The sequence below is a fragment of the Dendrobates tinctorius genome, unplaced genomic scaffold (genome assembly GCF_039654945.1).
Source record: "Dendrobates tinctorius isolate UK_male_01 unplaced genomic scaffold, ASM3965494v1 ptg000056l, whole genome shotgun sequence".
NCBI lineage: Eukaryota > Metazoa > Chordata > Amphibia > Anura > Dendrobatidae > Dendrobates > Dendrobates tinctorius.
Window position 1 is genome coordinate 19776179 of NW_027361724.1, and position 144179 is coordinate 19920357.

Here is a 144179-nt window from a genome sequence, read left to right on the forward strand (position 1 = left end):
CTGCAGTCGAGCTGACTCGCTGAGGCAGGTGAGATGGTTTATTGCCCAGCTTGAACCTTGACACAGATCGGGTCGCGCTGTCAGTGGGGTCATCAGCTCCAGCGTCCCCCTATCTGTGTGTAAGATCAAGCTGCAGCAATGACTCCCAGTCTCACAGCAGCCAGCTGTATACAGGATCATAGGCTGACTGCTCCTCAGCCCGGCTCCAGGACATCATACACTGCATATAATATATACAGCCACCATATATCATCTCATGTATGGCCTGTAGCCCGCTCCAGGAGCGATAATAATAATAATCTTTATTTATATAGCGCCAACATATTCCGCAGCGCTTTACAGTTTAACAGTTTCAGAACACAAGTCATAAGTAACAACGTTAACAATAATTAAAGCAAAATAAGACGAAATAAGACGACCCTGCTCGTGAGAGCTTACAATCTACAGTGAGGTGGGGGAGATACAAAGTACAGGGATGTATTTACAATTGTGTATTTACAATGAAGGTCCAGCCATCTTGAGGGAGTGAAGGATGGAGATAGTGAATGAGCTACACACGCACACTTACACATAGAATGACTTTGATTAGTGAACATGATAGGCCACTCTGAACAAATGTGTTTTGAGGGAGCGCCTAAAACTATGCAAATTGTGGATAGTCCTGATTTCTTGGGGTAGAGCATTCCAGAGGATAGAAGCAGCACGGGAGAAGTCTTGGAGTCGGGAGTGGGAGGTACGGATTAGTGCAGAGGTTAGTCGAAAGTCGTTTGTTTCCAGAACGCAGCGATCGGCTAGGCCGATAGACAGAAATGAGGGAAGAGATGTAAGGGGGTGCCGCACTGTGGAGAGCTTTGTGGGTGAGAACAAGTACTTTGAATTGGATCCTATAATGAATGGGCAGCCAATGTAAGGGCTGGCGAAGAGCGGACGCGTCCGAGTACCGATTAGCCAGATGGATGATTATGGCCGCTGCATTAAGTATGGACTGGAGAGGGGATAGTCGAGTGACGGGGAGGCCAATTAATAGAGCGTTGCAGTAATCCAGGCGGGAGTGGATCAATGCAACAGTGAGGGGTTTTTGTTGTTTCCATAGTGAGAAAAGGGCGGATTCTAGAGATGTTCTTTAGGTGTAAGCGGCAAGAGCGGGCAAGGGATTGTATATGGGATGTGAAGGAGAGACTGGTGTCAAACATAACACCCAGACAGCGCGCCTGCTGCCGGGGTGTTATTGTGGTACCACCCACGGAGAGGGAAATGTCAGATTTAGGGAGGTTAGTAGATGGCGGGAGCAGAAGAAGTTCAGTTTTAGCGAGGTTGCATTTCAGATAGAGAGTGGACATGATGTTGGAGACTGCGGACAGACAGTCACTGGCGTTCTGTAGTACAGTGGGGGTAAGGTCGGGGGAAGACGTATATAGTTGTGTGTCATCAGCATAAAGATGGTACTGAAAGCCAAATCTGCTGATGGTCTGTCCAATTGGGGCGAGTGATCAGTCAGTCATATATATACACAGTGCACTTAGTACATACAGTGTATAGGAGAATATGTCACTGACATATCCAATACTATGTGCACAGACATCTGATTTTATTTACAGGGTAATATGTGATAGTGTAAAATCTGATGTCTGCAGTAGTAGTGTAATATCTAGCATGCCATATTACACTGTATATAACAGCCGATGTCTGTACACATTGTATAGGATATATTAGGGATATAATATACTGTGTGCGCAGACATCGGATGTTATATACAGGGTAATATGTGACTGGTGTAATATCAGATGTCTGTAGTCACAGTATACAGTAGCGTAGATACCAGGGTGCAGCTTGTACGGTTGTCCCGGCCCCCGCGCTCAGGGCGCCCATCCAGGGCTACACTGCCCTTACTGTAATTAATCAGCATGTATGATGCGCATACACCGGTAAGCCCTGCGGTAGAGCAGGGAGACATGATCTTCCGGCACCACCGCTTTCTGTTCTGTAGACGTCAGATCACTTTATGCCTCAGGTCTACAGAACGAAGCACAACGAGGATGTCAGAGTTCTGGCACCGGGACTCTGACATTTGGTGCGGGAGTCGGTGCTGTTACAGCACATTGCCTTGCCACTGGATTCTGGGTTAGAAAAGTATATGATTTTTTTTTATTAAAACTTGTGGTGTCATGTGGGGGCATAATAAAGAATGGGGGAACCTTACTGTATACATAGTGTGAGGGACCCCAAAACTGTGTGGGGGCCCTCATACATTTTCAGGACTATTTCAGCAGCCATTATATAACTTGTGGACTAATGCAGGGGCCATTATACAGTTTGGGAGCTAATGTGGGGGAGCATTATACTGTACAGTTTGGGAGTTAACGCGGGGGCCATTATTTAGTTTGGGAACTAATTCGGGGACCATTATACAGTTTGGGGACTAATGCGGGGGCCATTATATAGTCTGAGGGCTACTATGGGATTCATAATTCAGTATTTTAGGGGAAGAGTGGGGACATCATGCTATGTATAGGGAAGCTCTGGGACCACCATACTGTGTATAGTGGAGCTGTGGGCCCATCATTCTGTGTATAGTGGAGCTCTGGGACCACCATACTGTGTAGAGTGGAGCTGTGGAACCACCGTACTGTGATTGAGGAGCTGTCAGACCACCATACTGTGTATAGTGGAGCTGTGGAATCACCGTAATGTGTACAGAGGAGCTGTGGGCCCATCATACTGTGTAGAGCGCAGTTGTGGGAACATCATATTGTGTATAGAGAACTGTGGGTGTATTATACTGTATATAGGGGAACAGTTTCCCCATCATAATGTATGTAGAGGAGTTGTACATTGGGGACTCAGGGGACATTAGTAGATGTTAAGCAGGCACTTAAGAAGCATATTTGTTGTAGGGGCACTCAGAATACAATGGCCATCATATGTGTACATAGGGCATTATTACTTTCTAGGGGGGGGAAAATGCAGATACTGTTTTCTAGTGCATTTGCACAGTGCATTAATATGTTTTGGGGCAATTTTACCATCTATAGGGCACAAAAGAGGCATTATTATGTGGGGCAGTAAGAGGGTTATTGTACCACACAGCAGGTGCAGTAATAGAGACAGGGCAGCGGCCCAGTGTTGGGGTATCAGCAGGATGCAGCTCTTGGGTCCTGGGTTCAAATCAAGAGCAATAAATAGGACTGAGCTGTAATACTGGACACAGCTGTGACTATATGTTATAGAGTCACCATGTGACAAGTGGGCCTGTGCACCTTCACATGCCAGGGCTGAATTTTAGTCCCAGTCTGGCCCTGCCCCCAACACACACAGTCAGCCCTATCTTACAGGGCATAAAAATTAAATTTTGAAAATTGCAAAATTTTAAATTTTTTTTGCCATATTTCCATTTGTTGCATAAATAAACGCAAGTCATGTCCAAGAAATTTCACCACTACCATGAGGTACAATATGTCACGAAAAACATTCTCAGAATCAGCGGAATCCGTTAAAGCAGAGGTCTCATGCGGCCCCTGAGGCAGTCATCTGCGGCCCGCGGTGCACCACATGTCTCACCCCCTGAGGCAGGTAGAAAGGGGAAGGCACGCAGCCATCCAGGAGTGCGCGATGGCTGTGTGTTCTGTGTGCACAGGAAGCGGGGGTGAGGTCAGAGGAGAAGGAGGAGTCAGGGGGCCACATGATCAGGGGCCTCAGTGTATGCAGACCTCTGCTGTCTTTGTCTGTGCTGATTGTCATGGTGCTGGGTAAGTTTCTGTGTGGATCAGGAGGGGTTTACAAGGTGGATGTAGCAGAGCCGTGTGTGTACGAGGTGTGCGGAGCCGCGTGTGTACGAGGTGTACGGAGCGGAGTCGCGTGTGTACGAGGTGTACGGAGCGGAGTCGCGTGTGTACGAGGTGTACGGAGCGGAGTCGCGTGTGTACGAGGTGTACGGAGCGGAGCCGCGTGTGTACGAGGTGTACGGAGCGGAGCCGCGTGTGTACGAGGTGTGCGGAGCGGAGCCGCGTGTGTACGAGGTGTACGGAGCGGAGCCGCGTGTGTACGAGGTGTACGGAGCGGAGCCGCGTGTGTACGAGGTGTGCGGAGCGGAGCCGCGTGTGTACGAGGTGTGCGGAGCGGAGCCGCGTGTGTACGAGGTGTGCGGAGCCGCGTGTGTACGAGGTGTGCGGAGCGGAGTCGCGTGTGTACGAGGTGTGCGGAGCGGAGCCGCGTGTGTACGAGGTGTGCGGAGCGGAGCCGCGTGTGTACGAGGTGTACGGAGCGGAGTCGCGTGTGTACGCTCACATTAGAAGAGAGGAGTGCGCCGCTCCGTAGTGGCTGTGGTCCTGCGTGACGACATCCCTCTGGCGCTGTGTAATGACATCATGCCAGCGCGCAAAGAGTGGAGGCATGACTTTCCCCCCATTGCTGGATTGTGCAGGTGACTGTGGCTGTGCGTGTACAGCGAGATGATAGCACCGGCTGACATGCAGAGCCGACACTATCATCTGCTGAGGTAAGCTGTACATCGCAGCTGACATCCTATTTGAACGGCCACGATCGGTATTAGCACCGATCGCGGCCATTTAACCCCTTAGATACCGCTATCAATTGTGACTGTATTAAGTTTGAAAGGAATGCGGCCCGCCAGCTTTCTTTTTTTTATGTGCGGCCCATTTACTCTGCCGAGTTTGAGACCCCTGCGTTAAAGCGTTCCAGAGTTATTACCTCATAAAGTGACAGTGGTCAGAATGGTAAAAATTGGCCTGATCATTAAGTTGCAAATTGGCTCTGTCACTAAGTTAAAGGGACCAGACCATACAACCAAGTCATTACCATATACATTAAATGAACTCTAATTATCCACCTTGACCTCTTAAAACTTATATAAAATGCCACAATGTCATTATTGCCATACAGTGTAATTGCGGAGTAGTTTCTACTGATTTGAACAGGGATAAATCGATAACAATTACCCATATATTTCAGTATTACAGAAGATTAGATTATATGGATGGTTGCATGGGGAGGTAGATACACTACTGTAGGATAAATGGCCAGTATATAGGAGAGGACACTATAGACAATGTTACTATATATTCCAGTGCTGGGCTATTAATTTTCCCAAGGGGCTACATGAGAGACCGTGACTGTTGTGGAGGGCAGAACCAATAGGCTTAAATTCATTCTGCTCAATATTAATATTACAGTTGGCTACTGGCATTACTGTGATTGGACGGCCACATTGCGCCACTGGGTCTTAGGGCCCCATCACACATAGCGACGCACCAGCGATCCCGACAACGATATTACCTTGTCAGGATCGCTGGTGCATCGCTACACGATCGCTGGTGAGCTGTCAAACAGGCAGCTTCACCAGCGATCAGCACCAGCGACACAGAGTAACAAGCGACGCACATCGCTTAGTTACCCACTGTGTACCTTAGTTACCAGCGCGCGCCGCTTAGAAACCCGACGTTTACCTTTGTTACAAGCGCGCTGTTCGCTGATCGCTGGTCTCCCGCTTGTCAGATGCAGCGATGCGTGCTGGCCAGCGGGAGACCATCGATCAAAAAAATGTCCAGGCTATTCCAGGACGATCAGCGATAACCGGCAGGGGGGCCGGTCGCTGGTTAGTGTCACACACAGCGATCTCGCTGGTGAGATTGCTGTTGCGTAACAAAACTTGTGACTCGGCAGCGATCTCGCTAGCGAGATCTCTATATGTGATGGGGGCTTAATATAAGACACGATGATGTGATGCTCGGCATAATCTCCTCTGGAAGAATTTAAGGGAGAGTTGATCTAGGAGGGAGAGCTTAGATTAGAGCAAGCATATAGGCAGTGTTTAATTACTATTGCTGCACTTGTATACCGCTGCTACACCCTGAAAACAAAAGTCGTTTTCAGGGCTCCATACTGTGATTTCTCTAGTAAAACTGCTGTTATCTGCATTAAGTGTAGGGAGAGCTGGTGGAGGAGGGATAGTTTTGGATTAGAAGTATAAGGCAGGGTTTATTCCCTTACCCTCCTACCATAGGTATACTGCTGCTGTATCCTAAAATCAAAACTTCTTTTCAAGGCTACATATTGTCTTTTCACCATTAATAACGGAAAATTCACAAATATATACTATATACCTAATTTAAAAAAGCACAAGGCGTGGAGTAAGGGACAGGGAAGTTTACGTGACCTTTCCCGGCGCCTGCGAACTGCAGTTCTTTACTCTGCCCTCAACAGCAGAGGAGCCGAGGGAGAAGCAAGGAGGACATCATTGTATGAAAATGGGAGGTGCCGGACCGGACCGCGACACCCACCGCCCCCGCCCCCCCGGTAAGTATAGTCTAACGTGTTTTTCTTATCTTTCAGGTTACATTGGGGGCTTATCTACAGCATTACAGAATGCTGTAGATAAGCCCCTGATGGTGGTGACAGCAGCTAATAGGGAAAAATGGGGTGACTGATTCCCTTTAAGTCAACAAGTCAGGAGGTCCAGAGTATGGAAGTGGAACATGAGGTGGTGGACGATGAATTCCCTGACCCCATATGGGAAGGTCAGGCTGTATTTGCCACTAGGCACTGGAGGGCAGGTGCCTAGGGTGCTGGGCTGCAGGGGGCGGCACCAAGACATGGAAGAGAATGTTTTTGTTTTGTTTTTTTTAACCTCCCCCCCCCTCCATTAGGCAATCCAGGAAATCTGTTGTCTTTTCGGAGTGGGGGGAGGGTCAGTGTCAGGAGGGGGCAGGGGCGCATCTCCATATTGCGCAGCATCATGGGGGAGTGGGAATCGCAGCGTGCACACGTGGCTGCAGCCATGGCCGTCTTCAGCAGTGTGCACGCAGTAGTGAGAGGGGGCAGCTCCTGGCACACAACTAAGGCTACTTTCAGACTAGCGTTCTGAGGCGCAGCACAGAGCCGCCGCTAAGCTCCACCCCCGGCCGCGTCTCCTCCGGTCAGCTCCTATGATCGCATGACACTGCATGCGATCATCGTACCCTATATTTAGCGTTGGGTACGCTGGCCTGTAGTGCGAATATAAAGATGGCTATTTTTGAGTCCATATTGAAATATAAAGAATGCATTCAGACCATGACAGAGCTGCATTTCTGGTCAAACAGTTACAGACCAAGACAATGCTCATCTTGAGAACTATTGTTTATTACCTGAAACCATTTCACTTCACAAATAATTCTATGTTTATCTATATTTGTTGTTTGTCAATGTAAAACATTAAGGTTTATTTAACCTCTGTCTGTGGTGGTTTTATCTAAAGCCATGTGGCTTTTCTATTGTAAGGGTTTATGACCCATTGTCTGATGATGCCATGTTATCAGTTTCATCCAATCTTGAAAGCCAGCCACTTGAAGAGATGGGATGAAGCTAAAGTTACACATAAGTGTAATTTAGTATATAAGGCCAGAGAAACATGACTAAGACAGAAGCACAACTTGGATACCTATACACACATGTACAGTGATGATACCTGCATAATTGGGGACGCCCATGCAGTGTATTGAATCTCCCAGGGGTTCTCTTTCTTGGCATTGCTTCTCTGATATTCCAAGCGGATGATGTTAAAAGCCTCTTGGTGATTGGTGATGTGAGTATATTGTATATAGTTAACCTTTATATGTATTCAATCTTTATATGTACTTAACCTGGACCCGTAGAAGCGAGCAATCGCGTAACAGCCGTTGTCCGGTACCTCCCTCCCCTAGCATTCCTCTAACGTCCTGCATGTCCACATATCTGTTGATGGAATTCATGTGAAATAAAGACGCACAGTTTTTCAGCTTCATTGGTGAGTGCTGCATATTCTTTCTTTTTTCATTTCATATTGAAATATTCATGTTTTTTCATGCAAGCACCTCCGTTTTTGACAGAAATATATACCGCAATACTTCAGATAAATAGCTCCGTCTGTTAATGTGGTGATTTGTGTGCCCTAGTTTGCCGTTCATCTGTTTGCTCTTTGCTGGGATACTGTATATAGTTAACCTTTATATGTACTTAACCTTTGTATCTTAAAATATACAAAAGTATACGCAATCATACTATTTAATAATATAATTCCTTTAATTTTGTGCTTTGTAATAAAATTGCTGCATATCGCAAGTAGTAGCCTTCTTTAAAGCCGTATCCAAACCTTAGTGTTAAAAACTTGGCAATACATGGCCGTTCGCTGGTATGATTTTGCCGGCGCTTGCGCCCTTTTGGCGTTGCGCCGAGCGCACAAAAACGCACCGTGTTGCATTTTGATAGATAGATAGATATATGGGATAGATAGATATGGGATACATGGGCGGACATCCCGCCGGTTCAACCCGTGCGACTGCATCGGGGCCCAGAGCCTCCAAGGGGCCCTGCAAGGCGGCTAATGATGAGGACAATCTGGCCCGAGACTCTGGAGGCCCCTGGCCAGATTGCCCTCATGTGCAGCGGCGGGCAGGGAGCGAACCAAGCAGCTCCGCTGCCTGCAAGAGAAAATAGCAGGAACGGAGCTACAAGGATCCATCCTGCTTCCTGCCCGGAGGCTGCGCTTCCTGTCTCTGACACAGAGAGGAGCGCGCCGCTGAATGACGTCATCATTCAGCGGCCGCTGCTGTGCCAGAGTGAGGAAGCACGGGTGATGCTGCGGACAGGTGAGAGGAGAGAGGTGGTGTCTGTCTGTGTGTGTGATTGTGTGTGTGTGTGTAGGTGGAGCCTGGCCCTGGGGGAGAGAAGGGCATGATGGGGGCATGAGGAGAAGAATGCATTAATGGGATCATGGGAATGATGGAGAGAAGGCAATGATGGGGGTGATGGAGAAGGCAATGATGGGGGTGATGGAGAAGGCAATGATGGGGGTGATGGAGAAGGCAATGATGGGAGTGATGGAGAGAAGGCCGTGATGGGTTGACGGCGAATGCCATGATGTGGTGATGGGAGAAGGCCATGATGGGGTGATGGAGAAGGCAGTGATGGGAGTGACGGGGAGAAGGCAATGATGGGAGTGATGGAGAGAACGCAATGATGGGGGTGAAGGAGAAGGCCATGATGGGGGTGCTGGAGAAGGCAATGATGGGAGTGATGGGGAGAAGGCAATGATGGGAGTTATGAGGAGAAGGTAATGATGGGGGTGATGGGGAGGGCAATGATGGAGGTGGTGGAAAGGGCAATGAGGGGGTGGTGGGGTGAAAAATAAATGATAATGGGGGTGGGGGAGAGTGCAATGATGGAGGTGGTGGAATGGGCAATGATGAGAATGGGAGTGGTGGGGGAGAAGGCAAAGATAGTGGTGGTGGAGAAGGCAATGATGGAGGTGGTGAAGATGGCAATGATGGGGTGGGAGAGAGGAAAATAATGGGATGCAGGGGGGAGGAGGACAATGAGGGGTATGGGGGGTGATTGGGATGGGAGGAAGGGGGACTTATAATGGCCATAGTAACAAGGGGAGGTGGAGGAAGACATTATCACTTATTATATCTAACACAGTCCCTTAGTATATAATGTACTCACTATGTCTAACACAGTCCCTTAGTATATAGTGTACGTACTTATGTATAACACAGTCCCTTAGCATATAGTGTACGTGCTTATTATGTATATCACAGTCCCTTAGCATATGTTGTACTCAATAATTCTGTATAACACCATCCTTAGTTACATATTTTCCTCTTTTATTGTGTATAACACCATCCCTTATTACGTACCATCCTCTCTAGTTACAGTATATATGGTGCCGTCCCTTATTATACAGCTTCCTCTGCTGTTATGTATAGTGCTGTCTCTTACATAGTGTATTCTTGTTAATTTTGCTATTCACAGTGCCCTCTTTTATAACATGGTCCCCTCTCTTTTTAGATATAAAATGACTGCTGATCGAGGAGCCGGTGACCAGACTACAAGTCCATCAGCTCCTCCATTAGAAAGGAAGCTTTCCCATGCTCCATCAGCCATCATTGCATTATACAGCTAACAAGACAGGACGGTATGTAATAAAAAACAGGGCTCTATATAATCCAATATGTAAGGGACGGTGCTGTACATAAAAAGAGAGGGCACTGTAAAAGGGACAGCAATATACATAATAAATGAGACTATGTAATATGTATACGTGTATGCGTGTGTGGCTATATATATATATATATATATATATATATATAATATATAAAGCTCAATGTGTGTGTATGTCCGGGATTGGCATCTGCACTGTCGCAGCTACAGCCACAAAATTTTGCAGTCACACGTCTGGACCCCGAGAGCGTCATAGGCTATGTTGTGAGGCGAAATTTTAACCCCACATGTTCAAATTCACCAAACAATTTTGCCCCTATGTACATAATGGAGAAAAAGTGTATGCATGTATGTATGTTTGTGTGTATGTCCGGGATTGGCATCTGCACCGTGACAGCTACAGCCACAAAATTTTGCACAGTCACACGTCTGGTCCCCGAGAGCGTCATAGGCTATGTTGTGAGGCGAAATTTTAACCCCGTGCGTTCCAATTCACCAAACAATTTTGCCTATTATTTGTCCTCCCCTGATGGGATAGATAGATTGATAGATAGTCAGATATGGGATAGATACATAGATATATCTATCCATATATGAATAGATATATCCATAGATATATCTATACATATATCCATTTAAAAAAAAAATGGTGTGGGCTCCCGCGCAATTTTCTGTGCCAGAGGGGGAAAGCCGATGGCTGGGAGCCAATATTTGTAGCCTGGGAAGGGGGTAATACCCATGGCCCCTTCCCAGGCTTTGAATATCAGCCCGCAGCTGTTTGCTTATCCTTTACTGGCTATTAAAATAGGGGGACCCCCCAAAAAATGAAGTGGGGTCCCCCTATATTTTATAGCCAGAAAAGCCTACGCAGACAGCTGCGGGCTAATATTCATAGCCTAGGAAGAGGCCATGGATATTGGACCCCCCTGGCTACAAATACCAGCCCGCAGCCGCCCCAGAAATGGCGCATCTATAAGGTGCGTCAATTCTGGAACTTAGCCCCTCTCTTCCCACTCCCGTGTAGTGGTGGGATATGGGGTAATAAGGGGTTAATGTCACCTTGCTATTGTAAGGTGACATTAAGCCCGGTTAATAATGGAGAGACGTCAATAAGACACCTATCCATTATTAATCTTATATAAATAAAGAGTTAAAAAACCACACCCATAAGAATTAAGTATTTTAATTATATAAAACACAACACCGTTTTCATATTTTTATTGCACGCCCACATCCAAACGACACCTTCGGTCTCCTATAATGAAAAGTAAAAAAATAAAGCAACCGTATACTCCCTGTCCGACGCAGTCCAATTAATAACAAGTGTCCCACGACGATCTCCCCTCCAGAACAGTGACATCAGGTGATGTCACTGCTCTATAGGGCCTCCCAGTGATGAACTGACAGGAGTGTTGTGAATTCTCTCTCTGGCTTCCCTCTGGTGATTACTGAAGATAGTGGAGCTGGTCAGATTGAGAGCTCTCTTTCTGTGCTCCCTCTGGTGGTTACTGGAGGTAGTGAAGCTGGTCTGATTGACAGAGGCCTGCCACCTGATAATGAGGAAGACGATTGGAGATCTGGGGTTTCTGATTGGGATTTAAGACAGCTGACTCCCTCTATCAATGCTGGTGATTTTCTTCTTGTGCCTCCTGAGGTCTGATGTCTCCTGCTCTTTCCCTGCATGTTCAGCTAAGTGGTTCATTTGCTATTCTGTTTGCATTTGATCTGGTTTTGTTTATCTCTGCTTTGTGCGGGTCAGCTAGCTCCGACTGTGGCTGTGCTGAATCACCGCCCATATGTTACTGCATGTACCAGTTTGTTTTGTCCCCTTTTTTATTGGTCTCTTTTTACTTTGCTTTCAGAATATACCAGAGTGCTGATTAGTGGGGGCGAAGTCGTGCAACTTCAGTGTTTTTGTGCAGCAGATGTGTTGGACTTTTTTGCAGGGTTTTTTGCGTGATTGCAGACAGTGTCTTTCCTTTCCTGTCCTGTCTAGTCAGTGTGGGCCCCATAGTTTGCTCAGTCAATTTTTCTGCCTGCGTTTGTGTTTTCATCTTGTCTCACCGACAATATATGTTTGGGGGCTATCTATTCCTTTGGGGTCTGCTCCGGGGCAGTTTAGATTTCCCCTTTCTTGCTTAAGGCTTAGTTAGCTCTCCGGCTGTGCCGAGGCATCTAGGATCATCGTAGGTACGCTCCACGGCTACTGCTAGTTGTGTGGACAGGATCAGGGGTCTGCATCCGCTTAGTTACCAAACTCTCTGGTTTTGTGTGGCTTAGCCTGGGCCTGCTATCCTCAGCGGTGACCCATTCATAACACAGGAGACAATGCCTCCTGCAGTGCATCACTGAGGTACCTGAGTTCAGGCTCTCACTTTACAGCAATGCTGCATGAGAATTAGTGTTAGGATTACAGGACCTCTTTCCCAGCGGCGGAGGATTAGATCCGCTGTCAGTTCATCGTGAAAGCCCCTGTATAGCACTGACTTACCCGATGTCAGTGTTCTACACCGGAGATCGTCGTGGGACCCTCGTTATTAACTGGACTGGAAAGGTAAGTATAGGTTTGTTTATTTTATTTTTATTAAAGGAGACGAGGGCTTTGGGGAATTAGGTGATTGGTAAGTATGTACTCTATGTTATGTTGTATGTTATATGTATGTTCTGTATGTTATATGTTGTATGTTCTGTATGTTTTTTTTTGTTTTGTTTTTTTTTTATTCAACACATTAACTTGATGATGGGACTACTACTGTTCCATCATTGGCTAATGTGTCACTCACTGTCAGTGTAGCACTCTCTTCACTCCGGCTTCCAGTCCCAAAGAGCCGGTTTTCCCGCACGTTTGCCCCACTCCTTAAGGTATGATACTAATTATTGGCTTTTTCTTAAAAAATAGAACTGAATCTAATATAACAGAGTGGGAGACAGGTTCTGACTCTGAGGTCCAAGTGGACCCAGTTGGTGAAGGGGAAGAACAGGCTGGACCATCATCCCATCAAGTTAGCAATCACCATCCACCACCACCAGCATGGCCATCTGCAGGACAGGAGGCTAATCAAGAAGAGGAGGACCGTGGGCAGAGTAGCAGCCCAACCCTCCCACTTGATACCTCACCACAGGCTGCAGTAGTGTCACGGCCTGAACGATGCAAACTGGATACCAAACGCCAAGTGGATACTGGGGTATTGAACTACCTGTCCGGCACTGCAAATGATGATGGGGAAGAGGCATATGCCCGGAGTCTGGCTCGCTATCTACGCACAATCCCCCGAGAAGTCAGGCTGTGGGCCAGAGGTGCTCTACAAATTCCTTCACCAGCAAGCTAGACAAATACTAGAAATTAAAACTAATAAACTTTATTTTAATTTGATTAAAAAGGGACTTAGTCCATTTTAAAAATGCACATGTACAAAAACACAAACACAAACAAAAGAAACGCTAAATGCGGCAAGACCAAACTTCAGAAACTTTCAGGTTTACTCTTAGTGTCGTAGTCCAAATAATACACAGGCACTCCTTCAGAGTATCCGCTTAGTATAAATTTGTTTGGAACAAGCACTCTCTTATAGTGCCGTAAATTGTCTATATTAAATCCATTGCTTTTAAATCGATGTGTTACTTCTGTATTACATCCATCATTCACACTCACAATGATTTTTGACAATTTTTACAACAACAGCCTATACTATACACAATGGCATGGCACACAGTCTGAGATTCTTCAACTCGGTGTGAACCTATACATTGCTCTACTTATGCAGTTCACCACCTCCACAGACTTCTTTTAGAAAAAAAATCTCGTATATCATGGAGAGATCTCACCCAAATATTACTCAGTAACGGGTTCCTCCATGTGACGCTCCCTTCTCCCTACGCGTTTCACCGTCCAGATCATCAGGGGAGTCTCTGGGTCAAACTTAATGCCTTTATGGAAAAAGTGCCATCACAGGGCTGTTCATTTGCTTGCTTTTTATAACATGCACTCATTAGTATGTTCCCGCCTCCTACAAGTAGGCCGGGTGTATGCCCGTGACCACTTCCTGTTGATGCGTTACCATAGTGATAGACCTATTACTCATATGTTTCCAATACCACCTTCTGACTCATTCAAATTAAACCCTTATCACAGGTGAACTTAAACATATTACTAATCTATGATTGCGCAGGAATCAACCTCATAGGGTATACACTCATGCGCGCTCTTTATACTTCGTTCAGCTTATCGGGTTGCCTGGTAACGCGCTGACGTCACTCCTCTCTCCTTCCTTTCTGGCGTGGACGCACCGCGCCTGCGTGCTCTACCGTGTCAAGTCCAACCCTCTTTCCTGTGTCAGAGCGCCTATTTCCTCCCATCACTGAGTCACCATCGTTATTGACTTTGTAAAAAAATACTAAAGTTTTCATATACTGTCGCTTCGTTAAATAACGCTGATTATACTTACAGTGGGGAAAAAAAGTATTTAGTCAGCAATAGTGCAAGTTCCACCACTTAAAAAGATGAGAGGCGTCTGTAATTTACATCATAGGTAGACCTCAACTATGGGAGACAAACTGAGAAAAAAAAAATCCAGAAAATCACATTGTCTATTTTTTTTTCATTTTATTTGCATATTATGGTGGAAAATAAGTATTTGGTCAGAAACAAAATTTAATCTCAATACTTTGTGATATATCCTTTGTTGGCAATGACAGAGGTCAAACGTTTTCTGTAAGTCTTCACAAGGTTGCCATACACTGTTGTTGGTATGTTGGCCCATTCCTCCATGCAGATCTCCTCTAGAGCAGTGATGTTTTTGGCTTTTCGCTTGGCAACATGGACTTTCAACTCCCTCCAAAGGTTTTCTATAGGGTTGAGATCTGGAGACTGGCTAGGCCACTCCAGGACCTTGAAATGCTTCTTACTAAGCCACTCCTTCGTTGCCCTGGCGGTGTGCTTTGGATCATTGTCTTGTTGAAAGACCCAGCCACGTTTCATCTTCAATGCCCTTGCTGATGGAAGGAGGTTTGCACTCAAAATCTCACGATACATGGCCCCATTCATTCTTTCATGTACCCGGATCAGTCGTCCTGGCCCCTTTGCAGAGAAACAGCCCCAAAGCATGATGTTTCCACCACCATGCTTTACAGTAGGTATGGTGTTTGATGGATGCAACTCAGTATTCTTTTTCCTCCAAACACGACAAGTTGTGTTTCTACCAAACAGTTCCAGTTTGGTTTCATCAGACCATAGGACATTCTCCCAAAACTCCTCTGGATCATCCAAATGCTCTCTAGAAAACTTCAGACGGGCCCGGACATGTACAGGCTTAAGCAGTGGGACACGTCTGGCACTGCAGGATCTGAGTCCATGGTGGCGTAATGTGTTACTTATGGTAGGCCTTGTTACATTGGTCCCAGCTCTCTGCAGTTCATTCACTAGGTCCCCCCGCGTGGTTCTGGGATTTTTGCTCACCGTTCTTGTGATCATTCTGACCCCACGGGGTGGGATTTTGCGTGGAGCACCAGATCGAGGAAGATTATCAGTGGTCTTGTATGTCTTCCATTTTCTAATTATTGCTCCCACAGTTGATTTCTTCACTCTAAGCTGGTTGGCTATTGCAGATTCAGTCTTCCCAGCCTGGTGCAGGGCTACAATTTTGTTTCTGGTGTCCTTTGACAGCTCTTTGGTCTTCACCATAGTGGAGTTTGGAGTCAGACTGTTTGAGGGTGTGCACAGGTGTCTTTTTATACTGATAACAAGTTTAAACAGGTGCCATTACTACAGGTAATGAGTGGAGGAAAGAGGAGACTCTTAAAGAAGAAGTTACAGGTCTGTGAGAGCCAGAAATCTTGATTGCTTGTTTCTGACCAAATACTTATTTTCCACCATAATATGCAAATAAAATGAAAAAAAAACAGACAATGTGATTTTCTGGATTTTTTTTTCTCAGTTTGTCTCCCATAGTTGAGGTCTACCTATGATGTAAATTACAGACGCCTCTCATCTTTTTAATTGGTGGAACTTGCACTATTGCTGACTGACTAAATACTTTTTTTCCCCACTGTATATGAAAATTGACATAAGCTGACAGACGCAAAGAAAGTGTTAGATGAAGCGCATGTGAAGGGTAGATAGATATACAAATGCTCCCGTGTGATAACCCTGTGATGGGATTATATGCACTCAGAGGATGGAGCTTGTAAGAAGCGGCTGCATATGGAGTGCGCAGGCGCGGTGTGCCCCTGGATGGTGACTCAGTGATGGGAGGAAATAGGCGCTCTGACATAGGAAAGAGGGTTGGACTTGTTCGGTAGAGCACGCAGGCGCGGTGCGTCCACGCCAGAAAGGAAGGAGAGAGGAGTAACGTCAGCGCATTACCAGGCAACCCGATAAGCTGAACGAAGTATAAAGAGCGCGCATGAGTGTATACCCTATGAGAAGGTTGATTCCTGCGCAATCATAGATTAGTAATATGTCTAAGTACACCTGTGATAACGGTTTAATTTGAATGAGTCAGAAGGTGGTATTGGAAACATATGAGTAATAGGTCTATCACTATGGTAACGCATCAACAGGAAGTGGTCACGGGCATACACCCGGCCTACTTGTAGGAGGCGGGAACATACTAATGAGTGCATGTTATAAAAAGCAAGCAAATGAACAGCCTTGTGATGGCACTTTTTCCATGAAGGCATTAAGTTTGACCCAGAGACTCCCCTGATGATCTGGACGGTGAAACGCGTAGGGAGAAGAGAGCGTCACATGGAGGAACCCGTTACTGAGTAATATTTGGGTGAGATCTCTCCATGATATACGAGATTTTTTTTCTAAAAGAAGTCTGTGGAGGTGGTGAACTGCATAAGTAGAGCAATGTATAGTTTCACACCGAGTTGAAGAATCTCAGACTGTGTGCCATGCCATTGTGTATAGTATAGGCTGTTGTTGTAAAAATTGTCAAAAATCATTGTGAGTGTGAATGATGGATGTAATACAGAAGTAACACATCGATTTAAAAGCAATGGATTTAATATAGACAATTTACGGCACTATAAGAGAGTGCTTGTTCCAAACAAATTTATACTAAGCGGATACTCTGAAGGAGTGCCTGTGTATTATTTGGACTACGACACTAAGAGTAAACCGGAAAGTTTCTGAAGTTTGGTCTTGCCGCATTTAGCGGTTCTTTTGTTTGTGTTTGTGTTTTTGTACATGTGCATTTTTAAAATGGACTAAGTCCCTTTTTAATCAAATTAAAATAAAGTTTATTAGTTTTAATTTCTAGTATTTGTCTAGCTTGCTGGTGAAGATATTATTTCTAGCTAGTAGATCATTTGCTGAAAACCATGCTCTACAAATTGTAATAGATGCCTGCACCCCACCCAATAACCCAACTCAGATCTTGGCTTATCTAGACAGATGGCAACTTTCACGGGCAAACCGACTCCAAATGCCTGTGCCACCTGAGGATAACACTAGACCTGAAAGTGATCCCCCTTCCACGCGTAGTCCATCCCCACAACTACCTCAAGGTGTTAGCCAACACCGCCCACAACATGGGCATGTACACTCACTGGCCACTTTATTAGGTACACCTGTCCAACTGTGTGTTAAGACTTAATTTCTAATCAGCCAATCACATGGCGGCAACTCAGTGCATTTAGGCATGTAGACATGGTCAAGACAATCTCCTGCAGTTCAAACCGAGCATCAGTATGGGGAAGAAAGGTGATTTGAGTGCCTTTGAACGTGGCATGATTGTTGGTGCCAGAAGGGCTGGTCTGAGTATTTCAGAAACTGCTGATCTACTGGGATTTTCACGCACAACCATCTCTAGGGTTTACAGAGAATGGTCCGAAAAAGAAAAAAAATCCAGTGAGCGGCAGTTCTGTGGCCGGAAATGCCTTGTTGATGCCAGAGGTCAGAGGAGAATGGGCAGACTGGTTCGAGCTGATAGAAAGGCAACAGTGACTCAAATTGCCACCCGTTACAACCAAGGTAGGCAGAAGAGCATCTCTGAACGCACAGTGCGTCGAACTTTGAGGCAGATGGGCTACAGCAGCAGAAGACCACACCGGGTACCACTCCTCTCAGCTAAGAACAGGAAACTGAGGCTACAATTTGCACAAGCTCATCGAAATTGGACAGTAGAAGATTGGAAAAACGTTGCCTGGTCTGATGAGTCTCGATTTCTGCTGCGACATTCGGATGGTAGGGTCAGAATTTGGCGTAAACAACATGAAAGCATGGATCCATCCTGCCTTGTATCAACGGTTCAGGCTGGTGGTGGTGGTGTCATGGTGTGGGGAATTTTTTCTTGGCACTCTTTGGGCCCCTTGGTACCAATTGAGCATCGTTGCAACGCCACAGCCTACCTGAGTATTGTTGCTGACCATGTCCATCCCTTTATGACCACAATGTACCCAACATCTGATGGCTACTTTCAGCAGGATAATGCGCCATGTCATAAAGCTCGAATCATCTCAGATTGGTTTCTTGAACATGACAATGAGTTCACTGTACTCAAATGGCCTCCTCAGTCACCAGATCTCAATCCAATAGAGCATCTTTGGGATGTGGTGGAACGGGAGATTCGCATCAGGGATGTGCAGCCGACAAATCTGCGCCAACTGTGTGATGCCATCATGTCAATATGGTCCAAAATCTCTGAGGAATGCTTCCAGCACCTTGTTGAATCTCTGCCACGAAGAATTGAGGCAGTTCTGAAGGCAAAAGGGGGTCCAACCCGTTACTAGCATGGTGTACCTAATAAAGTGGCCAGTGAGTGTATATCCTCCTGCAGTACATCACCAGTATGGCCACTTGACCATACCCAGTGGAGGAGAGTGGCCACTACATGGGTATGGTCGACATGGACATTCTGGGGTGTATCCGCACATGGGCCCTGTCAATGCCCTTGAGCATGTCCCGCATTACCAAAGTGGACAGTACCAGCATGTTCCACCCCAAGTACCTTCCATGCTCCATCATGCCGCCTCAGCCACCAATCAGCATCATGGCCAATTAGGCCAACAAAGTACCGAAAACACTCAGGCTGCTGCTCCACCATCTCCACCACCTACATATATAAATTTGTGAGTGTTTTTTTGCCTTGGTTTTATAATTTTGTGTTAAAAATGTTCTTAGTATTGTTTGCTTTTGTCAAACTTTCTTTCTGGCCTCAAATACAGGCCATATTTGCCATATGACATTAATATGGTATGTTAACTACTACAATTTATGCAAGTAAAAAGCGTAAAGTCAATATGGTTTTCTAGTTTTTTTAATGTTTAGATGATGCTTGGAATGTCTTATTTGAGACATATTATATTTTTGGGTAAAAAAAAGGGAAATTTACCAAAATTTTGTGTTTAGCACACACACAGCCAAACAAATCATAACATAGACAATGCATTGTCTTGCCAAGGAGTATATCCCTCCGGCAAAGCAAAATAAGTAGCGAAGACATCACGCACTAGATGGTGGCCGACGTGTTTGATGTCCATGTTGAGTAGGTCCGACAGTATTTACACCTGCAACATCATAAGCTTTGTTGGCAAGACAGTCATGTTTTCGGGTAAAGTTGTGTAGTACCACACATGCTTTTATAACTTGATTTACATTTTGTTCGCTTAGTTGGATTGCAGACTGCAGAACCCACCATTTGGCAGTGAGAATGTCAAAGGCACACTCCACCAGGCGGCGTGCACGGGATAGGCGGAAATTAAAAATTCTGCGCTGGTGGTCCAGCGTTCACCTTGGATAGGGCCTAATGAGGATCCTGGTTAACTGAAAAGCCTGATCACCAAACATCACATAAGGCACTGGTTCTAGATTAGACCCTGGTAGCTGACGTGGGGGTGGAAGATCCAACTGACAATGCCTGAAATGGTGGATTTACCGAGTAAGAACTCAAGGTGTAGGCCCGCATAGGATAGCCCAGTGGACAGAAAGCTAGAGGCACAAATAAAAAAAAAATTAGGATCTGAAAAAGCCCCACAACATTTTAAGGTTGGTAGCATATCGTAAAGTCGGTAGAAGACGCTCCTCTGCCGAAATAGCTTGCACATCACAGTGTTCTTGTATGTGATCCCAGAGCGCACAGTCTCGAGAAGATCAAATGTGGGCAAGCTCATCCTGCAATATTGATAGAACATGTCTGGATGGTTGCGTAGTGAAGCATACAGATGGTGAAAATGGCCTTTTGTCATCCGTTGTCTCAAAAATGGATGGAACCACATTCTTCTTGTCCGCCTCCTCAGATCAACAATCACTGGCTAAGGCTCCCCGAAACGTTGGTACAAAACCCAGTATAAAAGAACCTGCTCAGTGGTGTTAAAGGTTAGCCTGTATGACATGTTGCACACAAGTCAGCTCGAGAAACACAACAGCAAACTAGGAGGAGAAGGGGACTTGGTAGTCAACCAATAAATAGCCTAAAACATTAATTTAAAATTATTTTCAGCTCAGAAATCAATCATTTGCTCGTTTTTCAAGCCGGCGAGAAGATCTCGTCATACGCCTGCCATACGGATGTCACACGGATCCTTAGATGCGAGGAAATCGCATCATCGCATTTAAAATGAATTATATACGGATCTACATACGGAAAACAGTTGTGCAATTATTGCATTACAAAATCGGACTGATTTTTTTACACGTTGTGTGTGACTCCAGCCTAAGAAGAATATGATTTTAAAACCTTCCTAATAAATGTGAGTTTTATCTTTTTTCACTGATTTTGGTGCTGGAGACCCCCTCTTTTTTCCTTTGGATTTGGATTTACAGCACCAGTTGAACCGCACTGGACATCTCCTGACATCAGACCGCTTATGGACTATATGGACACTGATGTATGGTAGGCTGAATATTTTCTCCTTCGTCTCATTGGGGGACACAGGTACTGTGGGTGTATGCTACTGCCACCTGGAGGCTGACACTAAGCGAACAAAAAAAGGTTAGCTCCTCCTCCGCCGCATACACCCTCGCCCCAATCGCGGGCGGAAACCAGTTTTTTGCTTAGTGTCCTGTGGAGGCACACACGTCTGCATGTCTCCAGACTTTTATTTATATATTTTTTTCATTTTTCTTTTTACTATGAAGATAAGACAGGGGCGACGGACCCTATTGAAAGGGGCCGATCTCCCCAAACCATCAACGGGCGAGCACACGTTGAGTATCCTTTCCCGCACCATGGGACATATCTGGGCCGCTTTTCCCCAGACTTCTATTTTTTTTTTATTTTTTAATTTTGTGAAGAAAAGACCGGGGCAACGGATCCTATTGAAAGGGTCCGATTTCCCCAAACTTTCAACGGGCGAGCACGTGCGAGTGTCCCTCCACGTATCCTCTCCCGCGACGTGGGAGATTATGCCAGACTTAGCCCTGTCCACCCCTAGGTATAGAAACCGTGGGCTTGTACAGAGGCACAAGACTGGTCTGCGCGGCCCCCACTGCTCCACCAACGCTAGACGGCGGTGCTGCAGGGCGGCGGACGGTCCCTCTCCTCACCCTTGAAGTTGGACGGAGCTAGGGTGCCTGCACCGTCCAGAAGATTACCCCCTTCCCTCTACCTGGAATTGTCATGAGGATCTCCTTCGTCAGGTATGGAGGGCTGGGGAGGGTCCTGCGGCAGCGTTCGGAGGGCGTCAGGCATCAGAGGAATGCAGGTGAAAAAGGATGTCAGCCCTGTCCCCCTTCCCCCCTCCCCCTTCCCTACCCCGGCACAGTCGCCGAGTTCTGATGCCGATTCCAGCGCCCATAGAGTGCGGGGTTTCCTGCGCACATCCACCACGCGGCGGGCAGGCAGATAAAAAATTTAGTCCGCGGCTTCGGCCGAGACTAGGCCGCGGGTGGAAGTCCCACCCCCGGTATGACGTCATTTCCGGAGCCCGCCGCCCGCGACTAGGGCGGACGCCAAACAAATTGAACTCCCGGCTTCAGTGCAGGGTGGGCCGCGACTGGAGGAGGACATCTCGGCCTACCCAGAGGAGAAAGGACGCAAGGGAGCTCAGCAGCAGGCGGGGGGACACAGGATCGGGGTAAGTGTGACCCCGACCCTAGAGCCCGCGCTACGTGCAATAAAACGGGGCTTTCCTCCTCCTTCCACTCAACCCTCATAGTATAGATTGAGTCTGGCAGGCATTATGGCCGGAAAAGGAAAGTCACACACGTTCCTTTATGCCGCATGCATTTCCTGTGGTGCTATGTTCCCGCGAGCACAGAGTAAAAAGGTATGTGAAGCCTGCGACTGCGAACGCGCCCACGAGCTCTCCCCTGCGACAGAGCCCAGTAGTCTGGATCCCCCGGAATGGGCCTTATCGCTTTCGCGGTCTATGGCATCGCTGACAAAGGCAATTGAGACCCTTCAAGCCCCAGGTAGGGGCAGAGATGGCGGCTCGCCGGTCTGGGAGGGATCATCCACCTCATAAGAGCCTCCGGCCTGCAGGGGCCGCTCTCACTCTAGGCAGGTACAAAGGAAAAGAACCCACACTTCGTCTCCGGGCCCGTCCGGTGCCTCGGCATCTGTGAGCGCGGCGTCTCGTTCACCGTCACCATTATCCGGGAGCAAGCAGAGTTCAGGTTATGACGCAGACAAGCCCCTGGACCTAGATACTCCAGGGTGGCCATTGAAGCAGTCAATCAGAGTCTGGGAATCGAGGAAGACCTCTCCCTGGCCTCAGGTCATAAGGAGGCCTTTAAGAGGGCCAAACGACCGCATAGAGTGTTTTGCACTCACCCGGAGTTCGAGGACATAGTGCAGCGTCATAGGGAACGACCGGACAGGCATTTCTCGGGCCAGAAAACACAGGAAGCAAGGTATCCGTTTGCACCGGAGCTCTGTAAGAAGTGGGCGGAATCCCCAGTGGTGGATCCGCCAGTATCGCGCTTGGCCTCAAAAACTTTGTTATCAGTACCTAGTGTTTCTGCCATTAAAGACCCCACGGATCGACTCATAGAAAGCTTGGCCCGCTTGGTGTATGAGGCATCAGGAGCAGCATTCTCCCTCATTCGCAGCAACATGGGTAGCCAAGGCCATGATGTCATGGTCAGATTCATTAAATAAGGTCCTGCAGGATAGGGACCTGCCGACGGAAGTATCAGAGATAGCGAGTCAGATTGCGATGGCTGGTGATTACTTAATCAATGCTTCCTTGGATGTGGCTAATTGCGCGGCACTTGTGGCTGCAAATGCAATCGCCATTAGTAGGGCCCTATGGTTAAGGATGTGGCAAGCCGATTCGATTTCCAAAAAATCCTTGACTTCCCTACCTTATCAAAGTGGCCGCCTATTTGGGGAAAAATTAGACCAACTCATCTCTGATGCTACAGGGGGAAAAAGCAGTTTTCTCCCACAACAGAAAATTAAACCGCCTTTTCGCCAGCCTCAGGCACGGTTTCGAGCATTTCGCAACCCCGAGTGGATGGCACCGGCCAGTTCCGCCGCGCCAGCCCGCTACAACCAAGATAAGGATCGACAGGTCACATATAGAGCCAACCCGCTGGGCAGGATGTGGGCTCGCCAGCCCAGGTCATGGGGAATAAGATCCCAAAGATCCTCAGCCAAATGACTTGGGGCGCCCTCTACCCGAAAGTGGCAGGGTAGGCGGCCGCCTGCTCCGGTTTCGCCACATCTGGATCACGGTAGCACGCGACTCATGGGTGGCAGAATTGGTGTCCTCAGGGTACAAGATAGAGTTTCTCAGGTATCCTCCAAAGTGTTTCTTTCTGTCCCAGCTTCCCAAAGGGGAGGCCAGGGCAGAGGCGCTGATAGGGGCCATCGAGTCACTCCAGCGCAACGGAGACATTATTCCCGTACCAGAGTACAAGAGGACTCAGGGTTTTTACTCCAATCTGTTCGCGGTCCCCAAAAAGGACGGGACAGTCAGGCCAGTGCTGGACCTAAAGCTCCTGAACAAGTTCATCAGGATCAGACATTTTCGAATGGAATGTCTCCGTTCGGTTATATCGGCCATGGAGCAGGGAGAATACTTGGCCTCGATCGACGTCAAGGATGCTTATCTGCACATCCCTATTTTTCCTCCGCATCAGAGGTTCCTACGTATTGCCATCAACGGTCGCAATTTCCAGTTTGTAGCACTTCCCTTCGGGCTAGCCACCACCCCCAGAGTGTTCACAAAGGTAATGGCAGTTGTCATGGCCATTTTGCACTCTCGGGGCATAGTCGTCTTGCCATACTTAGACGACCTTTTGGTGAAAGGCCCCTCATTTCGGGCATGCGAGGAAAACGTCAGCGTCACGCTGGATACCCTATCCCGTCTAGGATGGTTGGTCAACAGAAAGAAATCATCCCTTGTCCCAGCCCAAAGGATTTCTTTTTTAGGGATGTTTTTCGACACCTCCCGAGGGTTGGTAATCCTCTCTCAGGACAAGTCTCTAGCGCTTCGGCAAGGAGTCCGGAAGCTGCTGCAACCAGTCCCTCACACCATCCGGTTTGGGATGAGGGTGCTAGGGAAGATGGTGGCGGCAATGGAAGCGATTCCGTTTGCCCAATTTCATCTTCGTCCCCTACAGCACGCCCTCTTGTCATCCTGGAACAAGAACCCATTCACGCCCGATCACCGGTGCCGGTTGTCCCCTCAGGTCAAACAGTCACTACAGTGGTGGACGAACAGTTCCTCCCTGCTTCAGGGGAAACCTTTTCCCCTGGATCAATGGCTGGTGGTCATAACCGACGCGAGCTTTCTCGGCTGGGGAGCAGTTTTTCGTCACCACACGACCCAGGGGCAATGGTCGAAACAGGAGGCGTGCCTCCAGATCAACTTGTTGAAGATACGAGCAGTGCGTTTGGCGCTGCAACATTTCCAGCACCTTATAGCGGGACGTCCTGTCCGGATTCAATCGGACAATACCACGGCGGTGGCTTACGTAAATTATCAAGGGGGTACGCGCAGCAAGGCAACCATGCGCGAGGTAGAACACGTACTTCGCTGGGCTGAGAGGAACCACTCGGTAATTTCCACAGTCCACATACCGGGCGTGGAAAATTGGGAGGCGGTCTTCCTCAGCCGGCAGGGGGTCGCGTCCGGGGAATGGTCTTTGCACCCCGAGGCCTTCCTGTAGATTTGCAAACGGTGGGGGACACCGGATGTGGATCTGATGGCCTCCAGGGTGAACGCCAAGGTGCCCGTGTTTGCCGCTCGATTTCGGGACCCGCGAGCGATGGCAGTGGATGCGCTGGTTCTGCCATGGAACCAGTTTCGCCTTCCATACTTGTTTCCCCCGCTGCCGCTGCACCCGAGGGTTATCAAAAAGATCAAAACAGAAGGGGTTCCAGCGATTCTGCTGGCTCCAGACTGGCCCCGCCGAACATGGTACGCAGATCTAGTGCAGCTGCTCGCTGACGTCCCTTGGCGACTGCCAGAGCGCCCAGATCTACTATCCCAGGGCCCGATCTTCCACCCGAACCCAGGGGCCCTGTGTTTGACGGCTTGGCCGTTGAATCTTGGATTCTGACCCAGGCGGGATTTGGGCGTGAGGTGGTCGCTACAATGGTTAGCGCCCGGAAGCCTACCTCGGCAAAAATTTACCATCACACTTGGAAGGTCTTCTTTGATTGGTGTCGAGATCGTGAGGTTGCTCCACTGATCTTTTCTATCCCCAACATCTTGACTTTTCTTCAGTCAGGCCTAGACTCATGGTTGGCCCCGAGCTCCCTTAGGAGACAGATATCGGCCTTGTTGGTCCTCTTCCAGCGAAAAATCGCTACCAATAGGCAGGGGAGGACGTACATCCAGTGGGTTTCACATTTGGTACCCCCCTATAGGGTGCCTCTAGACTCCTGGGACCTTAACCTGGTCTTGAGTGTCCTGCAGGAAGCTCCTTTTGAGCCATTACTGGAAATTTTGTCGTACCTTTCCCGGAAGGTGGTATTCTTGGTAGCCATAACTTCCATTAGGCGAGTCTCAGAGTTGGCAGCCCTATCTTGTCGCACCGTTTCTCACTTTCTTCAAGGATTAGGTGGTTCTCAGACCAGCTCCCCCCTTTCTGCCGAAGGTCGTGTCCTCATTTCACATTAATGAGGACATTGTCCTGCCTTCATTTTGTCCAGCACCAGTACATCAGGTGGAAAGAGCGCTTCCACAGTAGACCTAGTGAGAGCACTCAGAAGGTATGTGTCGTGGACGGCGCCCTTTCGCCTGACAGACACGCTGTTCGTGCTCCCCGAAAGGCACAGGAAGGGACTCGCAGCCTCAAAGTCGACCATAGCCAGATGGATCCGTCTAACTATTCAAGAGGCCTACCGCATTAGAAGCACGCCGATTCCAGCAGGGATCAGAGTGCACTCTACTCGTGCAGTGGGCGCTTCGGCACCAGGCTTCGGCGGAGCAGGTATGCAAAGCAGCAACCTGGTCCAGCCTGCACACATTTTCTAAACATTACAAGGTGCATACCCAGGCTTCGTCAGATGCGAGCCTGGGTAGGAAAGATCTCCAAGCAGCAGTGGCGCACTTTTAGACAGGAGGTGCATGTGGCTTGGATCGGTGAGTCAATCTCCCACCCAGGGACTGCTTTAGGGCGTCCCACAGTACCTGTGTCCCCCAATGAGACGAAGGAGAAACATGGATTTTTGTGAGTACTCACCGTAAAATACTTTTCTCCGAGACGCTCATTGGGGGACACAGCACTCACCCTCATGGCCAGTTGGCTCTTGTTTATTTAATTAATGTGTTTTCCTTTTAAGATTAGGGTGGTCCTTTTCCAGACATATTGTATTCTGCATTAAGGCTGTTTTGTTTCATGTTCTCCTACTGCTGTTGCACTGAACTGGTTTCCGCCCGCGACTGGGGCGAGGGTGTATGCGGCGGAGGAGGAGCTAACCTTTTTCTCTTCTCAGTAGAATCCTATGCAGATTGCTTCCTTGTGATGGTAAACTAACCCTTTCTATGCCAGCAAAGGTCAAAACATTAGGATTTCCTCCATGTATATCCCTAATATGATTTATTAGGCGTGGATCCCCTTTGCCTGTACCAATAGAGTTGAAATGCTCCCTGAACCTTACATACATGGGACATATTGTTTTCCCTATTGTGGTGTAGTAACCACTGAGTTCGCTAGGGGGCGCTGTGTGGATGTCCCAGGAGAAAGGATGAATGGCAGAATACTGAATGGCCGTTATGTATCTCAAAGTGGGTGGCTTTGGGATGGAGACTTGTGTTGATCAGCAGTGATACTGCTGAGGTGTTGTTTCAATGTGTAAGGGAGAAGTCTCCAGGTAACTAGAGAGATGGGTCGACCTGGTTACCTACAAACCCACCCAGGGGGTGTGTTTAAAGCACTATTGTAAAGAGTGTGTAAAGGCTTGAAGGACCTGTGATGAGGTCAGAGTCATGTGACCCGGTGGGCGTGGCTATGGACCATATAATGTGGCCAGGGTAGGTCACATGGGGGTGAATGCTGGGACCTGGTTGGTCCAGTGTGGAAGGTCCCATCTGAGTGATATGGGGCTGCCTTCTGACAGCAAGTGAACGCTGTGTTATTGGCTGCACGTGCCTGGTAATTCCCTGGAGGGAATGGACGTCTGCCGCATGATGAAGAAGGAACCACGAGTGACCTGATGTGGGTGAGATAACACTGAGGCTAGAAAACCTGCGCATATGTAACCCGTGTGACCACAGGGATTACAGAGCTGAACTCTGTCATGGACGCTATGCTGGTATATGAAGTTTATGTTGCTTCTGTGGGTTTATGCTGCTAAATAAACCACATGGACTATGATGTTGTATGGAAAACTTGTGCCGGATCTGATTTTGTGGCTGCTGAGCGAGTATCCCCTACTTGAATGACAGCGCTACCTCACATTATATAGAAAAATTTACAGGGACAAAAGATCACATACACTACATGAGTAGTTTTACAAGAAATGAAATCAAAGACGCAATGAGAGGAAATCCTAATGTCGATTTTTCTCTAACCACTGCTTTTTTCCTCAGGTTGTTTTAGCTTTTAATACAATTGTTTTTATTCAATTTTTGTATAGCAATAATTTTTTGTTTTTTGTGTTTTTTTTTGTATTACACAGAATCTTAGCTTTGTATGTTGTTATGAGGGATTTTTGTGGGAAGGAGCTTGCCTCACCTTGGGTATTTGATCTCCCGTCATTTCCCCTAATTCATGTGACCCGTAGAAGCGTGTTTGTCTGTGAAACATCCGTCGTCATTTTTTGCACCCCTGTTCCCATTCTCCCTTTGAAGATTTTTCAATAAAGTTTCATATCCTGACCGGTGAGTGCCTTCTATTTTTCTTCTTATGGTAATATATTAAACACCTTCTTCGCCACGGTATTCGCGGTGGAAAATGAAATGCTAGGTGAAATACCGAGAGACAAAGTAAACCCTATATTAAGGGTCACCAATCTAAACCAAGAAGAGGTGCAAAACCGGCTAAATATGAGTAAAATGGATAAATCTCCAGGTCCGGATGGCATACACCCACGAGTACTAAGAGAACGAAGTAATATAATAGACAAGCCATTATTTCTTATATTTAGGGACTCTATAGAGACGGGGTCTGTTCCACAGAACTGGCGCATAGCTGCAATGGTTTCTACAATCCGCATCTATTTCAAGTCTTGAATCTGCAGATTAACTCTGTCAAGGGCTAGACTACATTTCTGGTGTAACTTTTGAAGAATTTCCTGGGTGGGCATTGCCATGCCCCATTCCACCCATGTTCTGCACACTTTTGCAAACCTCACCAGGACTGACTTGAAAACTCCAGAAATCTGGTGAAAGCACTTAGATGACTTGTGCCCTTTGTGTCATAAGTAGTACTATTAAACTGGGATGTTGTAATGAGTGATTTGATGTTGTATTGAGTGATTCACTGCTAAAATTTAAGAAGGGACTGGATGCCTTTCTTAAAAAGTATAATGTTACAGGGTTTATATACTAGATTCCTTGATAGGGCGTTGATCCAGGGAACTAGCCTGATTGCCATATGTGGAGTCGGGAAGGAATTTTTTTCCCCAATGTGGAGCTTAGTGTTTGCCGTATGTTTTTTTTTCCTTCCTCTGAATCAACTTGTTAGGCTATGGGTTGAACTAGATGGACTTAGTCTCCTTTCAACCTTAAGGCTATGTGCACACGTGCTGATTTTTTGTGGAATTTTCTGCAGCAATTCCGCAACTTCTGCTGCAGGAAATCCGCGAAAAATCCGCATGCTGATTGACAGGTTGGTCACACTCATCAAACATAGTGTTTGACAAGTGTGACCAAATTTTTTACTATTGAGGCTGCGTATGCAGTAAAAGATATTTTGTTAAAAATAATAAAAAAAAATCAAAAATCGGGATATTCTCACCTTCCAGCATCCGCCGCAGCCTTCCCGATCCTCGCGATGCTCCCGCCAGCTCCCGGTCCCAGCGATGCCTTGCGACAATGACTCCATATGATGTAGTGGTCTCGCGTGACCACTACGTCATCACAGGTCATTGTTGCAAGGCATCACTGGGAACGGGAGCTGCCGGGAGCATCGCTGAGGCCTGGGAACTCTGTGGGGGACGCCGGAAGGTGAGAATATCTTGATTATTTTTATTTTAATTCTTTTTTTTTTTTTTTTACCAGTGATATGGTACCCTGGGCCTGGAGGACAGTCTCCTCTCCTCCAGACTCTGGGTACCATCCCCACATTTTCCGCAAAAAGAATGATCCTGCTGCGTATTTTTCCGCGATGTGATTTAGCCGCGGAAAAATACGCAGCATTAGCACAGCATGTGCGGAATGCCATTGACTTCAATGGCTTGCTTATTTTATGCGTTTTCACGCGAAAAAACTTGGCAAAAGCGCATAAAATATGCGGGTCTTCCGGACGTGTGCACACAGCCTAAATACTATGTTACTGTGTTACTATGTAACATTATTTTGTAATATAACTTAATAAATATAATATTACAGGTTATGGTGACTAGATCCACTGAACTAGTCTGATTGCTCAAAGGAGTTGAGAAGGAATTTTTCCCCTACTATGGAGCTATCAATGTCTGCCCGATGGGTTTTTAGCCTTCCTCTGGATCAACAAAGTAGGCTATAGTTTGGGATTGATGGACTTACCGTAATTCTACCTTCAACCGTAAAACTATGAATATTTTGTGTCTTACTATTAAACAGTGTGGAAATGCATGCAAATATTAAAGAGAAAGCTGGACTGATTGCAAATTTATGCATGAAAACAATGCAATAATCACAAAAAATAGCAATCTCCAGACATGACCAAACTGTAAGTACTGTACTGAGGTTGAGATTTTAACCCCTTCATGACCCAGCCTAGTTTGACCTTAATGACTTGGCCATTTTTTACAAATCTGACTAGTGTCCCTTTATGAGATAATAACCCAGGAACGCTTCAATGCATCCTAGCGATTCTGATTCATGTTAGTGGTAAATTTAGGTCGATAATTTTTGCATTTATTTGTGAAAAAATAGAAATTTGGTGAAAATTTTGAAAATTTCGCAATTTTCAAATTTTGAATTTTTATTGTTAAACCAGAGAGTTATGTGACACAAAATAGATAATAAATAACATTTTCCACATGTCTACTTTACATCAGCACAATTTTGGAAACAAAATTTTTTTTGTTAGGAAGTTATAAGGGTTAAAAGTTGACCAGGGACCACCTCACATTTGAAGTCACTTTGAGGGGTCTATATGGCAGAAAATACCCAAAATTGACCCATTCTAAAAACTGCACCCCTTCAAGCTACTCAAAACTACATTCAAGAAGATTATTAACCCTTCAGGTGCTTCACAGGAACTATAGCAACGTGGAAGGAAAAAATAGGCTTTTTTTTTATATTAGCATCAATTTTTTCATTTTCACATGGGTAACAGGATAAAATGGATCCTAAAATTTGTTGGGCAAATTCTCCTGAGTACACCGATACCTCGTATGTGGTCATAATCCACTGTTTGGGTGCACGGCAGGGCCCGGAAGGGAAGGAGCGCCATTTGACTTTTCGAATGGAAAGTTAGCTCCAATCATTAGCGGACACCATGTCGCGTTTGGAGAGCCCCTGTGTGTCTAAACATTGGAGCTCCCCCACAAGTGACCCCATTTTGGAGACTAGACCCCCTCAAAAATGATTTTTTAGCCCGCTATATTTTATTTTCACAAGGCTAACAGGAGAAATTGGACCACAAAAGTTGTTGTGCAATTTGTCCTGAGTACACCGATACCCCATATGTGGGGGGAACCACTGTTTGGGCGCATGGGAGAGCTCAGAAGGGAAGAAGCGCCATTTTAGAATGCAGACTTTGATGGAATGTTGCGTTTGCAAAGCCCCTGATGTGCCTAAACAGTAGAAACCCCCCACAAGTGACCCAATTTTGGAAACTAGAATCCCCATGGAGCTTATCTAGATGTGTAGTGAGCACTTGGAACCCCCAAGTGCTTCACAGAAGTTTATAAACGCAGAGCCATGAAATTAAAAAATAATTTTTTTTCCTCAAAAAATGATTTTTAGCCCACTATTTTTTATTTTCACAAGGGTAATGGGAGAAAATCGACCCCAAAAAGTTGTCCAGTTTGTCCTAAGTACGCTGGTACAGTAAATGTGGGGGGGAACCACTGTTTGGGCACACGTCGGGGCTCGGAAGGGAAGTAGTGATGTTTTGAAATGCCGTCTTGATGGAATGGTCTGCGGGCGTCATGTTACTTTTGCAGAGCCCCTGATGTGCCTAAACAGTGGAAACCCCCCACAAGTGACCCCCATTTTGGAAGCTAGACCACCCAAGGAACTTATCTAGATGTGTGGTGAGCACTTTGAACCCCCGAGTGCTTCAAAGAAGTTTATAACGCAGGGCCGTGAAAATAAAGATTATTTTTTTCCCCACAAAAATAATTTTTTAGCCCCCAATTTTTTATTTTCCCAAGGGTAACAAGAGAAATTAGATGCCCAAAGTTGTTGTGCAATTTTTCCTGAGTAGGCTGATACCCTATATGTGGGGGTAAACCACTGTTTGGGCATAAGTCAGGGTTCAGAATGGAGGGAGCACTGATTGACTTTTTGAACACAAAATTGGCTGGAATAAATGGAGGCGCCATGTCGCGTTTGAAGACCCCGTGATGTGCCTAAACAGTGGAAACCCCCTCAATTCTAACTCCAATCCTAACCCCAACACACCCTTAACCCTAATACCAACCCTAATCATAACCCTAACTACAATCCTAACCCCAACAGACCCCTAACCCTAATCCCAACTCTAACCCTAATCCCAACCCCATCCCACCCCTAACCCTAATCTTAACCCTAATTCCAACCCTAACCCTAATTCCAACCTTAACCCTATTTCTAACCTTAACCCGAATTCCAACCCTAACCCTATTTCTAACCCTAACCCTAATTTCAACCCTAACCCTAATTCTAACCCTAATGGAAAAATAAAAATATTTTCTTTATTTTATTGTTTGTGCCCGCCTATGGGGGTGAAAAGGTGGGCGGTGATTTTACTTTTTTTTAATTTGATCACTGTGAGAGTTTATCACAGTGATCAAAATAAATGAATAAATCTGTTGCTTTGCAGATTCTGGCGGGCGCACTGCGCATGCACCCGCCATTTTCCAAGATGGCGACGCCCATAATCCATGACGGCTGGCCCCAGGATGGCCAGGCAGACATCAGAGGCACTGTGGAGGGTGAGGGGAGGTGATTGGAAGGCAGTGGGGAGCGGAGGGAGGGGGAGCAGATGATGATGGCGGCCGATCGGCGCCTTCACTCGGTAGGAGGGGTCTGATCATTGTCCCCAGCCATGGCCGATGCTATTGCAGCATTGGCCGTGGCTGGATTGTAATATTTCACCAAATTTCATTGGCGAAATATTACAAATCGCTCTGATTGGCCGTTAAAAGTGAAATAGCCAATCAGAGCGATCGTAGGCACGTGGGGGCTAAGCCACCCCCCCTGGGGTGAACTGCAAAGGGTCCTCTGTGTGCCGGTTGGGTGACCTTTCAGTGACCCCAGTCACCCGACCCGCAGGGGGGCAATCAATTCATGACACCACATAGGTGTCATGGGTCGGATTTGCACCGACTTTCATGACGCCTACATGGCGTCAAAGGTCGGGAAGGGGTTAAGCAAAAGTTTATGTAAGGTAAGGTCACCTTTTACATTTGTCACTGTACAACATCAGAACCGAGCACCACTGAATACATTGCAATGTCAGCAACCAACTACTAGTACTCAGTAATTCAGGAGCCAAACAATATAGGCACAACTCCACCTATTGATTTATCACTATTTGGCTACCAATAATGAAACATGGCTCCAAAAAATGGTGCTCTCAATTTAAAATAATATTTTATTGAATAACAATTAAAACACATATACAGAGAGGTGTATATCCAATAATAAGAGGACCACCATAAAAACAAGAGACAAGAAAACGAATAAATGGCCAAAACATTTTTGTGATAGTATAAAATATAAATTTTATTAGTATACCAGGATTTAAAATGGTATAAGATCAAAGTTACATAATTAACAATTGACAATATCAAGCAGTATGCCATATAACAAAAGAAAAAGAAAAATGGGGCACAACTCAGTAGTATAAAATTAGGTGTGGATATCTATGAATGTACAGGGATATACTGTAAAAAAAAATAATTATAATTTATAATAAATATTCTAATGTGAAAAAATTGAAAACAAAGTGTTAAAGTATAAAAATACAGTGTGTGAAATACATATATTATAATTGTGCTAAAAATGCACAATGAGAATAATAATAACACCCAGAGTAAAGTGCAAAATATGTGCAAAAAAAATATTTTGCTGACTGCAAATTTGAACACACAAACTGATAGTGGGGTGTAATAACCAAAAAGAACCACCAAGTGGCAGTATATCCACAAAAAGAAAGCCTCAGCACATTGGAACTATCTTTGTCAACTAAGTATGGTAGTAATACTATATATAAGCATAGTGCCAGTTTTAATATATCCACATCTTTATATTAGGACCAGGGCTAAAAATGAAAGCAGGTAGGTATTATAATATGCTGTTAACTATAAGTAACTCACAATATGATGTCAGCAACTCCTGGTCTCCTGAGGCGCCCTCCCCAACACGCGTTTCAGCCAGCAGCCTTCATCAGGGGCTTCTCTTTTTGTGGATATACTGCCACTTGGTGGTTCTTTTTGGTTATTACACCCCATTTTTCCTTTTCTTTTCCTTTTTTTATATGGCATACAGCTTGATATTGTCAATTGTTAATTATGTATCTCTTTGATCTTATACCATTTTAAATCCTGATATACTAATAAAATTTATATTTTACACTATCAAAAAATTTTTTGGACTTTTAGTCGGTTTCTTGTCTCTTGTTTTTATGGTGGTTCTCTTTCCAATGTCCAATATTAGTACAGTCTAATTCATTCAGTAGTGCTCAATTTACGTGGTTTTCTTACCCATGGCTTACTTTGATTCACATTGTTGACAGAATTATAATTTTTTGCACTCTGAATTTGGGTCCCCCACTCTTGTTACCCAATAATAAGAGGGACTAGAAAAAACCCTGGGATATCCTCCAAAAAAGGTCCATAAATATGATATGCAGCCCTATTAATAATATAAACTTATTATGCAGTGCAAAACATCTATATACATAATTGCCTTAAATTGCCTGTCATCCACTTCCATCTGGATGTCCCGAGTCCCACAATCCACTGCACCGTACCGGAAGTACACCGACCGCCATTTTGGTACACCCAAGTGATGCCCCTCTGATCCAGGCCACCGATACGATACCAAACGCCGCTGGGATCCCACTTACCGCTCTGATTCAGGCTGCCGCTGCGATCCCAACCGCCGCTAGGATCCCGACCACCGCTGGGATCCTGGCCGCTGCTTGGATCCCAGCCGCCGCTCCATCCAGGTGACCACTGCGATCCCGACCACCGCAGGGATCCCAGCTGCCGCTCGGATCCAGGACGCCGCTGCGATCCCAGCCGCCGCAGGGATCCCAGCCTCTGCTCGGATCCAGGCCGCCGCTGCGATCACGAGGCTGTGAAAGGGGTATAACGAGAGGGGTGTAATGAATGGGGTGTAATGAGAGGGTGTAATGAGGGGGGAGTAATGAGAGGGATGCCGCCGCCGGACCCCCACCAGGACCCACAGCCTGACTACACGCGCCGGATCCCGCCGCTGCCTGCCCACACACCTCTGTGCAGTCACAGCGGGCAGGAAAGACCGCAGCTTGAGACCTGTGCTGGAGATTGGGTGTGGCCACCCTCCGCACACCATCTCCAGCACAGGCCGCAAAACACCGTCTTTCCTGCCGGTTGTGACTGCACGGAAGTGGGTGGGCCGCCACCCCCAGCGCCACAAAGCACACATCTAGTATAAATATAAATAATCAATGTATTTTGATGTAACCTAAGTAAATACGATAATAGCAGAGATGCCAATGATAGGGTGTGTACAAAACAGACACATCGGACCTGTTCACATATAAAGGACCGCTATAAAAGCATGTCAAACAACAAAGTGCAGGGCTTTCTAGCATCTAATAACCCCTACTGTGAACCGCTATTAATGCCAAGGCTCAGCACCAAATGTTCACCGCTAGTGAAGTAAATGGGCACTCATACCTAATATGGACACATGGAATCCCCCAGACATCCCTCTGCCCCGATGCGCATTTCGCTGCACCTTCTTCGGGAGGCATAACCCTTAGCTTAAAGGGTTTTCCCATGAACAGTCGCACCCCTTTCTACTAAGTACTTGCTGCCTTCTATGGCAACACAGCAGGTGCCATCTTTGAAACAGTGAATGCAGTCAGCCTGCACAAAAAGTGAACGCAGAGACCACAGTTAGCCATCCAACCAGCACTTTTGTGTGGTTCCATCTTTGAATCAGGGAAGACAACCAGTGCTTAAGAATCCAAGATGGACTGCTCCCTATGCTGAGGTCTGGCACAGCTCTTAGCCCTACTACCCAGGGACAGTTCTCTTTGCCCTACTACCCAAACACAGTTCTCTTAGCGCTTATATTTGAACCCTTGGTCCTGTGTTCTGTGCTTGGTGTCTTTTTGCTGAGCCACAGCAGATTCACCTTTCTGTTGGTGGTTTTTGTTCTGTTATATTTTTTCCTGTCTGTTTTGGGTAACAGGTGTTTTTCATTTACTCTGTTTGTTTTCCCTATCACCTTTCGGGTGCAGCTTTGCATTCCTTCCCCTGCTGATGTTTCCTGCTGTTGATAGTCTTTGTTGGATTCATTCACTTTACTGTAGTTTGTGTTGGTTGGAGTTGTCCGATAGCGTGCACTGAGTGGTGAGCGCGTTATTCCAGACCCGGTGCCTGTGGCCGTGTGCACTACTCAGCAACAAGTGATGTGAAGTGAGCGCTTTCTCATCACCTGCTGCTGTCGGCGTCTACTGATCTCATTGTGCTGACCGCTCTCTCAGCTGTGGGGTGCTCGATGAGATTACTAGAAGCCGCCAGCAGCAGGTGACAAGAAAGCGCTCACTTTACATCACTCATTGCTGAACAGTGCAAACATCCCGCCGGCACCATGTATGGAATAACGCACGTACAGCAAAGCCGGCTCAATCACAGACTGTGAGACTGCACATACAGCACGGGAACGTCTATAATGGAGGTGATATTTGGAGGGATTGATGTCACCGGAAGGGGAGGGGCCTCCTTCAGTCCAGTGAAGACCAGATAGCCAGAAGCAGTGCTGTGCTCAGGCTGCTGGAGAGAAGTGATAGGCAGTCCGGCTCTTTTTGGTGATCTGGCCCTCATGGCTCTGCTCACCAAAAAGAGCCAGCTCTTTTTGGATCGTAAATGGATGCCTATTAAATATGTGCTCACCACAGGTTAACCCATATTGAAGGTGACGTGAATATGACTGAAACTCCGCCCACCAGTGGTCAAACCCACGCCCATATGCAGCCAACCAATTAAATTAATGAATAGATGGGTTTTGTTTCAGGTGGGCGGGGTTACTTCTGCCGAACTTGGGAATTATATGCCCAGTGAGAGCCATTAAGAGAATTCAGTGGCTCTCACTAGAGTGTCGGCTTCACCACCGGGATATAAATATTACATTCCTCCATTACATTCTATTCATTACAGCAGTCGGGTAGGCTATCTTTATTTTGTTTTCGTCTTTACATGCCCTATTTTTCTTTTTCCCTTTATTTTTGATTTGGTTACATGTTTTGCATTTTTTGCCTGAACTATTTTTGTCCCTAGACTGATATAAGGTTGCTGTTATAGGTTTTTTTACTGGGATATTCTAATATGTCTATATATTGGACCCATTTGGGCCATAGTAGTCAAATATATTGTGTATCTTTTTTCCTTTTTGTTAGTACACTGATGAAGGTCGAGTTAGAACGAAACGTCTGTGCTTTGTACTACTGACTGTTTATTAAGTCTTCCTATTATTCATCAAACAAGTTGAGTGCCAGGTTTTGTTTATATATACCGGCTTCACCACCAGAAATGGAATATGGCATGGGACAGAATGACGGACAGTTGAGGGATAGTTATTTTTTATTTTTGTTTTATTACAGGAGACGAGAGATTCGGTGGAATGGGTGATGACGTGAGTATGGTTTAATTTAGAATCATTAAAGGAGTCTGTGTCATTCTTTCAATTAAAGGACTTTATTCTTGCTTTGTCTTAATTTACCATTTACAGTAACTATAGGATTAGCAATGGATAGGTGTCTTATAGACGCCTCTCCATTACTAAGCCGTGGGCTTGATGTCATCTGACAATACAAAGTTGGCATCAACTGCACAAATATGAGCCCCGCTTACCCCTGCTACAGGGCAAGTTTGAAGAGGCGGGCAAAGCATCAGAATTGGCGATAGGAAGCAGGGTTTGTCGCGCTGTCATGCACATGACAGCATGGCAAACACTGGATGCTCGGACCCCCATTCTAGTGACTGGTCTGTATGTATCCTTTGTCTAGTGTGTGACTGGTCTGTATGTATCCTGTGTCTAGTGTGTGACTGGTCTGTATGTATCCTGTGTCTAGTGTGTGACTGGTCTGTATGTATCCTGTGTCTAGTGTGTGACTGGTCTGTGTGTATCCTGTGTCTAGTGTGTGACTGGCCTGTGTGTATCCTGTGTCTAGTGCGTGACTGGTCTGTGTGTATCCTGTGTCTAGTGCGTGACTGGTCTGTGTGTATCCTGTGTCTAGTGTGTGACTGGTCTGTGTGTATCCTGTGTCTAGTGCGTGACTGGTCTGTGTGTATCCTGTGTCTAGTGCGTGACTGGTCTGTATGTATCCTGTGTCTAGTGCGTGACTGGTCTGTATATATCCTGTCTAGTGCGTGACTGGTCTGTATGTATCCTGTGTCTAGTGCGTGACTGTTCTGTATGTATCCTGTGTCTAGTGCGTGACTGGTCTGTGTGTATCCTGTGTCTAGTGCGTGACTGGTCTGTGTGTATCCTGTGTCTAGTGCGTGACTGGTCTGTGTGTATCCTGTGTCTAGTGTGTGACTGGTCTCTGTGTATCCTGTGTCTAGTGCGTGACTGGTCTGTATGTATCCTGTGTCTAGTGCGTGACTGGTCTGTGTGTATCCTGTGTCTAGTGCGTGACTGGTCTGTGTGTATCCTGTGTCTAGTGCGTGACTGGTCTGTGTGTATCCTGTGTCTAGTGCGTGACTGGTCTGTGTGTATCCTGTGTCTAGTGCGTGACTGGTCTGTGTGTATCCTGTGTCTAGTGCGTGACTGGTCTGTGTGTATCCTGTGTCTAGTGCGTGACTGGTCTGTGTGTATCCTGTGTCTAGTGCGTGACTGGTCTGTGTGTATCCTGTGTCTAGTGCGTGACTGGTCTGTGTGTATCCTGTGTCTAGTGCGTGACTGGTCTGTATGTATCCTGTGTCTAGTGCGTGACTGGTCTGTGTGTATCCTGTGTCTAGTGTGTGACTGGTCTGTATGTATCCTGTGTCTAGTGTGTGACTGGTCTGTGTGTATCCTGTGTCTAGTGCGTGACTGGTCTGTGTGTATCCTGTGTCTAGTGCGTGACTGGTCTGTGTGTATCCTGTGTCTAGTGCGTGACTGGTCTGTGTTTATCCTGTGTCTAGTGCGTGACTGGTCTGTATGTATCCTGTGTCTAGTGTGTGACTGGTCTGTATGTATCCTGTGTCTAGTGCGTGACTGGTCTGTATGTATCCTGTGTCTAGTGCGTGACTGGTCTGTATGTATCCTGTGTCTAGTGCGTGACTGGTCTGTATGTATCCTGTGTCTAGTGTGTGTATGTGGCACGTATCTAATACAATCTTTCTGTGCTTATAGAATGTCATTGTTCTCGGCAGCACTTGTGTTGTATATACACAAAATTATCTGTTGCCGATAAGAATGTTTTTAAATCAAGTATAAAAATCATTTCACCCAACAAATGAGTGCATTGCTGGTTTGTCAGATGATTGTTTGGACATTGTATATAGTTGGAAAAAATTCCCTCATTATCAGCTTTACTAGATGAAAGCTAAGGGAAGACTCTGCAGCTAAAACCCCTTAAGCGTGGTGGCCCCCAAGAATGATTTTCTCTGGTGGGCCCAAACTACTCCAGTCCGACGCTGGAGATATGTATCAGCATGGGAGTCCATATACACCAACCAGGATGGGGACATACAGTGGGGCAAAAAAGTATTTAGTCAGCAATAGTGCAAGTTCCACCACTTAAAAAGATGAGAGGCGTCTGTAATTTACATCATAGGTAGACCTCAACTATGGGAGACAAACTGAGAAAAAAAAATCCAGAAAATCACATTGTCTGTTTTTGTTTTTTTTTCATTTTATTTGCAAATTATGGTGGAAAATAAGTATTTGGTCAGAAACAAAATTTCATCTCAATACTTTGTGATATATCCTTTGTTGGCAATGACAGAGGTCAAACGTTTTCTGTAAGTCTTCACAAGGTTGCCACACACTGTTGTTGGTATGTTGGCCCATTCCTCCATGCAGATCTCCTCTAGAGCAGTGATGTTTTTGGCTTTTTGCTTGGCAACACGGACTTTCAACTCCCTCCAAAGGTTTTCTATAGGGTTGAGATCTGGAGACTGGCTAGGTCACTCCAGGACCTTGAAATGCTTCTTACGAAGCCACTCCTTCGTTGCCCTGGCGGTGTGCTTTGGATCATTGTCATGTTGAAAGACCCAGCCACGTTTCATATTCAATGCCCTTGCTGATGGAAGGAGGTTTGCACTCAAAATCTCACGATACATGGCCCCATTCATTCTTTCATGTACCCGGATCAGTTGTCCTGGCCCCTTTGCAGAGAAACAGCCCCAAAGCATGATGTTTCCACCACCATGCTTTACAGTAGGTATGGTGTTTGATGGATGCAACTCAGTATTCTTTTTCCTCCAAACACGACAAGTTGTGTTTCTACCAAACAGTTCCAGTTTGGTTTCATCAGACCATAGGACATTCTCCCAAAACTCCTCTGGATCATCCAAATGCTCTCTAGCAAACTTCAGACGGGCCCGGACATGTACAGGCTTAAGCAGTGGGACACGTCTGGCACTGCAGGATCTGAGTCCATGGTGGCGTAGTGTGTTACTTATGGTAGGCCTTGTTACATTGGTCCCAGCTCTCTGCAGTTCATTCACTAGGTCCCCCCGCGTGGTTCTGGGATTTTTGCTCACCGTTCTTGTGATCATTCTGACCCCACGGGGTGGGATTTTGCGTGGAGCACCAGATCGAGGGAGATTATCAGTGGTCTTGTATGTCTTCCATTTTCTAATTATTGCTCCCACAGTTGATTTCTTCACTCCAAGCTGGTTGGCTATTGCAGATTCAGTCTTCCCAGCCTGGTGCAGGGCTACAATTTTGTTTCTGGTGTCCTTTGACAGCTCTTTGGTCTTCACCATAGTGGAGTTTGGAGTCAGACTGTTTGAGGGTGTGCACAGGTGTCTTTTTATACTGATAACAAGTTTAAACAGGTGCCATTACTACAGGTAATGAGTGGAGGAAAGAGGAGACTCTCAAAGAAGAAGTTACAGGTCTGTGAGAGCCAGAAATCTTGATTGCTTGTTTCTGACCAAATACTTATTTTCCACCATAATATGCAAATAAAATGAAAAAAAACAGACAATGTGATTTTCTGGATTTTTTTTTCTCAGTTTGTCTCCCATAGTTAAGGTCTACCTATGATGTAAATTACAGACGCCTCTCATCTTTTTAAGTGGTGGAACTTGCACTATTGCTGACTGACTAACTACTTTTTTGCCCCACTGTATATACCAGAATGTGGGGCCATATACAGTACACCTGGATGAGTTCATATACAGTTGTGTGGAAAAAGTGTTTGTCCCCTTCCTGATTTCCTATTCTTTTGCATGTTTGTCACACATACATTTTTCAGATCGCCAAACAAATTTAAATATTAGACAAAGATAACACAAGTGAACACAAAATGTAGTTTTTAAATTAACATCTTTATTATTGAGGGAAAAGAAAATCCAAACCTACAGGGCACTGTGTGAAAAAGTGATGCCCCTATATATGGGGGGCCTTATAGAAGAGGATGAGGGGTCATATATACCAGCATGGGGGACTTATATCTCTAGAACGGGCCCATAATGGGGGACATTTGTGCAGAACTGGGGGACATTTCCCCTATAACAGTGTCAGCAGCAGATCCCCTCCATGGTATAGGCCATTGTTCCTAAGAGCGGAGGGTGTGGTGATTATAGCTGATAATGGCAGACTGCTCTTGCAGGCAATTCAGGTGCCTCTGCTGACGCCAGGCTGACAAAGCAGTGGATTATTTTTTAGCTCTGCTCTGTTAGCAGGTCAGGACTTCCGACATCATTCTGATTGACAGTATGATTCCTGCTGCTTAATTGTGTCGCCTCGTTAACAGTGCGGAGTAGGGAAGAATCCACCGCTCTGTCAATGTGACGTCAGCAGAGGCAGCTGAATCTATGGCAGGAGTCGTCTATGACCAATGTGTGTCGGGGAAGAACGGCGCCAGGCATAACAAGCAAGTAAGTAACAACTACCTGCCTGTTAGTGCTTAGACACATTTTTTGCTTCTCAGAAAGTCCCGGATGTCCCTTTTAGGCCATGTTCACACATTCAGTATTTGCGAGCTGTGTGGAGGGGTCTGCGGGCTATGAGGAAGGGGTCTGCGGTGATCTATCCCATATCTATTTATCCCATATCTATCTATTATCTTTCCATCCCATATCTATCTATCTATCCCTTATTTATCTATCTAGCTATCTATTATCTATGTATCTATCCCTTATCTATCTTTCTATCTATCTATCTATCTATCCCTTATCTATCTATCCATCCCATATCTATTTATCTATCCATCCCATATCTATCTCCTATCTATCTATCTATCTATCCCTTATCTATCTATCTGTGTGTGTGTAATGGAGTGTGGGTTGGACAAATGTAAAAGATGAGTTTGGACAGAAATGACATCACAATTTTTTTTTTTTTTAAATAATATATCTTTAACCCCTTCACCCCCAAGGGTGGTTTGCACGTTCATGACCGGGCCAATTTTTACAATTCTGACCACTGTACCTTTATGAGGTCATAACTCTGGAACGCTTCCATGGATCCCGGTGATTCTGACATTGTTTTCTCGTGACATATTGTACTTCATGTTAGTGGTAAAATTTCATTCAAATAACTTGCGTTTATTTGTGAGAAAAACGGAAATTTGGCGAAAATTTCGCAATTTTCCAACTTTGAATTTTTATGCCCTTAAATTACAGAGATAAGGCACACAAAAAACTTGATAACTAACATTTCCCGCATGTTTACTTTACATCAGCACAATTTTGGAACCAAAACTTTTTTTTGTTATTAAGTTATAAGGGTTAAAAGTTGACCAGCGATTTCTCATTTTTACAACACCATTTTATTTTTAGGACCACATCACATTTGAAGCCACTTTGAGGGGTCTATATGATAGAAAATACCCAAAAGTGACACCATTCTAAAAACTGCACCTCTTAAGGTGCTCAAAACCACATTCAATAAGTTTATTAACCCTTTAGGTGCATCACAGGAATTTTTTTGAATATTTTAAAAAAAATGAACTTCTAACTTTTTTTCACAAAAAAAATACTTCAGGTTCAATTTTTTTTATTTTACCAAGGGTAACAGGAGAAATTGGACTACAAAAGTTATTGTGCAATTTGTCGTGAGTACGCTGATACCTGATATGTGGGGGGGAACAACTGTTTCGGCACATGGCAGAGCTCAGAATGGAAGGAGCGCCGTTTGACTTTTTCAATGCAAAATTGGCTGGAATTCAGATCGGACGCCATGTCACGTTTGGAGAGTCCCTGATGTACCTAAACAGTGGAAACCCCCTACAAGTGACCCCATTTTGGAAACTAAACCCCCCAAGGAACTTATCTAGATATGTGGTGAGAACTTTGAACCCACAAGGGCTTTACAGAAGTTTATAACGTACAGCGGTACAATTAAAAAATCATATTTTTTCCACAAAAATGATCTTTTCACCCTCAATTCTTATTTTTCCAAGGGTAACAGGACCCTAAAAGTTATTGTGCACTTTGTCCTGAGTACGCTGATACCCCACATGTGGGGGTAAACCACTATTTGTGCGCATGGCAGAGCTCAGAAGGTAAGCAGCGGCATTTGACGTTTTTGGCTGGAATTGAGATCGGACATCATGTCGCGATTGGAAAACCCCTGATGTACCAAAACAGTGGAAACCCCCCACAAATAACACCATTTTTGAAACTAGACCCCCTCAAAGAACTTATCTAGATGTGTGGTGAGCACTTTGAACCCCCCAGTGCTTCACAGAAGTTTATAACGCCCGGGCGTGAAAATAAAAAATTCGTATTTTTTCCACAAACATGATATTTTAGTCACCATTTTTTTATTTTCCCAAGGGTACCAGGAGAAATTGGACCCCAAAAGTTGTTGTCCAATTTGTCCTGAGTATGCTGATACCCCATATGTGGGAGAAAACTACTGTTTGGGCACACGTCAGGGCTCGGAAGGGAAGTAGTGACGTTTTGGAATGCAGACTTTGATGGAATGGTCTGCGGGTGTCATGTTGCCTTTGGAGAGCCCCTAATGTACCTAAACAGTGGAAACCCCCCACAAATGACCCCATTTTGAAAACTAGACCCCCTAAGGAACTTATCTAGATGTGAGTTGAGCACTTTGAACCCCCAAGGGCTTCACAGATGTTTATAATGCCAGGGCATGAAAATAAAAAAATCGTATTTTTTCCACAAACATGATCAATTAGTCCCCAATTTTTTTATTTTCCCAAGGGTAACGGGAGAAATTGAACCCCAAAAGTTGTTGTTCAATTTGTCCTGAGTACGCTGACGCCCCATATGTGGGAGAAAACTACTGTATGGACACACGTCGGGGCTCGGAAGGGAAGTAGTGACGTTTTGGAATGCAGACTTTGAGGGAATGTTCTGCGGGTGTCATGTTGCCTTTGGAGAGCCCCTAATGTACCTAAACAGTGGAAACCCCCCACAAATGACCCCATTTTGGAAACGAGACCCCCTAAGGAACTTATCTAGATGTGTGGTGAGCACTTTGAACCCCCAAGGGCTTCACAGAAGTTTATAATGCCCGGGCATGAAAATAAAAAAATCGTATTTTTTCCACAAACATTATCAATTAGTCCCCAATTTTTTCATTTTCCCAAGGGTAACAGGAGAAATTGGACACCAAAAGTTGTTGTCCAATTTGTCCTGAGTACGCTGACACCCCATATGTGGGAGAAAACTACTGTATGGACACACGTCGGGGCTCGGAAGGGAAGCAGTGGCGTTTTGGAATGCAGACTTTGATGGAATAGTCTGCAGGTGTCATGTGCGTTTGGAGAGCCCCTGATGTACCTAAACTAACTCCCCACATGTGACCCCATTTTGGACACTAGACCCCCCACGGAACTTATCTAGATGTGTGGTGAGCACTTTGAATCCCCAAGTGCTTCACAGAAGTTTATAACGCTCGGACGTGAAAATAAAAAAATCATTTTTTTCCACAAAAATGATATTTTTGCCCCCAATTTTTTTATTTTCCTAAGGGTAACAGGAGAAATTGGACCCCAAAAATTGTTTTGCAATTTGTCCTGAGTAGGCTGATACCCTACATGTGGGGGTAAAACACTGTTTGGGCGCATGGCGGGGCTTGGAAGGGAAGGAGCACCATTTGACTTTTTCAACTCAGAATTGGCTGGAATTGAGATCAGACGCCATGTTGCATTTGGAGAGACCCTGATGTGCCCAAACAGTGGAAACCCCCAATTCTAACTCCAACCCGAACCCCAACACTCCCCTAACCCTAATTTCAGCCCTAACCCTAGCCCTAACCCTAATGTAAAAATGGAAATAAATACATTTTTTTTATTTTATTATTTTTCCCTAACTAAGGGGGTGATAACGGGGGGTTTGATTTACTATTTTTGGCGGTTTTTATATGTGGCAGCTGTCGCACGCTAAAAGACGCTTTTTATTGTAAAAATAGTTTTTGCATCACCACATATTGAGAGCTATAATTTTTCCGTATTTTGACCCACCGAGTCATGTGAGGTCTTATTTTTTGCGGGACGAGTTGACGTTTTTATTGGTACCATTTTTGGGCACGTGACATTTTTTGATCACTTTTTATTCCGATTTTTGGGACGCAGAATGAACAAAAACCAGCGTTTCATGAATTTCTTTTGGGGGGGTGCGTTTACACCGTTCCGAGTGCGGTAAAATTGATAAAGCGGTTTTATTCTTCGAGTCAGTATGGTTACAGCGATACCTCATTTAGGTCGTTTTTTTATGTTTTGTCGGTTTTATGCAATGAAAACTATTTTATATAAAAAATAATTATTTTTGCATCGCTTTATTCTGCGAGCTATAACTTTTTTATTTTTTCGCTGATGATGCTGTGTTGTGGCTTGTTTTTTGCGAGACAAGATGACGTTTTCAGCGGTACCATGGTTATTTATATGCGTCTTTTTGATCGCGCATTATTACACTTTTTGTGTGGCAGTATGATAATAAATCATTATTTTTTGCTTCGTTTTTTATTTTTATTTTTTAAGGGGTTCGCTAAAGGGCTTAACTAATGGGACAGTTTTATAGGGCGGGTCGTTACGGACGCGTCGATACCTAATATGTGTACTTTTATTGTTTTTTTTTTATTATTTCCAAAAAATGGATTTATTTGGGGGAAGTTTTTTTTTCTGATTTATTTGGCGATTTTTTTTTTTAATTATTTTATCACTTTTTGTTAACTTTATTAAATAGTCCCAAGTGGGACATCACTGTCCTGTGACAGATCGCTGATCTGTCACATCACAGATCACTGTGACAGATCAGAAACCTTCCTCATGCCTGCGCTTTATTACAATGCATATGTAAAAATCGCATCAAAATGCACATGCGTTTTCTGCCAAGAGATGCGGATTCTGTGCGGAAAAATCCGTACTGGAATCTGCAACATGTGCAGATACCCTCATAGCTTTCAGCACTATAAGGCTGTGTGCACAAGGTGCGGATTGTCCTGCGGATTTTTCCGCGTGGATTTGTCAAAAACGGCAGGTAAATCCACAAGTCAAACGACCTGCGGTTTATCTGCAGTTTTTCTGTGGTTTAGCCTGCGGTTTGACACCTGTCATGGATCAAGTGCCAAACCGCAGCGGAATCCGCACAAAAAATTGACATGCTGCAGTTTTGAAACCGCAGCAAATCCGCGTGGAAAAATCCGCACTGTCTGCATAGCGGTTTTCATTTTTCATTGATTTTAATGGTACTGTAGCTGCGGATCCACAGGACCAAAACTGCTGCGGATCCGCAGCAGAATCCGCAGCGTGTGCACACACCCTTAACGTATGTACATGGGTACATATTCACTATTTTTAAAAAAGATTGTGCATGCTCGTGCGTGTGCTCAGGATGCTTGCAACTTGTTACAATAAGCTTGAAGATAGGAGGGAGGTGTTTGGGTGTATTTTGGAGTGGCTGTGGTAGGTGCTGGCTTAGGCCAGGTTCACATAGCGTTAACCAGCCCTATCAATGCATAGCGATATGCGTTATGCTATACCGGTAGCACTGATGATTCTTCAGCGCTAGCTGTGACGGAGCCTCAGACGCTGCAGGCGGCGTCCGAGGCTCCGTCAGTGCTTAACGGCACATCGCGAACGTGTGCCACTTTACGGCATACGCCGCGATGCGCCACATAATGGCGCAGTGAGAACCCGGCTTTACAGGCAAGTGCAATGCATCATGGAACTTGTAGTATTAGAGCACAGTTAAGGTACTGTCACACTATGCGGTATCGCTAGCAATATCGCTATAACTAGTGACGTTTTGGCGCTATTGTTAGCGATATCGCTGTGTGTGATACCTACAACCCGCTCCCCCGCTGGTTATCGCTGATCGCGCGAGAACATCCAGGACCGCTTCTCGTCGTCAGCTTCCTGCGGCGCTTCCTGTGGAGAGACGAGCGACGCGTGGACGCGGGCGGGAGGACGTCAGGATCGCCCCGTCTGACAGGTAAGTAGCGACCCCCGACCCCTGCGATGTCGCTAGTGAGATCTGCCTGTGTGGCAACTCACTAGCGACCACTTAGCGATGCACCAGCAATCCTGACCGCGTCATATCGCTGGTCGGGATCGCTGGTACATCGCTAAGTGTGACAGTACCTTAAGTCAGGAGAAAGGAAGTTGTCGATTAACCCCATGAGAGCTGGAGCCAGCACTGAAAATGTGCTTCTAAAGTATGATAAAAGCTAATATTGCTAAAATAAACACAGTGGATGTATTGAGTGGCACATAATAGCAAGATTTATGAAAAAAAAAGTGATAATACTGGACAACTTCTTTAATAGGATAAAAAAAATGTGATGGGAGTATTTCTTTAAAAACAATCACACATATCCGTATCCTTTTATCTATAATGGGATCTGTTTAGATTCCAATAGGGCATCTGCCAAATGATGGAAACTTTAATTGAAATTAAACAGCCCCATTATAGTTTAGTCATATTATTTTCCATGACTGTCTTTGGGTCTTACATGCAAAATGTAGGTTGTCAGTGATGAATATCGCTATTAATCCCTTGTATTGTGCAAATAGTCCACAAACAATTACTGTTTCATATCTAACTTTGAAAACACACTCTATTGAGACTCACCCATAAATTTCATCACTAGTGTTGAGCATTCCGATACCGCAAGTATCGGGTATCGGCCGATACTTGCTGTATCGGAATTCCGATACCGACTTCCGATATTTTTTCAATATCGGAAGTCGGCATCGGAATCGGAAGTTCAAAGTTGATTGACAGCCGAAATGACGTCATCATGATGCGCGGTGTGTGCGCATCATGATGCGCCGTCATTTCGGGCCTTCCGGGGGTCTCTGCCGGCCTGCCGGGGGGCTGTGTGGACTGCCCGGGGTCTGTACCGGCCTGCCGGGGGGCTGTGCCGGCCTGCCGGTGGTCTGTGCACCCTGTGGGGGTCTGTACCGGCCTGCCGGGGGGCTGTGCCGGCCGGCCGGTGGTCTGTGCACCCTGTGGGGGTCTGTACCGGCCTGCCGGGGGGCTGTGCCGGCCTGCCGGGGGGCTGTGCTGATGTCCGGGGGTCTGTACAAGCATCGTCCGATGGGACTATAAGTCCCATCTGGCGATGCCTGCTACCATGACAGTGATTGACACATTAGCCAATGATGGGACAGTAGTAGTCCCATCATCCGGCTAATGTGTTAAATGTTAAAAAAAAAAAAAAAATACTACATACATACTACATACACACTACATGCATGCTACATACATGCTACATACATACTACATATATACTACATGCATGCTACATACATACTGCATGCTACATACATACTACATACATACCACATATATACTACATACATACTACATGCATGCTACATACATACTACATACATACTACATACATACTACATACATACCACATATATACTACATACATACTACATGCATGCTACATACATACTACATACATACTACATGCATGCTACATACATAACACATATATACTACATGCATGCTACATACATACTACATGCTACATACATACTACATATATACTACATACATACTACATACATACTACATGCATGCTACATACATACTACATGCTACATACATACTACATATATACTACATGCATGCTACATACTACATGCTACATACATACTACATATATACTACATACATACTACATACATACTACATGCATGCTACATACATACTACATGCTACATACATACCACATACATACTACATACATACTACATGCTACATACATACTACATGCATGCTACATACATACTGCATGCTACATGCATGCTACATACATACTGCATACATACTACATGCTACATACATACCACATATATACTACATACATACTACATACAATACATTCATACAATACATACATAGACATACAGTACATATAACATAGAGTAACATACTTACCAATACTTGTCACATTGTTCCCCGAAGCCATTGTCTTTTACGGAATAAATATTAACATAACAAACCACAAAAATACTCACCCACGATCCGAAGCAGTCCACGAGTGTGTCCCACGACGATCTTGGGTAGAGAACTGCAGCATCAGCTGATGCTGCCGTTCTCTACGGGCTGCAGGAATCCAATGACGGAAGGTAGGTATCCTTCCGCACTGTATTCCTCCGCCACTTAAAAAAAAAAAAGTCCCTAGTCTCACTTTATGCCATTGCTGCGTGGGAAATTCCCACACAGCAATGGCATAAAGTGAGACTAGGGACTTTTTTTTTTTTTAAGTGGCGGAGGAATACAGTGCGGAAGGATACCTACCTTCCGTCATTGGATTCCTGCAGCCCGTAGAGAACGGCAGCATCAGCTGATGCTGCCGTTCTCTACCCAAGATCGTTGTGGGACACACTCGTGGACTGCTTCGGATCGTGGGTGAGTATTTTTGTGGTTTGTTATGTTAATATTTATTCCGTAAAAGACAATGGCTTCGGGGAACAATGTGACAAGTATTGGTAAGTATGTTACTCTGTTATATGTACTGTATGTCTATGTATGTATTGTATGAATGTATTGTATGTAGTATGTATGTAGTATATATGTGGTATGTATGTAGCATGTAGTATGTATGTAGCATGCATGTAGCATGCAGTATGTATGTAGCATGCATGTAGTATATATGTAGTATGTGGTATGTATGTAGCATGTAGTATGTATGTAGCATGCATGTAGTATGTATGTAGTATGTATGTAGCATGCATGTAGTATATATGTAGTATGTATGTAGCATGTAGTATGTATGTAGCATGCATGTAGTATATATGTAGTATGTATGTAGCATGTAGTATGTATGTAGCATGCATGTACTATGTATGTAGTATGTATGTAGTATGTATGTGGTATGTATGTAGCATGTAGTATGTATGTAGCATGCATGTAGTATATATGTGTTATGTATGTAGCATGTAGCATGCATGTAGCATGCATGTAGTATGTATGTAGTATGTATGTAGTATGTATGTGGTATGTATGTAGCATGTAGCATGCATGTAGTATGTATGTAGTATATATGTGGTATGTATGTAGCATGTAGTATGTATGTAGCATGCAGTATGTATGTAGCATGCATGTAGTATATATGTAGTATGTATGTAGCATATATGTAGTATGTATGTAGCATGTAGTATGTATGTAGCATGCAGTATGTATGTAGCATGCATGTAGTATATATGTAGTATGTATGTAGCATATATGTAGTATGTATGTAGCATGTAGTATATATGTAGTATGCATGTTGCATGCATGTAGTATATATGTAGTATGTATGTTGCATGTAGTATATATGTAGTATGCATGTTGCATGCATGTAGTATATATGTAGTATGTATGTTGCATGTAGTATATATGTAGCATGTATGTAGCATGTAGCATGCATGTAGTATATATGTGGTATGTATGTAGCATGTTGTATGTATGTAGCATGTATTTTTTTTTTTTTTACATTCAACACATTAGCCGGATGATGGGACTACTACTGTCCCATCATTGGCTAATGTGTCAATCACTGTCATGGTAGCAGGCATCGCCCGATGGGACTTGTAGTCCCATTGGACGATGCCTGCACAGACCCCCGAAGCCTGCACAGACCACCGGCAGGCCGGCACAGCCCACCGGAGCCTGCACAGACCACCGGCAGGCCGGCACAGCCCCTCGGCAGGCCGGCACAGCCCACCGGAGCCTGCACAGACCACCGGCAGGCCGGCACAGCCCCCCGGCAGGCCGGCACAGCCCACCGGAGCCTGCACAGACCACCGGCAGGCCGGCACAGCCCCCCCCGGCAGGCCGGCACAGACCACCGGAGCCTGCACAGACCCCCTGGCAGGCCGGCACAGCCCCCCGAAAGGCCCGTACAGACCCCAGAGAGTCTGTACAAGGCAAAAACAGGGTTTTTCTTATTCCGATACCGGAAGTCCCATAGACTTGAATGGGACTTCCGGTATCGGAATCGGCGATACCGATACTTTTTTTTAAGATCGGCCGATCCATTCCGATCCGATACTTTGAAGTATCGGACGGTATCGCTCAACTCTGTTCATCACCTCTTTTTACTTTTGTCGGCATGGTTTAGGTGAAAAAGAGGGGGTACTTTTACTTTAGTTTCTAACTCATTCCTTTACTTGGGTGCTGAGGGTTCATCAGGGTGATGGTGGGGGTGCGGTTAGCTTCATTTTCCTATGAAAATAATGTACCTTGTCCTGGCCATGGCGTGAGTGACAGCTCAGCCGCCCTATGGATAGTAGCTGCTGATAATGTCAGATCATTGACAATTGTAGCTTCAAGCTCAGTGGTGTGTTGATGCTGTGCTCAGTATTTTGTTATTCTGATCTATCATTGCCGGACCTAGAATTTGCCTTCGACTACCCGTTTGTATAATCCTTTTGCCTTTAATGTATTCTGACTTTAGTTACCAGACCCTGGACATTGCCACTGACTATCTGTTTGTCTTTTCCCTCGGTCTTTGACGTACCATCCTGGCTTTTGACCTTGGACCTCTTGACCACTCTGCCTCACGTCTATTCCATGAGTAGTGACCAGCTTCACAGGATGAAAGAGAGTGAAGTGATGATGGGTCCTATCATTATTGGGGTTTCTGTTGTTTTCTTGTGTAATGGGTTTACCATGTAGGCCTACAACTTCAAATAATCCTGTGGCCTTCAGGGTAGGGACTTCAGATTTCTGTAGGACACTGCAGGCTGCTACAGTGTCTACAAGACACTCTTGTGTTAAAGGGCATATTAAGAGGGTAAAATGAACAAAGGCATCAGACCCCTAGTTTCAGAGATGACTGGTAGAAGTGGAAGCCCTTCATGTCATTTGCTCCTTCCCTGCAGTATTTTCTTTGGGGCCTTACACTTGCTTCTAGAAGTGGCCCAGTTCATCACAACCGTAGCACCTCAACTTACTGAGGTCCACCCTTCCAGGGAACACCCTTTTTTTTGCCTGATCTTTCCCATTGTTTGTTTATACGAATTTTAATCACTCTTAAGGCCCCTTTACATTTAGCGATGCACCAGCGATCCGACCAGCAATCCGACCCGGTCAGGATCGCTGGTGCATCACTAAATGATCGCTAGTGAGCTTTCACACCTGAAGATCTCACAGCGATGCAGCAGCGACGCAGCGCACGATACTCACCTTTCACACACAGCGATCCTGACGTCCTCCCGCCCGCCTCCACGCGTCGCTCGTCGGCGCCAGCAGGAAGCCCAGCAGGAAGCGAACGACGAGAAATGGAGTCGGACATTCTTGCACGATCAGCAATGGACAGCGGGGGAGCCGGTCGGAGGTAAGTATCACACATAGCGATATCGCTATAATGTCACAAAATCGGTGACGTTATAGCGATATCGCTAGCGATATCGCTATGTGTAAAACCCCCTTTAACTTCTGGAATTTCTTTTCCTCTACCTCTTGAACATTCCTTTGAATTGAACTAGCCAAACTTAGTACTGGGACTTACTTCTCATGCCAATCAGCATGAGCAAAAATTACTGAGTCTCCTTATTCCATCCAGACTCCAAGATAGCAATCAACTTTTTTCCCATTCGTTGGTCCTTCAGGCTCGCTATTGTCTCCTCAACTGCCTGCCTAAATCTCTCAATGTAATCCTCAACTGTTTACTTCGCCTTTTGATGAATATTTTTCACCCTTACCCAAGACTGGGTAGCAAAAACCTCACCAATATTGCTTTGGATATTTCAATGCTTTTTGAGGATAGTTCCTTGCTCTTTTGGGTTATATGGCAGAAAGAGTCTTGTGCATCAGATGGCAGAAGCATCAATCTGTACAGCTATTGTTTTAGTTTTCTGCAACAAGTCTCTCCATGTTGGGTTGTAACTGACTAATGTTATACAGCTCATTTACAAACGAATATGGATTGCTCTGTGATTTGGTGATCGATGACAGAATTCCCTTCACTTTCTCAGGTGTCCACGGAACATGTTGGGTGATTCTTCTTTCTGGCTAACCATTTATACAAGGCATAGATTGTTCGCTGACAGGATAGGCAGAGGTCTCATGTGACAATTATGTCTCAGTCATCCTGTCTAGCTATTTTTGTTTGTTTTTTTTCATGTGATTGGTAGTTCCTTTTCCACTCCACAATAAACTCTTCCTCCCCAGGAATAGATATCTCTCCCCATACACCTGGGGTAGGATGGCAAGAGAAAAATTCAGGGACTGCAGCCTTCAGTTTTTTTTACAAGCAGGGCAAAAAAGTGCCCGTTTTTATGGACTGTCCTGTTATTTCAGGACTGTTGGCAGCTTATATCGGGGGATGAGGAGGAAGCCTGTTGCCTAGAGCTCACATGGGGTCTAGTAGAGAAGAACTTGTGTGGAGGCTTGAGAATTCGGAGTCTGCAAATAAAAGTGCCATGTTTATGGGCCTAATGGTTAGTTTGCGGTTGTCCTGAAAGCTTATATAAGAGAGATAGGGCTGAGTGTGTGTAAATTTCGGTACCATTCGTTCCATGGGTTCTAGAGACACACATGATTGTGGTGAGCACCGTACTCAAGCTCTCCCACAATCATATTACACAAGGGAAATGTGTTTACGGCAGGCGTGTAAGTGACCCTCTACAGCTGTCAGTAATAGAGGGGGGTCCTGTTTTGGATAATAAACCAACATGATCACAGCTGTTCCAAATTAAAAGAAAATTACTTTATTACAAGAGTTTGTTCACGCAACCGTATAATATGGCCAAGAACTACCCGATGATTTATCAGATAGCACTAGGCCCGATGTTATACCATGGGGCAGAGCAGGACTGAAATTTTTTTCTCATACTAATTCTGCATGAGAAAGAAAAAATCGCAGGAATGCCAAGTGGTCACCTCCTGATGGGCACCATCAAGAATGTTTGTGAAGTGACCATATAAAATCCGTTATCATCCTTCAGCTTGGTTCAGCTGGACGTGGCTCTTCTTTAGCACATGATGTTCACAAAGGAGTCACAAAAACATATTTTACTAAGCAGATACTCAATTTCTTGTTTAAATTGTCTTTATTGAAAATGTTCTAATTATTATACAAAATGGAGTTAAACAACATGAAGGAAAAGAAAAGGAAAAATATGGGGAAACAAGGGAAAATAAATGAATATGGTAGAAGGAACTATTGTAAAGCAATAACCAGGGCTGGATTATAGGCAGGGCAGGCGGGGCTTCAGCCCCGGGGCCCCCACCACAAGAGCTTCTAAGGGGGCCCCCACCACATTCCTGCTGGCTGCTGCAATGGCACTCCATCTTCTCCCCACCTAAAAGTGAGTGACCGTGGGGGCGGCATTATGTGCTCTGCTACCAGCAGCATCTACAAGTAGCGTGAAAGCTGATGCTGCTGGTAGCGTGCAAAGGCTTGTGATGAGATCACAGGAGGTAAGGTGTCAGGGCCCCCGATCATGTGACCCCTGTCTCCTCCCCTCCTGTGACCTCATCACAGATCCTGTGCGCACAGCACTGAGCACTGCCATGTATGTGGAGTGCGGCTCTGCGGGTGGAGGTCGGTGCTGGAGGCTCCATTATTCTCTATGTGGAGTGAGGCTCTGCGGGTGGAGGTCGGTGCCGGAGGCTCCATTTTTCTCTATGTGGAGTGCGGCTCTGCGGGTGGAGGTCGGTGCTGGAGGGCCCATTATTCTCTATGTGGAGTGTGGCTCTGCGGGTGGAGGTCGGTGCTGGAGGGCCCATTATGCTCTATGTGGAGTGTTCCTCTGTGGGTGGAGGTCGGTGCTGGAGGCTCCATTTTTCTCTATGTGGAGTGGGGCTCTGCGGGTGGAGGTCGGTGCCGGAGGCTCCATTATTCTCTATGTGGAGTGCGGCTCTGCGGGTGGAGGTAGGTGCTGGAGATTCCCCATTACTGGGCAGAGGGGGCAATAACCTTTTCAGAGCTGAGACTATCTTGGTGCTTTTTTGTTGTCACTTTCTAAGAATCATAGCATTTTGTTCCTTGTACATGTGACCCAAGTATGGAAAACAGGAAGTAACAAAACACATATTGCAATGTCCCTTTCCTGTCCCCACATACAGTATAATTTTCCCACAGTATCACGACCCCACATACAGTTTAATGTTCCCACAGTATCACCATCCCCCCACATACAGTATAATGTTCCCCACTACTGTCACCCCCACACAGTATAATATTCACACAGTATAATATTCCCACCGTACTGCCATCCCCCACACAGTATAATGTTCCCCCAGTACCGCCATCCCCCCCATACACAGTATAATGTTCCCCCAGTACCCAGTATCAGCCCTTGGTTTATGCAGGACTCTGCTGTCTGTGCTGGTTCTCATCGTCCTGGATGAGGTGAAGTTTGTGTGGGGTCAGGGAGGGTTTACAGGGTGGATATAGCAGAGACGTGTGTGTACAAGGTGTACGGAGCGGAGCCGTGTGTGTGTGTGTGTATGAGGTGTACGGAGCAGAGCCGCGAGTGTGTGAGGTGTACTGAGCGGAGCCGCACGTGTACGGAGCTTAGCCCCACGTGTGTGTATGAAGCGGAGCTGCGTGTGTGCAAGGTGTGTGGAGCGGAACCGCATGTGTACGAGGTTTGCGGAGTGGAGCCATGTGTGTACTGAGTTGAGCAGTGTGTGTGTGCAAGGTGTACAGAACGGAGCTGTGTGTATGAGGCATAAAAAGCGGAACCGTGTGTGTATGATGTATGCGGTGCCATACGTGTACAAGGTGTATGGTGGGGAGCATTCATACCTCCCAGCGAGACAGTCCCGATTTTGAGAGAGATACTGCCCCGGCTGGGAGCTTACTTTTCGTGCGGACACAGGAGTACACGGCGGAGCCCCGAGGAGCACTTTAAAATTCGCATGTGACGTTCCACCGGAAGTGACGTGCTAGAAGCTGACCGGAAATTAGGTCATTTCGGGAGGAGATTGTGACGGAACCATGGAGGCACTTTAGGGAATGCTTCAGATCCATCACCATGTCCTCCTCCAACAGCGCGGACAGCAGGATCACCTTGAATTTGGGGATGTCGGCCATGTGAGCGGATCGTTATATTTCCTGCATCGGGAGGCTCAGGTGGGCACTACAGTGGGAGCCGGGCTGCTATAGTATCTTTATAGAATCTTTCTATCTCTGTTTCTTTATCTCTCTAATCTTTCTTTTTTTTTTTTCTCTCTCTCTCTCTCTGTTCTTTCTTCTTTCTTTTCTTTCTTTCTCTGTTCTTTCTTTCCATTCTTTCTTTCTCTCTCTCTGTTCTTTCTTTCTCTGTTTTCTTTTTTCTCTGTTCTTTCTTTCTGTCACGCCTCCTCTCCTGTCACGCCTCCTGTCCTGTGGATCTCCTCTGCCTGCTCGCCGCGTTCACGAGCATCGTGCGCCCGCCGCCTGCTGTGTACCCGCCAATCAACTCTGCAGCGCCACGGTGATTAACCCCCTTGCCTCCAGGCTCCAGCTAGTTATATATTGATCGGGGGAGCTGTATGCGCGAGACGGGAGCTGTACATTTGGGCCTGTATACCTGGAGGAGGGAACTGTATAAAGACGAAACATTGGAGAACTGTATAACCTTGGGGGGGGGGGACAGCTGCCTGTATACCCTTGTAGGGGGCAAGAGCTGTATACCCGTTGGGGGGGAGTTGTATTCCCATGGGGGGGAAAGCTGCCTGTATACCCTTGTAGGGGGCAAGAGCTGTATACCCTTGCGTGGGGGGGGAGCTGTACTCCGGAGATAATACAATAGAGAGCATATTGTTATACAGTAGTTAGCAACAATTGCTGCCGGTGAAAACTTTCCCTTTCTGCATTTTTATTATTCCTTGGCTGTCTTAACATTGGGTTCAATAAAAAAAATGTGAGTAATTCTTTCTGTCTATAATTGGACTGCTTTGAGTTATCCTGGACTGTATCTCTATTGTAGTACTGTAAATCTGAATGTGGCAGAACAAGAGGATAAGATTAGATTGTACATCTGAGTGCTACAGTTCGCGCTCTACTGTTATGGCTAAAATGTTAATGATATGGGGGCCCCCACCAGATTTTCTGCCCAGGGGCCCCCACCAACCTTAATCCGGCCCTGGCAATAAGTTATTCTATCTCTGATACATGTACCAAGAGATACTTAGATCAAGGGTAAGACAATGGAATTATCATTTCTTTCACAGTATCTCATCATTTTATAGTTTCATTGTCACATATTATATTAGCTAGCCATGTTCCTGATCAGGGCTGCCATAAGGAATTATTGTGCCCCATACTGGCAAAATTTTGGGGCTCCCTTGAGACTCTGCCCCGACTCCACCTCAGTTCCGCCTCCACCCTAGCCCCATCTACACCCCTTGAACTTTCCACAGTCCCACCACCCACCCTTGAGAAAACTTCTGCCCCCGTTCTCACCAAGCACACAGTAACAGTTCCCATGGAACCATATCACATACATAACCATCAGCTTCTGATTTGACCAACAGATTTTTAAGCCTGCCACCACGACAAGGTAGACTCTTTGGGCAGGGCCCTACTCTACTCTAACGTATTAAACATTTCTTAAAATATCCAATACTCTTTTTAGGTATATTTTTCTTTAAGGGAATGTGTCACATACATTTTTTTTAGCTAATTGAAATCAGATTGTGATCATCTTTTTTATAATCTGTATTTCTGATTGCAAATTATTGTATTCTGTTTCCTGTACATTTATGGAAGCTGCTTTCTTGCCTGACTGAAGATAAGGACATTGGACATACACATGTATATATATATCATAAGACATTTTAGGGAACTCTATTTCCTTCTAAGAATTTTCTCTTTATGTTCTCATGTTGTAGTGACATGCAGATGTCATTGTGTAGGAAGGGGGAAGAGGTGAGCTGTGACACTACATACTGTGAATGGCGAATTCTGTTATCTCTCAGATTATAAGCTTGCAAGCAGGACCCTCATTCCTCTTGGTATTTGTTGTTTAAGTGATTATTGTTATTCTGTAATGTCTTTTATTGTCTGCACAAGTCCCCACTAAAATGTAAAGTGCTGCGGAATATGTTGGCGCTATAGAAATTAAAATAATTGTATTATTATTGTAATCCTGCCTGTTATGATAATGTGGTGACTGCTAATAAGGGATCTCTTCTGGACATGTCAGTCTGCTAGAAAAGCCGTTTTTGTTTATTTTATGACTGAAGGGGTGACAAACTTTAAAGTAAATTCTTGCAAAACTTTAAACTATGATTAAACGGATTGGCCATTTTCTGGTTATTGTTGACGATTGTCTTTGAGATGATAAGGCCTTTCTTGAATTTCAGCACAAGTATGAAAAATGGGAAATAGTGCAGATATTCAGCATAGTCTATATTTCTAAGTGCCTTTTAATCATCTCACAAACATAGTGGATAACAATAACCAGAGAGTGGTCAATGCCCAAAACATAACAGCTTCGTAACACATTCCCACTAAATATTTTGCTAACTAAATCTATTTTTCATAAGAGTCATTTAGTTAAATCAATTGGTCAATTACATAAGGTGAAAAATTATACTGTCAATAACAAAAGAGATAAACAAACGAAACAGACAAAAAAGACAACACATATAGCCAATCAAAACAATGAAAATAAGGTTATTTTGTGAGATCAGAGAAAAATAATAAAAAACAACAAAGAATATTGCACACGATCCAAGGAACGGAACCATGTCCAACCCCCCTTTATGTTCTACTCACCAGGTCCCGTACACTAGTAAGGGTAGTCATGCCCTGATGGCGGCCAAGTTTCTGCATATCGTGAAATGACACTTGTTGAAAACCTATACTACATGAAGTATGTAGCTAGTCTGCGTAGATAATGGGTTGTCAGACACCCATTCTTTGCTACCTATAGTTAACATTTCATCTACACATTCACTAAATCATTATTAAAAGGAAACTGTCACCCCCTGGGACATACAGTATATGACCTATTAATATGGGCACACAGGTAGTAAGTAATAGTCCTACCTGTATGCCTAATATTAAAGATCTTGTGGAGAATTGTTATATACTGTCTGTATGTTAATGATTTCTTCCAGACTTCCATGACATTTCTCCACAACAGGACCATTAACATGAGTCATACAGTTAGGACTAGCTTAACATTTCTATTACCTGTATGCCCATATAAATAGGTCATATACATCTCGGGAGTGACAAATTCCCTTTAAAGCATAAACACACATATATTAATTTTTATTTATCTAATAGGATGACGACAGCTGTCCAGACCTGCATCCCACCACAGCAACCACTCTGGAGTAATCCCCGGAGAATGAAATCTATCAATATCCCTGCTGCACACTTACAGCAGGAATCTGTGCAAGAATACTGAAAGCTCAGAGATTGTGAGAGGAGAGCTGCGGTGAGCTTACCTGCAGCAGAGCAAGACCTGAAGCAATTGACCACTGGGGGGTGGCCGGAGGCGGAGTCAACAAACAAACAGCAGCAAGTATGACTATACTAGCGCACAGCGGAACAGCCATGCGTGCTTTTTATAGCGTACGGGACCTGCCGGAAATCTCCAGAACTCCAATAGGAGCCAATAGGATTCACAGCAGGACCTAAGCACCTGACTCCCGAACTCCAATAGGAGCTCGTCCTGTGAGCATGCTCAGAAGCTGGCACAAAGGACTTAGCCTCTGAAGATAAATGTGAGGACCTGGGTTTCTGCATAGGTATGGCAGAACTCAGATTCCTAACAAGGAATCTGTGCAAGAATACTGAGAGCTCAGGTAGTGTGAGAGGAGAGCTGCGGTGAGCTTACCTGCAGCAGAGCAGGAAGGACCTGAAGCAAGTGACCCCGGGGAGTGGCTGGAGGCGGAGTCAGACGCCGAGGAGCGGCGGTGACCTTCGATGCTGGAAAGTAGATAGATCATGCCGAAGTCAAGCCAGGAGGTCGGTGAGGTGCCAAAGGGTTAAACACAGAGAGTGGTCAGGACATAGCCAAATGTCAGAAAACCGGAGATAGCTGTATGGTACAAATGGGGCAGACTGGTGGGAAGTCAGAGGAAGCAAGCCAAAGGTCAGAGCCAGAATACACAGTAAGCACAGAGTCACAAGGCAAGGAACAGAACGAGAAAACAGACCGGGTCATACACTGAGAGACAATCAGACAAAAGAGTATGCAAGCACACCAGGGGGTCAGACACACAGCCAAGAATGAATGTATCACTGACAGGGATCTCAGACAGGAGCGGGTAAATATAGCCCTCCCCAAACCAAAAGAAGGCCACAAAATTAACCCTGAGAGGACGGGATAAAGAAATCCCATCCATGGCTATGACAGAAATCATCCTCTGTGACAAAGCAAGTGGCTATGCATCTCCCTTTGCTCTTAGGATATTTACTCATCTAAGAGTGCTGCTCAAACTGTTGGGGTGCAGCTGTGGGACCCTATTTTCAGAGATGATGTCCTCCACCCAAGTCTCAAAAAGCTGAAAGGGTCTTCAGGAGAGATGGGTAGTCGAGCTAGGCTATCAGACGGTCACCTCTGTAGCTGTAGTGTCATCCTTCCTATGGTTCCATTCAGGGGTGGACAGGGGCGGAAATGATATTGGTGCAACTGCACACAGGCCAAGAAATAAGGGGACACATTTCCACCTCCACAGTAGATGAAATTGTGCGTTATGATGAGTTATTGGGCTGATCATTAGCGTAAAGACAGAATATAACATTTCTCCACAACAGCACCATTAACATAAGGCATACAGTTAGAACTAGCTTAACATTTCTATTACCTGTATGCCCATATTTATAGGTCATATACTTCTCGGGGGTGACAGATTCTCTTTAAAGCATAAACACACATATATTAATTCTTATCTATCTAATAGGATGACAACAGCTGTCCAGACCTGCATCCCACCACAACAACCACTCTGGAGTAATCCCCGGAGAATGAAATCTATCAAGATCCCTGCTGCAGACTTACAGCCGGAATCTGTGCAAGAATAGTGGAAGCTCAAAGAGTGTGAGAGGAGAGCTGCGGTGAGCTTACCTGCAGCTGTGCAGGACTTGAAGCAAACGACTACCGGTGAGTGGCCGGAGGCAGAGTCAGACGCCGAATAGAGGCGGTGACCGGCGATGCCGGAAAGTAGTTTGAACGTACCGAAGTCAAGCCAGGAGGTCGATGAGGTGCCAAAGGGTTAAACACAGAGAGTGGTCAGGACGTAGATAAATGTCAGAAAACCAGAGATAGCTGTACAGTACAAATGGGGCAGACTGGTGGGAAGTCAGAGGAAGCAAGCCAAAGGTCAGAGCCAGAATAGACAGTAAGCACAGGATCACAAGGCAAGGCACAGAACGAGAAAAAAGACCGGGTCATACACTGAGAGACAATCAGACAAATGAGTATGCAAACACACCAGGGGTCAGACACACAGCCATGAATTAATGTATCACTGACAGGGAACTCAGACAGGAGCGGGTAAATATAGCCCTCCCCAAACCAAAAGGAGGCCAAAAAATTAACCATGAGAGGATGGGATAAAGAAATCCCATCCATAGCTATGACAGAAATCATCCTCCGTGACAAAGCAAGTGGCTAAGCATCTCCCTTTGCTCTTAGGATATTTACTCATGTAAGAGTGCTGCTCAAACTGTTGGGGTGCAGCTGTGGGACCCTATTTTCAGAGATGATGTCCTCCACCCAAGTCTCAAAAAGCTGAAAGGGTCTTCAGGAGAGATGGGTAGTCGAGCTCGGCTATCAGACGGTCACCTCTGTAGCTGTAGTGTCATCCTTCCTATGGTTCCATTCAGGGGTGGACAGGGGCAGAAATGATATTGGTGCAACTGCACACAGGCCAAGAAATTAGGGGACCCATTTCCACCTCCACAGTAGATGAAATTGTGCGTTATGATGAGTTATTGGGCTGGTCATTAGCGTAAAGACAGAATATAACATTTCTCCACAACAGCACCATTAACATAAGGCATACAGTTAGAACTAGCTTAACATTTCTATTACCTGTATGCCCATATTTATAGGTCATATACTTCTCGGGGGTGACAGATTCTCTTTAAAGCATAAACACACATATATTAATTCTTATCTATCTATTAGGATGACAACAGCTGTCCAGACCTGCATCCCACCACAACAACCACTCTGGAGTAATTCCCGGAGAATGAAATCTATCAAGATCCCTGCTGCAGACTTACAGCAGGAATCTGTGCAAGAATACTGAAAGCGCAGAGAATGTGAGAGGAGAGCTGTGGTGAGCTTACCAGCAGCTGTGCAGGACTTGAAGCAAATGACTACCGGGGAGTGGCCGGAGGCAGAGTCAGACGCCAAGTAGAGGCGGTGACCGGAGATGCCGGAAAGTAGTTTGAACGTACCGGAGTCAAGCCAGGAGGTCGTTGATGTGCCAAAGGGTTAAACACAGAGAGTGGTCAGGACGTAGCTAAATGTCAGAAAACCGGAGATAGCTGTACAGTACAAATGGGGCAGACTGGTGGGAAGTCAGAGGAAGCAAGCCAAAGGTCAGAGCCAGAATAGACAGTAAGCACAGAATCACAAGGCAAGGCACAGAACGAGAAAAAAGACCGGGTCATACACTGAGAGACAATCAGACAAATGAGTATGCAAACACACCAGGGGTCAGACACACAGCCATGAATTAATGTATCACTGACAGGGAACTCAGGAGCGGGTAAATATCGCCCTCCCCAAACCAAAAGGAGGCCAAAAAATTAACCATGAGAGGATGTGATAAAGAAATCCCATCCATAGCTATGACAGAAATCATCCTCCGTGACAAAGCAAGTGGCTAAGCATCTCCCTTTGCTCTTAGGATATTTACTCATGTAAGAGTGCTGCTCAAACTGTTGGGGTGCAGCTGTGGGACCCTATTTTCAGAGATGATGTCCTCCACCCAAGTCTCAAAAAGCTGAAAGGGTCTTCAGGAGAGATGGGTAGTCGAGCTAGGCTATCAGACGGTCACCTCTGTAGCTGTAGTGTCATCCTTCCTATGGTTCCATTCAGGGGTGGACAGGGGCGGAAATGATATTGGTGCAACTGCACACAGGCTAAGAAATAAGGGGACCCATTTCCACCTCCACAGTAGATGAAATTGGGCGTTATGATGAGTTATTGGGCTGATCATTAGCGTAAAGACAGAATATAACATTTTTCCACAACAGCACCATTAACATAAGGCATACAGGTAGAACTAGCTTAACATTTCTATTACCTGTATGCCCATATTTATAGGTCATATACTTCTCGGGGGTGACAGATTCTCTTTAAAGCATAAACACACATATATTAATTCTTATCTATCTAATAGGATGACAACAGCTGTCCAGACCTGCATCCCACCACAACAACCACTCTGGAGTAATCCCCGGAGAATGAAATCTATCAAGATCCCTGCTGCAGACTTACAGCAGGAATCTGTGCAAGAATACTGAAAGCTCAGAGAATGTGAGAGGAGAGTTGCGGTGAGCTTACCTGCAGCTGTGCAGGACTTGAAGCAAACGACTACCGGGGAGTGGCCGGAGGCAGAGTCAGACGCCGAATAGAGGCGGTGACCGGAGATGCCGGAAAGTAGTTTGAACGTACCGAAGTCAAGCCAGGTGGTCGGTGAGGTGCCAAAGGGTTAAACACAGAGAGTGGTCAGGACGTAGCTAAATGTCAGAAAACCGGAGATAGCTGTACAGTACAAATGGGGCAGACTGGTGGGAAGTCAGAGGAAGCAAGCCAAAGGTCAGAGCCAGAATAGACAGTAAGCACAGAATCACAAGGCAAGGCACAGAACGAGAAAAAAGACCGGGTCATACACTGAGAGACAATCAGACAAATGAGTATGCAAACACACCAGGGGTCAGACACACAGCCATGAATTAATGTATCACTGACAGGGAACTCAGTCAGGAGTGGGTAAATATAGCCCTCCCCAAACCAAAAGGAGGCCAAAAAATTAACCATGAGAGGATGGGATAAAGAAATCCCATCCATAGCTATGACAGAAATCATCCTCCATGACAATGCAAGTGGCTAAGCATCTCCCTTTGCTCTTAGGATATTTACTCATGTAAGAGTGCTGCTCAAACTGTTGGGGTGCAGCTGTGGGACCCTATTTTCAGAGATGATGTCCTCCACCCAAGTCTCAAAAAGCTGAAAGGGTCTTCAGGAGAGATGGGTAGTCGAGCTAGGCTATCAGACGGTCACCTCTGTAGCTGTAGTGTCATCCTTCCTATGGTTCCATTCAGGGGTGGACAGGGGCGAAAATGATATTGGTGCAACTGCACACAGGCCAAGAAATAAGGGGACCCATTTCCACCTCCACAGTAGATGAAATTGTGCGTTATGATGAGTTATTGGGCTGATCATTAGCGTAAAGACAGAATATAACATTTCTCCACAACAGCACCATTAACATAAGGCATACAGTTAGAACTAGCTTAACATTTCTATTACCTGTATGCCCATATTTATAGGTCATATACTTCTCGGGGGTGACAGATTCTTTTTAAAGCATAAACACACATATATTAATTCTTATCTATCTAATAGGATGACAACAGCTGTCCAGACCTGCATCCCACCACATCAACCACTCTGGAGTAATCCCCGGAGAATGAAATCTATCAAGATCCCTGCTGCAGACTTACAGCAGGAATCTGTGCAAGAATACTGAAAGCTCAGAGAATGTGAGAGGAGAGCTGTGGTGAGGTTACCTGCAGCTGTGCAGGACTTGAAGTAAATGACTACCGGGGAGTGGCCGGAGGCAGAGTCAGACGCCAAGTAGAGGCGGTGACCGGAGATGCCGGAAAGTAGTTTGAACGTACCGGAGTCAAGCCAGGAGGTCGGTGATGTGCCAAAGGGTTAAACACAGAGAGTGGTCAGGACGTAGCTAAATGTCAGAAAACCGGAGATAGCTGTACAGTACAAATGGGGCAGACTGGTGGGAAGTCAGAGGAAGCAAGCCAAAGGTCAGAGCCAGAATAGACAGTAAGCACAGAATCACAAGGCAAGGCACAGAACGAGAAAAAAGACCGGGTCATACACTGAGAGACAATCAGACAAATGAGTATGCAAACACACCAGGGGTCAGACACACAGCCATGAATTAATGTATCACTGACAGGGAACTCAGACAGGAGCGGGTAAATATCGCCCTCCCCAAACCAAAAGGAGGCCAAAAAATTAACCATGAGAGGATGTGATAAAGAAATCCCATCCATAGCTATGACAGAAATCATCCTCCGTGACAAAGCAAGTGGCTAAGCATCTCCCTTTGCTCTTAGGATATTTACTCATGTAAGAGTGCTGCTCAAACTGTTGGGGTGCAGCTGTGGGACCCTATTTTCAGAGATGATGTCCTCCACCCAAGTCTCAAAAAGCTGAAAGGGTCTTCAGGAGAGATGGGTAGTCGAGCTAGGCTATCAGACGGTCACCTCTGTAGCTGTAGTGTCATCCTTCCTATGGTTCCATTCAGGGGTGGACAGGGGCGGAAATGATATTGGTGCAACTGCACACAGGCTAAGAAATAAGGGGACCCATTTCCACCTCCACAGTAGATGAAATTGTGCGTTATGATGAGTTATTGGGCTGATCATTAGCGTAAAGACAGAATATAACATTTTTCCACAACAGCACCATTAACATAAGGCATACAGTTAGAACTAGCTTAACATTTCTATTACCTGTATGCCCATATTTATAGGTCATATACTTCTCGGGGGTGACAGATTCTCTTTAAAGCATAAACACACATATATTAATTCTTATCTATCTAATAGGATGACAACAGCTGTCCAGACCTGCATCCCACCACAACAACCACTCTGGAGTAATCCCCGGAGAATGAAATCTATCAAGATCCCTGCTGCAGACTTACAGCAGGAATCTGTGCAAGAATACTGAAAGCTCAGAGAATGTGAGAGGAGAGTTGCGGTGAGCTTACCTGCAGCTGTGCAGGACTTGAAGCAAACGACTACCGGGGAGTGGCCGGAGGCAGAGTCAGACGCCAAATAGAGGCGGTGACCGGAGATGCCGGAAAGTAGTTTGAACGTACCGATGTCAAGCCAGGTGGTCGGTGAGGTGCCAAAGGGTTAAACACAGAGAGTGGTCAGGACGTAGCTAAATGTCAGAAAACCGGAGATAGCTGTACAGTACAAATGGGGCAGACTGGTGGGAAGTCAGAGGAAGCAAGCCAAAGGTCAGAGCCAGAATAGACAGTAAGCACAGAATCACAAGGCAAGGCACAGAACGAGAAAAAAGACCGGGTCATACACTGAGAGACAATCAGACAAATGAGTATGCAAACACACCAGGGGTCAGACACACAGCCATGAATTAATGTATCACTGACAGGGAACTCAGTCAGGAGTGGGTAAATATAGCCCTCCCCAAACCAAAAGGAGGCCAAAAAATTAACCATGAGAGGATGGGATAAAGAAATCCCATCCATAGCTATGACAGAAATCATCCTCCGTGACAAAGCAAGTGGCTAAGCATCTCCCTTTGCTCTTAGGATATTTACTCATGTAAGAGTGCTGCTCAAACTGTTGGGGTGCAGCTGTGGGACCCTATTTTCAGAGATGATGTCCTCCACCCAAGTCTCAAAAAGCTGAAAGGGTCTTCAGGAGAGATGGGTAGTCGAGCTAGGCTATCAGACGGTCACCTCTGTAGCTGTAGTGTCATCCTTCCTATGGTTCCATTCAGGGGTGGACAGGGGCGAAAATGATATTGGTGCAACTGCACACAGGCCAAGAAATAAGGGGACCCATTTCCACCTCCACAGTAGATGAAATTGTGCATTATGATGAGTTATTGGGCTGATCATTAGCCTAAAGACAGAATATAACATTTCTCCACAACAGCACCATTAACATAAGGCATACAGTTATAACTAGCTTAACATTTCTATTACCTGTATGCCCATATTTATAGGTCATATAATTCTCGGGGGTGACAGATTCGCTTTAAAGCATAAACACACATATTAATTCTTATCTATCTAATAGGATGACAACAGCTGTCCAGACCTGCATCCCACCACAACAACCACTCTGGAGTAATTCCCGGAGAATGAAATCTATCAAGATCCCTGCTGCAGACTTACAGCAGGAATCTGTGCAAGAATACTGAAAGCTCAGAGAATGTGAGAGGAGAGCTGTGGTGAGCTTACCAGCAGTTGTGCAGGACTTGAAGCAAATGACTACCGGGGAGTGGCCGGAGGCAGAGTCAGACGCCAAGTAGAGGCGGTGACCGGAGATGCCGGAAAGTAGTTTGAACGTACCGAAGTCAAGCCAGGAGGTCGGTGAGGTGCCAAAGGGTTAAACACAGAGAGTGGTCAGGACGTAGCTAAATGTCAGAAAACCGGAGATAGCTGTACAGTACAAATGGGGCAGACTGGTGGGAAGTCAGAGGAAGCAAGCCAAAGGTCAGAGCCAGAATAGACAGTAAGCACAGGATCACAAGGCAAGGCACAGAACGAGAAAAAAGACCGGGTCATACACTGAGAGACAATCAGACAAATGAGTATGCAAACACACCAGGGGTCAGACACACAGCCATGAATTAATGTATCACTGACAGGGAACTCAGACAGGAGCGGGTAAATATCGCCCTCCCCAAACCAAAAGGAGGCCAAAAAATTAACCATGAGAGGATGGGATAAAGAAATCCCATCCATAGCTATGACAGAAATCATCCTCCGTGACAAAGCAAGTGGCTAAGCATCTCCCTTTGCTCTTAGGATATTTACTCATGTAAGAGTGCTGCTCAAACTGTTGGGGTGCAGCTGTGGGACCCTATTTTCAGAGATGATGTCCTCCACCCAAGTCTCAAAAAGCTGAAAGGGTCTTCAGGAGAGATGGGTAGTCGAGCTAGGCTATCAGACGGTCACCTCTGTAGCTGTAGTGTCATCCTTCCTATGGTTCCATTCAGGGGTGGACAGGGGCGGAAATGATATTGGTGCAACTGCACACAGGCCAAGAAATAAGGGGACCCATTTCCACCTCCACAGTAGATGAAATTGTGCGTTATGATGAGTTATTGGGCTGATCATTAGCGTAAAGACATAATATAACATTTCTCCACACTAGCACCATTAACAAGGCATACAGTTAGAACTAGCTTAACATTTCTATTACCTGTATGCCCATATTTATAGGTCATATACTTCTCGGGGGTGACAGATTCTCTTTAAAGCATAAACACACATATATTAATTCTTATCTATCTAATAGGATGACAACAGCTGTCCAGACCTGCATCCCACCACAACAACCACTCTGGAGTAATCACCGGAGAATGAAATCTATCAAGATCCCTGCTGCAGACTTACAGCAGGAATCTGTGCAAGAATACTGAAAGCTCAGAGAATGTGAGAGGAGAGCTGTGGTGAGCTTACCTTCAGCTGTGCAGGACTTGAAGCAAATTACTTCCGGGGAGTGGCCGGAGGCAGAGTTAGACGCCGAATAGAGGCGGTGACCGGCGATGCCGGAAAGTAGTTTGAACGTACCGGAGTCAAGCCAGGAGGTCGGTGATGTGCCAAAGGGTTAAACACAGAGAGTGGTCAGGACGTAGCTAAATGTCAGAAAACCGGAGATAGCTGTACAGTACAAATGGGGCAGACTGGTGGGAAGTCAGAGGAAGCAAGCCAAAGGTCAGAGCCAGAATAGACAGTAAGCACAGAATCACAAGGCAAGGCACAGAACGAGAAAAAAGACCGGGTCATACACTGAGAGACAATCAGACAAATGAGTATGCAAACACACCAGGGGTCAGACACGCAGCATGAATTAATGTATCACTGACAGGGAACTCAGACAGGAGCGGGAAAATATAGCCCTCCGCAAACCAAAAGGAGGCCAAAAAATTAACCATGAGAGGATGGGATAAAGAAATCCCATCCATAGCTATGACAGAAATCATCCTCCGTGACAAAGCAAGTGGCTAAGCATCTCCCTTTGCTCTTAGGATATTTACTCATGTAAGAGTGCTGCTCAAACTGTTGGGGTGCAGCTGTGGGACCCTATTTTCAGAGATGATGTCCTCCACCCAAGACTCAAAAAGCTGAAAGGGTCTTCAGGAGAGATGGGTAGTCGAGCTAGGCTATCAGACGGTCACCTCTGTAGCTGTAGTGTTATCCTTCCTATGGTTCCATTCAGGGGTGGACAGGGGCGGAAATGATATTGGTGCAACTGCACACAGGCCAAGAAATAAGGGGACCCATTTCCACCTCCACAGTAGATGAAATTGTGCGTTATGATGAGTTATTGGGCTGATCATTAGCGTAAAGACAGAATATAACATTTCTCCACAACAGCACTATTAACATAAAGCATACAGTTAGGACTAACTTAACATTTCTAATACCTGTATGCCCATGTTATTAGGTCATATACGTCTCGGGAGTAACAGATTCCCTTTAAAGCATAAACACACATATATTAATTCTTATCTATCTAATAGGATGACAACAGCTGTCCAGACCTGCATCCCACCACAACAACCTCTCTGGAGTAATTCCCGGAGAATGAAATCTATCAAGATCCCTGCTGCATTCTTACAGCAGGAATCTGTGCAAGAATACTGAAAGCTCAGAGAATGTGAGAGGAGAGCTGCGGTGAGCTTACCTGCAGCTGTGCAGGACTTGAAGCAAATGACTACCGGGGAGTGGCCGGAGGCAGAGTCAGACGCCAAGTAGAGGCGGTGACCGGAGATGCCGGAAAGTAGTTTGAACGTACCGAAGTCAAGCCAGGAGGTCGGTGAGGTGCCAAAGGGTTAAACACAGAGAGTGGTCAGGACGTAGCTGAATGTCAGAAAACCGGAGATAGCTGTACAGTACAAATGGGGCAGACTGGTGGGAAGTCAGAGGAAGCAAGCCAAAGGTCAGAGCCAGAATAGACAGTAAGCACACAATCACAAGGCAAGGCACAGAATGAGAAAAAAGACCGGGTCATACACTGAGAGACAATCAGACAAATGAGTATGCAAACACACCAGGGGTCAGACACACAGTCATGAATTAATGTATCACTGACAGGGAACTCAGACAGGAGCGGGTAAATATAGCCCTCCCCAAACCAAAAGGAGGCCAAAAAATTAACCATGAGAGGATGGGATAAAGAAATCCCATCCATAGCTATGACAGAAATCATCCTCCATGACAAAGCAAGTGGCTAAGCATCTCCCTTTGCTCTTAGGATATTTACTCATGTAAGAGTGCTGCTCAAACTGTTGGGGTGCAGCTGTGGGACCCTATTTTCAGAGATGATGTCCTCCACCCAAGTCTCAAAAAGCTGAAAGGGTCTTCAGGAGAGATGGGTAGTCGAGCTAGGCTATCAGACGGTCACCTCTGTAGCTGTAGTGTCATCCTTCCTATGGTTCCATTCAGGGGTGGACAGGGGCGGAAATGATATTGGTGCAACTGCACACAGGCCATGAAATAAGGGGACCCATTTCCACCTCCACAGTAGATGAAATTGTGCATTATGATGAGTTATTGGGCTGATCATTAGCGTAAAGACAGAATATAACATTTCTCCACAACAGCACCATTAACATAAGGCATACAGTTAGAACTAGCTTAACATTTCTATTACCTGTATGCCCATATTTATAGGTCATATACTTCTCGGGGGTGACAGATTCTCTTTAAAGCATAAACACACATATATTAATTCTTATCTATCTAATAGGATGACAACAGCTGTCCAGACCTGCATCCCACCACAACAACCACTCTAGAGTAATCCCCGGAGAATGAAATCTATCAAGATCCCTGCTGCAGACTTACAGCAGGAATCTGTGCAAGAATACTGAAAGCTCAGATAATGTGAGAGGAGAGCTGCGGTGAGCTTACCTGCAGCTGTGCAGGACTTGAAGCAAATGACTACCGGGGAGTGGCCGGAGGCAGAGTCAGACGCCGAATAGAGGCGGTGACCGGCGATGCCGGAAAGTAGTTTGAACGTACCGAAGTCAAGCCAGGAGGTCGATGAGGTGCCAAAGGGTTAAACACAGAGAGTGGTCAGGACGTAGATAAATGTCAGAAAACCGGAGATAGCTGTACAGTACAAATGGGGCAGACTGGTGGGAAGTCAGAGGAAGCAAGCCAAAGGTCAGAGCCAGAATAGACAGTAAGCACAGGATCACAAGGCAAGGCACAGAACGAGAAAAAAGACCGGGTCATACACTGAGAGACAATCAGACAAATGAGTATGCAAACACACCAGGGGTCAGACACACAGCCATGAATTAATGTATCACTGACAGAAAACTCAGACAGGAGCGGGTAAATATCGCCCTCCCCAAACCAAAAGGAGGCCAAAAAATTAACCATGAGAGGATGGGATAAAGAAATCCCATCCATAGCTATGACAGAAATCATCCTCCGTGACAAAGCAAGTGGCTAAGCATCTCCCTTTGCTCTTAGGATATTTACTCATGTAAGAGTGCTGCTCAAACTGTTGGGGTGCAGCTGTGGGACCCTATTTTCAGAGATGATGTCCTCCACCCAAGTCTCAAAAAGCTGAAAGGGTCTTCAGGAGAGATGGGTAGTCGAGCTAGGCTATCAGACGGTCACCTCTGTAGCTGTAGTGTCATCCTTCCTATGGTTCCATTCAGGGGTGGACAGGGGCGGAAATGATATTGGTGCAACTGCACACAGGCCAAGAAATAAGGGGACCCATTTCCACCTCCACAGTAGATGAAATTGTGCGTTATGATGAGTTATTGGGCTGATCATTAGCGTAAAGACAGAATATAACATTTCTCCACAACAGCACCATTAACATAAGGCATACAGTTAGAACTAGCTTAACATTTCTATTACCTGTATGCCCATATTTATAGGTCATATACTTCTCGGGGGTGACAGATTCTCTTTAAAGCATAAACACACATATATTAATTCTTATCTAATAGGATGACAACAGCTGTCCGGACCTGCATCCCACCACAACAACCACTCTAGAGTAATCCCCGGAGAATGAAATCTATCAAGATCCCGACTACCGGGGAGTGGCCGGAGGCAGAGTCAGACGCCGAATAGAGGCGGTGACCGGCGATGCCGGAAAATAGTTTGAACGTACCGAAGTCAAGCCAGGAGGTCGATGAGGTGCCAAAGGGTTAAACACAGAGAGTGGTCAGGACGTAGCTAAATGTCAGAAAACCGGAGATAGCTGTACAGTACAAATGGGGCAGACTGGTGGGAAGTCAGAGGAAACAAGCCAAAGGTCAGAGCCAGAATAGACAGTAAGCACAGGATCACAAGGCAAAGCACAGAACGAGAAAAAAGACCGGGTCATACACTGAGAGACAATCAGACAAATGAGTATGCAAACACACCAGGGGTCAGACACACAGCCATGAATTAATGTATCACTGACAGGGAACTCAGACAGGAGCGGGTAAATATCGCCCTCCCCAAACCAAAAGGAGGCCAAAAAATTAACCATGAGAGGATGGGATAAAGAAATCCCATCCATAGCTATGACAGAAATCATCCTCTGTGACAAAGCAAGTGGCTAAGCATCTCCCTTTGCTCTTAGGATATTTACTCATGTAAGAGTGCTGCTCAAACTGTTGGGGTGCAGCTGTGGGACCCTATTTTCAGAGATGATGTCCTCCACCCAAGTCTCAAAAAGCTGAAAGGGTCTTCAGGAGAGATGGGTAGTCGAGCTAGGCTATCAGACGGTCACCTCTGTAGCTGTAGTGTCATCCTTCCTATGGTTCCATTCAGGGGTGGACAGGGGCGGAAATTATATTGGTGCAACTGCACACAGGCCAAGAAATAAGGGGACCCATTTCCACCTCCACAGTAGATGAAATTGTGCGTTATGATGAGTTATTGGGCTGATCATTAGCGTAAAGACAGAATATAACATTTCTCCACAACAGCACCATTAACATAAGGCATACAGTTATAACTAGCTTAACATTTCTATTACCTGTATGCCCATATTTATAGGTCATATACTTCTCGGGGGTGACAGATTCTCTTTAAAGCATAAACACACATATATTAATTCTTATCTATCTAATAGGATGACAACAGCTGTCCAGACCTGCATCCCACCACAACAACCACTCTGGAGTAATTCCCGGAGAATGAAATCTATCAAGATCCCTGCTGCAGACTTACAGCAGGAATCTGTGCAAGAATACTGAAAGCGCAGAGAATGTGAGAGGAGAGCTGTGGTGAGCTTACCAGCAGCTGTGCAGGACTTGAAGCAAATGACTACCGGGGAGTGGCCGGAGGCAGAGTCAGACGCCAAGTAGAGGCGGTGACCGGAGATGCCGGAAAGTAGTTTGAACGTACCGGAGTCAAGCCAGGAGGTCGTTGATGTGCCAAAGGGTTAAACACAGAGAGTGGTCAGGACGTAGCTAAATGTCAGAAAACCGGAGATAGCTGTACAGTACAAATGGGGCAGACTGGTGGGAAGTCAGAGGAAGCAAGCCAAAGGTCAGAGCCAGAATAGACAGTAAGCACAGAATCACAAGGCAAGGCACAGAACGAGAAAAAAGACCGGGTCATACACTGAGAGACAATCAGACAAATGAGTATGCAAACACACCAGGGGTCAGACACACAGCCATGAATTAATGTATCACTGACAGGGAACTCAGACAGGAGCGGGTAAATATCGCCCTCCCCAAACCAAAAGGAGGCCAAAAAATTAACCATGAGAGGATGTGATAAAGAAATCCCATCCATAGCTATGACAGAAATCATCCTCCGTGACAAAGCAAGTGGCTAAGCATCTCCCTTTGCTCTTAGGATATTTACTCATGTAAGAGTGCTGCTCAAACTGTTGGGGTGCAGCTGTGGGACCCTATTTTCAGAGATGATGTCCTCCACCCATGTCTCAAAAAGCTGAAAGGGTCTTCAGGAGAGATGGGTAGTCGAGCTAGGCTATCAGACGGTCACCTCTGTAGCTGTAGTGTCATCCTTCCTATGGTTCCATTCAGGGGTGGACAGGGGCGGAAATGATATTGGTGCAACTGCACACAGGCCAAGAAATAAGGGGACCCATTTCCACCTCCACAGTAGATGAAATTGTGCGTTATGATGAGTTATTGGGCTGATCATTAGCGTAAAGACAGAATATAACATTTCTCCACAACAGCACCATTAACATAAGGCATACAGTTAGAACTAGCTTAACATTTCTATTACCTGTATGCCCATATTTATAGGTCATATACTTCTCGGGGGTGACAGATTCTCTTTAAAGCATAAACACACATATATTAATTCTTATCTAATAGGATGACAACAGCTGTCCGGACCTGCATCCCACCACAACAACCACTCTAGAGTAATCCCCGGAGAATGAAATCTATCAAGATCCCGACTACCGGGGAGTGGCCGGAGGCAGAGTCAGACGCCGAATAGAGGCGGTGACCGGCGATGCCGGAAAATAGTTTGAACGTACCGAAGTCAAGCCAGGAGGTCGATGAGGTGCCAAAGGGTTAAACACAGAGAGTGGTCAGGACGTAGCTAAATGTCAGAAAACCGGAGATAGCTGTACAGTACAAATGGGGCAGACTGGTGGGAAGTCAGAGGAAACAAGCCAAAGGTCAGAGCCAGAATAGACAGTAAGCACAGGATCACAAGGCAAAGCACAGAACGAGAAAAAAGACCGGGTCATACACTGAGAGACAATCAGACAAATGAGTATGCAAACACACCAGGGGTCAGACACACAGCCATGAATTAATGTATCACTGACAGGGAACTCAGACAGGAGCGGGTAAATATCGCCCTCCCCAAACCAAAAGGAGGCCAAAAAATTAACCATGAGAGGATGGGATAAAGAAATCCCATCCATAGCTATGACAGAAATCATCCTCTGTGACAAAGCAAGTGGCTAAGCATCTCCCTTTGCTCTTAGGATATTTACTCATGTAAGAGTGCTGCTCAAACTGTTGGGGTGCAGCTGTGGGACCCTATTTTCAGAGATGATGTCCTCCACCCAAGTCTCAAAAAGCTGAAAGGGTCTTCAGGAGAGATGGGTAGTCGAGCTAGGCTATCAGACGGTCACCTCTGTAGCTGTAGTGTCATCCTTCCTATGGTTCCATTCAGGGGTGGACAGGGGCGGAAATTATATTGGTGCAACTGCACACAGGCCAAGAAATAAGGGGACCCATTTCCACCTCCACAGTAGATGAAATTGTGCGTTATGATGAGTTATTGGGCTGATCATTAGCGTAAAGACAGAATATAACATTTCTCCACAACAGCACCATTAACATAAGGCATACAGTTATAACTAGCTTAACATTTCTATTACCTGTATGCCCATATTTATAGGTCATATACTTCTCGGGGGTGACAGATTCTCTTTAAAGCATAAACACACATATATTAATTCTTATCTATCTAATAGGATGACAACAGCTGTCCAGACCTGCATCCCACCACAACAACCACTCTGGAGTAATTCCCGGAGAATGAAATCTATCAAGATCCCTGCTGCAGACTTACAGCAGGAATCTGTGCAAGAATACTGAAAGCGCAGAGAATGTGAGAGGAGAGCTGTGGTGAGCTTACCAGCAGCTGTGCAGGACTTGAAGCAAATGACTACCGGGGAGTGGCCGGAGGCAGAGTCAGACGCCAAGTAGAGGCGGTGACCGGAGATGCCGGAAAGTAGTTTGAACGTACCGGAGTCAAGCCAGGAGGTCGTTGATGTGCCAAAGGGTTAAACACAGAGAGTGGTCAGGACGTAGCTAAATGTCAGAAAACCGGAGATAGCTGTACAGTACAAATGGGGCAGACTGGTGGGAAGTCAGAGGAAGCAAGCCAAAGGTCAGAGCCAGAATAGACAGTAAGCACAGAATCACAAGGCAAGGCACAGAACGAGAAAAAAGACCGGGTCATACACTGAGAGACAATCAGACAAATGAGTATGCAAACACACCAGGGGTCAGACACACAGCCATGAATTAATGTATCACTGACAGGGAACTCAGACAGGAGCGGGTAAATATCGCCCTCCCCAAACCAAAAGGAGGCCAAAAAATTAACCATGAGAGGATGTGATAAAGAAATCCCATCCATAGCTATGACAGAAATCATCCTCCGTGACAAAGCAAGTGGCTAAGCATCTCCCTTTGCTCTTAGGATATTTACTCATGTAAGAGTGCTGCTCAAACTGTTGGGGTGCAGCTGTGGGACCCTATTTTCAGAGATGATGTCCTCCACCCATGTCTCAAAAAGCTGAAAGGGTCTTCAGGAGAGATGGGTAGTCGAGCTAGGCTATCAGACGGTCACCTCTGTAGCTGTAGTGTCATCCTTCCTATGGTTCCATTCAGGGGTGGACAGGGGCGGAAATGATATTGGTGCAACTGCACACAGGCTAAGAAATAAGGGGACCCATTTCCACCTCCACAGTAGATGAAATTGGGCGTTATGATGAGTTATTGGGCTGATCATTAGCGTAAAGACAGAATATAACATTTTTCCACAACAGCACCATTAACATAAGGCATACAGGTAGAACTAGCTTAACATTTCTATTACCTGTATGCCCATATTTATAGGTCATATACTTCTCGGGGGTGACAGATTCTCTTTAAAGCATAAACACACATATATTAATTCTTATCTATCTAATAGGATGACAACAGCTGTCCAGACCTGCATCCCACCACAACAACCACTCTGGAGTAATCCCCGGAGAATGAAATCTATCAAGATCCCTGCTGCAGACTTACAGCAGGAATCTGTGCAAGAATACTGAAAGCTCAGAGAATGTGAGAGGAGAGTTGCGGTGAGCTTACCTGCAGCTGTGCAGGACTTGAAGCAAACGACTACCGGGGAGTGGCCGGAGGCAGAGTCAGACGCCGAATAGAGGCGGTGACCGGAGATGCCGGAAAGTAGTTTGAACGTACCGAAGTCAAGCCAGGTGGTCGGTGAGGTGCCAAAGGGTTAAACACAGAGAGTGGTCAGGACGTAGCTAAATGTCAGAAAACCGGAGATAGCTGTACAGTACAAATGGGGCAGACTGGTGGGAAGTCAGAGGAAGCAAGCCAAAGGTCAGAGCCAGAATAGACAGTAAGCACAGAATCACAAGGCAAGGCACAGAACGAGAAAAAAGACCGGGTCATACACTGAGAGACAATCAGACAAATGAGTATGCAAACACACCAGGGGTCAGACACACAGCCATGAATTAATGTATCACTGACAGGGAACTCAGTCAGGAGTGGGTAAATATAGCCCTCCCCAAACCAAAAGGAGGCCAAAAAATTAACCATGAGAGGATGGGATAAAGAAATCCCATCCATAGCTATGACAGAAATCATCCTCCATGACAATGCAAGTGGCTAAGCATCTCCCTTTGCTCTTAGGATATTTACTCATGTAAGAGTGCTGCTCAAACTGTTGGGGTGCAGCTGTGGGACCCTATTTTCAGAGATGATGTCCTCCACCCAAGTCTCAAAAAGCTGAAAGGGTCTTCAGGAGAGATGGGTAGTCGAGCTAGGCTATCAGACGGTCACCTCTGTAGCTGTAGTGTCATCCTTCCTATGGTTCCATTCAGGGGTGGACAGGGGCGAAAATGATATTGGTGCAACTGCACACAGGCCAAGAAATAAGGGGACCCATTTCCACCTCCACAGTAGATGAAATTGTGCGTTATGATGAGTTATTGGGCTGATCATTAGCGTAAAGACAGAATATAACATTTCTCCACAACAGCACCATTAACATAAGGCATACAGTTAGAACTAGCTTAACATTTCTATTACCTGTATGCCCATATTTATAGGTCATATACTTCTCGGGGGTGACAGATTCTTTTTAAAGCATAAACACACATATATTAATTCTTATCTATCTAATAGGATGACAACAGCTGTCCAGACCTGCATCCCACCACATCAACCACTCTGGAGTAATCCCCGGAGAATGAAATCTATCAAGATCCCTGCTGCAGACTTACAGCAGGAATCTGTGCAAGAATACTGAAAGCTCAGAGAATGTGAGAGGAGAGCTGTGGTGAGCTTACCTGCAGCTGTGCAGGACTTGAAGTAAATGACTACCGGGGAGTGGCCGGAGGCAGAGTCAGACGCCAAGTAGAGGCGGTGACCGGAGATGCCGGAAAGTAGTTTGAACGTACCGGAGTCAAGCCAGGAGGTCGGTGATGTGCCAAAGGGTTAAACACAGAGAGTGGTCAGGACGTAGCTAAATGTCAGAAAACCGGAGATAGCTGTACAGTACAAATGGGGCAGACTGGTGGGAAGTCAGAGGAAGCAAGCCAAAGGTCAGAGCCAGAATAGACAGTAAGCACAGAATCACAAGGCAAGGCACAGAACGAGAAAAAAGACCGGGTCATACACTGAGAGACAATCAGACAAATGAGTATGCAAACACACCAGGGGTCAGACACACAGCCATGAATTAATGTATCACTGACAGGGAACTCAGACAGGAGCGGGTAAATATCGCCCTCCCCAAACCAAAAGGAGGCCAAAAAATTAACCATGAGAGGATGTGATAAAGAAATCCCATCCATAGCTATGACAGAAATCATCCTCCGTGACAAAGCAAGTGGCTAAGCATCTCCCTTTGCTCTTAGGATATTTACTCATGTAAGAGTGCTGCTCAAACTGTTGGGGTGCAGCTGTGGGACCCTATTTTCAGAGATGATGTCCTCCACCCAAGTCTCAAAAAGCTGAAAGGGTCTTCAGGAGAGATGGGTAGTCGAGCTAGGCTATCAGACGGTCACCTCTGTAGCTGTAGTGTCATCCTTCCTATGGTTCCATTCAGGGGTGGACAGGGGCGGAAATGATATTGGTGCAACTGCACACAGGCTAAGAAATAAGGGGACCCATTTCCACCTCCACAGTAGATGAAATTGTGCGTTATGATGAGTTATTGGGCTGATCATTAGCGTAAAGACAGAATATAACATTTTTCCACAACAGCACCATTAACATAAGGCATACAGTTAGAACTAGCTTAACATTTCTATTACCTGTATGCCCATATTTATAGGTCATATACTTCTCGGGGGTGACAGATTCTCTTTAAAGCATAAACACACATATATTAATTCTTATCTATCTAATAGGATGACAACAGCTGTCCAGACCTGCATCCCACCACAACAACCACTCTGGAGTAATGCCCGGAGAATGAAATCTATCAAGATCCCTGCTGCAGACTTACAACAGGAATCTGTGCAAGAATACTGAAAGCTCAGAGAATGTGAGAGGAGAGTTGCGGTGAGCTTACCTGCAGCTGTGCAGGACTTGAAGCAAACGACTACCGGGGAGTGGCCGGAGGCAGAGTCAGACGCCAAATAGAGGCGGTGACCGGAGATGCCGGAAAGTAGTTTGAACGTACCGATGTCAAGCCAGGTGGTCGGTGAGGTGCCAAAGGGTTAAACACAGAGAGTGGTCAGGACGTAGCTAAATGTCAGAAAACCGGAGATAGCTGTACAGTACAAATGGGGCAGACTGGTGGGAAGTCAGAGGAAGCAAGCCAAAGGTCAGAGCCAGAATAGACAGTAAGCACAGAATCACAAGGCAAGGCACAGAACGAGAAAAAAGACCGGGTCATACACTGAGAGACAATCAGACAAATGAGTATGCAAACACACCAGGGGTCAGACACACAGCCATGAATTAATGTATCACTGACAGGGAACTCAGTCAGGAGTGGGTAAATATAGCCCTCCCCAAACCAAAAGGAGGCCAAAAAATTAACCATGAGAGGATGGGATAAAGAAATCCCATCCATAGCTATGACAGAAATCATCCTCCGTGACAAAGCAAGTGGCTAAGCATCTCCCTTTGCTCTTAGGATATTTACTCATGTAAGAGTGCTGCTCAAACTGTTGGGGTGCAGCTGTGGGACCCTATTTTCAGAGATGATGTCCTCCACCCAAGTCTCAAAAAGATGAAAGGGTCTTCAGGAGAGATGGGTAGTCGAGCTAGGCTATCAGACGGTCACCTCTGTAGCTGTAGTGTCATCCTTCCTATGGTTCCATTCAGGGGTGGACAGGGGCGAAAATGATATTGGTGCAACTGCACACAGGCCAAGAAATAAGGGGACCCATTTCCACCTCCACAGTAGATGAAATTGTGCATTATGATGAGTTATTGGGCTGATCATTAGCCTAAAGACAGAATATAACATTTCTCCACAACAGCACCATTAACATAAGGCATACAGTTATAACTAGCTTAACATTTCTATTACCTGTATGCCCATATTTATAGGTCATATAATTCTCGGGGGTGACAGATTCTCTTTAAAGCATAAACACACATATTAATTCTTATCTATCTAATAGGATGACAACAGCTGTCCAGACCTGCATCCCACCACAACAACCACTCTGGAGTAATTCCCGGAGAATGAAATCTATCAAGATCCCTGCTGCAGACTTACAGCAGGAATCTGTGCAAGAATACTGAAAGCTCAGAGAATGTGAGAGGAGAGCTGTGGTGAGCTTACCAGCAGCTGTGCAGGACTTGAAGCAAATGACTACCGGGGAGTGGCCGGAGGCAGAGTCAGACGCCAAGTAGAGGCGGTGACCGGAGATGCCGGAAAGTAGTTTGAATGTACCGAAGTCAAGCCAGGAGGTCGGTGAGGTGCCAAAGGGTTAAACACAGAGAGTGGTCAGGACGTAGCTAAATGTCAGAAAACCGGAGATAGCTGTACAGTACAAATGGGGCAGACTGGTGGGAAGTCAGAGGAAGCAAGCCAAAGGTCAGAGCCAGAATAGACAGTAAGCACAGGATCACAAGGCAAGGCACAGAACGAGAAAAAAGACCGGGTCATACACTGAGAGACAATCAGACAAATGAGTATGCAAACACACCAGGGGTCAGACACACAGCCATGAATTAATGTATCACTGACAGGGAACTCAGACAGGAGCGGGTAAATATCGCCCTCCCCAAACCAAAAGGAGGCCAAAAAATTAACCATGAGAGGATGGGATAAAGAAATCCCATCCATAGCTATGACAGAAATCATCCTCCGTGACAAAGCAAGTGGCTAAGCATCTCCCTTTGCTCTTAGGATATTTACTCATGTAAGAGTGCTGCTCAAACTGTTGGGGTGCAGCTGTGGGACCCTATTTTCAGAGATGATGTCCTCCACCCAAGTCTCAAAAAGCTGAAAGGGTCTTCAGGAGAGATGGGTAGTCGAGCTAGGCTATCAGACGGTCACCTCTGTAGCTGTAGTGTCATCCTTCCTATGGTTCCATTCAGGGGTGGACAGGGGCGGAAATGATATTGGTGCAACTGCACACAGGCCAAGAAATAAGGGGACCCATTTCCACCTCCACAGTAGATGAAATTGTGCGTTATGATGAGTTATTGGGCTGATCATTAGCGTAAAGACATAATATAACATTTCTCCACACTAGCACCATTAACAAGGCATACAGTTAGAACTAGCTTAACATTTCTATTACCTGTATGCCCATATTTATAGGTCATATACTTCTCGGGGGTGACAGATTCTCTTTAAAGCATAAACACACATATATTAATTCTTATCTATCTAATAGGATGACAACAGCTGTCCAGACCTGCATCCCACCACAACAACCACTCTGGAGTAATCACCGGAGAATGAAATCTATCAAGATCCCTGCTGCAGACTTACAGCAGGAATCTGTGCAAGAATACTGAAAGCTCAGAGAATGTGAGAGGAGAGCTGTGGTGAGCTTACCTTCAGCTGTGCAGGACTTGAAGCAAATTACTACCGGGGAGTGGCCGGAGGCAGAGTTAGACGCCGAATAGAGGCGGTGACCGGCGATGCCGGAAAGTAGTTTGAACGTACCGGAGTCAAGCCAGGAGGTCGGTGATGTGCCAAAGGGTTAAACACAGAGAGTGGTCAGGACGTAGCTAAATGTCAGAAAACCGGAGATAGCTGTACAGTACAAATGGGGCAGACTGGTGGGAAGTCAGAGGAAGCAAGCCAAAGGTCAGAGTCAGAATAGACAGTAAGCACAGAATCACAAGGCAAGGCACAGAACGAGAAAAAAGACCGGGTCATACACTGAGAGACAATCAGACAAATGAGTATGCAAACACACCAGGGGTCAGACACGCAGCATGAATTAATGTATCACTGACAGGGAACTCAGACAGGAGCGGGAAAATATAGCCCTCCGCAAACCAAAAGGAGGCCAAAAAATTAACCATGAGAGGATGGGATAAAGAAATCCCATCCATAGCTATGACAGAAATCATCCTCCGTGACAAAGCAAGTGGCTAAGCATCTCCCTTTGCTCTTAGGATATTTACTCATGTAAGAGTGCTGCTCAAACTGTTGGGGTGCAGCTGTGGGACCCTATTTTCAGAGATGATGTCCTCCACCCAAGACTCAAAAAGCTGAAAGGGTCTTCAGGAGAGATGGGTAGTCGAGCTAGGCTATCAGACGGTCACCTCTGTAGCTGTAGTGTTATCCTTCCTATGGTTCCATTCAGGGGTGGACAGGGGCGGAAATGATATTGGTGCAACTGCACACAGGCCAAGAAATAAGGGGACCCATTTCCACCTCCACAGTAGATGAAATTGTGCGTTATGATGAGTTATTGGGCTGATCATTAGCGTAAAGACAGAATATAACATTTCTCCACAACAGCACTATTAACATAAAGCATACAGTTAGGACTAACTTAACATTTCTAATACCTGTATGCCCATGTTATTAGGTCATATACGTCTCGGGAGTAACAGATTCCCTTTAAAGCATAAACACACATATATTAATTCTTATCTATCTAATAGGATGACAACAGCTGTCCAGACCTGCATCCCACCACAACAACCTCTCTGGAGTAATTCCCGGAGAATGAAATCTATCAAGATCCCTGCTGCATTCTTACAGCAGGAATCTGTGCAAGAATACTGAAAGCTCAGAGAATGTGAGAGGAGAGCTGCGGTGAGCTTACCTGCAGCTGTGCAGGACTTGAAGCAAATGACTACCGGGGAGTGGCCGGAGGCAGAGTCAGACGCCAAGTAGAGGCGGTGACCGGAGATGCCGGAAAGTAGTTTGAACGTACCGAAGTCAAGCCAGGAGGTCGGTGAGGTGCCAAAGGGTTAAACACAGAGAGTGGTCAGGACGTAGCTGAATGTCAGAAAACCGGAGATAGCTGTACAGTACAAATGGGGCAGACTGGTGGGAAGTCAGAGGAAGCAAGCCAAAGGTCAGAGCCAGAATAGACAGTAAGCACACAATCACAAGGCAAGGCACAGAATGAGAAAAAAGACCGGGTCATACACTGAGAGACAATCAGACAAATGAGTATGCAAACACACCAGGGGTCAGACACACAGTCATGAATTAATGTATCACTGACAGGGAACTCAGACAGGAGCGGGTAAATATAGCCCTCCCCAAACCAAAAGGAGGCCAAAAAATTAACCATGAGAGGATGGGATAAAGAAATCCCATCCATAGCTATGACAGAAATCATCCTCCATGACAAAGCAAGTGGCTAAGCATCTCCCTTTGCTCTTAGGATATTTACTCATGTAAGAGTGCTGCTCAAACTGTTGGGGTGCAGCTGTGGGACCCTATTTTCAGAGATGATGTCCTCCACCCAAGTCTCAAAAAGCTGAAAGGGTCTTCAGGAGAGATGGGTAGTCGAGCTAGGCTATCAGACGGTCACCTCTGTAGCTGTAGTGTCATCCTTCCTATGGTTCCATTCAGGGGTGGACAGGGGCAGAAATGATAATGGTGCAACTGCACACAGGCCAAGAAATAAGGGGACCCATTTCCACCTCCACAGTAGATGAAATTGTGCGTTATGATGAGTTATTGGGCTGATCATTAGCGTAAAGACAGAATATAACATTTCTCCACACTAGCACCATTAACATAAGGCATACAGTTAGAACTAGCTTAACATTTCTATTACCTGTATGCCCATATTTATAGGTCATATACTTCTCGGGGGTGACAGATTCTCTTTAAAGCATAAACACACATATATTAATTCTTATCTATCTAATAGGATGACAACAGCTGTCCAGACCTGCATCCCACCACAACAACCACTCTGGAGTAATCACCGGAGAATGAAATCTATCAAGATCCCTGCTGCAGACTTACAGCAGGAATCTGTGCAAGAATACTGAGAGCTCAGAGAATGTGAGAGGAGAGCTGCGGTGAGCTTACCTGCAGCTGTGCAGGACTTGAAGCAAATGACTACCGGGGAGTGGCCGGAGGCAGAGTCAGACGCCGAATAGAGGCGGTGACCGGTGATGCCGGAAAGTAGTTTGAACGTACCGAAGTCAAGCCAGGAGGTCGATGAGGTGCCAAAGGCTTAAACACAGAGAGTGGTCAGGACGTAGCTAAATGTCAGAAAACCGGAGATAGCTGTACAGTACAAATGGGGCAGACTGGTGGGAAGTGAGAGGAAGCAAGCCAAAGGTCAGAGCCAGAATAGACAGTAAGCACAGGATCACAAGGCAAGGCACAGAACGAGAAAAAAGACCGGGTCATACACTGAGAAGACAATCAGACAAATGAGTATGCAAACACACCAGGGGTCAGACACACAGCCATGAATTAATGTATCACTGACAGGGAACTCAGACAGGAGCGGGTAAATATCGCCCTCCCCAAACCAAAAGGAGGCCAAAAAATTAACCATGAGAGGATGGGATAAAGAAATCCCATCCATAGCTATGACAGAAATCATCCTCCGTGACAAAGCAAGTGGCTAAGCATCTCCCTTTGCTCTTAGGATATTTACTCATGTAAGAGTGCTGCTCAAACTGTTGGGGTGCAGCTGTGGGACCCTATTTTCAGAGATGATGTCCTCCACCCAAGTCTCAAAAAGCTGAAAGGGTCTTCAGGAGAGATGGGTAGTCGAGCTAGGCTATCAGACGGTCACCTCTGTAGCTGTAGTGTCATCCTTCCTATGGTTCCATTCAGGGGTGGACAGGGGCGGAAATTATATTGGTGCAACTGCACACAGGCCAAGAAATAAGGGGACCCATTTCCACCTCCACAGTAGATGAAATTGTGCGTTATGATGAGTTATTGGGCTGGTCATTAGCGTAAAGACAGAATATAACATTTCTCCACAACAGCACCATTAACATAAGGCATACAGTTAGAACTAGCTTAACATTTCTATTACCTGTATGCCCATATTTATAGGTCATATACGTCTCGGGGGTGACAGATTCTCTTTAAAGCATAAACACACCTATATTAATTCTTATCTATCTAATAGGATGACAACAGCTGTCCAGACCTGCATCCCACCACAACAACCACTCTGGAGTAATCCCCGGAGAATGAAATCTATCAAGATCCCTGCTGCAGACTTACAGCAGGAATCTGTGCAAGAATACTGAAAGCTCAGAGAATGTGAGAGGAGAGCTGCGGTGAGCTTACCTGCAGCTGTGCAGGACTTGAAGCAAATAACTACCGGGGAGTGGCCGGAGGCAGAGTCAGACGCCGAATAGAGGCGGTGAATGGCGATGCCGGAAAGTAGTTTGAACGTACCGAAGTCAAGCCAGGAGGTCGATGAGGTGCCAAAGGGTTAAACAGAGAGAGTGGTCAGGACGTAGCTAAATGTCAGAAAACCGGAGATAGCTGTACAGTACAAATGGGGCAGACTGGTGGGAAGTCAGAGGAAGCAAGCCAAAGGTCAGAGCCAGAATAGACAGTAAGCACAGAATCACAAGGCAAGGCACAGAACGAGAAAAAAGACCGGGTCATACACTGAGAGACAATCAGACAAATGAGTATGCAAACACACCAGGGGTCAGACACACAGCCATGAATTAATGTATCACTGACAGGGAACTCAGACAGGAGCGGGTAAATATCGCCCTCCCCAAACCAAAAGGAGGCCAAAAAATTAACCATGAGAGGATGGGATAAAGAAATCCCATCCATAGCTATGACAGAAATCATCCTCCGTGACAAAGCAAGTGGCTAAGCATCTCCCTTTGCTCTTAGGATATTTACTCATGTAAGAGTGCTGCTCAAACTGTTGGGGTGCAGCTGTGGGACCCTATTTTCAGAGATGATGTCCTCCACCCAAGTCTCAAAAAGCTGAAAGGGTCTTCAGGAGAGATGGGTAGTCGAGCTAGGCTATCAGACGGTCACCTCTGTAGCTGTAGTGTCATCCTTCCTATGGTTCCATTCAGGGGTGGACAGGGGCGGAAATTATATTGGTGCAACTGCACATAGGCCAAGAAATAAGGGGACCCATTTCCACCTCCACAGTAGATAAAATTGTGCGTTATGATGAGTTATTGGGCTGATCATTAGCGTAAAGACAGAATATAACATTTCTCCACAACAGCACCATTAACATAAGGCATACAGTTAGAACTAGCTTAACATTTCTATTACCTGTATGCCCATATTTATAGGTCATATACTTCTCGGGGGTGACAGATTCTCTTTAAAGCATAAACACACATATATTAATTCTTATCTATCTAATAGGATGACAACAGCTGTCCAGACCTGCATCCCACCACAACAACCACTCTGGAGTAATCCCCGGAGAATGAAATCTATCAAGATCCCTGCTGCAGACTTACAGCCGGAATCTGTGCAAGAATAGTGGAAGCTCAAAGAGTGTGAGAGGAGAGCTGTGGTGAGCTTACCTGCAGCTGTTCAGGACTTGAAGCAAATGACTACCGGGGAGTGGCCGTAGGCAGAGTCAGACGCCAAGTAGAGGCGGTGACCGGAGATGCCGGAAAGTAGTTTGAACGTACCGAAGTCAAGCCAGATGGTCGGTGAGGTGCCAAAGGGTTAAACAGAGAGTGGTCAGGACGTAGCTAAATGTCAGAAAACCGGAGATAGCTGTACAGTACAAATGGGGCAGACTGGTGGGTAGTCAGAGGAAGCAAGCCAAAGGTCAGAGCCAGAATAGACAGTAAGCACAGAATCACAAGGCAAGGCACAGAACGAGAAAAAAGACCGGGTCATACACTGAGAGACAATCAGACAAATGAGTATGCAAACACACCAGGGGTCAGACACGCAGCATGAATTAATGTATCACTGACAGGGAACTCAGACAGGAGCGGGAAAATATAGCCCTCCGCAAACCAAAAGGAGGCCAAAAAATTAACCATGAGAGGATGGGATAAAGAAATCCCATCCATAGCTATGACAGAAATCATCCTCCGTGACAAAGCAAGTGGCTAAGCATCTCCCTTTGCTCTTAGGATATTTACTCATGTAAGAGTGCTGCTCAAACTGTTGGGGTGCAGCTGTGGGACCCTATTTTCAGAGATGATGTCCTCCACCCAAGACTCAAAAAGCTGAAAGGGTCTTCAGGAGAGATGGGTAGTCGAGCTAGGCTATCAGACGGTCACCTCTGTAGCTGTAGTGTTATCCTTCCTATGGTTCCATTCAGGGGTGGACAGGGGCGGAAATGATATTGGTGCAACTGCACACAGGCCAAGAAATAAGGGGACCCATTTCCACCTCCACAGTAGATGAAATTGTGCGTTATGATGAGTTATTGGGCTGATCATTAGCGTAAAGACAGAATATAACATTTCTCCACAACAGCACTGTTAACATAAAGCATACAGTTAGGACTAACTTAACATTTCTAATACCTGTATGCCCATGTTATTAGGTCATATACGTCTCGGGAGTAACAGATTCCCTTTAAAGCATAAACACACATATAATAATCCTGATCTATCTAACAGGATGACGACAGCTGTCCAGACCTGCATCCCACCACAACAACCACTCTGGAGTAATCCCCGGAGAATGAAATCTATCAAGATCCCTGCTGCAGACTTACAGCAGGAATCTGTGCAAGAATACTGAAAGCTCATAGTGTGAGAAGAGAGCTGCGGTGAGCTTACCTGCAGCTGTGCAGGATTTGAAGCAAATGACTACCGGGGAGTGGCCGGAGGCAGAGTCAGACGCCAAGTAGAGGCGGTGACCGGAGATGCCGGAAAGTAGTTTGAACGTACCGGAGTCAAGCCAGGAGGTCGGTGAGGTGCCAAAGGGTTAAACACAGAGAGTGGTCAGGACGTAGCTAAATGTCAGAAAAGCGGAGATAGCTGTACAGTACAAATGGGGCAGACTGGTGGGAAGTCAGAGGAAGCAAGCCAAAGGTCAGAGCCAGAATAGACAGTAAGCACAGAATCACAAGGCAAGGCACAGAACGAGAAAAAAGACCGGGTCATACACTGAGATACAATCAGACAAATGAGTATGCAAACACACCAGGGGTCAGACACACAGCCATGAATTAATGTATCACTGACAGGGAACTCAGACAGGAGCGGGTAAATATCGCCCTCCCCAAACCAAAAGGAGGCCAAAAAATTAACCATGAGAGGATGGGATAAAGAAATCCCATCCATAGCTATGACAGAAATCATCCTCCGTGACAAAGCAAGTGGCTAAGCATCTCCCTTTGCTCTTAGGATATTTACTCATGTAAGAGTGCTGCTCAAACTGTTGGGGTGCAGCTGTGGGACCCTATTTTCAGAGATGATGTCCTCCACCCAAGTCTCAAAAAGCTGAAAGGGTCTTCAGGAGAGATGGGTAGTCGAGCTAGGCTATCAGACGGTCACCTCTGTAGCTGTAGTGTCATCCTTCCTATGGTTCCATTCAGGGGTGGACAGGGGCGGAAATTATATTGGTGCAACTGCACACAGGCCAAGAAATAAGGGGAACCATTTCCACCTCCACAGTAGATGAAATTGTGCGTTATGATGAGTTATTGGGCTGATCATTAGCGTAAAGACAGAATATAACATTTCTCCACAACAGCACCATTAACATAAGTCATACAGTTAGAACTAGCTTAACATTTCTATTACCTGTATGCCCATATTTATAGGTCATATACTTCTCGGGGGTGACAGATTCTCTTTAAAGCATAAACACACATATATTAATTCTTATCTATCTAATAGGATGACAACAGCTGTCCAGACCTGCATCCCACCACAACAACCACTCTGGAGTAATCCCCGGAGAATGAAATCTATCAAGATCCCTGCTGCAGACTTACAGCCGGAATCTGTGCAAGAATAGTAGAAGCTCAAAGAGTGTGAGAGGAGAGCTGCGGTGAGCTTACCTGCAGCTGTGCAGGACTTGAAGCAAATGACTACCGGGGAGTGGCCGGAGGCAGAGTCAGACGTCAAGTAGAGGCGGTGACCGGAGATGCCGGAAAGTAGTTTGAACGTACCGAAGTCAAGCCAGGAGGTCGGTGAGGTGCCAAAGGGTTAAACACAGAGAGTGGTCAGGACGTAGCTAAATGTCAGAAAACCGGAGATAGCTGTACAGTACAAATGGGGCAGACTGGTGGGAAGTCAGAGGAAGCAAGCCAAAGGTCAGAGCCAGAATAGACAGTAAGTACAGAATCACAAGGCAAGGCACAGAATGAGAAAAAAGACCGGGTCATACACTGAGAGACAATCAGACAAATGAGTATGCAAACACACCAGGGGTCAGACACACAGCCATGAATTAATGTATCACTGACAGGGAACTCAGACAGGAGTGGGTAAATATAGCCCTTCCCAAACCAAAAGGAGGCCAAAAAATGAACCATGAGAGGATGGGATAAAGAAATCCCATCCATAGCTATGACAGAAATCATCCTCCATGACAAAGCAAGTGGCTAAGCATCTCCCTTTGCTCTTAGGATATTTACTCATGTAAGAGTGCTGCTCAAACTGTTGGGGTGCAGCTGTGGGACCCTATTTTCAGAGATGATGTCCTCCACCCAAGTCTCAAAAAGCTGAAAGGGTCTTCAGGAGAGATGGGTAGTCGAGCTAGGCTATCAGACGGTCACCTCTGTAGCTGTAGTGTCATCCTTCCTATGGTTCCATTCAGGGGTGGACAGGGGCGGAAATGATATTGGTGCAACTGCACACAGGCCATGAAATAAGGGGACCCATTTCCACCTCTACAGTAGATGAAATTGTGCGTTATGATGAGTTGTTGGGCTGATCATTAGCGTAAAGACAGAATATAATATTTCTCCACAACAGCACCATTAACATAAGGCATACAGTTAGAACTAGCTTAACATTTCTATTACCTGTATGCCCATATTTATAGGTCATATACTTCTCGGGGGTGACAGATTCTCTTTAAAGCATAAACACACATATATTAATTCTTATCTATCTAATAGGATGACAACAGCTGTCCAGACCTGCATCCCACCACAACAACCACTCTGGAGTAATTCCCGGAGAATGAAATCTATCAAGATCCCTGCTGCAGACTTACAGCAGGAATCTGTGCAAGAATACTGAAAGCTCAGAGAATGTGAGAGGAGAGCTGCGGTGAGCTTACCTGCAGCTGTGCAGGACTTGAAGCAAATGACTACTGGGGAGTGGCCAGAGGCAGAGTCAGACGCCGAATAGATTTGGTGACCGGCGATGCCGGAAAGTAGTTTGAACGTACCGAAGTCAAGCCAGGAGGTCGATGAGGTGCCAAAGGGTTAAACAGAGAGAGTGGTCAGGACGTAGCTAAATGTCAGAAAACCGGAGATAGCTGTACAGTACAAATGGGGCAGACTGGTGGGAAGTCAGAGGAAGCAAGCCAAAGGTCAGAGCCAGAATAGACAGTAAGCACAGGATCACAAGGCAAGGCACAGAGCGAGAAAAAAGACCGGGTCATACACTGAGAGACAATCAGGCAAATGAGTATGCAAACACACCAGGGGTCAGACACACAGCCATGAATTAATGTATCACTGACAGGGAACTCAGACAGGATCGGGTAAATATCGCCCTCCCCAAACCAAAAGGAGGCCAAAAAATTAACCATGAGAGGATGGGATAAAGAAATCCCATCCATAGCTATGACAGAAATCATCCTCCGTGACAAAGCAAATGGCTAAGCATCTCCCTTTGCTCTTAGGATATTTACTCATGTAAGAGTGCTGCTCAAACTGTTGGGGTGCAGCTGTGGGTCCCTATTTTCAGAGATGATGTCCTCCACCCAAGTCTCAAAAAGCTGAAAGGGTCTTCAGGAGAGATGGGTAGTCGAGCTAGGCTATCAGACGGTCACCTCTGTAGCTGTAGTGTCATCCTTCCTATGGTTCCATTCAGGGGTGGACAGGGGCGGAAATTATACTGGTGCAACTGCACACAGGCCAAGAAATAAGGGGACCCATTTCCACCTCCACAGTAGATGAAATTGTGCGTTATGATGAGTTATTGGGCTGATCATTAGCGTAAAGACAGAATATAACATTTCTCCACAACAGCACCTTTAACATAAGGCATACAGCTAGAACTAGCTTAACATTTCTATTACCTGTATGCCCATATTTATAGGTCATATACTTCTCGGGGGTGACAGATTCTCTTTAAAGCATAAACACACATATATTAATGCTTATCTATCTAATAGGATGACAACAGCTGTCCAGACCTGCATCCCACCACAACAACCACTCTGGAGTAATCCCCGGAGAATGAAATCTATCAAGATCCCTGCTGCAGACTTACAGCAGGAATCTGTGCAAGAATACTGAAAGCTCAGAGAATGTGAGAGGAGAGCTGCGGTGAGCTTACCTGCAGCTGTGCAGGACTTGAAGCAAATGACTACTGGGGAGTGGCCGGAGGCAGAGTCAGATGCCGAATAGAGGCGGTGACCGGCGATGCCGGAAAGTAGTTTGAACGTACCGAAGTCAAGCCAGGAGGTCGATGAGGTGCCAAAGGGTTAAACACAGAGAGTGGTCAGGACATAGCTAAATGTCAGAAAACCGGAGATAGCTGTACAGTACAAATGGGGCAGACTAGTGGGAAGTCAGAGGAAGCAAGCCAAAGGTCAGAGCCAGAATAGACAGTAAGCACAGAATCACAAGGCAAGGCACAGAACGAGAAAAAAGACCGGGTCATACACTGAGAGACAATCAGACAAAAGAGTATGCAAGCACACCAGGGGTCAGACACACAGCCATGAATTAATGTATCACTGACAGGGAACTCAGACAGGAGCGGGTAAATATAGCCCTCCCCAAACCAAAAGGAGGCCAAAAAATTAACCATGAGAGGATGGGATAAAGAAATCCCATCCATAGCTATGACAGAAATCATCCTCCGTGACAAAGCAAGTGGCTAAGCATCTCCCTTTGCTCTTAGGATATTTACTCATGTAAGAGTGCTGCTCAAACTGTTGGGGTGCAGCTGTGGGACCCTATTTTCAGAGATGATGTCCTCCACCCAAGTCTCAAAAAGCTGAAAGGGTCTTCAGGAGAGATGGGTAGTCGAGCTAGGCTATCAGACGGTCACCTCTGTAGCTGTAGTGTCATCCTTCCTATGGTTCCATTCAGGGGTGGACAGGGGCGGAAATGATATTGGTGCAACTGCACACAGGCCAAGAAATAAGGCGACCCATTTCCACCTCCACAGTAGATGAAATTGTGCGTTATGATGAGTTATTGGGCTGATCATTAGCGTAAAGACAGAATATAACATTTCTCCCCAACAGCACCATTAACATAACGCATACAGTTAGAACTAGCTTAACATTTCTATTACCTGTATGCCCATATTTATAGGTCATATACGTCTCGGGGGTGACAGATTCTCCTTAAAGCATAAACACACATATATTAATTCTTATCTATCTAATAGGATGACAACAGCTGTCCAGACCTGCATCCCACCACAACAACCACTCTGGAGTAATCCCCGGAGAATGAAATCTATCAAGATCCCTGCTGCAGACTTACAGCCGGAATCTGTGCAAGAATAGTGGAAGCTCAAAGAGTGTGAGAGGAGAGCTGCAGTGAGCTTACCTGCAGCTGTGCAGGACTTGAAGCAAATGACTACCGGGGAGTGGCCGGAGGCAGAGTCAGACGCCAAGTAGAGGCGGTGACCGGAGATGCCGGAAAGTAGTTTGAACGTACCGAAGTCAAGCCAGGAGGTCGGTGAGGTGCCAAAGGGTTAAACACAGAGAGTGGTCAGGACGTAGCTAAATGTCAGAAAACCGGAGATAGCTGTACAGTCCAAATGGGGTAGACTGGTGGTAAGTCAGAGGAAGCAAGCCAAAGGTCAGAGCCAGAATAGACAGTAAGCACAGGATCACAAGGCAAGGCACAGAACGAGAAAAAAGACCGGGTCATACACTGAGAGACAATCAGACATGAGTATGCAAACACACCAGGGGTCAGACACACAGCCATGAATTAATGTATCACTGACAGGGAACTCAGACAGGAGCGGGTAAATATCGCCCTCCCCAAACCAAAGGGAGGCCAAAAAATTAACCATGAGAGGATGGGATAAAGAAATCCCATCCATAGCTATGACAGAAATCATCCTCCGTGACAAAGCAAGTGGCTAAGCATCTTCCTTTGCTCTTAGGATATTTACTCATGTAAGAGTGCTGCTCAAACTGTTGGGGTGCAGCTGTGGGACCCTATTTTCAGAGATGATGTCCTCCACCCAAGTCTCAAAAAGCTGAAAGGGTCTTCAGGAGAGATGGGTAGTCGAGCTAGGCTATCAGATGGTCACCTCTGTAGCTGTAGTGTCATCCTTCCTATGGTTCCATTCAGGGGTGGACAGGGGTGGAAATGATATTGGTGCAACTGCACACAGGCCAAGAAATAAGGGGACCCATTTCCACCTCCACAGTAGATGAAATTGTACGTTATGATGAGTTATTGGGCTGATCATTAGCGTAAAGACAGAATATAACATTTCTCCACAACAGCACCATTAACATAAGGCATACAGTTAGAACTAGCTTAACATTTCTATTACCTGTATGCCCATATTTATAGGTCATATACTTCTCGGGGGTGACAGATTCTCTTTAAAGCATAAACACACATATATTAATTCTTATCTATCTAATAGGATGACAACAGCTGTCCAGACCTGCATCCCACCACAACAACCACTCTGGAGTAATCCCCGGAGAATGAAATCTATCAAGATCACTGCTGCAGACTTACAGCAGGAATCTGTGCAAGAATACTGAAAGCTCAGAGAATGTGAGAGGAGAGCTGCGGTGAGCTTACCTGCAGCTGTGCAGGACTTGAAACAAATGACTACCGGGGAGTGGCCGGAGGCAGAGTCAGACGCCGAATAGAGGCGGTGACCGGCGATGTCGGAAAGTAGTTTGAACGTACCGAAGTCAAGCCAGGAGGTCGATGAGGTGCCAAAGGGTTAAACACAGAGAGTGGTCAGGACGTAGCTAAATGTCAGAAAACCAGAGATAGCTGTACAGTACAAATGGGGCAGACTGGTGGGAAGTCAGAGGAAGCAAGCCAAAGGTCAGAGCCAGAATAGACAGTAAGCACAGAATCACAAGGCAAGGCACAGAACGAGAATAAAGACCGGGTCATACACTGAGCGACAATCAGACAAAAGAGTATGCAAGCACACCAGGGGTCAGACACACAGCCATGAATTAATGTATCACTGACAGGGAACTCAGACAGGAGCGGGTAAATATAGCCCTCCCCAAACCAAAAGGAGGCCAAAAAATTAACCATGAGAGCATGGGATAAAGAAATCCCATCCATAGCTATGACAGAAATCATCCTCCGTGACAAAGCAAGTGGCTAAGCATCTCCCTTTGCTCTTAGGATATTTACTCATGTAAGAGTGCTGCTCAAACTGTTGGGGTGCAGCTGTGGGACCCTATTTTCAGAGATGATGTCCTCCACCCAAGACTCAAAAAGCTGAAAGGGTCTTCAGGAGAGATGGGTAGTCGAGCTAGGCTATCAGACGGTCACCTCTGTAGCTGTAGTGTTATCCTTCCTATGGTTCCATTCAGGGGTGGATAGGGGCGGAAATGATATTGGTGCAACTGCACACAGGCCAAGAAATAAGGGGACCCATTTCCACCTCCACAGTAGATGAAATTGTGCGTTATGATGAGTTATTGGGCTGATCATTAGCGTAAAGACAAAATATAACATTGCTCCACAACAGCACCATTAACATAAGGCATACAGTTAGAACTAGCTTAACATTTCTATTACCTTTATGCCCATATTTATAGGTCATATACTTCTCGGGGGTGACAGATTCTCTTTAAAGCATAAACACACATATATTAATTCTTATCTATCTAATAGGATGACAACAGCTGTCCAGACCTGCATCCCACCACAACAACCACTCTGGAGTAATCCCCGGAGAATGAAATCTATCAAGATCACTGCTGCAGACTTACAGCAGGAATCTGTGCAAGAATACTGAAAGCTCAGAGAATGTGAGAGGAGAGCTGCGGTGAGCTTACCTGCAGCTGTGCAGGACTTGAAACAAATGACTACCGGGGAGTGGCCGGAGGCAGAGTCAGACGCCGAATAGAGGCGGTGACCGGCGATGTCGGAAAGTAGTTTGAACGTACCGAAGTCAAGCCAGGAGGTCGATGAGGTGCCAAAGGGTTAAACACAGAGAGTGGTCAGGACGTAGCTAAATGTCAGAAAACCAGAGATAGCTGTACAGTACAAATGGGGCAGACTGGTGGGAAGTCAGAGGAAGCAAGCCAAAGGTCAGAGCCAGAATAGACAGTAAGCACAGAATCACAAGGCAAGGCACAGAACGAGAATAAAGACCGGGTCATACACTGAGCGACAATCAGACAAAAGAGTATGCAAGCACACCAGGGGTCAGACACACAGCCATGAATTAATGTATCACTGACAGGGAACTCAGACAGGAGCGGGTAAATATAGCCCTCCTCAAACCAAAAGGAGGCCAAAAAATTAACCATGAGAGCATGGGATAAAGAAATCCCATCCATAGCTATGACAGAAATCATCCTCCGTGACAAAGCAAGTGGCTAAGCATCTCCCTTTGCTCTTAGGATATTTACTCATGTAAGAGTGCTGCTCAAACTGTTGGGGTGCAGCTGTGGGACCCTATTTTCAGAGATGATGTCCTCCACCCAAGACTCAAAAAGCTGAAAGGGTCTTCAGGAGAGATGGGTAGTCGAGCTAGGCTATCAGACGGTCACCTCTGTAGCTGTAGTGTTATCCTTCCTATGGTTCCATTCAGGGGTGGATAGGGGCGGAAATGATATTGGTGCAACTGCACACAGGCCAAGAAATAAGGGGACCCATTTCCACCTCCACAGTAGATGAAATTGTGCGTTATGATGAGTTATTGGGCTGATCATTAGCGTAAAGACAAAATATAACATTGCTCCACAACAGCACCATTAACATAAGGCATACAGTTAGAACTAGCTTAACATTTCTATTACCTTTATGCCCATATTTATAGGTCATATACTTCTCGGGGGTGACAGATTCTCTTTAAAGCATAAACACACATATATTAATTCTTATCTATCTAATAGGATGACAACAGCTGTCCAGACCTGCATCCCACCACAACAACCACTCTGGAGTAATCCCCGGAGAATGAAATCTATCAAGATCCCTGCTGCAGACTTACAGCAGGAATCTGTGCAAGAATACTGAAAGCTCAGAGAATGTGAGAGGAGAGCTGCGGTGAGCTTACCTGCAGCTGTGCAGGACTTGAAGCAAATGACTACCGGGGAGTGGCCGGAGGCAGAGTCAGACGCCGAATAGAGGCGGTGACCGGCGATGCCGGAAAGTAGTTTGAACGTACCGAAGTCAAGCCAGGAGGTCGGTGAGGTGCCAAAGGGTTAAACACAGAGTGGTCAGGACGTAGCTAAATGTCAGAAAACCGGAGACAGCTGTACAGTACAAATGGGGCAGAGTGGTGGGAAGTCAGAGGAAGAAAGCCGAAGGTCAGAGCCAGAATAGACGGTAAGCACAGAGTCACAAGGTAAGGCACAGAACGAGAAAACAGACCGGGTCATACACTGAGAGACAATCAGACAAAAGGGTATGCAAGCACACCAGGGGGTCAGACACAAAGCCAAGAATGAAAGTATCACTGACAGGGAACTCAGACAGGAGCGGGTAAATATAGCCCTCCCCAAACCAACTGGAGGCCACAAAATTAACCCTGAGAGGTCGGGATAAAGAAATCCCGTCCATAGCTATGACAGAAATCATCCTCAGTGACAAAGCAAGTGGCTACACATCTCCCTTTGCTCTTAGGATATTTACTCATCTAAGAGCGCTGCTCAAACTGTTGGGGTGCAGCTGTGGGACCCTATTTTCAGAGATGATGTCCTCCACCCAAGTCTCAAAAAGCTGAAAGGGTCTTAAGGAGAGATGGGTAGTTGAGCTAGGCTATCAGACGGTCACCTCTGTAGCTGTAGTGTCATCCTTCCTATGGTTCCATTCAGGGGTGGACAGGGGCAGAAATGTTATTGGTGCAACTGCACGTAGGCCAAGAGATAAGGGGACCCATTTCCACCTCCACAGTAGATGAAATTGCGCATTATGATGAGTTATTGGGCTGATCATTAGCGTAAAGACAGAATATAACATTTCTCCACAAAAGCACCATTAACATAAGGCATACAGTTAGGACTAGCTTAACATTTCTATTACCTGTATGCCCATATTAATAGGTCATATGCGTCTCAGGAGTAACAGATTCCCTTTAAAGCATTAACACTCATATATTAATTCTTATTTTTTCTAATAGGATGATGACGACAGCTGTCCAGACCTGCATCCCACCACAACAACAACTCTGGAGTAATCCCGGGAGAATGAAATCTATCAAGATCCCTGCTGCAGTATTACAGCAGAAATCTGTGCAAGAATACCGAGAGCTCTGAAAGTGTGAGAAGAGGGCTGCGTTGAGCTTACTTGCAGCAGAGCAGGTCCTGAAGCAAGTGACCACCGGTGAGTGAACGGAGGCGGAATCAGGCGCCGAGTAGCGGCAGTGACCGGCGATGCCAGAAATTAGATAGATCATGCAGAAGTCAAGCTAGGACGTCGGCGAGGTGCTAAAGGGTTAAACACAGAAAGTGGTCAGGACATAGCCAAATCTCAGAACACCGGAGATAGCTGTACTCTACAAATGGGGCAGACTGGTGAGAAGTCAGAGGAAGCAAGCCAAAGGTCAGAGCCAGAATAGACAGTAAGCATAGAGTCACAAGGCAAGGCACAGAACGAGAAAACAGACCAAGTCATACACTGAGAGACAATCAGACAAAAGAGTATGCAAGCACACCAGGGGTTCAGACACACAGCCAAGAATGAATGTATCATTGACAAGGGAACTCAGACAGGATCGGGTAAATATAGCCCTCCCCAAACCAAAAGGAGGCCACAAAATTGACCATGAGAGGACGGAATAAAGAAATCCCATCCATGGCTATAACAGAAATCATCCTCAGTGACAAAGCATGTGGCTTTGCATCTCCCTTTGCTCTTAGGATATTTACTCATCTAAGAGTGCTGCTCAAACTGTTGGGGTGCAGCTGTGGGACCCTATTTTCAGAGATGATGTCCTCCACCCAAGTCTCAAAAAGCTGAAAGGGTCTTCAGGAGAGATGGGTAGTCGAGCTAGGCTATCAGACGGTCACCTCTGTAGCTGTAGTGTCATCCTTCCTATGGTTCCATTCAGAGGTGGACAGGGGCAGAAATGATATTGTTGCAACTCCAGACAGGCCAAGAGGTAAGGGAAACCATTTCCAACTCCACCGTAGATGAAATTGTGCATTATGATGAGTTATTGGGCTGCAAAGGACTCATATACTGTTCTTGCATAGGGGTCCTCTTCTATCTGTGTAAGTCAGTGGCTCCAATGTATAGTTAATTTCCTGCAATGAGAATCACATCACATTAATAATTTCCAGGCAATCAAGCTCAATACAATCAATCCTATAACTACCACTATGGGGTTTAGCAAAGTTGAGATTACCGTATATACTCGAGTTTAAGCCGACACGAGTGTAAGCCGATGCACTTAATTTTGCCACGGAAAACTAGGTAAGCTTATTGACTTGAGTATAAGCCGGGTATGCAATGTCCCCTCATCCCTGTCCTGCTCTGTGTGGCTCTTTCCCCTCCTACTATGCACAGCTCGGCTCCCTGTCCCATCCTTCTATGCATTGCTCAGCTCCTTGTCCTTTCCCGTGCTCCCCTGACCTCCTCCATGCTCCTCAGTGCTCCCCCGTCCTCCTCCGTTATCCCAGTCCTCTTCCATGCTCCCCCTCCTCCTCTGTGCTCCCCCATCCTCCTCCATGCTCCTCATTTCTTCCCGTCCATCTCAGTGCTCCCTCAGTACTCCTCTGTGCTCCCTCGTCCTCCTCAGTGCTTTTCGTTCTCCTCAGTACTTCATCCGTCGTCCTCCGTGCTCCTCTGTGCTTCCCATGTCCTCCTCAGTGTTTCTTCCGTCCTTCTCGATGCTTCCCTCTGTCTTCCTCTGTGCTCCTCAGTGATTCTCCTGTCCTCCTCAGTACTTCCCCTGTTCTCCGTGCTCTTAAGTGCTTCCATGTCCTCTTCAGTGTTCCCCCGTCCTCCTCAGTGCTTCCCCCATCCTCCTCAGTGCTTCCTCTGTCCTCCTCAGTGCTTCCCCACCCTCCTTCTTGCTCCTCAGTGCTTCCCCTGTCTTCCTCAGTGCTTCCCCATCTTCCTCAGTGTTTCACCCATCTTGCTTAGTGTTTCACCCATCCTCCTCAGTGTTTCACCCGTCCTCCTCAGTGCTCCCCCCGTCCTCCTCAGTGCTCCCCCAGTCCTCCTCATTCGTGCTTCCCCCGTCCTCTGCCATCATACTCACCCTCCTTGTGTGCTCCCCTCATCCTCCTCAGTGCTCCCCCAGTCCTCCTCATCCATGCTTCCCCCCATCCTCCTCCGTCATACTCACCCTCCTTGTGCCATCGCTGAACGTCCCTGCATCCTCCGTTGTCCTGGGGCCGGCAGCTTCTTCCTGTGTTGAGTGGTCACATGGTACTGCTCATTAAGGTAATGAATTTGCCTCCACGCCTATGGGAGTGGAGTCGCGTCCATATTCATTACCTTAATGAGCGGTACCATGTGACCGCTCAACACGGGAAGAAGCTGCCTGCCCTGGTACAATGGAGGATGCAGGGACATTCAGCGATGGCATGAGGTGGGTGAGTTTGATGTCCCAGCCACTGGCTCCTGCTGCCGCTCCCCCTCCCCCGCTGGCTTTCTGCAAAATGACTTGCATATAAGCCAAGAGGGGGCATTTTCAGCACAAAAAATGTGCTGAAAATCTCAGCTTATACATGAGTATATACGGTATATTGTTTATCCCTACTCTGATAGACCCCATCCAGAAAAAGGGATTCCATCACTCCTTGCATATATCTCTAGCTTTTTGTTGCAGCTCCTTTACTTTATCCATGTTTTTCTATTGAATCATATGCATCTTCAATCCAGGATCAGCATTCCTCACCGATAACAGCACAAGTGCCCCCTTCAATCGCTAACAGTTAGTCAAGAGCCATTCTCTTCTGAATGGCCACCATCCCCTTTCGTTGACATCAGAAGTAGAAGCTAATGGGGGCACAACCAACAACCAAAACATTTGATAAAATGACAAATAAGAGCCAATGTGGGTGGGGCCAACAGCCATAGCATTCTGTGACATCATATGACGCATCTAATGGGGGCGGAATCAACAATCCCAACACTCTAACACAGGGGTCCTCAAACTATGTCCCGCGGGGCACATACAGCCTGCTGAGGACATTTATCTGGCCCCTGGGCCCGGCCGACATTGATCTTCACTACAGTTCAATGCCGGCGGGCCCTGTAATTTCGGGTGGAATGACGAGACAGCAAAGGAAGGCAACCCATATGCAGCACAGACGACGTGATTGTCATTATGCCACCTGCACGGCCTGATGTGACGTCACGCCGCCTGTGCTAGAGGAAGACGGAGTCAGCGTGCCTCTTCAGAGCAGCGGGGGACATAGGTGAGTACTGTTAGGTTTTTTTTTTTAAGTTGGGTCAGGTCTATGCTGCCTATTGGGAATATTTGCCTGCCTGTTAGTAGCATTTATCTGCCTGTTGGGGACTATGCTGCCTATTGGGGACATTTACCTGCCTATTGGAGACATTTACCTGCCTACTGAGATCAATGCTGCCTATTGGGGAAAATGCTGCCTATTGGAGACATTTACCTGCCTATTGGGGACAATGCTGCCTTTTGGGGACATTTACCTGCCTATTGGGGACAATGCTGCCTATTGGGGACTATGCTGCCTATTGGGGACAATTACCTGTCTATTGGGGACAATGCTGCCTATTGGGGACTATGCTTCCTATTCGGGACATTTACCTGCCTATTGGGGACATTTACCTGCCTATTGGGGACCTATGCTATCTATTGGGGACATTTACCTGCCTATTAGGGACCTATGCTGCCTATTGGGGACATTTACCTGCCTATTGGGGACATTTACCTGCCTTTTGGAGACATTTACCTGCTTACTGGGGACCTATGATGCGTATTGCACTTTATATTTCATTGAATATTGATATATTTGATCTTTTCATTTTTTTATTTTATTTTGCACTTTTCCAGTGAACGAGGTATTGGAGATATACTGAGGAATACATATGCGATTATAGTATATATTTAATTGGGTCCAATTTATTGTTATACAATTGTCCCTACGTGCACATTGTTTTTAAATTGATTTTAAATATACAATTTTTACCACTAATATAATAAAAATTATTGAATTAATTATATCCTGCTTGGTCTTTTCTGGTCAAGGGGTCCTTTGGTAGATTGGGATTTGGCTTTGATTGAAGTGCATTGCCCAATATACTAGGCATCAAACAATATGAATCCTACCAATGTGGGGGAATATTTGAATAGTTTCACTACCTATGGAGCTAATATGTATATACATCGGTGTTGTACAAGAATTTCCCAATATTGGTTGGATTTATATTTTTGATTTAGACTACATATTACTATAATGTCTCAATAACATCTGACAATTCCATAATTGTCTCCAGGTTACATGTGTTCGTTTTACAGGATATAACTTTAATCTCCCAGATTTGGATGATTCTATAATAATTCATGGCCTTAAAATCAAGAAGTCGTCATGTTCCAGTTATGGCTGAGGGAATTCTCTCAGTTATAAGTGTTCTATGGACCTGATGAGCAAGAAAGTCAGAAACCAATAAAATGTGATGGATAATCGGGAAGTCATTGTCATTTCTGTACTTGGAGATAAATCCTGTCACATCCTATATATCCCTTTACTATTGGAAGAAATGCTGTAAAACTAGGACATCACCTAATCTGAGGGGTTCACTATTTGTTTTGGACCTGCTTGTATCATATAGAATAAAGACTCCTTAATGAATAAAAAATAAATGAGAAATAGATGATAGAAGAGAATGAAGGACAGAACCAGAGAAAACATAGAACCGACTTACCTGTCTCTCCACCGTCTGCAACTGTCAAATGGAATGTTGGCTCTGCAGCTCCTTACACAATGTGTGTGTGTGATGTCATAATGCAAGGGGGTGGAACCAGAAACCACAACATTCCATGACGTCATCAGCAGGAGCAACAGTTGTTATTTAACCCCTTAATGACCGTCGATACTCCTTTTAACAGCGGTAGTTAGACTACTTTCACATTTGCGCCGTTTTGTGCAGTGTTTCGTGCACACATAAAACGCAACCAAAAAACACTTGCAAACGCATGTAAATGCAGCGATTTTTTTATGCATTAGCGTGCGCATGACGACAAAAAAACGCAGCGTTTGTATGCGTTTTTGCATGCATTTGTATTTTTATGCGCATGCGTTGTCTAGGTGTCACATTTCACAGGAGGAAAATCCTTGAAAAATTCTTGAAACAGACTCCACCAATGGGACACCAGTGGGCATGTGTCATGGGAATTCTTTATGTATACCCTGTTTACAGCTGAATTCTTCAGATTTGGTTACTTTTTCCTTTGTGAAAATGTATCTGCGTTGGACGAGTTTTCACTTTAACTTGGATCTGGACATCGTGCTGGCTCAGGCTTTTGCATTTGCTTGCCAGCAACAAAGGGAGAGAGAGAGACAGCGAAGACAGCAGCATGGGCCTTTGTGGATACATCCGATTATTGAACTCTGGGAGAGCCGTGGAGCGTACCACACCCTCTGCAACGAGCTCCAGGGAAACCCAGCGAAATTTAGTAACTATACCTGGATGTCCCAAGAAAGCTTCATGGATTTGCTTGCTCGTGTTCAAGAAGCCATCCGGAGACAGGACACAGCTCCGTCATGCAATTCCTCCTGAGGAATGGCTCCTGGTCACATTACGGTACGTGATATTTACAAACCAATGCCTGCTTAATTTTCTTTGTACTGACATGTACTATTCCAAAGCCTGCAGAATTATTGTTCTGCCATGTACTAAACAAAAGCCTGCAGAATTATTGTTCTGCCATGTAGTAAACAAAAGCCTGCAGAATTATTGTTATAACACACAAAAAAAACCAATGAATGATTATTACGGCAAAAACTCAGAGCAATATTAATCAACCACAGCAGAATTAGTTTAAATTGCCAAAATATACAAATTTTGTTAAGCACAATTTGCTACACAAAATATCCAAACATTCCAAATTGTTCACAGATGACAAAAAAGGATACTGCTATCCAAACAGGGAGCCATATTGCACGTTTGCCCATAAACTGCATACACTGTGACTATTTAATTCAAAGCAGGCATAGCCTGTATACAATTGTAATGAGAATTAATCATACAGTAGGCCACTAGTTGGTACAGACAACACCCATAATTGTTAAATTCATGTATACTGGGTAAGCATATTTAAATAAAAGGAAAAATTCCTTAATTAAAACAGGCACAGCCTATATTTAAATACATGGAGACTCTAATCTCAAAAATATGCCACCTATCTATTTGTATATACCACACCTAACGGTGATATAGTGGTGTGCAGCCAATTAGATGAATGTAATAAGGAGAAACTCCCAGAGAAAGGGCACTTACATGTTTGTTAGTGTATGATGCTGGCTTCCCCGTCGCCCCAACGCTCGTTTCGCTTCTCTGTTTGGCAGATTCCTGGCTACTGGAGAGACCCTGTCATCACTCCACTTCCAGTACCGAATTGGAATATCCACCTTGTCGGGAATAGTTGCGGACACCTGCCGGGCTTTGTGGGACGTTCTCTGTCCAGAATTTATGTCCCTGACAACCGTGGAAAAGTGGATACATATTGCTGAAAAATTCTGGACAGTCTGCAATTTCCCCAACTGTTTGGGAGCGGTGGATGGGAAACACATCCGGATAATCAAACCCAAAAGAAGGGGATCGGAGTACTATAACTATAAAAAGTACTTTTCTACAGTACTCATGGCCGTTGCGGATGCAGACTGTCTATTTGTTGCAGTGGACATTGGGGCATTTGGCTGTGGGAATGACTCCCAGGCTTTTAAGAACTCGGACATGGGCCGGAGGTTGTATGGCAACCATTTCAATGTCCCCATGCCACGGCCTCTTCCCCACACCGAAGGTCCACCACAGTCATTTGTAATGGTTAGGGATGAGGCATTTCAAATGTGCCAAAACCTGATGAAACCCTACTCCAGCCGGGACCTGGGCCACACCCAAAAAATCTTTAGTTACAGACTGACCAGGGCGCGAAGAACTGTAGCGTGTGCTTTTGGTATTCTTGTCTCCAGATGGCGCATTCTCGGCACAGCCATTAATCTTAAAATGGAAACAGTGGATGAGGTGGTGAAGGAGTGTGTGGTTCTTCACAATTTTGTTATGGCTAAAGATCATCCTAACTTTGAACCCGATAAACCTGCTGCAAACTCATTGCCTGAATTCACACAGCTCCCTCACAGGTCATCAGTTGAAGTTGGCTAAATGAGGGACCAATTTGCGGCCTACTTATCACTGATGTAGGACGTGTGGAATGGCAAGATCAAATGGTGTAAAATTGTTTGCTTGTGTGTATGTTACAAAAAATCTGTTTTGATACCTGTACTGAGTGCACTCTGTTTTTATACACTCAAATACAATAATCACCTGCCCAGGTGTCCCAGTGAATTTATGATACTGTGTTTTGTGCACCATGAATTTACTAGGACTCCTGGCCAGGTGACTACATACACACAAGTTGTATGACCTGTATCATCTCTACAGTTTGTATTCAATGTGCAGCAACGGTGTAGATAATACATATTTGTATCACATGGCCTGATTTAACAAATAGGGATTTTGGGATGCAATAGCATCCTTCACTCTTTATGACACCTGACCATCTGAGAATAAATATTAATATAGGATCTCCACTGTGGCTTTAGTATGAACGCAGACTGGAGAAATGATAAAGTTTATAAAACATCTACAATCCCCAGGCCTGGTGTCATGGTGAAGTTATCACATCTGGCCAGGTTAATACACATATGAGTTAAACTCCAGCATCGCTCCAGTCTGCGTGCAATAGATAATGCAAACTGAAGCGACGCTGCAGGTTAACTCATGTGTATTCACCTGCCCAGGTGTGAAAAATAGTTATGATACGAGGCCAGGGTATTGTAGATATGACGTGTATTTTCTCCATCATCTCTTCAGTTTATTCACCACACACTGAATAGAGAATGTGGTTAATTACAAGGTATATCTAGAATCCCCCGGCCTTGTGTCACAAAGAGTGAAATGATGATGGTAAAAACACACCATCCTCAATTCACTCTTTATGATACCTGGCAAGGTAACAATAGATATGCCTTGCACTCAACACCATCCTCTATTCAGTCTGTGCAATATTAGCAGACTGAAAGGACTGGTGGTGAAAATACAAGTCATATATTTGTTTTTGACTACACATATCTCCAGGAATGACACAAAAAACATGTGTCATTAATGGAGCTATGTGGTGGCAAAAACACAATGTATGGCGCAGTGTGAGTACGGCGCAGTGTGTGTAGGCGGTGAAAAAAACATTAATCAAACAGTATTAGGGGAAACCAGGCTTTGAAATTTATTTAAAAAGAAAAAATTAAAACAACTTTTTTTGGAAATGACATTTGGGGGAACATGGTGGAAAGTTGGGGGTGTGGAGTGGCGAGGAATGGCTGGAAGGTTAGGAAGGGGTTCTAGGGGAAGGGGCGACGAAAGTTGGGGGGAAAGGAGCTCAGGGATGGAAGTCGAGGCAGGTGAGTCACAGTGTCAGGTGAGGGGGGAGGGACAGTCAAAGTTTTCCTCTTTTTGTGTCTCCTGTGATCTTGTGTCGTGCCTGGACCTCCTGGAGCTGGGTGACTGCCTTGACGTGGTGGTGGCAGTGGTGGTCCAGACAGGAGCTACACTTACCATGGTGGTGGCGGGGGAATGTCCAGCAGCACTCGGCCTTGCGGTGGTGTAGTGGTGTCCAGTTTGGCTTGGAATGCAGGTGGCCGTGCGGTGGTATGCAGCAGAAGCAGGTAGTGAGGTGAAGCGAGTCAGTGGTGGCACAGTTGGAAATGACACCACTGACTGCTGCACGTACTGACTCTGCTGCATAGCTTGCAAGAAAGCAGTGTTGCAGTCCTGCAGGACAGTCAGCTGTAGATCAGGACTAAGGTGTTCCGCCATGGCCCGTTCAATTTTGCTGTAAAAATGGTGCACTGGTCTGTTGAGGTCGGCTTCCAGACGGTCAAGGCGACTGTTGACAGACTGGAAGCGGTGGTCCATGTTGTTAAAACCGCTTTCCACTCTGTGTGATAGCACCTTGATGCCATTCTGAAAAACTGAGCTCTAGTGAAGGAACTCGGGCATGACATTCCTGTCCGAGGCCCTCTGCCGCTGGTGGGAAGTGCCCTCAAAACCAGTGGCAGAGACCTGGGACAGGGGGAGACCTGACATACCAGCTTCCTGGTCTCCAGTTGTCTGTGTTGCCGACCTGCAAGCTGCTTCCTTGCTGTTGGATGGCTGGGATATTGGACCCCCCTGGCTACAAATACCAGCCCGCAGCCGCCCTAGAAATGGCGCATCTATAAGATGCTTCAATTCTGGCACTTAGCCCTTCTCTTATCACTCCTGTGTAGTGGTGGGATATGGGGTAATAAGGGGTTAATGTCACCTTGCTATTGTAAGGTGACATGAAGCCCGGTTAATAATGGAGAGGCGTCAATAAGACGCCTATCTATTATTAATCTTATTTTAATAAAGAGTTAAAACACAAACATAAGAATAAAGTATTTTAATTAAATAAAACACAACACCGTTTTCATATTTTTATTGCAAGCCCAGATCCAAACAACACCCTCGATCTCCTATAATGAAAAGTAAAAAATAAACCAACCATATACTCCCTGTCCAATGCAGTCAAATTAATAACGAGTGTCCCAAGACGATCTCCCCTATAGAACAGTGACATCAGGTGATGTCACTGCTCTATAGGACCTCCCAGTGATGAACTGACAGGAGACAATGCCTCCTGCAGTGCATCACTGAGGTTACCTGAGTTCAGGCTCTCACTTTACAGCAATGCTGCATGAGAATTAGGGTTATGGTACCTCTTTCCCGGCGGCGGAGGCATACACAGCGGAGGATTGCCTCCGCTGTCAGTTCATCGTGGGAGCCCCTGTACAGCACTGACATCACCCGATGTCAGTGTTCTACACCAGAGATCGTCGTGGGACAGTCATTATTAACTGGACTACGGCAGAAAGGTAAGTATAGGTTGGTTTATTTTTTTAGTTTTATTAAAGGAGATGAGAGCTTCGGGGAATTAGGTGATTGGTAAGTATGTACTCTATGTTATGTTGTATGTTATATGTATGATCTGTATTTTATATGTTGCATGTTCTGTATGGGTTTTTTTATTTGCTTTTTTTTACATTCAACACATTAGCCGGATGATGGGACTACTACTGTCCCATCATTGGCTAATATGTCACTCACTGTCAGTGTAGCAGGCATAGCCCGATGGGACTTGTAGTCTCATCGGATTTTGCCTGCATACAGACCCCCCTGGCAACCCCCGCACAGCCCCAGCAACACCCGCAGGCCCCCCCCCACACACACACGCACACAAGACACCATACACACCTTTGACACTCACACTGCAGCTGAAATCAAGATTAGGTTCTTTGGCTGTAAACAGAAGGCGCAGGACAGTATCAGGGTCGTCCAGCGCCCCTGAGGCGCCCGGCGATCACCTACCACCAGGAAGCCACATCTTTCCCTTCCATCCCTGTGGAGGCTGATGCCCGGACTCTGGATAAAGATCCAACTGAGGAGCTGCGTCTTCAGGTCCAGGAGTTGACCAAAGAATTGGCTGCACGTACTAAAACCGTGCAGTCCCTGCAGGTGTCTTCCAAAGGAAAGGTCCAGCCTGCTTCCAGTCCAGAGGATGTCCCGTGGCTCCGGAGGAGGAGAACCCCGCCACTTCGAGGAAGGAACAACGATCTCTATAACCAGGACGGACGTCCCATCTGTCGTCACTGTTACAAAGTAGGTCATCTTGCATGGTACTGTCCTTTAAACGAGCAACCCCTGGGGCAGAGGGCCAACCCCCAGGAGTAGGACCAGCAGGCCCAAGGAACTGGCGAGCCAAGTATGTGGGAGGGAGGCCGATCCTTCCTGTGGTGATTGACGGCATCCCCATGAACGCTTTGCTGGACACTGGCTCCAAGGTGACCACTATGCCGTATATTTTGTATAAGAGATATTGGGCTGACTCTGAACTCACTCGTGGCCCAACTGATGAGCTGACAATAGTTGTCAGTAACGGTCAGACTTTGCTGCAGATTGGATGTAAAGAGGTTACTGTTAAAGTGGGTCGGGTAGAGCTGAAATCTCAGGGTCTGATAGTTGTTGATATTGATCGACGTGAATGTAATCCCATGATGACTCTTGGTACCACTGTAATTGAAAACTGTCTGTCCGAGGTTATTGTCTTGTTGCAACAGGCGGCTGAGACTGCTGGCTCCGGAGAACAACGAGTCCTGCAGAAGGAGATCCGAGCCCTGATGCAAAGACAGCAGGTAGAACTCTCTGGCGGAGAAATTGGCAGTGTCAGAGTGAGTGATCCCTTCCCCATTGCATTACCCCCCCAGGTGTGAAATGTTGATATGGTGTCAGGCAGCTATAGGCCTCAGAGGGAGAGATTACCAGACATTGGTAGAACCAGTATATTCTGATAGCAGGCCCACTGTCTTGACAGCCAGAGGGGTGGTTGATGTACGTAAGGGGAGAGTACCTGTACGCCTTTTGAATTGTGGGGAAGAGGAGGCCACCATACCTCGGTACGCCACAGTTGCTAAGCTGCTCACTGTTAATAACTCATTGCAGGCAGCAGAGCCCTTGGTCTCATCCGATCAGGTGGAGGACAATGGCTCCGTGAAGCAGCCAGAGGAGTGGTGCCAGCAACTGCAGGTGGGAACTGACTCTACACCTTCATACCAGAGAAATAGGGTTTACAGGGTGACACAAGAGTATGAGTGGATATTCAGCAAACACCCACTGGATTTTGGGCAGGCAAAAGGGGTTCAACATCATATCCCCACTGGAGACCATCCACCCATAAAGGAGAGGTACAGACCTATACCCCCGAACAAAGTACCAATGTGCTAAGAGTATGTTGAAAGAGATGAAGGAAGCAGGGGTTATCAGAGACAGTTGTAGCCCATGGGCAGCTCCCATAGTGTTTGTAAAGAAAAAGGATGGTACCATGAGAATGTGTGTTGATTACAGGAAAATTAACAGCATTACACATAAAGATGCCTACCCATTACCTAGAATTGAAGAGTCCTTAGCTGCACTTAAAACTGCTAACTACTTTTCCACCTTGGATCTCACTAGTGGGTATTGGCAGGTTCCCGTGGCAGAGGCAGACAAGGAGAAAACCGCATTTACCACTCCAATGGGTCTCTGTGAGTTCAATTATATGCCGTTTGGGCTCTGCACTGCTCCAGGAACATTTCAACGGCTGATGGAGTGCTGCCTGGGACACATGAACTTTGAGACGGTCCTGTTGTACCTGGATGATGTCATTGTTTTCTCCAAGACCTATGAAGATCATCTGGAACACCTGGCTGAAGTGTTTGAGGCTCTGTCCAATTTTGGCCTGAAGGTGAAGCCTTCTGAATGCCACCTCCTGAAGCCCAAGGTACAGTACCTCGGTCATGTGGTCAGTGCAGAAGGTGTGGCATCAGATCCTGACAAGGTCACAGTCATCCGGGACTGGACAAAGCCCAGCAACCTCCATGAAGTACGCCAATTCCTTGGACTGGTAGGCTACTACCGAAGATTCATCAAAGGCTTTACTGAAATAGCCACCCCTATGCAAAATCTTCTGGTGGGGCAGTCCTAAAAGAACAAACAGAAAAATTCCACCTTTGAATGGACTGAAGAGTTGGAAAGGTCCTTCACCAGATTGAAGATGGCTCTCACAGGTGATGAAGTTCTGGCCTACCCAGACTATGAGAAACCCTTTGTGCTGTACACCGATGCCAGCAATGTGGGATTAGGAGCAGTACTGTCGCAGGTACAGAATGGAAAAGAAAGAGTGATCTCCTATGCCAGCAGGAAACTGCGCCCCACTGAAAGGAACCCTGACAACTACAGTTCTTTCAAGCTGGAGTTCCTTGCCATAGTCTGGGCTGTCACCGAAAGGTTCAAGCATTACTTAGTCTCTGCCAAGTTTACTATCTTTACGGACAACAATCCGTTGACCCACTTGGACACTTGAAAGCTAGGTGCACTGGAGCAGCGATGGCTCGGCTGTCTAATTACGAGTTCACTATCAAGTACCGAGCAGGGCACAAGAAGGCCAATGCCGATGCGCTGTCCAGGATGTCTAACCTACCAGATGCAGGAGAAGACCCTGAGGCTCTTGAAGAAATAGAGCTACCTCCCTTCCACAGGCCACTGGCGGCCCAACGTGCTCAAGGAGTGAGGAACAGACAGTCTGGCATGAAGGAGGTCACTCTGAATCCGTTGCCCCATCATGATTGGGCAGAAATGCAAGATAGTGACCCTGCAGTCTGCCTGGTGAAGGAGCTACTGTCGCGAGTTGACTCACGCCCAGAGTCAGATGCTCCTGAAGAAACTCAGCAGTTGTGGAAGGAGAGAGGCCAGCTGTTTATCTATGAAAGAAAGCTGTGTCGGAGGAGTATCAATGCCCGTACTCATGAGCTGGTTTGGCAGGTTGTAGTCCCGAAGCGAGAGGCATCAATGGTCCTGGAAGCATACCACAATGGAGCTGGACACTTTGGATGGAAGAAGTTGGAAGTATTGCTCCGGGAGAGGTTCTACTGGGCTGGTATGAGGAAATCCATTGAGAGGTGGTGCCGGGAGTGTGGACAGTGTAACCTGCGCAGAAAGGATCGAGACAGCCAGAGAGCTCCTCTACAGCCAATCATCACCAAACAGCCACTTGAGTTGGTAGCCCTGGACCATGTGAAGCTGGTTCCAAGCCGGTCAGGCTACATCTACGCTCTTACCATTGTGGACCACTACTCAAGATTCCTGGTAGTTGTGCCTGTCAAAGATCTAACTGCCAGGACAGCAGCCAGAGCATTCCAACAACATTTTTGCAGACCACATAGGTATCCTGGGAGAGTGCTCACTGATCAAGGTCCAGCTTTCGAGGCAGAAGTGCTCCATGAATTCTGTAGCTTGTATGGTTGTAAGAAGATCCAGACAACACCGTATCACCAACAGACCAACGGCATATGTGAGAAGATGAACCAGGTGGTGATGGACCTCCTGAAGACTTTGTCCTTGGAGGAGAGAAATCTGTGGCCAGAGAAGTTGCCAGATCTGGCAGACCTCTACAACCACATACCCGTGAACTCCACCCCTCCACCTCCACCCCAGCTTACTTAATGAGAGCAAGACCTGGTAAGCTGCCTATTGATCTGGATATGGGAGTCCTGACCCCTGGAGTAACGTCACCAGATGCTGACTGGGACATGGAAAGGCAGCAACAGTATAGAAGAGTTCAAGAATGTGTGGAGAAAAGTCTAGCCCAGGCAAGACAAAAGCAGGAGAAGCTTTACAATCAAAATGCACCTGCCGTCCCTTTGTCGCCGGGAGAGCAAGTCCTGAAAAGAAAGTGAAGATTGCACAAGTTGGATGATAAGTGGGAAGCTGAACCTTATACCATTATGCCCTCAAATTTTGATAATACTAAGGTATGCCTTGCTAGTAAGGATGGAGGAGAGACCACAGCAGCGGTATCGAGAGATCATTTGAAGTTGTGCCCTGACCAGTTAAAAGAGAGAAAAGAAGAGCCAGATAACATCCAACCCATAGTGGAAGAAAAGACGGTCAGCACAATACTTAGAGAATTCCCTGCGAACTGGACTAAAGTGAATGATGCAATAGTGGTGCCAGTGTTGATATTTCCTCAAGTGGTAGCCCAGGAAGAAGTGACTCAAGAGAATCCTGAGGATCAGGAAAAACAGGCAGCAGATGACACACCAGCCGTGGAGCCAGAGAACCCTCGCCCTGCCAGTGGTGAACCTGTATTGCCCCTGGTGAGTCTAAGAGTCCATAGGAGAATGCTGCCCAGTTTACCACCCAGTAGTGTATCCAGTACATTACTCACTACACCAGTCTTACGAAGGTCTACCCGCATCACACAAGGGATACCGCCCCTTAAATATCGTATATAATAGAATAAATGTAAATACTGAAATTGTTTGTGTAAATATGTAACTGTTTTCAAGTTTGTGCCTACAGGTAACCTGTAAGAGTTCCCTTTGAATTTTTATGGACACTGAACCACAGGACTTGTGTGTGGTCAAAAACTTTGCTTGTAAATAATTTACCATTTGCCAGGAATGGACCATAGACATTGATGTTTGTGGACTTGTCATCACAGCACCATTTTTGAAACACTTGGTTTTAGTAACTTTTTATTTTTAAATCTTGTACAATTCCTATTGTTTAACTGTTATGTATTATTCATGTTTTTCTTTGTTCAGCCCCAGAGTGCTGACTTTCACTAGGGGGGAATGTGGCGCCCCCAGGAGTATGGTCGCCACACTGGCTTTGCTTTCCTCCAGGGGAGGGTAATGCCAGGCTTGGAGGCAATGATGGGTCTCTCCAGCAGTTTACCTATACATGCAACACAGTTCCACTCCAGGCCAGCAGGGGGAACTCTGAACCAGGATTAAGGGGAGGAGTGCTCTCTGTGGGCCAAGAGGAAGGAGTGGTTAGTTAGTCTGTGGAGGGTGAAGTGTGCAGATGTGTAGAGAGAAGCTGGAGGTTGAGCTGAGGAAAGAGAGCTCCCTCACAGTGAGAGCGCATGATCTGGAGCCTGGTCTCCACAGCTGTATGGACACTGATGGTCCTACAGCAGATACCAGAGGAGTAGGAGGCTGTAAATGCCCTACTCCCATCTAAGACTCGGAGGCACAACAGCACGCAGTGAGCCAGGAGAGGAATAGCGGCTACAGCTGTCTGCCATACGAGGAGTGAGAGTAGAAGAGAATTGAGAGGAACTTCAGTGTAAGTCAGTACTAGGAGTACTTCATTCAAATAAGCGCTAGGAAGGAGACTGCACAGCCCTTCTGCTGAGAGAGAATCCTGAGCTGCTTCCAGGCTAGCCCGCTCCGATACCATCTGTAATCAGGAACCTGGAGTGCCGTTATCAAGTAAAGGTACAGAATTGCACCCCACTGTGTCTTGTCTGCTTCCTACCTTTCCGGCACTGCTACATCCCCATGCCAATCACATCTACACTGCCCTGGGACTACAGCTTCACCTGTGGGGAGCTTGTACATCTCTGCTGCGCCCTACCATCAGTCCCAGTGGATCTGCATGCAGCGTCGGCTTAACACCCCCCTTGCCGAGCACCACAGGTGAAGTCGCGAACTATTCATCTAACTACATTCCACCATTACATTCCCCCATTACTTGGGTGCCCAGGGCCACGGACCGGATCACCACTGCTGTGACACATCCCGCTGACACCGACCCGGTACCGAGTACCCCACAGCCCTGGGAGGGTGACCCACTGACCCCGGCAATGGAAGAGATGGAGAAAATAATTAGCATATCTCATCCAATGCCATACGCTAGTCTGACCCCGGCCTTACACTGATACCTGGGTATGAAATCCGTCTTGTGCTACTTTTGTAAACTTTATTTTCAGTTTTAAGTTAAAGCGACCCTGTCAGCAGTTTTGGCCGATGTAAGATGCAATCACCTTGACCATGAATGGCCAATATGGCTTCTTACCTGCCGCCTCCCTTACGCACCAACCTGTAAAGGGAAAAAAGCCACCCCCTTCAAAATAAAAGCACTACACATAAAATTATTTTGGACAATTTTGGCCACAGCGGCCAGTTTATTAACAAACAATAACATAAAAACATTTTTAAACAATAAATATTACTATGCAATTTTATATGCATAAAACATGAGGGGAGGGTTCTTGGAGCTTCCAAAAGATCTGGCTTAACATTTGGCAAACCAAAAGAACTTCAACCACCACTTTACCCTCAGCAGTACACCACCAGCTCGAGGGCACCATACATCCCATTCCGGGAAGACTAACGACCAACCATCTCCCAGGGTAAAAACCCCATCCAGAGCCCATAACCAAATTCCAGATCAACCCACACAATTTTAACTCTCCGGATTTTTACTTAGAATTCCTTCCCTGCTGAATTAGCGTCAACTCCAAGAACCCCACCCCCACCAACTCTGCCACTGTGACAAAACAACTGCCAACATACTTCTATATATATCCGTCTATTAGCTTCCGTACATATGCCCCAACCCATATAAGCAAACGTAATCCCAACGGAAGCAAAAACAAGGGGGAGGGTGGGTGGGTCTCTTCACTCCGGCTTCCAGTCCCAAAGTGGCGGTTTTCCTGCACTTCTGCCCCACTCCCAGAGCCCGCCTCCCCCCAATGTTCCTCCCCTAAACCCGCTGAACCAATCCCGTCCTTTTTAACCCCTTAATCCCATATGACGTACTATCCCGTCCATGTGCACTAGGACTTAACTCCCAGGGACGGGATAGTACGTCATAGCGATCAGCGGCGCCCACGTGGTGAGCGCCGCTGATCGCGGCCGGGTGTCAGCTGATTATCACAGCTGACACCCGGCACAATGTGTCAGGGGCAGTCACGGACCGCCCCCGACACGTTAACCCCTTGTACACCGCGATCAAACACGATCGCGGTGTACCGGGGGTTAAAGGGAAGCATCGGCAGGGAGGGGGCTCCCTCTGTGCTTCCCTGAGCTCCCCACAGCAGCGCAATGTGCAGCGCTGCTGCGGGGGGCTCTTTCCCTACATCCAAGATGGCGACGGGGACCTTCGGGGGCCTGTAGGTAGGATAGCTGACTTCCTCACTGCTTGCAAAGCGCAGGCATGAGGAAGTCTGCAGCAGTGCCTGTGACAGATCGCTGATCTGTCACAGTGATCTGTGATGTGACAGATCAGCGATCTGTCACAGGACAGTGATGTCCTACCTGGGACAATGTAATAAAGTAAAAAAAAAAAGTGTAAAAATAATTTTTTTAAAAATCGCTAAATAAATTAGTAAAAAAAAAAGATATTCTCCAATAAATTCATTTTTTGAAAATTAAAAAAAAACAATAAAAGTACACATATTTGGTATCGCCGCGTCCGTAACGACCCGCCCTATAAAACTGTCCCATTAGTTAACCCCTTTAGCGAACCCCTTAAAAAATAAAAAACGAAGCAAAAAATAATGATTTATTATCATACCACCGAACAAAAAGTGCAGTAACGCGCGATCAAAAAGACGCATATAAATATCCATGGTACCGCTGAAAACGTCAGCTTGTCCCACAAAAAACGAGCCGCAATATACTGTCATCCGCAAAAAATAAAAAAGTTATAGCTCGCAGAATAAAGAGATGCAAAAATAATTATTTTTTACATAAAATAGTTTTCATTGCATAAAACCTCCAAAACATAAAAAAAAGACCTAAATGAGGTATCGCTGTAACCGTACTGACCCGAAGAATAAAACCGCTTTATCAATTTTACCGCACGCGGAACTTTGTAAACGTAGCCCCCCAAAAGAAATTCATGAAACTCTGGTTTTTGTTCATTCTGCGTCCTAAAAATCAGAATGAAAAGCGATCAAAAAATTTCACGTGCCCGAAAATGGTACCAATAAAAACGTCAACTCGTCCCGCAAAAAATAAGACCTCACATGACTCGGTGGGTCAAAATACGGAAAAATTATAGCTCTCAATATGTGGTGATGCAAAAACTATTTTTACAATAAAAAGCGTCTTAGTGTGTGACAGCCGCCAAACATAAAAAACGCCATAAATAGTAAATCAAACCCCCCGTTATCACCCCCTTAGTTAGGGAAAAATAATAAAATAAAAAAAATGTAATTATTTCTATTTTCCCATTTGGGTTAGGGTTAGGGTTATGGTTAGGGCTAGGGTTAGGGCTAGGGTTAGGGCTAGGGTTAGGGTTAGGGCTCGGGTTAGGGCTAGGGTTAGGGCTGCGATTAGGGTTAAGGGTGTGTTGGGGTTAGGGTTGGAGTTATAATTGGGGGGTTTCCACTGTTTGGGCACATCAGGGGCTCTCCAAATGCAACATGGCGTCTGATCTCAATTCCAGCCAATTCTGCGTTGAAAAAATCAAATGGTGCCCCTTCCCTTCCAAGCTCCGCCATGCCCCAAACAGTGTTTTACCACCACATATAGGGTATCAGCATACTCAAGACAAATTGCAAAACAACTTTTGGGGTCCAATTTCTCCTGTTACCCTTAGGAAAATAAAAAAATGGGGGCAAAAATATCATTTTTGTGGAAAAAAATGATTTTTTTTTTCACGCCCAGGCGTTATAAACTTCTGTGAAGCACTTGGGGGTTCAAAGTGCTCACCACACATCTAGATAAGTTCCGTGGGGGGTCTATTTTCCAAAATGGGGTCACTTGTGGGGAGTTTCAATAGTTTAGGTACATCAGGGGCTCTCCAAACGCACATGACACCCGCAGACCAATCCATCAAAGTCAGCATTCCAAAACGTCACTACTTCCCTTCCGAGCCCCGACGTGTGCCCATACAGTAGTTTTCTCCCACATATGAGGTATCATGGTACTCAGGACTAATTGGACAACAACTTTTGGGGTCCAATTTCTCCTGTTACCCTTGGGAAAATAAAAAAAAGGAGACTAATTTTTCATGTTCGTGAAAAAAATATGATTTTTTTATTTTCATGCCTGGGCATTATAAACTTCTGTGAAGCCCTTGGGGGTTCAAAGTGCTCACCACACATCTATATAAGTTCTGTGGGGGGTCTAGTTTCCAAAATGGGGTCATTTGTGGGGGATTTCCACTGTTTTGGTGCATTAGGGGCTCTCCAAAGGCAACATGACACCTGCAGACCATTCCATCAAAGTCTGCATTCCAAAACGTCACTACTTCCCTTCCGAGCCCCGACGTGTGCCCATAGAGTAGTTTTCTCCCACATATGGGGTGTCAGCGTACTCAGGACAAATTGGACAACAACTTTTGGGGTCCAATTTCTCCTGCTACCCTTGGGAAAATAAAAAAAATCATGACTAAAAGATGATGTTTGTTGAAAAAATACGATATTTTTATTTTCACGCCCGGTCGTTATAAACTTCTGTGAAGCACTGGGGGGTTCAAAGTGCTCACCACACATCTAGATAAGTTCCATAGGGGGTCTAGTTTCCAAAATGGGGTCACTTGTGGGAGGTTTACACTGTTTAGGTATATCAGGGGCTCTCCAAAAGCAACATGACACCCGCAGACCATTCCATCAAAGTCTGCATTCCAAAACGTCACTACTTCTCTTCCAAGCCCCGACGTGTGCCCATACAGTAGTTTTCTCCCACATATGAGGTATCAGCGTACTCAGGACAAATTGGACAACAACTTTTGGGGTCCAATTTCTCCTTGTACCCTTGGGAAAATAAAAAAATTGGTGACTAAAAGATCATGTTTGTGGAAAAAATACGATTTTTTTTATTTTCACGCCCGGGCATTATAAACTTCTGTGAAGCACTGGGGGGTTCAAAGTGCTCACCACACATCTAGATAAGTTCCTTGGGGGGTCTAGTTTCCAAAATGGTGTCATTTGTGGGGGGTTTCCACTGTTTTAGTACATTAGGGGCTTTCCAAACGCGACATGGTGTCCGATCTCAATTCCAGGAAAAAACGTCAAATGGCGCTGCTTCCCTTCCGAGCTCTGCCATGCGCCCAAATAGTGGTTTACCCCCACATGTGGGGTATCAGCGCACTCAGGACAAATTGCACAATATCTTTTAGGGTCCTCTTACCCTTGGAAAAATAAGAATTGACGGTGAAAAGATCATTTTTGTGGAAAAAATATGATTTTTTAATTGTACGGCTGTACGCTATAAACTTCTGTGAAGCCCTTGTGGGTTCAAAGTTCTCACCACATATCTAGATAAGTTCCTTGGGGGGTCTAGTTTCCAAAATGGGGTAACTTGTGGGGGGTTTCTACTGTTTAGGTACATCAGGGGCTCTCCAAAGGCGACATGGCGTCCGATCTGAATTCCAGCCAGTTTTGCATTGAAAAAGTCAAACGGCGCTCCTTCCCTTCTGAGGTCTGCCATGCGCCGAAACAGTGGTTCCCCCCCACATATCAGGTATCAGCGTACTCAGGACAAATTGCACAATAACTTTTGCAGTCCAATTTCTCCTGTTACCCTTGGTAAAATAAAAAAAATTGAACCTGAAGTTTTTTTTTTGTGAAAAAAAGTTAAATGTTCATTTTTTTTAAATATTCAAAAAATTCCTGTGACGCACCTAAAGGGTTAATAAACTTCTTGAATGTGGTTTTGAGCACTTTAAGGGGTGCAGTTTTTAGAATGGTGTCACTTTTGGGTATTTTCTATCATATAGACCCCTCAAAGTGGCTTCAAATGTGATGTGGTCCGTAAAAATAAAATGGTGTTGCAAAAATGAGAAATCGCTGGTCAAATTTTAACCCTTATAACTTCCTAACAAAAAAAAATTTTGGTTCCAAAATTGTGCTGATGTAAAGTAAACATGTGGGAAATGTTATTTATTAAGTTTTTTGTATGCCGTATCTCTGTGATTTAAGGGCATAAAAATTCAAATTTGGAATATTGCGAAATTTTCAAAATTTTCACCAAATTTCTGTTTTTTTCACAAATGAACGCAAGTTATATGAATGAAATTTTACCACTAACATGAAGTACAATATGTCACGAGAAAATAATGTCAGAATCACTGGGATCCATGGAAGCGTTTTAGAGTTATAACCTCATAAAGGGACAGTGGTCAGAATTGTAAAAATTGGCCCGGTCATGAACGTGCAAACCACCCTTGGGGCTTAAGGGGTTAATACAAATTTTACTGTGTGCATGGTGAGAATGGGGGAGCAGAAGAGCTTTTCCAAGGGTGGATGGTGGGACTGTGGAAAGTTCAAGGGGTGTAGATGGGGCTAAGGTGGAGGCGCAACTGGGATGGAGCCTAGGCGGAGTCTCAAGGGAGCCCCAAAATTTTGCCAGTATGGGGCCCAGAAATTCCTTATGGCAGCCCTGATCAGGAACATGGCTAGCTTACATAATATGTGACAATGAAACTATACAATGATGAGATACTGTGAAAGAACTGATAATTCCATTGTCTTACCCTTGATCTTAATATCTCTTGGTACATGTATCAGAGATAGAATAACTGTTATTGCTTAGCGATAGTTCCTTCCCTTTATTTTCCCTTGTTTCCCCATATTTTTCCTTTTCTTTTCCTTCATGTTGTTTAACTCCATTTTGTATAATAATTAGAACATTTTCAATAAAGACAATTTAAACAAGAAATAGAATATCTGCTTAGTAAAAATGCTTTTGTGACTCCTTTGTGAACATCATGTGCTAAAGAAGAGCCACGTCCAGCTGAACCAAGCTGAAGGATGATAATGGATTTTATATGGTCACTTCACGAACATTCTTGATGGTGCCCATCAGGAGGTGGCCACTTGGCATTGCTGCGATTTCTTTTTCTCATGCAGAATTAGTATAAGGAAAAAATTACAGTCCTGCTCTGCCCCATGGTATAACATCGGGCCTAGTGCTATCTGATAAATCATCGGATAGTTCTCGGTCATATTACATAATTGTGTGAACAAACTCTTGTTTTAATAAAGCAATTTTCTTTTAATTTGGAACAGCTGTGATCATGTTGGTTTATTATCCAAAACAGGACCCCCCTCTATTACTGACAGCTGTAGAGGGTCACTTACACTCCTGCAGTAAACACATTTCCCTTGTGAAATATGATTGTGGGAGAGCTCGAGTACGGTGCTCACCACAATCATGTGTGTCTCTAGAACCCATGGCACGAATGGTACTGAAATTTACTCACACTAGACAGGATGACTGAGACATAATTGTCACATGAGACCTCTGCCTATCCTGTCAGCGAACAATCTATGCCTTGTATAAATGGTCAGACAGATAGGAGAATCACCCAACATGTTCCGTGGACACCTGAGAAAGTGAAGGATTTCTGTCATCGATCACAAAACCACAGAACAATCCACTTCCATTTGTAAATGAGCTGTATAACATTAGTCAGTTACACCCGACATGGAGAGACTTGTTGCAGAAAATTAAAACAATAGCTGGACAGATTGATGCTTCTGCCACCTGATGCACAAGACTCATTCTGCCATCTAACCCAAAAGAGCAATAAAACTCTCCTTAAAAAGCATTGGAATATCCAAAGCAATATTGGAGAGGTTTTTGCAACCCAGTCTTGGGTAAGGGTGAAGAATATTCATCAAAAGGTGAAGTAAAAAGTTGAGGAATACATTGAGAGATTTAGGCAGGCATTTGAGGAGACAATAGCGAGCCTGAAGGACCAAGGAATGGGAAAAAGTTGATTACCATCTTGGTGTCTGGATTGAATAATGAGACTCATTAATTTTTACTCATGCTGGTTGGCATGAGAAGTTAGTCCCAGCACTAAGTTAGGCTAGTTCAATTCAAAGGAATGTTCAAGAGGTGGACGAAAAGAAATTCCAGAAGGTAATAGTGATAAAAATGCATATAAACAAACAATGGGAAAGATCAGGCAAAAAAAGGTTGTTCCCTGGAAGGGTGGACCTCAGTAAGTTGAGGTGCTACAATTATGATGAACTGGGCCACTTCAAGAAGCAAGTGTAAGGCCCCAAAGAAAATACTGCAGGGAAGGAGCAATTGACATGAAGGGCTTCCAGCTCTACCAGTCATCTCTGAAACTAGGGGTATGATGCCTTTGTTCATTTTACCCTCTCTGATATGCCCTTTAACACAATAGAGTGTCTTGTGGACACTGTAGCAGCCTGCAGTGTCCTACAGAAATCTGAAGTCTCTATCCAGAAGGCCACAGAATTATTTGAAGTTATAGGCCTAGATGACAAACCCATTACACAAGAAAACAACAGAAACCCCAATAATGATAGGCAATGATAGATCAGAATAACAAAATACCGAGCACAGCATCAACACGCCACTGAGCTTGAAGTACAATTGTGAATGATCTGAAATTATCAGCCAGCTAAATGGCCTGGCAATTATCCAGGATGGAAAACATCTGCAGGAATCTGAAACTCAAAACTAACAGCCCGACACACCCCTACTATCCACAGGGCGGCTGAGGTGTCACTCACGCCAGGGCAAGGACAAGGTACATTATTTTGGTGCCATAGGATAATGAAGCTAACCGCACCCCCACCATCACCCTGATGAACCCTCAGCACCCAAGTAAAGGAATGAGTTAGATACTAAGGTAAAAGTATCCCCTCTTTTTCACCAAAAACATACAGACAAAAGTAAAAAGAGGTGATGAACTTTACGGATGAGTCTCAATAGAGAGTGTGTTTTCAAAGTTAGATCTGAAACAGTCATTGTTTGTGGACCATTGAAGAAATGTTAACAAACGGAGGGCACGGCCAATATAATAAAATTGCACGGGTTCACCAAAGATGTACTCAAAAGAGTAAAGTGGAACAGAGGGGAAAGAAGTACATCCAAAAAATGGGAACTTCAGAAAATTAATAGAAAAATAGATAAATTCTTTATTCATGACATGTACACGTAACAGCACAAAAACATAAAAACACTTAGAAAGCACAAAGAGGCAATCATGTCACAATCATACAATAATTATATAGTGACACTCCCACAACCATTATCCCCATATCACAGTATTCATATATAACAGGCTAACTCAGATACAATGATAAAAGCAGTTAATGTAATGTATAAGATAACCATTTATAATTGAGGTCTGAAAATACAAGAAAAAACGCTATTCACAGCACCATATAGATAGAAAGGGGGCAAAAAGTTTGTAAAAAATCTTAACTAGAAAGACCCTAAATGAAAGTTCCCTAAATCAAGTATGCAAAGGTGGTAAAATACCTGACTATTTAGAAAAGAGGTCCCATGACCTCTAAACCAACAATATGTGCAAAAAAGATGTCCAGCATACCAGAGGGTAAAGTGCCAAGTGAAAGCTGCAAAATGAATGACCTGTGGGGTAAAGGAGAGGGGAAAAGCTAACCCCACGCGTATCGCCACATGCTGTGTGGCTTCCTCAAGGGAGGGTGAAGCGCTGAGAAATAACATGAAGCATGTCCTTATATATAAAGAAATCACATGTTGTATAATTAATAAATCAGTACTAACCCACGAGGTGGAGAGAAAGGCATGGTCACGGCCATCTTGTCAGCATTGTAGGCAGACCAATAAAGTTGTTCACAAAGAAATTGGAGAGGTGCAGCGTCGCAGAGCAGATCTGCACCTGCGCAGATGAGAATAGGCGTATTGAGACTGTAGTTGCCAGGCAACAACCGGAGGCCACGGCGTCCCCAGGCTAAATAGCGCCTGCACAATAGAAAGTGTGGGCGTAACAGACATGTCATTACCATGCGATAACATCGTTGATCAGAACAGCGCCTACGCAATAAAATCAACAGGACGAATGAAGCTATAGTTACCAAGCGACTTGACGATGCCATAATTAGTCAGATCGGCGCTTGCGCAGTAAAAACCGCGGCGTCGCCCGGCCAAATAGCGCCTGCGCAGTAAGAGCACACATATGGGCATGACAAACATGTCAAAGCCAGGCGATGAAATCACTGGTCAAAAAGGGCGCCAGCGCAATGAAGCCAGAAGGCAAAAGGCAAATGAGCATATCATTACTAAGCAATTGAGCAACTGAGCAAATAAAGCTCCACATATGTTAGGAATATATGAGTCTTGAGCAAAAATGTAGATAAACCAAGCATGTCAGATAATTCGGCGATGACATCATTAATCAAAAAGGCGCCTGCGCAGTAGATACAAAGAAACAGATAGACATATTGGAAATATCATTGCTAGAAAAATCTGCACCTGCACAAACAGTATAATAAAAAGGAAAATATATGGATATTGGTGTAATGAGAATGCCTGCTCAGCGTACACAAAAAGGTCAATAAGTATATTGAATATAATCTGGCAGATCGAAAAAACATGTGTCTGAGATGTACGAATCTCAGTATGGTAAGTGAAAAATTTGTAACTTGTTAAAAAGCAGACATTGGTGTTATCACAAATCAAACACATGCGCGGTAGATAGCTGAAGCACTGATACAAGCAAAATTTGATAATATCACATTACCAGACGCGATGACCAGTGATGTCACCATACTAGGTGGCGCCTGCAAAATAACAGCAAAGATGTAGGCGTGACAAGCGTATTATTGCCAAGCAATACAGTGATGTCGTCATTGGTCAAAAGAAGCCCCAACACAGTAAAAGCTAAGAGATAAATAAGCCTTTTAGAATGTCATAGTCAAGCAATTCAACATATGTGTCTGAAATATATGAGTCTCAATATTGTGGGAGCTTCATGAAGAGACAAAAGTAGTTATTGTCCAATAGACGCAGCTGAAGTTGCTAACTTATATACAAATAGGAACAAATTGACATGTATCAAGTTGCTGTGTAATAGCCAACTTTAGCGCTAGTTCGTTGAAAAACAATATATAATATTGTTTTTCATGTTAGTAGGTGTTTAGAACACTTACACAAAAGCCACCTTAAATACTGATGTTTGGGTATAAACAGGTGGCTCTATACAGGAGTGCCAACATGAAAATACAAAAGATGTGTAAAAAAGATCAAACAATAAGACCATGAAGCCTTCAGGTCTATACCACACTTTAGTGCAGACCAAATAAAAGTATACATCAAGTACCCATATCAGTCCGAAGATTATATAAGAGCAAGGAATGGGACAAAGCTCCATCTGATGGTACCCAAATAATTAGGCCTGCCCAGGGGAAATGCTTGAAAGGCGCTTTGGACTAAAGATGTATATGTCCGACATAAAGTACCCAGATAATTCGGTCCACCAAGGTGAGCGTTTTAGACTAAAGGTGTATATGTCCAACTGGGCGACAACAATTGATAAAGAATAAATAGATGAAACATAATATGGGATAACCAAATCCAATAAAATAGAAGATCACATCATTGCAAAAGTTTTTAATTGAAAAAAATGGATAAATAACATGGTGCTGTGAATAGTGAAAAAAGTCCCAAAGGTCAAAATATGGGAACACCCCTAAAATACACAGAATCAAATACAGATTATCTCAGAGAATCCATACTAAAAAGGATTTTGTGTGAACAGAAATATTCAAACAACCCAAAAGTAGAAAATTGAATTGTTCCCACCAAATTGAAAAATGACATGGTGCTGTGAATAATACAGGAGGTCCCAAGATTGAAAAATATGGACGCCCCTAGAAAGCACAGAATCTGACATAAATTGGTTCAAAAGATCCACCATTAGATAATGTCCACAATAAAAGAAGCTGATCAGTAAGACAAAGCGAGATCTCATGTAGGCAAAGATGTTCCAAAGACGGTCCAGGTGTGAAGAGTTTCAAGGGTTCCTATCAAAATGGATAAAGAGGAGACCTAAAAAGAAGAGGAAAACTGAGTTAGCCATAAAAGCCTGAAAAAAGCAATTCCTCATTCAGACCCTCCGGAGCTGAACTTTTTAAATTATAAATCCATCGTGACTCTCTATGAAGGAGTTCTTTGGTAGGGTTCCCCCTACGGATACTGCCCAATACTTGGTCAACGACCAAAACACGTAGATCGTGGTATCTACTGGCATAATGATCCAGAAAGTGGTTCGCTACTGATGTAACGGGCTTACTCTTTTCTCGATCTGTCTTGGCTTTGTTGATATTAGAAATGTGCTGCTGCACTCTACATCTCAACTCCTGGCCCGTCTGGCCCACATAAATCTTCGGACACGAACAGATCAAGACATAAACAACATTTCTAGATTTGCAATTGGAGAATTGGTATAACTTGATCACGCCTGGAAACACAGAAAGGGTGACAGTGTCAGAAGCAACCATGAAGGGACATATGGTACAATTGCCACAAGGGTATGAACCTTTCAAAAGATGACTAGAGCCAATTTTAACCGTAGGTCTTTTAAAATGGCTAACGGTGAGATAGTCCTTAAGATTTTTGGCCCTCCTGGTGACTATTTTTGGTCTCTTAGACAGGAAGGGTTTCAACTTGAGCTCATTGAGTAGAATCCCCCAAATGTTTTTCCAACACACTATAGATCTCACTCCATTGGTTGTTGTATGGTGTGATCAAATTGATGGTATTAGATACCGCCCGAACCTTAGGTTGTAAAAGAGATGGTCTATCATCACTTAGTGAGTTCTGAAAGGCTTTTGAAATAACCTTTCGCGGATAGCCCCTGTCGGTAAAACGGCGAGACAGCTCCCTAGACTCCTTTTGGAAGTCTCGGTCATTACTGCAGTTACGTCTTACCTGCAGGAACTGTCCCTTTGGTATATTGTTCCTTAAATGGCGAGGATGAAAGCTTGAAAAATGGAGCAAACTGTTTGTCGCAGTGGTTTTTCGAAAGAGTTTGGTCTGTATCCCTGTGCCAATCTTCATAATTTTCAAATCCAAAAAGTCAACTGATTCATCCGAAAAGTAGGCTGTTAGAGAGATGTTCCAAGGATTATTATTTAGATGATCCACAAAGGACTGACACTCAATTCTAGAACCCGACCAAAACACCAGAATATCGTCAATGTATCTGAACCAACAAAAAATGTTGTTACGAAATGCCGCCAGGGGGCACACCTGTGTCTCCTCCCACCAACCCAAAAATAGGTTGATATAGGAGGGTGCACAGCGCGCCACCATGGTGGTGCCAGAGACCTGTTTGTAAAACACCCTGTCAAATGTAAAATAACTATTGGAAAGCACAAAATGCAATAAGTCCAATAGAAAAGAATGGTGTCGATGATCACCTGAGAACTGTTGATTTAGAAACTATGATACTGCTTCGATTCCCAGTGTATGTCCAATACAGGTATATAGGGATTCCACGTCCATGGTCACAAGGATGGTATCCTGTGGTACCGTAATATCCTGAAGTTGCCGAATCAAATGAGAAGTGTCCTGCACAAAGGAATCCAGGGAAGTGACGAGTGGCTGTAAGAAATGGTCCAAATAAATACACGGGCGTTCGAAAAGACTGCCAATGCCAGCCACAATAGGTCTGCCCGGTGGCTCAGAGATAGATTTGTGCACTTTTGTGAGGAGATATAAGGTGGGAACCACAGGATGATACATGGTTAAAAATGTGTGCTTTTTTTTACTCAGGATATCATTCTGTTTGGCAGACAAAAGAAGCCGATTGAGTTTCAACTTGAACACAGTGGTAGGATCAGATGGTACAGTCATATGTTAAAGTTTGGGCACCCCTATTAATGTTAAACTTTTTTCTTTATAACAATTTTGGTTTTTGCAACAGCTATTTCAGTTTCATAGAATCATAGAATCGTAGAGTTGGAAGGGACCTCCTGGGCCATCTGGTCCAATCCCCTGCTCAAAGCAGGATTCGCTGAATCATCCCAGTCAGATGTCTGTCCAGCCTCTGTTTGAAGACTTCCATTGAAGGAGAACTCACCACTTCTCGTGGCAGCCTGTTCCACTCATTGATCACTCTAACTGTCAAAAAGTTTTTTCTAATATCTAATCTGTGTCTCCTCCCATTCAGTTTCATCCCATTGCTTCTAGTCTTTCCTTGTGCAAATGAGAATAAAGATGATCCTTCTACAATGTGACAGCCCTTTAGATATTTGTAGACAGCTATTATGTCTCCTCTCAGTCTTCTCTTTTGCAAACTAAACATTCCCAAATCCTGCAACCTTTCCTCATAAGACAGGGTTTGCAGACCGGTCACCATTCTGGTCGCTCTTTTCTGAACTTGCTCCAGTTTGTTGATGTCTTTTTTAAAATGTGGTGCCCAAAACTGGACACAATATTCCAGATGAGGTCTGACCAAAGAGGAGTAGAGGGCAATAATGACTTCACGTGTTCTAGACTGTATGCTTCTGTTAATACATCCTAGAATTGCATTTGCCTTTTTTGCTGCTGCATCACACTGTTGACTCATATTCAGTCTGTGATCTATTAGTATACCCAAGTCTTTTTCACATGTGCTGTTGCTTAGCCCTATTCCTCCCATTCTGTATATGCTTTTTCATTTTTATTGCCCAGATGTAGTACTTTGCATTTTTCCCTGTTAAAAACCATTCTGTTAGTTGCTGCCCACTGCTCCAGTTTATTTATATCTTTTTGAATCCTCTCTCTCTCTTCTCTAGTATTAGCTATCCCTCCTAGCTTTGTGTCATCAGCAAATTTAATCAGTTTACCCTCAATTCCTTAATCTAAATCATTGATAAAGATGTTGAACAATACAGGGCCCAGGACAGAGCCCTGTGGTACCCCACTTGAGAAATTCTTCCAACTGGATGTGCAGCCATTTACGACCACTCTTTGGGTCCGATCACTAAGCCAGTTATGAATCCACCTAACAGTTGCCTTGTCCATTCCATACTTAGTCATTTTTTCAAAAAGGATTGTATGAGATACTTTGTCAAATGCTTTGCTGAAGTCAAGATATACTATATCTACAGCATTTCCTTGATCCACCCAATCAGTGATTCCGTCATAGAAGGAAATTAAGTTAGTCTGACATGACTTATTAGTTACAAACCCATGCTGACTCTGTTTAATCACTTCATTCTTATCCAGGTGCTGACATACATGTTGTTTAATAATTTGTTCAAAGATCTTTCCTGGTATAGAAGTCAGACTCACCGGCCTATAGTTGCCTGGGTCCACCTTCTTCCCCTTTTTGAAGATAGGAACAACATTTGCTCTTCTCCAGTCTTCTGGGACTTCTCCTGTTCTCCAAGAATTTTCAAAGATTATGGAGAGGGGTTCAAAAATTTCTTCTGCTATCTCCTTCAGTACTCTGGGGTGTAATTCATCTGGACCTGGAGACTTGAAATCATTTAGGTTAGCTAAGTGTTTCCTCACTATCTTTCTGTTTATAGATATCCTGGATTCTTCTATTCCCTTAATAGGACAGTGAAGAACAGTTGATATTACATTTCCTTTCTGAGAGAAAACAGATGCAAAATAGGAATTTAAAAGTTCGGCTGTTATGAATGAGTCACCGAAGGAGGAAAAAACAAAAATACAAGCTAAGTCCAGAAAACCGGAGAGGTTGGTAGCTATCGGATTGCAGACCCCTGATCCTATCCACAACAACTAACAGCAGCCGTGGGGGGTTCCTACGATGCCCTAGACCCCTCGATCACAGCCGGAGAACTAAATAGGCCTAAAGAAAGAAAGGGGAAATCTAAACTGCCCCAGAGCAGACCCCAAGGCAAAAGGCAGCCCCCAACATATAATGACGGTGAAGCAAGATGAAAACACTAACACAGATAGAAAGATAGGTTGAGCAAACGATGGGGCCCAAGCTAACTAAAAAGGACAGGATAGAAAAGCTGCTGTCTGCAATCCGCAAAAAACCCTACCAAAAAAAGTTCCAACCGTCTGATAGGAAAAACAGGCCCTGAAGTCGCTAGGACTTCAAAATGACTATATCAGCACTCAGGTAAATTTTGAAGACAGAGCAAAGAGACAAACTGATCAAAGAGACAAACTGATCAAAGACAAAAATGGAACTCAGCACACCCCCGACCGGGGATGGCTGAACTCCAAAAAAAAAGGTAAACAAAACAAAACTAATAAGTTCAATAGCAGAGCAAAAACTTATCTTTGGGAAGCAGGAATCAGACTGGTCTCCAAGAATCCAGCAGAGAAATCACCAGCGACTCAGAAGGGCGTCGGCTGCCTTATATCCAGTCAGCAGTTCCTGTTACCCAGTCATCATCTACCAGATCAGGTGTTTGGTAATCAGCCTCACTACCTTCCTTCACCAGAAGAGGGAGTTCATCAGACATCGACGGTGAAGGGGAAAATGAACTCACAACAGTACCTCCCCATTGAGGAGGGGTCACCGAACCCTCATCCACGCCACCAGGGCGATCAGGATGGGCCCGATGAAAGGCACAAACCAATCTTTCAGCATGAATATCGGATGCAGGGACCCAAGAATTATCCTCCTGGCCATAACCCTTCCATTTAACCAAATACTGGAGTCTCCGTCTAGCCAGGCGAGAATCCAGTATCTTCTCAACCTCATATTCCACATTACCTTCAACCAATACCGGGTCAGGAGGTGCCACCACAGGAACTACTGGCTCAACAAACCTCTTTAACAGAGACTTATGAAACACGTTATGGATCTTAAATGTAACAGGAAGAGCCAATCGAAAAAAGACTGGATTAAGAATCTCCAAAATCTTGTAAGGTCCAATAAATCTAGGTTTAAACTTTGAAGAAGCCACCTTCATAGCGATATTCTTTGATGACAACCAAACCATATCACCCACCTTAAACTGGGGACCAATGGTCCTATGCCGGTTGGAAAACCGCTGGGTCTTTTCCTGGGAGAGAGACAACTTATTCACCACTTGGTCCCAGATCTGGTGCATTCTCTCCACCACAGTGTCAACACCTGGGCAGGCAGAAGGCTCCACCTGCCCTGAAGAGAATCGAGGATGAAGCCCAAAGTTACAAAAAAAAGGTGACATCAAAGTGGCAGAACTAGCTCTATTATTTAAAGCAAATTCGGCCAAGGGCAAAAATGAAACCCAATCATCCTGATCAGCAGAAATAAAACATCTCAAATACGACTCCAAAGTCTGGTTTGTTCTCTCCGTCTGCCCATTGGTCTGAGGGTGAAACGCAGAGAAGGACAACTGAATTCCCAGCTTGGAACAGAAAGTCCTCCAAAATCTAGACACAAACTGAACTCCTCTGTCAGATACAATGTTCTCAGGAATCCCGTGCAAGCGGACCACCTGTTGCAAAAACAAGGGCACCAACTCTGAGGAAGATGGCAACTTAGGGAGTGGTAAAAGATGGACCATTTTAGAGAATCTATCACAAATCATCCAAATAACAGTCATTCTCTGAGAGACAGGCATATCAGAGATAAAATCCATTGAAATATGGGTCCATGGCCTCCTGGGGACCGGCAAAGGCATCAACAACCCACTAGAGCGAGAACAAGGTTTAGACCGAGAGCAAGTCCCACAGGACTGCACAAAATTCCTGACATCATGAGACAAGGCGGGCCACCAAAAAGACCGACTCACCAAATCTCTAGTACCAAAAATACCTGGATGACCAGCCAATGCAGAGCAATGAACTTCAGACATCACTCTCTTCCTCCACTGGTCAGGAACATACAATTTTCCAATGGGACAACGCTCAGGTTTGTCCTCCTGAAACTCTTCCAGAGCACGTCTCAAATCGGGCGAGATGGCAGAAAGAACTACCCCCTCACCTAAGATGGTAGCAGGCTTGGCCACAACAGGAGAATCAGCAAAGAAACTCGTAGAGAGGGCGTCTGCCTTGACATTCTTAGTGCCCGGAAGAAAAGAGACCACAAAATCAAAACGTGTGAAAAACAAGGCCCACCTAGCCTGTCTAGGATTCAAACGCTTGGCCGACTCCAGGTAAATCAAATTCTTGTGGTCAGTAAGGACCACGACTTGATGTTTAGCTCCCTCCAACCAATGTCTCCACTCCTCAAATGCCCATTTCATGGCTAACAGTTCCCGATTCCCCACATCATAGTTACGTTCGGATGGGGAGAACTTTCGGGAAAAGAAAGCACAGGGATTCATTTTAGATGTTACAGGATCCTTTTGGGACAAAACAGCTCCTGCACCAATCTCAGAAGCGTCCACCTCTACCTGAAACGGGAGTGAGACATCAGGTTGCCGCAAAACCGGAGCAGAAGTGAACCTTCGCTTCAGCTCCTGAAAGGAAGAAACAGCCTTCGGAGACCAATTCAGCACATCAGCACCCTTCTTAGTCAAATCAGTCAATGGTTTGGCAATACCAGAAAAAATAGCTATAAATTTACGATAAAAATTAGCAAAACCCAAAAACTTCTGGAGGGCCTTCAAAGAAGTGGGCTGAACCCAATCATACATGGCCTGTACCTTGACCGGGTCCATTTCAGTAGTTGACGGAGACAAAATAAATCCCAAAAATGAAATCCTCTGTACACCAAAAAGGCATTTCGATCCCTTAACATACAGGGAATTCTCCCTCAAAATCCGGAACACAGTCGGAACATGTTCCACATGAGAGTCCCAATCCTTGGAAAAGATCAAAATATCATCCAGATAGATGATCAAAAATGTATCCACCAAGTCTCGGAAAATATAATTCATGAAGCACTGGAAGACAGAAGGGGCATTAGTGAGCCCAAAAGGCATCACCAGGTACTCAAAATGTCCCTCCGGAGTATTAAACGCCGTCTTCCATTCATCCCCATGCTTAATGCGAATAAGATTATACGCCCCCCTGAGGTCAAGCTTTGTAAACCAGCAAGCACCTTTAACTCTGGAGAATAGATCAGAAATCAGGGGTAACGGATACTGATATTTAACAGTAATTTTGTTGAGGGAATGATAGTCAATACAAGGCCTTAATGACCCATCTTTCTTAGCCACGAGAAAAACCCCAGCACCTAAGGGTGAAGAGGATGGTCTAATATGACCCTTCTCCAACGACTCCTTAATATAGGATCGCATAGCCACGTGCTTGGGTACATATAAATTGAAAAGTCGACCCTTGGGAAATTTACACCCAGGGCTCAGCTCAATTGCACAGTCATAACTCCTATGAGGAGGCAAAGACGCAGACTCATTCTCACTAAATACATCATAAAATCAGCCAAATAGTCAGGAACATGATGCGACTGGGGAGAGGTGGAGAAAATAGGAGCGTCACTAAGGGCACACCGACAACCCCAACTCACCACAGACACAGATTTCCAATCCAAAATTGGATTATGGATTTGCAACTAGGGAAACCCCAGAACAATGGTATCATGCAAATTATGCAACACCAAAAATCTGCAATTCTCTTGATGGTCTGGGGCGACCCACATTACCACCTGGGTCCAAAACTAACGTTTATTCATTGCCAAAGGAGTAGCATCAATACCCCTCAAAGGGATAGGTGTCTGCAGAGGTGTCATAGGAAATCCACAATGTTTAGCAAAATCCAAGTCCATCAGGTTCAGAGCTGCTCCCGAATCCACAAAAGCCTTAGCGGAAAATGTGGACAGGGAGCAGATCAGAGTAATTGCCAGAAGAAACTTAGGTTGAACACCACCCACAGAAAATGTGTGTGCAAAACGTTTCTCTCGTTTAGGGCAGACAGAAATGATATGCGAGGTATCACCACAGAAGAAACACAGCTTATTACGCCTTCTGAACTCCTGACGCTGTGTCCCAGACAAAACTCTATCACATTGCATAGGTTCAGACATTTGTTCAACAGGTGGCAACACCTCTCGTGCGGTTTTGCGTTCACGCAAACGCCGATCAACCTGAATGGCTAATGACATAGAATCGTCAAGACCAGAGGGAACAGGAAATCCCACCATAGTATCTTTTACGGTTTCTGACAAACCCTTCCGAAAGAGAGCTGCCAAGGCACCATCATTCCAGGTAGTAAGGACTGCCCACTTTCGGAATTTTTGACAGTACAACTCTGCAGAATCCTGACCCTGGCTCAATGCCAACAGGGCCTTTTCAGCCTGATAAATAGCATTAGGTTCATCATACAACAACCCCAGGAGTAGGGTTCAGCAGCATGTGAATGAGCAAGATAGGCAGAAATTCCCTGCACTTCAGCAGTTTGCTGCTCCACACGATCAGACAATTGCTTCATCTCCATTGAGAAAGAAAAAAAATTCCCCCTGTGGCCTCAGAGACATAGAGGAAAAAATATACACAAAAAAAAAATATTCTGACAAACCCTTTTTTTTTTTTTTACAATTCTTTCCTGCTATTGAGTACCCTAGGATCTGCGGTATGGCTGGTGATTCTGTTATGAATGAGTCGCCGAAGGAGGAAAAAACAAAAATACAAGCTAAGTCCAGAAAACCGGAGAGGTTGGTAGCTATCGGATTGCAGACCCCTGATCCTATCCACAACAACTAACAGTAGCCGTGGGGGGTTCCTACGATGCCCAAGACCCCTCGATCACAGCCGGAGAACTAAATAGGCCTAAAGAAAGAAAGGGGAAATCTAAACTGCCCCAGAGCAGACCCCAAGGCAAAAGGCAGCCCCCAGCATATAATGACGGTGATGCAAGATGAAAACACTAACACAGATAGAAAGATAGGTTGAGCAAACGATGGGGCTCAAGCTAACTAAAAAGGACAGGATAGAAAAGCTGCTGTCTGCAATCCGCAAAAAACCCTACCAAAAAAAGTCCCAACCGTCTGATAGGAAAAACAGGCCCTGAAGTCGCTAGGACTTCAAAATGACTATATCAGCACTCAGGTAAATTCTGAAGACAGAGCAAAGAGACAAACTGATCAAAGACAAAAATGGAACTCAGCACACCCCCGACCGGGGATGGCTGAACTCCAAAAAACAAGGTAAACAAAACAAAACTAACAAGTTCAATAGCAGAGCAAAAACTTATCTTTGGGAAGCAGGAATCAGACTGGTCTCCAAGAATCCAGCAGAGAAATCACCAGCGACTCAGAAGGGCGTCGGCTGCCTTATATCCGGTTAGCAGTTCCTGTTACCCAGTCATCATCTACCAGATCAGGTGTTGCTTCCCTTCCCACGTTGTTCTAGTTTAAAGCTCTCCTTACAAGTGTAGCAAGGCGACTTCCAAATACTTGTTTTCCAGTCTTCGTAAGGTGCACCCCATCTCTAGCAAGTAGTCCATCGTATAGGTAATTCACTCCGTGATCCAGAAATCCAAATGGTTGCTGACGGCACCATCAACGTAGCCAGTTGTTCACCTGCAGAATCTTATTCCACCTCCTTGTTCCATGGCCATCCACTGGGAGGATGGAAGAGAAGACCACCTGCGCTCCCAGTTCTTTCACTTTCTTGCCTAAGTTTTCAAAGTCTCTGCAGATGGTTTCCAGGTCGTTTCTTGCGGTGTCATTTGTCCCCACATGTAGTAGCAGGAATGGGTAGTTGTTATGATTGAGTCACCGTAGGAGGCAAAAATAGAAATGCTAGCTAAGTCCAGAAAACCAGAGAAGTTGGCAGCTATCGGATTGCAGACCCCTGAACCTATCAACACAACTAGCAGTAGCCGTGGGGGGCTCCTACGATGCCCTAGGCCCCTCGATCACAGCCGGAGGACTACATAGCCTAAAGACAGAAAGGGAAATCTAAACTGCCCCAGAGCAGACCCCAAAGCAAAAGGCAGCCCCCCACATATAATGACGGTGAAGCAAGAAGAAAGAACAAAACACAGACAGAAAGATAGACTGAGCAAAGATGGGGCCCAAGCTAGCTTAGATAGGAAAGGACAGGAAGGCTGCTGTCTGCAATCCGTGAAAAAACCCTATGAAAATAAGAGCCAACAAACTGACAGTAAAAAAGGCCCTGAAGACGCTAGGCTTCAAAAAAGGCTATGTCAGTACTCAGGAATATTCTGAAGACAGAGCAACAGGCAAAAGGAGATTCAGCTCACCCCAGCAGGGAATGGCAGAATCCAGAAAAGCAAGGAAAACAAAACACTAATGCAAAAAGGCAAAGCAGAAATCTTAGCTTTAGATGAGCAGGAATCAGACTGGTTTCCAAGAAGTCCACAGAGAAATCACCCGCAGGCCAGAAGGGCGTCGGCAGCCTTATATCCAGTCATTAACTCCACTCCAACTCCAACAGCCAGTCATCATCATCAGCCCCAGGTTTTTGACAATCAGGCTCACTACCTTTCTTCACCAGAAGAGGGAGTTCCTCGGGCCTCAGTAGTGAAGGGGAAAATGAACTCACAACAGGTAGTCATCTGTAGGTCTGAAGAGTCCTGATATCCTGTCAGACACATCTTTAATTTTTGCACCTGGAAGACAGCACATTTCTCTTGAAGTTATATCCGGTCTGCAGATAGCGGCCTCTGTTCCTCTCAACAGGAATTCTTCTTCACAACATTTTTCACAACATATATCTAATAACTGATGGACTCAGTTATATTTCTGGATTCAAATGAGGTTTATTGTACTAACAGAAAATGTGCAATCTGCATTTAAACAAAATTTGACCGGTGCAAAAGTATGGGCACCCTTATCATTTTCTTGATTTGAACACTCCTAACTACTTTTTACTGACTTCCTGAAGCACTAAATTGTTTTTTTTTAACCTCATTGAGCTTTGAACTTCATAGCCAGGTGTATCAAATCATGAGGAAAGGTATTTAAGGTGCCCACTTGCAAGTAGTTCTCCTATTTGATTCTCCTATGAAGAGTGGCATCATGGGCTCCTCAAAACAACTCTCAAATGATCTGAAAACAAAGATTATTCAACATAGCTTTTCAGGGGAAGGATACAAAAAGTTGTCTCAGAGATTTAACTTGTCAGTTTCCACTGTGAGGAACATAGTAAGGAAATGGAAGAACACAGGTACAGTTCTTGTTAAGCCCAGAAGTGGCAGGCCAAGAAAAATATCAGAAAGGCAGAGAAGAAGAATGGTGAGAACAGTCAAGGACAATCCACAGACCACCTCCAAAGACCTGCAGCATCATCTTGCTGCAGATGGTGTCACTGTGCATCGGTCAACAATACAGCGCACTTTGCACAAGGAGAAGCTGTATGGGAGAGTGATGCGATAGAAGCCGTTTCTGCAAGCACGCCACAAATAGATTCGCCTGAGGTATGCAAAAGCACATTTGGACAAGCCAGTTACATTTTGGAAGAAGGTCCTGTGGACTGATGAAACAAAGATTGAGTTGTTTGGTCATACAAAAAGGCGTTATGCATGGAGGCTAAAAAACACAGCATTCCAAGAAAAACACTTGCTACCCAAAGTAAAATTTGGTGGATGTTCCGTCATGTTTTGGGACTGTGTGGCCAATGCCGGCACTGGGAATCTTGTTAAAGTTGAGGGTCGTATGGATTCAACTCAGTTTCAGCAGATTCTGGACAATAATGTGCAAGAATCAGTGACAAAGTTGAAGTTACGCAGGGGATGGATATTTCAGCAAGACAATGATCCAAACACCGCTCCAAATCTACTCAGGCATTCATGCTGAGGAACAATTGCAATGTTCTGGAATGGCCATCCCAGTCCCCAGACCTGAATATCATTGAACATCTGTGGGATGATTTGAAGCGGGCTGTCCATGCTCGGCGACCATCAAACTTAACTGAACTGGAATTGTTTTGTAAACAGGAATGGTCACAAATACCTTCATCCAGGATCCAGGAACTCATTAATAGATACAGGAAGCGACTAGAGGCTGTTATTTTTGCAAAAGGAGGATCTACGAAATATTAATGTCACTTTCATGTTGAGGTGCCCATACTTTTGCACCGGTCAAATTTTGTTTAAATGCAGATTGCACATTTTCTATTAGTAGAATAAACCTCATTTGAATCCAGAAATATAACTGAGTCCATCAGTTATTAGATATATGAAACTGAAATAGCTGTTGCAAAAACCAAAATTGTTATAAAGAAAAAAGGTTAACATTAATAGTGGTGCCCAAACTTTAACATATGACTATAAAACCTGGTAACAAGACATGTTGTTAAGCTGATGTTTGGCTTCCCTTAACTACATATCAATGGGCTATAGAACTATATTCCCCCCTTATCAGCTTCCTTTATAATAAAGGAGGAATTGTTTTTGAGTTTTTTGACAGCTAGTCTTTCCTTGTGCCCCAAGTTCTCACCTTGTTTGCTGTTCGTATGAAGCTTGGAGATCTCTTTGCTGACCACATTATAGAAAATCTGAATTGTAGGGAATAGTGCAAAAGATGGTGTAGCTTGCGAAGGTAAGTGCCAGAATTTATCAGAGGCTTTTTTAGGATTCTCGTTTTCCTGTAATAAATCAAGAAGATCGATAAAGGCCTGTCTCTCATCCAGTGGCAGTGTATCTAATAATGAAGGTTGATGGTAAAGCATCTTAAATGTAAGCTGCCTACAGAATAAGTACAGGTCCTTAGTCAAAATAAATTTATCCAAAGCACCCATGGGTGCAAAGGAAAGGCCCCTTGATAAAACGGAAATTTCGACATCTGATAAAACATAGCTAGATAGATAGATAATTTGTAAGTTACCTTTCTCTGCCGTATTGGCCACAGCACCCACCTCATCCGAAGTGTGATCTGTATTCATCATATCCATGGGGACTATTATCTCTGTCTGGGCTGTCTCAGCTGTCTTTTGTATGTTGGTGACCAAGCCTGATGTTGACGTCCTTTCTTCCTGGAGTTGGAAATGTTTTCGCCGACCCCTCCTGGTATGGTTTCTTGATCGCTTGTGCCTGATGATAAAAAATCGCTCATAGATGATTCTCCGGTCCCCGAATCTATATTTGGTATCTGAGTCTTTTTGTCATGATCCCAGTGCAGGTTTTTGAGCTGCACGTCAGGGGTTAATGTCTGGAGCTCAGTGCAGGTTTTGACCTGCACACCTGGGGTTAATGATTGTGGCCTCGCTTTGGTTCAGGGAGAGCTTCTTAAACCCCTGGGAAGCTCCAATCCCTGTCAGTTATACTTTTGCCTTTGGCCGAGTGTTTTGACCCCTGTGTCTGTTCGTTGTCTTATAGCTTGCTTATATGGTTCTGATCCGGTTCTGTCCCCCCGTTGTGAGTTTGCCGTTTGATTCTGTACTGTATATCTGCTTCTCTGGTTTCTGACTTCTTGGCTACGTCTTGACTCTCCGTTCTGTCTAGCCCTTTGGTAATTGTCCTGCTATCTCGTGCATTGACCCCGGCCTGATCTGGTTTAGTTCTCTGTTTATGCCTATTAGTAACTTTGTTCCGTAGTTACCATTCTAGGAGTTTTCTTGCAGCTCCTAGCTCTCTGGAGTTGAGGCCACGCCCCCAGCAGTCACCTGCTTCAGGTCCTGCGGGTCTGAAGCACGCATCTCTGCTGCTGCCCACTCCACAGGTATCTCTGAGCACAGTTTTTCTTACTCAGGACACGTGCACTGGCTCAGTGAGCAAGTGCAGTGCGGTGTTCCTGACATATTATAACTGTCCGTAAACTTTTTTTTTTCTCTCACTTCTGCAGCATGGACCCAATGCATGCCTTATCTGAGCAGGTGAAATGCTTGACTCAGTCGCTGCAGAAGCTAAGTTTGGAACACCAAACCCTGGCCCAGTCCCAACGGCAGGTTGCGGACTCGGTTCAGGGAGCGCTTTCCGCAGGCTTTCAGCAGGTGGGGATTAGAGATGTCATTTTAGTCTCACCCGAATCCCCGGTTAAGTTACCAGATACATTTGCTGGTGACAAAAATGAATTTAGAGCATTTAAAGAGGTCTGTAAACTCTTTTTCTCCTTTAGACCCCATTCCTCTGGGGATGAGAAACAGAGGGTGGGGGTGGTTATGTCCCTGCTTAGGGGGTCCCCACAAGCATGGGCATTTTCTCTTTCCTCTTCTGCCCCAGAGAGAATGACTGTGGATGCATTTTTTGAGGCCTTAGGGCTTATTTACGATGAGCCAGATAGAGTGCGTTTGGCTGAGGACAAGGTGATGAGTGTCTGTCAGGGGAAGCACTCGGTCGAGTGGTTCTGTTCTGAATTTAGACGTTGGGCAGCTGAGATTTCTTGGAGTGATGCAGCCCTACGGGGGCTGTTTTGTAGAGGCCTGTGTGAACGTCTGAAGGATGCCCTGGCACTCCATCCTCCACCTAACTCCCTGGAGGATGCCATGACCCAAGCAGTTCGCATGGATCGCAGACTGCGGGCAAGAGGTGTTATGCAACTTGAAACATCATTATTCTCCAGTGGAGTTGAGACCCGGACTCCTCCAGTGGCTATGGAGGTGAGCGCTGTCACCTGTGATGAGAAGGAAAGAAGACGCCGCCGGGAGAAGCAGTTGTGCTTCTATTGTGGGGAATCTGGATATTGGAAGAAGGACTGCCCCTCCTGTCCGTCATCCTCCAAAGTGGCGGGAAACGACTAGGTCTGGGTAGGAGGCTACCCAGACCTTCAGGTACCTTTTTCCTCACTTGCAAAAATTGTGCTTTGGGTGGAACTGGAACTTGGTGATGGTCCTGTTCAGACTACCGCCTTTGTTGACTGTGGCTCTGCTGTTAACCTGATCGATGCCCGGATGATGACTCTCAATAAGATAGGGACAGTCAGGCTTCAGGATCCTGTTAAACTTGTGGCAATTAACTCGTCCTCTCTTACCCAGGAGGGTATCTGTTTCAGGTCTGAACTTTTTTCTCTGAAAGTGGGTTCCAATCATGTGGAAAAATTAAGTTGTCTTGTGTTAGATAACTTGCCTGCAAGACTGGTACTGGGGATGCCTTGGCTACAACGCCATAATCCTACCATTGATTGGGTGACGGGAGAGATCACTCAATGGGGATGTAAAGATAAATGTTGTAACCTGGGGCCTCTTTTTAACTCTGTTAAAACCGTATCTGTATCATCTGTCGGTCTGGAAGGTATTCCAGAGTACCTGAAGGATTTCGAAGACGCATTTTCCGAAAGTGAGGCTGAGGCGCTGCCACCACATAGACCCTACGATTGTGCCATTGATTTAGTACCCGGAGCCATGATACCTAAGGCTCGATTGTTCAATTTGTCCGGGGCTGAGCGCCAAGCCATGAAGGAGTACATAGCTGAAAGTCTCCGCAAAGGGCATAACAGGCCTTCTGTGTCACCTGTGGCAGCAGGATTCTTCTTTGTGAAGAAGAAATATGGTGGTTTGCGGCCGTGCCTCGACTTTCGGGAACTTAACAAGATAACGGTTAGGAACACTTATCCACTTCCCCTCATCCCAGACCTATGTAATCAGTTATCTGGGGCTCAATGGTTCTCCAAATTAGATCTCCGGGGGGCCTACAACCTGATAAGGGTTCGGGAAGGGGACGAGTGGAAAACTGCGTTCCTCACAACAGAGGGACTCTTTGAAAACCTGGTTATGCCATTTGGGTTAACTAATGCACCCGCTATTTTCCAGAGCTTTATCAATGTTGTGTTTTCTGACCTGATAGGCCATTTTGTTGTCATTTATTTGGATGACATTTTGGTGTATTCCCCAGACAGTTAGTCTCACTTACAACATCTACAGACAGTTCTCCAGTGACTCAGGGAGAACCACTTGTTTGCTAAATTGGAAAAATATTCATTTTTTTTGTCTTTCTTGGGGCTGATTGTACCTTGTGAGGGGTTTCGTATGGACCCTAAGAAGGGGCTGGCGATCGCAGACTGGGTTCAGCCTCGTGATCTCAAGGGGCTCCAGCGCTTCTTTGGATTTGCGAATTATTACCGGAGATTCATTAAAGGTTTTTCTCAAGTGGTTAAACCACTCACAGATCTTACCCTGAAGGGGGCTGATGTAAAAAATTGGTCAGAACCCGCTAAGGAGTCCTTCTCAGCTCTCGATCTGTATATCTGCTTCTCTCGTTTCTGACTTCTTGGCTACGTCTTGACTCTCCGTTCTGTCTAGCCCTTTGGTAATTGTCTTGCTATCTCGTGCTTTGACCCCGGCCTGATCTGGTTTAGTTCTCTGTTTATGCCTATTAGTAACTTTGTTCCTTAGTTACCATTCTAGGAGTTTTCCTGCAGCTCCTAGCTCTCTGGAGTTGAGGCCACGCCCCTAGCAGTCACCTGCTTCAGGTCCTGCGGGTCTGAAGCACGCATCTTCTCTGCTGCTGCCCGCTCCACAGGTATCTCTCAGCACAGTTTGTCTTACTCAGGACACACGCACTGGCTCAGTGAGCAAGTGCAGTGCGGTGTTCCTGACACTTTTGATTTTTGTCTCTGATATTTATGAAATTTGTTGGATCTCTGATTTCCATGATGAGTCCAGTTGAAAACTTGTTTACTGTCAAAGTCACCCTTGTCCCGCAAGAACTTTCTTCTTTTTTTGAATTATTTTTCTTTCAAAATTATCAATAATTTCTTTTAAACGTAGTTGAAAAGGTTTAACAAGACTGGCATCATCAAAAGAAGTCAGTTGGGACTCTTTCTCCTTAATGTCACCCCTCAATTTAACCAAGAGCTTACGATCATGGTCAATTAATAAACCAATTAAAATAGATGAACATTTCAAAAGACCAGATTCCCAAATGGACTTATATTCAGAATCTGGTTCCCAAGCAGGAAAAAGCTTAACCCGAAGTCCCCTAGGGACAATACCAAGTTTGTTGTATTCTTCCAAGCTATTAATATTCCACCAAGTCCTGGTCAAACTTTTATGTAGATTAATAAGTTCAGAAGACAAAAGTTGAAAAGAACTATCCTGAGTAACCACTGCCTCACAACTGCCAAAAATGCCTTCAATTTGGCCTTTCCATGCTAATTCTCTAGCCTCAAGATCCATAACTGAAATGCAGTACAAGTAAATACAAAAAGACCAAACAAAGCCAGTCTATACAAAAAATGCTAGCTACAATCAGTAGGCGTGCCAACACTCCAAAAGAGAGAGTATTAGTGGAAGACCACCAATGTGATACACTGAAGAAATTTTAACAAACGGAGGGCACAGCCAATATAATAAAATTGCACGGGATCATCAAAGATGTACTCAAAAGACATAAGTGGAACAGAGGGGAAAGAAGTACATCCAAAAAATGGGAACTCCAGAAAATTAATAGAAAAATAGATTAATTCTTTATTCATGACATGTACACGTAACAGTCCAAAAACATAAAAACACTTAAAAAGCACAAAGAGGCAATCATGTCACAATCATACAATAATAATATAGTGACACTCCCACAACCATTATCCCCATATCACAGTATTCATATATAACAGGCTAACTCAGATACAATGATCAAAGCAGTTAATGTAATGTATAAGATAACCATTTATAATTGAGGTCTGAAAATACAAGAAAAAACGCTATTCACAGCATCATATAGATAGAAAGGGGGCAAAAAGTTTGTAAAAAATATTAACTAGAAAGCCCCTAAATGAAAGTTCCCCAAATCACGTATGCAAAGGTGCTAAAATACCTGACTATTTAGAAAAGAGGTCCCATGACCTCTAAACCAGCAATTTGTGCAAAAAAGATGTCCAGCATACCAGAGGGTAAAGTGCCAAGTGAAAGCTGCAAAATGAATGACCTGTGGGGTAAAGGAGAGGGGAAAAGCTAACCCCACGCGTATCGCCACATGCTGTGTGGCTTCCTCAAGGGAGGGTGAAGCGCTGAGAAATAACATGAAGCATGTCCTTATATATAAAGAAATCACATGCTGTATAATTAATAAATCAGTACTAACCCACGAGGTGGAGAGAAAGGCATGGTCGCGGCCATCTTGTCAGCGTTGTATGCAGACCAATAAAGTTGTTCACAAAGAAGTTGGAGAGGTGCAGCGTCGCAGAGCAGATCTGCACCTGCGCAGATAAGAGTAGGCGTATTGAGACTGTAGTTGCCAGGCAACAACCGGAGGCCATGGCGTCCCCAGGCTAAATAGCGCCTGCACAATAGAAAGTGTGGGCGTAACAGACATGTCGTTACCAAGCGATAACATCGCTGATCAGAACGGCGACTGCGCAATAAAATCAACAGGACGAATGAAGCTATAGTTACCAAGCGACTTGACGATGCCATAATTAGTCAGATCGGCGCTTGCGCAGTAAAAACCGCGGCGTCGCTCGGCCGAATAGCGCCTGCGCAGTAAGAGCACACATATGGGCATGACAAACATGTCGTTGCCAGGCGATGAAATCACTGGTCAAAAAGAGCGCCTGCACAGTGAAGCCAGAAGGCAAAAGGCAAATGAGCATATCATTACTAAGCAATTGAGCAACTGCGCAAATAAAGCTCCACATATGTTAGGAATATGAGTCTTGAGCAAAAATGTAGATAAACCAAGCATGTCAGATAATTCGGCGATGACATCATTAATCAAAAAGGCGCCTGCGCAGTAGAGACAAAGAAACAGATAGACATATTGGAAATATCATTGCTAGAAAAATCTGCACCTGCACAAACAGTATAACAAAAAGGAAAATATATGTATATTGGTGTAATTTGAATGCCTGCGCAGCGTACACAAAAAGGTCAATAAGTATATTGAATATAATCTGGCAGATCGAAAAAACGTGTCTGAGATGTACGAATCTCAGTATGGTAAGAGAAAAATTTGTAACTTGTTAAAAAGCAGACATTGGTGTTATCACAAATCAAACACATGCGCGGTAGATAGCTGAAGCACTGATACAAACAAAATTTGATAATATCACATTACCAGACGCGATGACCAGTGATGTCACCATACTAGGTGGTGCCTGCAAAATAACAGCAAACATGTAGGCGTGACAAGCGTATTATTGCCAAGCAATACAGCGATGTCGTTATTGGTCAAAAGAAGCCCCAACACAGTAAAAGCTAAGAGATAAATAAGCCTTTTAGAAATGTCATTGTCAGGCAATTCAACATATGTGTCTGAAATATATGAGTAATCTCAATTACTAATACAAGAAGGGTTTAGAGTATTATCATGAATATATATCCCCTAAAATTGGTACTTTATTAATAA

At 45.3% G+C, this 144179-nt stretch overlaps 1 long non-coding RNA gene across 2 annotated transcripts; it reads left to right on the forward strand.

The window, feature by feature from the left end:
* The first annotated feature begins 7015 nt into the window (after positions 1 to 7015).
* On the forward strand, positions 7016 to 100279 carry LOC141091829 (uncharacterized). Of its 2 annotated transcripts, none has more exons than XR_012232596.1 (3): positions 7016 to 7780; positions 9823 to 9949; positions 97949 to 100279. It is a non-coding gene; the product is annotated as an uncharacterized lncRNA (long non-coding RNA). The 2 variants fall into 2 exon arrangements; XR_012232595.1 differs by lacking the exon at positions 97949 to 100279 and adding an exon at positions 59698 to 60886.
* The last annotated feature ends 43900 nt before the right edge of the window (positions 100280 to 144179 follow it).